The following is a 121,896-nucleotide window of genomic DNA, read 5'->3' as shown; positions in this document are numbered from 1 at the left end:
ATGAGCCTATTCTGGACATTTGTGTCTGGCTTCTTTCACCCAGCACGAACTCTGAGGTCCATCCGTCGTGTTATGGCGGAATGGCACCGCGCCTTATGGACAGGCTGTGTGTCCATTTGTCTGTTGATGAACACTCAGGCTGCCCCACCTTTGGGAGGCTATGGCCATCCATGCATAAAGGTATGGCCGCACAGCTGTTCTCAGTTCTCATGCCTCTGAGGCTGGATGGGCTGCTGCACCTTATTCCCACCAGCCACCCTCACATGCAGCCAAGTGGCCTGCAGTACTCAACACTGCTTCCCTGTTGCTGAAAGCTCCTCGGTGGCCTCTGGGCTAAGTCCTGTCTCTGTAGTGTGGCCTCCAAGGCCCGCCGGCTGCAGCCCTCCCTTCCCCTGCCCTCCCTTCCCCTGCATGCAGCACGAACACCCTGTGCTGTGCTCCCGGTTCCCCCCAGGCCCCTGCACAAGTGGCCTCCTCTCCCTAGAAGGGCCAGCAGCACTGTGTGTGGCAGCTTACACATCCCTTCTCTTGCCTTCGTGCTCCTCCCACAGGGACCAGCATGATCCCCTCCCCTAGTCCTATTTGGGCTCAGCCGGTATTTCTGTGCAATGTTGTTCCAGGTTCCGCCCCGCCACCGTCACAAGAACCCTAAGAGCATTGGCGTGAGGCTGGACCACGTCTTCTGGTGACTTTCCCCCGCGGAGGGGCTTGGGGGTCAGGTCCACTCCTTTCCCAAACTCACTCTTTCCCCCACAGGCAACCCATTCCCTCTCCTCCATCTCTACCCGAGATCCACAGCAGACACCACCAGACTCTGAGGCAGGGAGGAAGGACTGCATTTGCCAATGGAGGCTTTTACTGGGGGGACTGGGGGTGGTGCCCAGCCCGAGGGCTGAGGGCCCGGGAAAGGCACACGGTGGCGGTGGGGTCTCTCTCAGGCAGGCGCTGGCTCTGCAGACAGCTTCCCCTGGTGACCCCTCTTTGGCACTGAGCTGGGAACATGGTGTCCGCACTCCCGGCTGGCAAGCAGAGGCCCGTGTGCCCCGGTGGCGGCTGGCAGTGTAGGCTGGCAGGGTGACGGCCACAGGGGCTGGGTTTGGCACCAGTGGGAGCCGGGGCCCCACAGGACTCAGAGGCTGGGCCGCCCCCACTGCTGGCAGGGTAGTCACATTGGCCACGGAGATGGCAATGAATAGGGAATCCAATAAATTAGGCTGTAGAAAGAGGAGGTGAGGGGCCGAGGGGGCAGGGCCTACATTCTCGCTCGGCAGGCAGTGCTGTGCGTCCCTCCCCTGTGGAATCTTCGGGGCTCTCGTGGGGGAGAGGATGCAGGTGAGGTGCTCTGTGTGACCGTGGGTCCCACTGGGCGGCTTTTATGGCATCCCATGGGACGGGAGCCTTGGCTGGCCACCCTCAGGGGATGGACCATGGGGTCTTTGAGAGACTGACGAGGAGGGAATCATGGGGACTCGAGTCTCCGGAGGGAGGCCACCTGCAGCTCCAGGGGCTGTGGCCTGAGGGGCTCCTGGGGCTCCGCTGCGCTGCTGTGTGGCCAGCACTGGGCCCCTTGTACCCCAGCTTCCTCCACGGAGCAAAGTAGAGGACTCACTGCCCTGGACAGTGCCCAGTCACTGTGGAACAGCCCCCCCAGGGAGTGGGAGGGACAGGGTGAGGGTTACGCAGGGCACCACCCTCCACATCTACTTTCCCGAGGTCGGGAAGGGTCTTCTAGGAGGAGGGGCCAGGCATGCAGGGGCGGGGTGCGTGCGCGGGTGGGTGCTGCTGTCTCCTTCATGTGATCCGAGCTTGGGGGCGGGGCAAGGGCTGGGGAGGGTCAAGTCAGGTGGAGGCACCCTGGAGGCCACCAGGGCCTTCCGGGCTAGGTGCCAGCACGTGCGCTGGGGCCATGGCCTCGCCCAGGATCTGGCAGAGCTCCTGGAGGCGCCGCTGCATCTTGGGAATGCCCGCCAGCTGCTGCTCCAGCCGCTGCTTCTCCTCCGTCAGGCTCAGGCGGGCAGCCGAGTCCAGCTTCTCGAACTTCCAGCCGCCCTCCCCATCGAACTGTAGCAAGTGTGTGTGGTACTTCCTGGCCAGGAGAGGGACAGGGTCAGGGGCACGGCACGAGGGCTGCTGATGACAGCCGCCTGCTGCTGCCGGGCCCACCAGGCCACCAGGCCACCTCCTCCCCTCAGGCAGCCACTCCCACCGACCCCAGGCAGGGAGAGAGGGCACCTACCACAGGGAGGGCCGGTGGGTGATGGAGAGCAGGGCAATGCCCGCGTCCTTGGCCGCCTGGAAGATTTTGCCTTCCACGTCGATGCTCACGGCGCTGGTGCATTCATCCAGGAGGGCGTACTTGGGCCTGGGGGTCCGGGCCGAGAGGGGAGTCTGTGCACCCTCCAGGGCCCAGCACCCCAGCCCGGCTCAGGCTCCACTGAGCACAGGCCTCCCCATGGCTACTTCCCCTTCCAGGGGACCCCAGGGAGCCTGCCGGCCCCGAGTGCTCACCTGTGGTAGAACATGCGGGCCATGCCGATTCTCTGCTTCTCGCCACCCGACAGGACGTCCTTCCAGTCACACATAGCCTCCCAACCTAAGCGGGGGCAATGGTCTTGGCTCAGTTCCACCAGCACCCAGACCCAGGTGCCAGCCGAGGAGCTGGGGGAGCTGCGGGAATGAGCTAGCTGTGACGACAGGGCCCCTGTGCCTCTGTGTCCTTGTCTGTCTGCCAGGCATTAATCATGGAGGAGTGGGGACTGGAATCGTGCCTTCCCCTAGAAGAGATATGGTGGAGTCAAAGCCCCAACACTTCAGTGTGACCTTATTTGGAGACAGGGCCTTCGCAGAGGTGATCACACCAAGATGAGGTCATCAGAGTGGACTCTTAATTCAATATGACTGTGTCCTCATAAAAATGGGGTGTGCGGGCAGAGGACGTGCACAGGCGAACACAAGGTGAAGATATACAGGGAGAAGTGGGCCATCTGCGAGCTGAAGACAGAGGCCTGGAACACAGCCTTCTGTCATGGCGCCCGGAAGGAGCCCACCCTGCTGGCACCTGGATCTTGGACTGCTGGATCCAGGAGATGATCCCCCCCTGCGGTTTATGGCAGCCCCAGGGCACCCACACAGTTCCCTGGCACAGAGCTCCAGAGCGGCCTGAGTGCTCTCCCCAGACCGGGGGCTTGTCACCCACAGGGGTTGGGCCTCCTGTCACTGCCCCGTGCTAGCACTTTGGCAAGGCTCGAGTGGGCTGTTTGAACGAGCAGGTGAGCCGGCTGCTCCATTAGGCCGGGGCGCTGCGGCAGAAGTGGCCCCTCCTGTCGTCTCGCCCATGCTGCCTTCCCCGGCGGCCCACGGCTAGAAGTGGCGACAGGGTATATGGCCACCCAGAATAGAGATTATGCTTCCCAGGTGGCCTTGTGGTGAGGTGTGAGCACGAGACTAAGTTGTGGCCAATGAGATATGACTGTAAGCATTCAATATGGCGGCTTCTGGAACCCTCCTTAAAAGAAAGAAGACACATACCTTTTGCCCCTTCCCTTCTACTTCCTCCATCCTACAGCCTGGGACATGATGTGAGGGCTGCAGCAGCCCTCCTGGATCATGAGGTGACTTTGGGAACGGAGGCCACACACAGCAGAGTGACATGGTAGAAAATCCTAGATCCATGGGGCCTTCACAGAGCAGGGCCAGCCCTGGCAACCGTGGCCTGGCTCTCTTGGGACCTAACAGCTCAGCAGGATAAACTCACAGATGATCTTAGCCACTACTGCGGGGAGGCTGGTTCTGTTCCTTGCAGCTCAACTCCATCCTAATGGCTCATGCTGGCCGGCCACAGGCCCTGGGCATTCAGGCTGCCACAGAGGCGGGAGGGGCCACGTGCTCCCAGGCCGAGGGCAGCAGGAGCAAGAGGCAGGGCCCAGCCAGGGGCTGCTCCACCGCCATCGCCACCTGTGTTCCCGCTTCCTCCACAGGCAGGTGACAACACCCCAGCCATTTCCTGCAGAAGCCACTTCTTCTCATGTTGCCACCGAAGGAGGGCTTGGTGCCCGTGCCCTTGAACCATGAAGGGGAGCCCCAGCAAGGCGAGGTCCTTGCCCAGAGCCATCTTGCACCCAGCAGTGGGGGCTGGAAGCAGAACCCAGAGGCTCAGAATTCAAAGACAGAACTGAACACTCCGTCTACTGTGTCCCTGTAGCTGCGCCCCCCTCTCCTCCTCCGCTCTCCCGGCCCGACAGACGCTGTGGACAAGCAGTATTCCTTGATAAGCCCAGGACAAGACAACAGCTCAGTCTGGCCTCCTTTTCAGTGAGCTCATCTCTGAATCCACCCGACTCTGCTGGCCCCAGCCCCCTCCAAGCGTCTGCACAAACCTCCTGACAGTAGCCATCACTGCACACATGTGCCTGCCCCTCCCAGGCTGCCCCTGCCCACCGCCCCATGGTCCTTCCAACAGCGTCTGATCCTGCTCAGGGAAAACCTAGGCTCCCGCCTGGTCCGGAGGGCCCTCTGTGAGCCAGCCTCTCGCACCACCAAGCCTGCGGGCTGCACTCCGCCCTGCTGCCCCTGGCTCCTGGACGGGGTAACCACTCAGCATTCTGCAGGGCTCAGCTCAGACCTCTTTTCTCTGGGAGAGGGTATCCTGGTCCCCCAATGAGGTGTGCATCCCTGCTAGGTGCCCCCTTCCCTAGAGCACCCATGCCACCTGGGGCCATCTCTGTGGTGTTGGTCCTCCCTGGTAGGCGGGCCTCAGAGGTAGCACCCTCTGCCTCGCCCCTGTGGCACCTGGCACTTTAGACTCCTGGATGTTGAGATAATCTTCACTCCCTGGAGGCCAAGGGAGAGGCCAGGGTGGGACAAAGGGCGGCTGCCAGCCCCAGGCCTCCTACCTCCCTCCCGCTGCAGGATGTGGTGCAGGTGCACAACGTCCAGGATGGCTTCCAGGTCCTGCTCCGAGTGGCCCTTCCTTCGCATGTCCTCCACTGAGTCCGGGTAGATCACCTGGTCACGCAGGGAGCCCACAGACATGTAGGGCCTGTGGGAAAGCTGGGTGTCCACGGAGGGAAGGGCCGGCCCTGCCTCCCCCAAGATGCTCTGCGCCTCCCAGGCAGTGTCCACATGCCACGCTCACACGCACCCACACGCTCATGTCGCCGCCCGTGCACACACCCCACACAGATCCAAAACAGGGCAGTGGATCGGGCGGGTTTGGAGGGAGCAGGAACCACAGCCCGTCTCTGGCTCTGGGGACAGTGCCTCGGTGTCCTCTCCTGAGGTGCTGACTCTTCACCACTTCCTGGGCCTCTGCAGGAAGCCACGTGTGAGCGCACGGGCAGGAAGAGGTGGAGAGAGACGCACGGGCTTCCTCACCTCTGCGGGATGTAGAACATGCGCTGGGGTGGGGGCTTGTAGAGCACACCACCGTACGTGGGCCAGAGCCCACCCAGGATCCGGAACAGGGAGCTCTTGCCGCAGCCGTTGGGGCCCGTGATGAGCAGATGCATACCTTCCTCCACCTGCAGGGGCAACAGCCGCTGACGCCAGAGAGCGCAGGCCCCTTCCCGCACCCTGTGGCCTCCTGCCCAGCCTTGAGAGGCTCCCAACGCCCGAGGGCAGCAGGCAGGCCATTCTTGATCTCTTGATAAGGGACAGCAGGGCCTGGGGGATGGGGTCCAGCGTCCACAGCCCTAGCTAAATTTAGCTCTCGCTAGATGCCTGGCCCAGGACACAGGAATGGACAAGACCCGGCCCTGTCCTCAGGCCCTGACATGCCCAGAGAAGATGGTGCCAGCACAAGAGGAAGGGCCTATTCTGCCACAGCTAAATGAGTAGGTGTGTTCCGACACAGCCAGCGCCGTCCTCAGTCTCATCCGACTCCCACTTCACCAGGAATCCAAGGGCAGGGTCAACCCTCAGCCCCCTTTAAGGAACTGCCCTGAAAGGCACTTTGTTTTCAAGAGACGAGATCTCACTCTGTTGCCCAGGCTGGAGTGCAGTGGTATGATCACAGCTCACCGCAGTCTCCAACTCCTGGGCTCAAGTGATCCTCCCACCTCAGCCTCCTGAGTAGCTGGGCCTACAGATGCACGCCACCATGCCTGGCTAATTTTTAAATGTTTTTTTAGAGACAGGGTCTTGCTATGTTGCTCAGGCTGGTCTCAAACTCTTGGCCTCAAGCAATTCTCTCACCTTGGCCTCCTGAGTCACTGGGGACAAAAGGCAGTTTCTTTCTTTTCTTTTTGAGACAGGGCCTTGCTCTGTTGCCCAGGCTGCAGTGCAGTGGTGGGATCATGGCTCACTGCAGGCTCAACCTCCTAGGCTCAAGAGATCCTCTCACTTTAGCCTTTCAAGTAGCTACAACTACAGGCACGGCCACCACACTTGGCTTATTTTTGTATTTTTAAAAATTTTTGTAGAGACAGGGTTTGCCATGTTGCCCAGGCTGGTCTTGAACTCCTGGGCTTAAGCGATCTGCCCACCTCGGCCTCCCAAAGTGCTGGGATGACAGGCATGAGCCACCACGCCCGGCCCAAAAGGCACTTTCTTTATGTCTCTAGACTGACAGTACAGACCCCACTGCCTCCCCAGGTGCCGGAGTGGCCCAGAGATGCCACAGTGGCCCCTGGGCTCTGCATCAGGGACCTCAGGCTCCTCAATTCACTGATTGCATGGTCCTCGCTGGAGCTAGGAAATGCCTACTTTGGGAAAATGCCGGCCAGGCTGGAGGCGGGCTGTGTGCAGGGAGGAGGCCAGGGGCCTGGAGTCAGTGAAGTTCACGGTGACAACAACAATGCTACACGGGGCTCCTGGGAAGACTTGAGGCCATGGTCTTTAGCTTACCTCAGGCAGTGTCCTGGGTGGAACTGTGTCCTCTGAGACTCCTGGGTGGGAACCCTAATCCCACTACCTTGGAGTGTGAGCTCATTTGGAAACAGGGTCCTTGCAGATGTGATGAGTTAGATTTGGACGAGGTCATTCTGCAGAGGGGTGGGCCCTAATGCAATGTGACCTGTGTCCTGACAGAAAGGGGAGACGGAGACACAGACACACCCAGAGGGAGAGCGCCGTGTGGAGACAGAGGCTGAGGCCGACCTGCCGTGGCAGAAGCCAAGGAAGCCCGCAGATGGGCAGCAGGGCAGAAGCTGGGACAGAGGCCCCGAGCGGAGGCGCCTTCTCGGTCCTTGGCAGAAGCCCGCCCCGCCTGCGCCTTCCTCTCGGACTGCTGGACCCCCAGCCAGGAGAGAGGCCATTCAAAGTTTGTAACGCTTTGTGATGGCAGCGACAGGATGCTAATGCAGCCACCTGACTGTCCCCCTCCTGAGGGGAGGGGCCTGGGCCTTGCCCCATCTCACATACCCGGCTCCCTGAGCAGCTGTGGCCCTGCGTGCAGGGGCCCCATGAGCTTGCCGGCTGCCCCGCCTGCTTGTGCTGCCCGGGGCCAGCCTGGAAACCACCCTCCTCGGACTCACTGGTGATCGGCTCCCCCGACATCCTAGGAGGGGCCACTGCCGGCGGTGAGGGTAACCACCTGTGCGAGCCCCCTCCTCCCTGGCATGCCCCTCCTCTCTGCTGCCTCCTGTGTGAGCTGCCCCTCAGGCCCACGGCCCCTCACTCCTCTACCCTCAGCTGCCTGCCCACTCGCTCGCAGCAACTCCTGGGCAAGGCTTCGTCCCACCCCCACCACCCCCAGGGACTTTGACCACTCTTCTTGTGACCCCCACTGTCCCTTGAACAGCTGTCTACCTGGAGGCCTTTGTAACACTTTAGTGCCCCTCCCCAGTGAGGACTCCCTGAGTGCAGGGCTCCTGATTTACCTCGGGTTTCTGGTGCCCGGCTCAGAGTTCAGGGCACATTGGTTAAATGAGTGAATGAATGAGTGATTCCTTGTCACTTCTCTACCTGTCCCTCCACCCCAGTCTCCCCCTCACTCCATTACTCCCCAGCCCTGTCCAAACCCCTGGCTGGGGACACAGGTGATCTGTGGATTCCTTGCTGTGGCCTTCCCAGGGAGGTCGAATGGCAAGGTTTGAACCAGAGCCCCCCCGCCCGGGTTCTGGCTTTCTTAGGAGTCCAGGGAGTTGGCATCAGATGATAGGGCCAGGAACACCGGGGTGAACCTCGGCCAATCCTGGTATCACTAGTCTCTTTTATCAGCCCTGCCTCTGTTGCCCCAGGATGAACAGTCAGAGACACGTTGGTCTCTCACCTTGACCTTGGCCCACCTGCCACATAGATATAGGGACAATGGCTGTTGCCAGCACAGACAGGCGGTAAGCCAAGGGCTGAGGCTTGCATATGTGCGTGGCTGGCGCCCTCCCTGCTGGACGTACCCTGATGTTGAGGCTGGCCACCACCACCTCTCCTGACGGCGTGATGATGGGGATGTTCTCGCAGATGATCCCCTGCTCCACATCCACCACCTGGCCTGCAGAGAGAGCACAGCGGGGGTGGGGTGGAGAGGGAGTGGTGGCGACCCCTCTGCATTCCGGGGAGTCTGCGTGCCCCCGGCTGCACGCCCTCATTCCCATCCCTGGCAGCATGCCAGCTGGTTCCTGACCAGCAGCCTGTGGTCCGGGGTCCCTAGGGAACACAGCCAGGTCTTCCAACAAGCGGAACTCTTCCCCCAGTGTCTAGTACAGTGCCCTGGGCCGCCACCCCCTTCTGCAGCACCTGCCTCCCACGGCAGCCAGCAGCTGGCACACTGACTGGAACTTTCTCTTGCTGTCCTGCATGGGTGAGGGGACCACATCCCCCTTTTTTTGAATGAATAATCCAGGCTGGGGCCCTCTAAGGGCGAGTCAGTAGGGTGGCCGGCAGCTACTGTCTCGAAAAGAAGGTGGGCGGACCAGCACCTCTCCCCGGGAAACCCTCCAGGGGCCAAGCTCGACTAGGCTGAAGTCCTCAAAGACCCTGCCGGGCAGCCCTCCCATCCTGGGTGGACTGGGATGGGCCAGAAGCACATGGAGGTCCCTGAGTGAGGGAGCGGGAATGGGAGGAGCTGGGGCAGCAGGTCAGCACCTGCAGTAGCAGCAGGGGTGGGGTCACTCATAGGGAGGGGACAGCCTTACCTTGGATCTTCAGGGGGCCTTCCACGCGGACACCAGACCGGCCTATGGTCCCAGACCCCGCCTGAGCGTCCTCCAGCTCCCTGGGCCTCTTGAAGTGACAGCGCTGAACATCTTCAAACACCTGGAACATCTCGTGCACCCGGGCTGTGTAGCCAGCCAGCTCCGTCACCTGAGGGAGGGTGACCTTGGCTTAGCCCCTGCCAGTTGCAGGGAGAGAAGCATGGCAAGGATGGCAAGGGTGGGGCTGGGCCAGGGGTACCTCCTTGTACGACGACATGATCCGCTCAATGGCATCTGCAGCCGCTGTCAGGAGGTTGCGGGCAATAGTGAAGGCTTCTGTGCGCTCGCTCACCAGCTCCTCCTCCTTCTTTTCCAAGGCTGCCTTCTTCACAGCCTCTGCATCTGCAAAGCCCCAGAGGGGTGGGTGGCGGGGCGGGGAGGGGCAGGGCAGAGACAGCGGAAAGTCAAAAATGAGCTGCTGGAGAGAAAGGCGAGGCTCTTCTGCAAATGGTGCCGGGGCAACCAGATCTCTCTCTCTTTCTCTCCATGTGCAAGAGAGGGACCCCTCACACCACACAGACAAACCAACCCAGAGCACATCACAGGCTGATGTGTAGTGTAGCCCAAAGTATGAAACTCTCAGAAGAAAATGGGATAAAACTTCACGACCTTGGATATGGCAACAGTTCCTTCACTAGGACACCAAAAGCATGAGCAACAAGAGAAAAACAGATCAACTGAACACTTTTGTGCACCAAAGGACAATATCGAGACAGTGAAAAAGACAACCTACAGACTGGGAGAAAACTCTGGACTGGTAAACCACACATCTGATGAGGGTGCAGTATCCAGAATATACAAAGAGCTTTCACAATTCAACAACAGAGATAACCCGATCACACATGGGCGAAGGACGTGAACAGACATTTCTCCAAAGAAGACATACAAATGGCCACTCAGCACATTAAAAGAGGCTCAGCATCATTAGTCATCAGGGAAATGCAAATCAAAACCACCAAGAGATACTGCCTCACACCCACTAGGTGGCTAGAATACAAAGGAGATGATAACCAGTGCTAGCCAGGATGAAAAGGTGGAACCCTCCAACACCGCTGGCAGGAAGGTAAAATGGGGCAGCCACCGTGGAGAACAGTCTCGCAGCTCCTCAAAAAGTGAACTGTCCAGTTACCGTGTGACCTGGCAATTCTACTCCTAGCTACACACCCAGGAGAAACGAAAATATCTGCACACATAGAGACTAGTCCATGGATGTTCACAGCAGTGTTATTCACAATAGCCACAACATGAAGAAACCCAAAATGTCCATCAAGAGATGAATGGATAAAGAAATTGTGGTCTATGCACACAATGGAATATTACTCAACCATGAAAAGGAATGAAGGACTGATTCATCTTATGACAGGGACGAATCTTGAAACCATGATGCTCAGTGAAGGAAGCTAGTCACAAAACGCCACAGAGCACATGATTCCATTTCTAGGACATGTCCAGATAGGCAAATCCACAGAGACAGGAAGCAGATGAGTGGGTGCCAGGGGCTGGAGAGAGGGGATGAGGAGTGACTGTTCATGGGTCTGGGGTTTCTGTGGGGGATAAAACAAAAATAAAACATTCTGGAGTTAGTGGTGATGGCTGCACAACTCTGTGAGTGAATTTAAACTGTACATGGAAAAGGATGAATTGTATGGTAATTACATCTCAATAACGTTTTTAAAATGCTCCAGTAGGCATCTGGTTTTGTTTCTGGGTACAGCCAGCTCCTTCCACCGGCCCTCTGTCCTGCACCACTGATGTCGCCCCTCCTGGGGCACATCTGAACTTTGTCATCCAACGCCCAGGGCTGTTTGGCTTTGAAACGCCAACTTTCTTTTTCTGTTCTTTTCTTTTTTTTGAGATGGAGTCTTGCTCTGTTGCCCGGGCTGGAGTGCAGTGGTGTGATCTCGGCTCACTGCAACCTCTGCCTCCCAGGTTCAAGGGATTCCTGTGCCTCAGCCTCCCGAGTAGCTGGGATTACAGGCGCCTGCCACCAAGCCCAGCTAATTTTTTTTGTATTTTTAGTAGAGACGGAGTCTCACCATGTTGGCCAGGCTGGTCTCAAACTCCTGACCTCAGGTGATCCACTCGCCTTGGCCTCCGAAGATGCTGGGATTGCAGGCGTGGGCCACCACGCCCGGCCTAATGTCCCACTTCCTGACTGCCCCCTCTACGCCATGGTTTTTGACTTCTGGGCCAGCAGCTGTATTGTTTGGTGTCTGCTTCTCCCAGGAGCTGCTCCTGTCTTAATTTGCTTTTCTGTCACACTCTAGGCCCCGTGGCAGCACTCCTAACCCTCATCAATGGTCTTGACTCTCAGTTTCTTGATCCTTAGAGTCCCCACAGAAGCAGAGGTGGGGAGCAAGGGCGAAGGCCGCCTCTGAGGGTGCTGGGGTGTGGCTGAAGTGGTGGGAATGTCCTGTGAAGGAACTGAGGACTGTATCCAGGGGCATGTGTGATCCTGACGGGGAAGCCTCAGGGATCATTGGCTGGGGGCTGGGGGAAGACACAGAACACAGTATCTGCTCAGGGCCATGCAGGGTGAAAAGGGGCCTGGCCTGGGAAACCAGGGAACTAGATTGGGCTGCCGGGGCAGGGACGTTAATCCTAAAGGTCGAAGGCCTTGGGCCTTTCTTCCCAGGGTGCTCTCAAGGACACAGCCCTCCTCCCCAGGTGTTCTGAGAGCTGGACAGTCGCTGTGGACAAAGGGAAGGGTCTGCAAGTCTTTGTGCCCAGGGCATCCTGGCGTAGAACCAGCTGCCCTCTGCAGGTTCTCTTGGAGCCTTGGGCGACTAAGGCCAGGGCCCCAGAGCTGGACAGAGCAAGGCCTCGGGGCTGGAGTGGGAGCCACAGGCCCTGCCCATCTCCTGAGCCCACCTGCCTTGCACACCAGCCCAGCAAAGCTTATCTAAATCTTCCCCAATCGGTAAGAGCCTGCCTTCCCACCCAGTGCGCTCCACCTCCTTGAAGCACCTGGAGCCCTCACTAGCCACCCGATGCAGGGGACACAGCAGGGACAAAATAGACAAAAATCCCTGACCCCACGGAGCTTGCAGTCCATGGCAGGGAGAGAGAAAGGTGCCACTGACGGGGTATTGAGTGCTTGGGAGAGCAGTGGGGCAGGGAAGGAGGCAGGAAAGGTGGTGGTGGGCAGGCCGGGCCTTGCCTGGGGGGCTGCGCCACGGGGCAGCAGAGGAAAGAGTGCTCCTGGCACAGGCCCCAAGACAGAGCAGGCCTGGCATTTGGGGAAATAAGAAGGCCACAGGACCAGACACAGTGGCTCACACCTGTAATCCCAGCACTTTGGGAGGCCGAGGCAGGTGGATCACTTGAGGTCAGGAGTTCAAGACCAGTCTGGCCAACATGGCGAAACCCCATCTCTACTAAAAATACAAAAATTAGCCAGGCATGGTGGCGTGTACCTGTAGTCCCAGCTACTTGGGAGGCTGAGGCAGGAGAATCACTTGAACCCGGGAGATGGAGGTTGCAGTGAGCTGAGATCGTGCCACTGCACTCCAGCCTGGGAGACAGAGTGAGACTCCATCTCAAAAGCACCCCCCCAAAAAAAACAAAAACAAAAACAGAAGGCCACAGGACAGAGCCAATCAAGCCAGGGGAAAGGGAGTGCTTCACAGCCTTCAAAGGCTGTTGGCTCTGAGGACCACCAGAGCAGGGCCAGGAGCCCACAAAGCCTGGCACAGCAGAGGCTCAGAAAATTCCTAGGCCTTCAGGGCAGGGAGCAGCCCGATGCGACCAATGGCAACCATGGAGCGAAGCGGCTGCAGGTGCTGTCTCGCGGGCTGTCTCGGTGCCTGGGGCTAGGTGCGCTGACTGGGCTGGGCACCCATGTCGGCATCAACGCTGCCCTTGATGTGCAGTCCCCGAATTAGATCCTTCCTCTTGGTGAGTCACCCAGAGGATGACACAGACAGTTGAGGGCATGGAAAGCCCCAAGGTGGAAACAGGAACAGGGAGAGAATCAGACTTCTGTTTACAAATTGAAAACCCTCTTCCCACCAAACTGGGTAAACTATGACACTATTTCGAGCAGAGCCAAGCTTGACAGAAAGCAAGGGAAACTCCTGGGAGCAAAGAGAGCAGACAGCCAGGTGATCCTTTGAAAGCCCCAGAGGCAGGCAGGGCAAAGACCAGGAAGTTTCCTTGCTTAGCCTGGGCTCTATGCGCAACGAACAAAAAGCCTCCTCTAAGAATTTTTAACAATGTGCCTGGAGTTCAAATGAATTCAAATGAAACCACCTCTCAATTCAGAAACCATCCCCTCCGCACTAACTAACGGCCTCCAACTGCTTACCCTGGAGTGCTTGGCCAAAACAGAAGGAAATATGGGCTTACACCCTCCATCGAGGCCACACCAATCCCCATAGAAGTTCTGTTGCAAAACCCACAAGGAAATGATCCACCATGAGTGAAGACCAGCAGACAGAAGACAGGTGAATGATACTCTCAAGAACTGAAGCTAACCAAACCATCGGATAGAGACAGTGGGGTAAGTGTGACTAACATGATACACAGCATAAAAGGAACAGTCAAAAAGATGAGCAAATAAGACACAGAAACAGCCTGACATTTCTACTTGAAAAAGGAAACGTCCATTTTCAAATTTCCATTTGAAATAGAATGAAATAGAACTTACAAAACAGCCACTGAAATGTGCACAAAATTCCAATTAGACATGGCCAAAGAGAAAACTGGTGAACTGGAAAATGAGCAAGCAGGAAGAAGGCCTCAGGGCATCCCCAGAATTCAGCACAGACAGTGTGAGATGGGAAACAGTAAACAGAAACGAAAAGACACAACGAAGAGAGTCAGAAGTCCAGCGCTGGCTGCCAGTTCTAGAAGAACAGGAAAAAAGAATGAGAGTCAGGCAATATCTGAAAAGCTAATAGCTGAGAATCTTCCAGAATGATTGAAAAACTCGAATATTCAAAGGACATATAACAAGTCTCAAGCAGAATCAACAAAAACTGACACCTAAACATGTCATAGTGAAACTGCAGAATGCCAAAAAGAAAGAAAGTGAGCAAAGTACCCAAAAAAAAAAACACAGAGTGCTCAGGGAGGACAATTTGTTAGCAGCTACAGATTTGTCAGCAGCTACAGAAGAAGCAGGGAGACAATGAGACATTGTGAAAGGGCTGAGAGAAAAGAATAGTCCACCTAGACTCCATTGCGCAACTCAACTTTAGCTTGGGAATAAGAGTGAAATAGAAACATTTTCAACAAAAATAATCAAGAATTACAACAGGCTGGGTGCGGTGGCTCACGTCTGTAATTCCAGCACTTTTGAGAGGCCAATGCCGGAGGACGGCTTGAGCCCAGGAGTTCCACACTAGCCTGGGCAACACGGCGAGAACCTGCCTCTACAAAAAACAAACAAACAAACAAACAAAAAAGAAACAACACAAAGAATTACAATAAAATAATCAAGAATTTCCCATGACAAAACCCTTGCTGGAAGAACCTTTTTAAAAAACCAACCACAACTAGAAGCACTGATGACTGTTTGTCCTGAGTATAGTTGTGAGTCAAAAAACAAACAAACAAACAAAAAACTAAAAACATGTCTATCTGGAGGAAGATAACGGGAACACAGAAGAGAAATTGAGATGTAGGAACGAAATGGTGAGCACAGAACTCAGCAAACATGCGAGCGAGTTTCAACACGCGTGGATAAGGCGATAGCAAAGAGGAAAAACTAGGTACAAATCCAACTCTTGGCTGGGCTATGACGCCATGCCCCACGGGGCTGCTTCTGTGTTCTAAGGTCCAGGAGGAGGCGGAGCTATTGATTAACCTAACACGTATGCGTGTTGATCTTTTATTTTTTATTTTTATTTTTATTTGAGACGAAGTCTCGTTCTTTCGCCCAGGCTGGAGTACAGTGGCGCTATCTCGGCTCACTGCCAGCTCCGCCTCCCGGGTTCATGCCATTGTCCTGCTTCAGCCTCCCGAGTAGCTAGGACTACAGGCGCCCGCCACTGCGCCCAGCTAAATTTTTGTATTTTTAGTAGAGACGGGGTTTCACCGTGTTAGCCAGGATGGTCTCAATCTCCTGACCTCGTGATCTGCCCACCTTGGCCTCTCAAAGTGCTGGGATTACAGGCGTGAGCCACCGTGCCCAGCCGCGTGTTGATCTTTTAAAGGGTAACCACTAATGGACTAAAAATCAAATGCAGAAGTTGCAATCCAGCAGGGGAACAAAACAGGAATGCAGGCTGGGCGCGGCAGCTCACGTCTGTAATCCCAGCACTTTGGGAGGCTGAGGCGGGAGGATCACCTGACCAGGAGTTCGAGACCAGTCTGGGCAACATGGCGAAACCCTGTCTCTACCAAAAACATGAAAATTAGCCAGGTATGGTGGCTTGTGCCTGTAGTCCCAGCTACTGGGGAGACTGAAGTGAGAGGATCACTTGAGCCCGGGAAGTCGAGGCTACAGTGAGCCAAGGTCGCGCCACTGCACTCCAGCCTGGGCTACAGTCAGACTCCTGTTTCAAAAACCAAAAAGAAAATAAAACAAACAAAAACAACAGGAATGCAAAAACCTAAATCTTTAATCTTATCACTAAAATAACAGGTAGTACAGGCTTCCCGCTCCTCTAAAACACCTTAGGGTGGAGGTCTTTCCCCTTTGCAACCTGCAAGAGCTGTTTCAGGGCGAGGAAACCAAGGCTGGAGTGATGAAGGGGCTCACTCCAGGTACTCTGCATATCCTCCCACCTCTAAGTCGCAGTTGGGTTGAGGACAGGGACAGGTGGGTGAGGGTATCTGTGCCTGGAGAAGTGACATGTAGTGTTCCTGACTTGCAGTCCTGGGCTTGGCTGAGTGGTAACAAAGGGCATGAGGTGCGCGCAGGGCAAAAGGCAACAAGGAGGGGCAAGGCAAGCCCAACTTCTGAAAGCATCAAGGGTGGCAGCAGGGCCTCGGTGGCCCCAGCAGCAGAAGTGGGCGGCGGGCTGGCTGAGTTGGGCCCTCGTGAGCCCAGCACAAAGCGGTATGGGGGACAGGCCCCTGGCCTGGATCCTCTTGGAGCCCTGGGTCTCACCTGACTCTGAGTAGCCAGTGGCAGTGATGATGGGGACAGCCACCATGAGCAGGCCTGAGGCACTCCACACATACTTCATGAGGAACTGCTCCAGCATGACATACCACAGGCGTTCCAGAAGGATGAGGTTGATCTGCGAGGCCAGGTCCTGGTAGGAGTGCTGTAGCAGGGCCAGCTCTACCTGTGGGGGGTGACAGACACAGACAGGCTTCCTGGCCATGCACAGCGGCAGCTCCCGTGGGGGCGATGGTCAGGGTCTCCCATTGCCACTCACACACGCTGTGCCATGGTGGCCATCAGAAGGCCGAGAGCCAGAGGTTACGATTGGGTGGGGCCAGGTCTCAAACTCGAGGTGTGAGGGGGTATAAAGGACTGGCTGATGTCACAGTGCGGCTCCTGTCCCCTCTCCACTCCCTCTTTAGTCACCTTGTTTCTGTCCTCTGCTGAGCCCATTTCTTTGGGCTCCCTGCCAGCCCCCTCCTCCTGGCTCGGAGAGATCATCCATCAGCTCTAATTTCTCCCCCCTAAACTAAGCAAAGAGCAGCGCAGGACAGCAAAAGGCAGTGCTCTTGGGCTGAGTGCAGTAGCTCACACCTGCAATCCCAGCACTTTGAGAGGCTGAGGTGGGAGGATTGCCTGAGCCCAGGAGTTGGAGACCAGCCTGGCCAACATGGCGAGATGCTGTCTCACCAAAAATAATTTAAAAAAACATTAGCTAGGCGTGGTGGCACACACCTGTAGTCCCAGCTACTCGGGAGGCTGAGGTGGGAGGATCGCTGGAGCCCTGGAGTTTGAAGCTGCAGTGATGGCGCCACTGCACCCCAGCCTGGGCAGCACAGTGAGACCCTGTCTCTTGGTTCTGAAAAACTCGGTTCAACAGTCTGGGCCTATTTAGGCCCCCTCTCCCCTCAACCTTCCCACAGTTCCTTTTGGTGAGAAATTTGCATGGCATTTTCCCACTGAAACCAGGAGGATGCGCTCCTGAGCTGGGCCCTACAGGACTCGCCCCAGTGGATGTCCCCACTGCTGAGCCTGGACCTCGCTCCCTCAGCAGTGGGTAGGCCTCCCCTGTCCTTCTGTCCCCCTTCCTGCACTGGCCACCACTACGTCAGGACACCAGCAGGTGGGGAAAGGGACATCCGCTGGGAAGAGGTGGCAGCAGCAGTCAGACAGGTGGGGGAGGTGCTCCCAGCAAGGTAGCCAAGGGGTTGTGAATTTCTGGGCTCAGGCCAGGGACACGCACCCCAGCCTTGCCTCCCCACAGCCGCCTGATGACAGCTGCCCAGCCTGCCACTGTTTGCCAAGTGCTTTCACGTCTCTGCATCTGATTCTCCCCACGTCCCACTGCATGTGTATTCATGTGCCCATTGTACACAGAACACTGAAGCCCAGGGAGGCAAAGTGACCTGCCCAAGCCCATATAGCCTGATGGTGGCAACCAGTGTGGGAATTTGGACCACACTGGCAGAGCTGCTAGGAGAACCACATTCTTGTAAATGATGCTTAGACTTATCAAGAGAGCTTTACTTTGTTCTCAAGCAAGAGATCGTGTGCATGTGCGTTTCAATAAGCCTCCTCGTGGCAATCCCAGGAAGGACAGAATACTCTGCTGTGTACCCTCCAGCCAGTCAGCTGCTTCTGCCCTGATCTGAGCCTAGGCCAGTGTCCACGGGGACATCAGCCAGTGGGACTGCCATGGGCCACATGCCACCCGAGGGGTCCTATCACCCCACACAGCTTTCCAGCTGAGGCCTATGCAGGCAGGCCGTGAATGCACACCAGGCCCTCCTGCCCTGGCCAACAAACCCTCTTGGCCAACGTGCTACTTCCTGAAGCTAGCCCGGATGGAGTCCTTCAAAGAACCTGTAATCTCTCTACTTCCTGAAGCTAGCCCAGACGAAGGCCTTCAAAGAACCAGTGATCTCTCTTCTGCCCCCGCCACCCAGGTCGGCCTGCACAGCTGAGCTCCCTGCAAGCCCGATCTCCCATTCCTGAAGCAAGCACCCTGGCAATCCAGACTCGTGCTGGGAGCTGGCAGGGGTGCCAGCCAAGGCTGACAATGTAGCTGCGGGGAATGTGCCAAGCGCCTCGCCCAAGGCTGCGGCTGCTTGCCAAGGCCCTGCAGCCCAGCATGCGGGAGAAGAGGAGAGGGAAGCCGGGGTGGTGGCTGAAGTCCAGGGGCCTTTTCTCTGAATCTGCAGTCTGGCCCACACCCGGGATGCCCCTCTCTGTGGAATTCGGGGACAAGCCTGCTTCTCTACTGGTGCACAGTCAGTGAGACAAGGTCCCAGGGCAAGAGGCCACCTGACCCAGGGAGCACACACAGGCCTTCGGGGGATGGATGCCATTGTGCCCCTCCTCCCAAGAAGCACTGGGGAACCGAAACTGAGTCGCAGAGAGCAGGGCCCAAGGCAGCTGCAACCCCAGGCACGAGGAAGGGGAGGGGCTGAGGCGAGATAAAGGGAGCATTGACCTGGAGTAACCTTTCCCAGCGCCTGCCTGGCCTGCCGGCCCCAGCCCACCGGGGAGACAGGAGACAGACGGGGCGGAAGGACGGCCACCTTCCGCCCCACCAGGAGCAGGAAGTGTGTCCCGCCGCAGCGGCGGCCTGGGCCCGGCATCTCTGGTCTGGGGGCCCGGGAAGGCAGCTGAGCCAGTTGGTAGCTGGGCAGGCCTGTGGGCTCAGGCGGGGGTGGCCTTGACCCCAAGTCCCACTGCTGCGCTGGGCGCTGCTCATTAACCTCCGCTTGGGCTGAGTCATGCCCATAATGCCGGCCTGCCTGGCCAGCCAGCTCTGCTGGACGCCGGCCTTCAAAGGGCCCAAGGGCCCAGGAGGGGCTAAGCAGCAGGCTGCGTCCCTCGGTCCCCACTCACAAATGGCAGGTGTCTCCTCCTGGCTGGCTGCAGGAGTGGGGCGGGCAGGAGCTCTAGAGGCTCAAACCGCTAGGATCGCAGCTCTAAGGCCAGGACAACCTCCTTGAGGAGGAGAGGAAGCAGAAGTGGCCTCGAGCGTGCAGGCAACCGCACAGGACAGTCCCCACCCAGCCTTCCTGCCTCTCCACTGCCGCGCCTGAGTCCACGGCTGCCCAAGGCCCTGCCCACCCCAGCCCCGCTCTCCCATGGCCTGCCCACACCTTTGGCATCAGCCCTGGCCAGCCCCGGACTGTCCCCACCGCTCACGGATGCCTGCCCCTGGGCCTCCCTGCCACACGCTTCCCTCCGTGCCCAGCGCCCCAACCTGCCCCACCTCATGGCCCCCATAGAAGGCGATCTCCTCCGAGTTGGCCACCACACGCGAGTGCATGTAGCGCAGCTCCCCCTTCCGCCGCGCCTCCTCTGCCACCAGCTCCCCGAACTTGGGCGAGAAGGCCCGCAGCACGTTGGCCGTAAGGAACACCACGAGGCCGGCGATGGCCGAGGGCCAGGCTGTGCCGGCCCCACGGGAGCGGGCCGCCCGAAGCAGGGTGTAGGAAGTCACGGCCACGTCCAGAAGTGGCTTGGTCAGGTTGGAGTAGAGGTGGGCCACAGAGGCCGCAAAGGCCACCACGTCCTCCGTCAGAGACTGGTCAGGGTTGCGAAGCCGCCCGTCCATGTTGCTGACCCGGTAGTAGGTCTGCTGGGAGAAGTAGAGGCGGTAGGCGTGGGCCACCAGACGGCTGCGGAACGACAGGGCCAGCTGGCCCTCCAGGTAGCGGATGGCACTGTTGACGAAGGTAGCAGGGAGGGCGATGAGGAGCCACTGAAGCAGCTGCCAGCCAAAGGCCCGCGGGTCCTTGCGCACGATGCAGCGGGCCAGCCTTCCGTCCAGGCGGGCCACATACACCGACAGAAAGGTGCGGCTCACCAGGGCGGCCGAGTGCAGGGCCAGCAGCCCCGTCTCCCGGCACAGGATCCGGGGGAACAGCAGCCGCAGGAGCCACAGGAGCCGCTGCAAGAATACCCGGTTCATGCCAGCCTTGGCCGCCGCGACCCCAGAGACCTCCTGCGTGGGCTCCCCGGCGGGCGCCTGAGGACCCCTGGCCGGGGCCAGGCACTGGCGCACCAACGGGTAGACTTTGTGGGCTCCATAGGCCGCGAGGGCCAGGAGCACTGCCGTGCGCTTCAGCGTGCTCCCGCGCCAGGGCCGGGGCCTGGAGAGCACCGGCATGTCACCTGGGCTGGCTGCGGCGCAGGGACTGGGGCTGGTGCCTGGGGCAGCAGTTGAGGCAGGTGGCTGGAAGGGTTGTTGCTCTGACCCTGGGCCTGTTGTCTAGGCAACTGGAAACCTTGCGATGGCCCCTGAGACTGTCGCTTTAGGCCCCCGGGGTGGTGCTGGGGCCCCTGGTGCGGTGGGCTCAGGGCCCTCCAGGGTCGCGGCCTCTTCGGGCAGCCCAAGTGGAGGAACTTGGCTCTCCTGTCCTGTCAGTGCCCTGGCCCCTGAGGTCAGGGCCTTGAGAGGTCTCGGGCAGAGGGGGCGTCTCTTCCTCTCCACCTTCTCCTCCTCCTCCTCCCCTGGTGGCGCCCCTCCCCGGGGCACCAGGCGCGTCCGTCTGCTCCGCAGCCTGGCTGAAGCGACAGTGACTCCGCCACCAGCCCAGAATCCCCACCCACTCCTCGCCAGGGGCGAGTCGGGGGAAGGGGAGGAGGCGGAGGAGGGGCGAGGGGCGGAGTCCGGGCGCGGGAGCCCCACCCTGTCCTCGCCCCTCGGCGGGGCCCGCCCACGCCCCCACCTCCCGTTCTCGCCCCTTGGCGGGGCCCCTCCCGCACCACAGAGACGTGGGACGGCCGCGCGTACTAGAGAAGCGGCCCTCGCCGGCCCGCCAAAGCCCCGCCCTGCCCGCGTGCTCGCTCCACCCCGCCCTGCGCGCCCGGAGCCCGAGGCGCCTCTTCCTCTCGCGCTCGGAGCGCCGGCCCTCCGCTCCGGGGCGGGGCGGGAAGCGGAGGTGGGCGGAGCCTCCGGGGCCTCGCGAGGGCTGGTGGGCGGTGCCCGGCGGGCGCTTCCGGTTTCCGGCCGCGGGATGAGGGGCGGGGCCGGGGCTGCTGTGGGAGAGTTCGGTTGCTGCGGCGGGGCCTGCACGCTGACTGTGGGAAACTCGGTGAGCGGGCTCCGCGCGCCGGGCTGGGCTCCGGGACCGCCGAGGCTCCCCGGCCCATCGACGAGGGAGAGAGGCGAGCGGCGCGGGGAGGCCCGGGGGCCGGGGAATCTCGGGGCCCGCAGCCTACCTGGGTGTGAGGGGCAGGGGCGAGGGGAAACCGGGCGGCGCCTCTAGAAGCTGGTCTCGGGGGCAGGGCGGGGGCGGTGAAGCCCCACCTGGAGGAGCGGCCGGGCTGGGCCTCCGGGACGGTGTGCCAGGCAGGGGCCAAGTCGGGGGGACCCCCCGGTGCGCGCGGTCGGCTCTCGCTCTGCATGGGCGCTGTGGCCCGCGAGGGCTACTGGAAGGACCCCTGGCTTCTGAGGAGACTGCGTCTAGAACTTTCTCCGCATGGGGCCTTGAGGTGCTTGGTCCCGAATCCTGCCCTCTAGGAGTCGCTCTTGCGGGCCTCCAGCCCACCGGAGGCGAAGCGGCCCCGGGCGGAAGGCCGCTTGATCCTCGAGGGAGGTGCCGGCTTTTCGCCGTGGGCGCCGTGGGGACGGTGGGAGGCGGGCGCGTCGGCAGCGCTTGTACTAGGTGCGGCCTTGGGCTCGCCTGGTAGCGGGGATTTGGGCCCGCAGAGCGCCCGCCTCTGCGGCTGAGTTCTGCCTGGCGGGGAAGGCAGCGCCCGATGGGTGCCAAGGCGTCCTTCTCTTGGTGCCCTGGCACTGCTCTTCCCGAAGAACGCCTTTCAGTTAAACGGGCGTCGGAAATCTCGGGCTTCATGGGGCAGGGATCGTCGGGAGAGGCCGCTCTGGACGTGTTGACACAGGTGCTGGAGGGGGGCAGGTAACTGACCAGCGAACGGAAGTTTGTGGGGCCTGTGAACGCTGCTGGCCAAGAGGCCCTGCCGAGTGGAGCCCTGCTTCCGCCAGCGAATCAGAGACTCTGAAGCGAAGTGCAGAGGGTCAGGGTGGAGAGTGGCGGCCCCAGCCTCGCAGGGTAACTGAACTGGATGTTCTTGGCTGCCCAGCGCTTACAAGTCCTGTTCCTTTTGTGCCCTGCCAGGAAACAAGCTCACATCTCCCTGTGGGAAACCTTCTAGCAACAGGATGAGTCTGCAGTGGACTGCAGTTGCCACCTTCCTCTATGCGGAGGTCTTTGTTGTGTTGCTTCTCTGCATTCCCTTCATTTCTCCTAAAAGGTATGGCCTGTGGAGCAAGCAGGCGAGTTAGGCAGGAGGGTGCCTGTGCTCTAGCCCTGGGATTGGTGTGTGCAGCTGGTGGACCCTGGAATTGGGACCCGATGGAACAGGTAGAACCTGTCTGGGGTGGGGGGGCAGGGGTTGTGTTTGTTATTGCCAACCTTCCCCAGGGTTCTGCTTCGTCATGACTTGCTCAGTTCCTTTTCCTGTGTCCCCTGCCTTCTGGTCTTCAGAATGCCCCCGAGAGGCAGGAAGATCTATGTTACAGTTCTGGAAATGATGCCCTCCCGCCTGCTCTTGGTCCACGGGGTGCTGGGATGGTAGCGTGGGATTTGGAAGACTTGCACCACTGGGTCACGTTGTTACTGATTTGGTGACTCTTGTCCTCCTAACTAGTCTCACTGGCATTGCGCAGTGGCTGCGTGAACATTACTCAGCCTGTGGAGGATGAAGCCATATTCCCTTTTAATGAACAGAGGACCTGTTAAAAGTGAATTGGAGATTAATTTTAATTATGTATAATACCTGAACACGTCGCTATTTAAATTACAATATTACGAATAAGGTCAAATCTCCACAGGTATTTTTAAAGGCCGTTTTTTCGTGAAAAATTATCTCTCATGTGATACCATAGAAAGTATGCAGTGCTGTCTGAGGAGGATTCTTGCAGAAAACCACACCTTCGTACAGTTGACGAGACATGCAGAGATAGAGGGCCCCGGGGAGCTTTTATCTGGGAAGCTTTAGAGGACAGACAATCTGATTTCTACACAAAGCAAACTGGAAAAGCAAATGAAAGAGGGAGAGGGAAGGGGGAGCTTCCAGAATAAGAGGGATTTAAGACATTTATCTACCGAATGCCAAATCGGTACTTTGTTGGGTCCGGATTCAAACAAATATCGTTGCCTGCAGTGATTGGCATTTTCAACTCCAGCCCTGATGATGAGGGCTTCTTGTTGATTTGAACAGTGCATAAACACTTCTGAAGTCTCTTCTTAGAGCTGCATCCCAAAGCATTTGTGGATGGAAATGATGTGAGGTCTGGGGTCCATCTTATCATAACAGGGTGGGGGGATATAGACAAACCAAGGTTTATCATGTGGAAAGCCAGTTTAAAGAAATAACGTGTATGGGGCAAACATTTGAATATTACAAAGGGGAGTACAATGAAAAGTAAGTTTCCCTTTTCAGTGACTACCAGTATGTTTTCTTTTTGTTGTGGTGGTTTTTTTGTTTGTTTTTGTTTTTATTTTGAGACAGAGTCTTGCTCTGTCACCCAGGCTGGAGTGCAGTGGTGTGGTCTCGGCTGACAGCAACCTGCACCTCCCGGGTTCAAGCGATTCTCCTGCCTCAGCCTCACTAGTAGCTGGGACTACAGGTGCCTGCCAACATGCCCAGCTAATTTTTTTTTTTTTTTTTTTTTTTTTTCCCAGTAGAGATGGGATTTCACCATGTTGGCCAGGCCAGACTTGAACTTCTGACCTCAGGTGATCTGCCCACCTCAGCCTCCCAAAGTGCTGGGATTACAGACATGAGCCACTGCGCCCAGCCAACTACCCATGTTTAAGATTAGTTTTCCAGGCTGGGAGTGGTGGCTTATGTCTCTGCACTCCAGCCTGGGCAACAGAGCGAGACTCTGTCTCAAAAAAAAAAAAAAAAAAAAAAGATTAGTTTTCCAGACATTTCGATCTATACGTGGACCAGCATCTTTTTTTTTTTTCTTTTTTTTTGAGACAGGGTCTCGCTCTGTCACCCAGGCTGGAGTGCAGTGGCACGATCTCGGCTCACTGCAACTTCTGCCTCCCAGGTTCAAGTGATTCTCCTGCCTCAGCCTCCTGAGTAGCTGGGATTACAGGTGCCCACCACCACGCCTGGCTAATTTTTGTACTTTTAGTAGAGACAGGGTTTCGCCATGTTGGCCAGGTTGGTCTTGCACTCCTGACCTCAAGTGATCCACCCACCTTGGCCTCCCAAAGTGCTGGGATTACAGGTGTGAGCCATTGCACCTGGCCTTTTTTCCAATAGTTTTGAACGGATGTCAAAGTGGAGAATTGCAGGCCACCGAGGCTGACTTTGCGTGGGCTATTCGGCCATTGGAGAAGAGTACAAAGCTGGATTTCCATTTTGCACAGGGCCCTAGAGCCAGTGTGTGTGCTTTCTCTTTAGCTCCTGTCCTTTTTGTCTTCTTCACAGATGGCAGAAGATTTTCAAGTCCCGGCTGGTGGAGTTGGTAGTGTCCTATGGCAACACCTTCTTTGTGGTTCTCATTGTCATCCTTGTGCTGTTGGTCTTCGGTGAGTGAGCTGTGGCTGAGGGCAGCTACCTGACCTAGACCCTGGTCTCTGCTGCAAAACCCTTTACCGGTTTTGATGTGTAGCGTCCAGTTTTGGCTGCTGGGAGACAGACTAATGAAATGCTGTGTCTTTCTCTTGAGGGAAGGAAGAGCCTCCCTTTGCCCATGCTGCTGACTGCTAGTCGGTTCTTCACTTTGAGGCGTCTCTAGGCCGGGCATGGTGGCTCATGCCTGTAATCCCAGCACTTTGGGAGGCTGAGGTCAGTGGATCACCTGAGATGAGGAGTTCGAGATCAGCCTGGCCAATGTGGTGATAGCCCATCTCTACGAAAAATACAAAATTAGCTGGGCGTGGTGGCGGGCACCTGTAATCCCAGCTACTTGGGAGACTGAGGCAGGAGAATTGCTTGAACCCAGGAGGCAGAGGTTGCGGTAAGCCTAAATCGCACCATTGCACTCCAGCCTGGTCAACAAGAGGGAAACTCCATCTCAAAAAAAAAAAAAAAAGAGGCCCGTCTAGCAGTGGGCATGGGCTTATACCAAGCAGTTTGTATGCAGCCTTATGACGGCCACCTTACATTGCTTTTTTTCAAGACTTTGGGAGAAGGGACGCCTTAGGTTTCTGAGGCTGCTTCTCAGGTCACTGTAGAACTGAAGCCAAGAGAAGCTAACTGGCCTGTGACCTTGGTCTGAGTAGTGCTGCTCACCAGTCACTTAAACAGCAGAATTGCCTGGAGCAGGGCCTCTAATGGGGGACTGAGCAACCAAGCACACAGTGAGCCTAGCTGGGAAGGGAAGTCCTGCCATTCCCTGTAGTAGTAGGAGGAGGACACAGAGATGTGTGGCAACATATCTTGGGAAGAGATTCTAGACCTCTCTGCATCTGGGCTAGACTTGAGGTCTTCCCAGGTCGTTCCAGCTCTGTAGTTCTGTAAACTCTAACATTGAGGTGCACACTAGCAGGGGCTTGAAAGATAAACTGGTCCAAGGGCAAGCAAGCTCTGGGATAAGGCCAGGCCAGGTGGTGTTAAGATGAAAGGCAGACATTTTGTAATGAGGTGGTAGGGTGACCATCTGGAGACAAGAATCAATAAAGCTCGTCTGACTGGTAGATGTTTGTTGTTCTGCTGTGGTAAGTGATCGATATGTCCCCCTGTTTGGGCTCCAGAGTATTGGCTTGGCTCTGCTGTGGACACCACTCTTGTCTCAGAGCTGTGGTGCCTGCCGAGGCGTGGAACGCTCCTCCCACCAAGTCCCAGCAGAAATGCTGAGCAGGTGGGGGGCTGTGGTTCAAGGGAATGTGCAAAGCCTCACCCACCAGCTTCAGCATTAGGCATTTCTCCTTCCTGATGTCTCAGAGCCTGATAGGATATGTTCACGCAGGACTGCCTCTGAACAGGCCAAGTGTTACCTGACAGCTTCCAACCACATAGGGTAGGTGCCAGCTGCCTGAGCACCTCAGTGTTCTGGAAATACTTGGCAAGGCCCCAAGAGGTAGCTCTTTCTAACCAGGGTTCTCTCCCTGAGCAGTCTCCAGGCCAGGAGTAGGTAGGTAATATATGTGTCGTTCCCAGGCCACTGAGTTTTTGAACTGAGCATGTGTGTTTTGGCTTTTGGGTCTGGGGTGGGGGTAATAACTGGGGAAGGGAGGGACCATGTTGAGGATGATTCCCTCAGGGTCTTGCCCCTTCCCCAAACCAGAAGGAGTATGTTTCTTTCCTAGAGCACTGAGTGGGCTGGAGAGATCCTTTGCGGAATGCAGTAGTTGACAAAGCCTTCATTCTTTTTTGGGATCGGGGAACTGCTTGGAAGTTCTAGGGGGACATATGGCCATGATGACTGGCTGCTTCCTACTCTCATGTTAAGAAGCATAATCTAGAAAGATCTGCAGAGCCTTCTTCAAACAGAAGTGTTAGTCACAGGTACTAGTGAAGGGTAACGGGCATAACTAGCTAGAGCTGTGGCCTTGCTTGGGGGCGGGGAGGGTTGAGCAGATCCTCCTGGAGGGTGGAGTTGCTGAGGGTGCAGGATCTTCCCACCTGGGCTGAGGCCTGAGACGGAGGGCTGGGTTCTACTGTGGGACTTGGGTTAGTATTGCTCAGTCCCCCATCCCCACTCTTGGTCATTGGCCAAGGTGGTCCTTAGGATGGTGGGATTCCTGGATGCAGGTGACAGTGTAAGGAAACATGTTTATCTTGTTTTTCTGATTACAAAAATAATGGGTAATTATTCTTAAAAATTCAGAAATTGAATTTAGAAAGTTAAACTCCCCGTAATCCCATATCCCACAGGTAACCATCATGAATATTTTGTTGTGCATTTCCAGAGGCGTTTTTTATGCTGACATCTTTAATAAAATGTCTACAGCGGTGGGATCATCCACAGAAAGTATTTATGTTTCCTTCCACATTCCTGCTAGGACATGGCAGGAGGAGCATTCCACACCTGAGCTGGTAGCACAGCTCTGAAATAAGACTGCTGTCCATAGCAGAGCCCAGCCAATACTTTGGATTTTGCTTTTTCTACTTGCTGCACCTTAGACACCTTTTTTTTTTTTTTTTTTTTGAGATGGAGTCTCACTTTGTCGCCCAGACTGCAGTGCAGTGGCGCCATCTTGGCTCACTGCAACCTCCGCCTCCCAGGTTCAAGCGATTCTCCTGCCTCAGCTTCCGAGTAGCTGCAGATTACAGGCGCCAGCCACCATGCCTGGCTCATTTTTTGTATTTTTAGTAGAGACGAGGTTTCACCATGTTGGCCAGGCTGGTCTTGAACTCCTGGCCTCAAGTGATCCGCCCACCATGGCCTCCCAAAGTGCTGGAATTACAGGCGTGAGCCACTGTGCCCGGCCAACATCTTTTTATAGCAATCTCATTCTTCTTAAAGATCATGTAGTATTCTCTCATGTGGTTGTGTCATAATCCATTCTTTATAAGCATCTTCGAATCATTGCAAATTTATGCAAATACTTCTGTGGGATAAATTCAGAGGTGGACAAGGGTATGAACGTTTTGCATTTTATACAGGTGTGCTGTTTTTACCCTTGCTAACAGCGTTTGAGAGTACTCGCTTCGTGGTGCCGAGGGATGGGCAGATTTTTATAATGCAAGATCAACATAAAAACCAAGCAGCCTAAAACCGGAAATTAAGAACCCCATGAGGCCAGTGCCCTGACTCACACCTGTAATCCCCACACTTTGGGAGGCCGAGGCAGTTGCTTGAGCTCAGGAGTTTGAAACTAGCCTGGGCAACATGGCGAAACCCCATCTCTGTCAAAAATAGAAGAAGAAAAAATTAACTGAGTGTGGTAGCACACACTCGTGGTCCCAGTCACTGGGGAGGCTGAGAGGTGGAGGTTGCAGTGAGCCGGGATCGTGCCACTGCACTCCAGCCTGGGTGACAGAGTGAGACCCTGTAACCCACCATACAAAAAGAACCTCGATACCCATACAATGATACCTTGCCCCTCTCATATGGGAGTCTATTAAGAGCATTCTTTAGGTAGATCTTAGTGTATTGACTTAAAAGGATGTCTCAGGATGCATGGGGAAAAGCATTAGGTTTGGTGTGGCTCAATTTCTACATTAGAGACAGATATAAATATATTTTTAACTGGAGCTCTATATGTCTAGCAGCAGCTCTTTCAGGAGCAGAGGCTGCTCACTGACTCAGCAATTAGAGACAGATGTAAATATATTGTTAACTGGAGCTCTATATGTCTAACAGCGGCTGTTTCAGGAGCAGAGGCTGCTCACTGACTGAGCAATTATTTCAGTGCCCACTCTGCACTCACAACTATCCCAGGCCCTGGGAACATAGTATAAAAGATTTCTGCTCTTAATGAAGTTTGTAGTCTAGTTTGGGAGAGATGGACCCAAAAAATGTATTTAAGATAATTTCAGAGATGGATGTCTATTACGAAGCAGGTAACATAGTGTAATGTGACTAAAAATGACTTCAGACGAGGTGGCCACATTTTTATTGTATATACTGCTGGACGTGATTATGTTATGGGATCCTTTCCCTTTCTGCATTTTGGGTGTGTTTGAACTTTCGATGAGCGTGAATTCCTTTTGTAATCAGAATGAAACATCATAGATAATAAAACCCATTGTAAAGCTTTGAAATGAAACCCTTGACCCCTAGCTGGCATCCTGCAGGTCTTGACTCCTATTTTTTTGTTAGTTTGCTTGTTTTGTTTTGTTTTTTTCGAGACGGAGTCTCGCTCTGTCGCCCAGGCTGGAATGCAGTGGTGTGATCGTAACTCACAGCAGCCTTGACATCTTGGGCTCAAGTGATCTTCCTGTCTCAGCCTCCCAAGTAGTTGGGACTACAGGTGTGCACCACCATGCCCAGCTATTTAAAATTTTTTTTTTTTTTTTTTTGAAGAGAGAGAGAGAGTCTCCCTGTGTTGCCCGGGCTGGTCTTAAACTCTTGGCCTCAAGCAGTCTTCCTGCCGTGGCCTCCCAAAGTGTTGGGATTATAGGCGTGAGCCACCACATCTGGCCTGGGTCTTGACTCTTAAGCACCTTAGGTCCCTGGAGCAGGCATTTCCATCTCCAGGTTCAACCTGGCTTATCATTGTGGGGGTTGGGGGGGCTATGGGCCAACTTGAGATGAACAGAACAAGATGCGGTTGGGGGTACCATGGGAAAAGGAAGCCACCCCCATTTCCAGAAACTCTTTAGGCTTGGTTAGCATCTTGAACTGCAGAGCAAGCTTGGGGCCTGTGTAGAATGGGGCCAGGGATTGAAAAGCTGGAGGAAGGAGTGGGTCTGAGGGTGGGAGCTTCCTTTTTTTTTTTTTTTGAGATGGAGTTTCGCTCTTCCCCCGGGCTGGAGTGCAGTGGCTCAATTTCGGCTCACTGCAACCTCCGCCTCCCAGGTTCAAATGATTCTTTTGCCTCAGCCTCCCGAGTAGCTGGGATTACAGCCGCTCACCACCACGCTGGGCTAATTTTTTTTTTTTGTATTTTTAGTAGAGATGGGGTTTTGCCATGTTGGCCAGGCTTGTCTTGAACTCCTGACCTCAGGTGATCGCCCGCCTCTGCCTCCCAAAGTGCTGAGATTATAGGCGTGAGCCACCGCGCCTGGCTTGAGGGTGGGAGCTTCTGATAACAGCATCCCATGAGGGGTGTGTGTGTGTAGAAGTGGGAAGAACTGGGGAGGCCGATTTGAGGGAAGTGAGTCTGACCTGTCTCATGCCGCCTGTCTGCCTGGTATGGGCTTATCTTGCCCTAGTGTCCTCTAAATGCCTATGTCTCCTTTCTGCTCCACCACAGATGCCGTGCGCGAAATTCGGAAGTATGATGATGTGACCGAAAGGGTGAACCTCCAGAACAATCCTGGGGCCATGGAACACTTCCACATGAAGCTTTTCCGTGCCCAGAGGAATCTCTACATTGCTGGCTTTTCCTTGCTGCTGTCCTTGTGAGTGGGGGTTGAGGGGGCAGGTGCTGTGAAAGGAGCCGTGGGCTAGCCACGGACACGGAGCTCAGTGGGCTCAGTCTCCCCCTGTGACTTTGATTCCTCCTCAGTCTGTGGCCTGGATCCCAAAGCCCTGTCTGTGTTAGGGAAGCCACATAGTTTTCTCCTGACCTCCAGAGGCAGCGTGGAGAGTAGGAGAGGGCTGCCCGAGATATCAGAAGACCCTCACACACCACATACTCTCAGGCAAACAGATTACTATCTCACGGTCTGTTTGCATGGAGAGTGAGGTGTAACGGTAAGGCCTTGCCCTTCTCTGGGAGTTCAGCTCACAAGGGAGCGATTGAATGGGGGGCTCTTTGTGTCTGGGGTGCTGACCTAGGGACAGCAGGTAAAAGTGGCACGAAGAGGCCGGGTCTCTCCTCACCTCAGGGCCTTCCCCACGTGAAACTCGTAATGAGGGCATGTTACGTTCCATGGCAGCCAGAGTATTTCTGATGGTTTTTTTGGTAAAACTAAGTGCCTTGATCAGGGCCAAGGGTAACTAGTTGGGCAAAACTGGACCACTACGAAGTGCCTATTTGAGCCTGGGGCTCTGTTTGCTGCCTCCTGCTTCACATAGCCGTTCTGATCAGCAGGGCCTGGCTGGGAGGGGGATGGGAGCTCAGACCAAGGGCGTATGAAGGCATTGGAAGGGCGCTTGCTTTGAGGGTGGAGCTCTCATCACTTAATCACTTCTCAAAAGACCCCACCTCTTAATGCTACCGCAGTGGGGATTAAATTCCAACACATGAAGTTTGAAGGGCACTCGGACCATAGCACCAAGTGATTCTCAGGCTCACGGACAGTTATTCCCCGCTTGGTTTTGTGCCCCGAGACTCAGGAATCTCCATGCCCAAGAGATTCTTGCTCTCTAGTCACCTGGTGTGCCCTGCTTTACTGGGCGCTACGATGACTACTTGTCTTAAAGTCTGTCGTTTAGATGATCTTGTACTCTCTGCAACCAAGTTGGAAAGAGGGGTGGAGCTAGAAAAGGCAAACACATTTTTTCAAGATAATGGGTTTGATCACAGATTTGATCTACAAGCTTGCTATCTTCAAACTTAAGAAAGTCAGGAAGGCTGGGAGGAGTCAGAAACATACCCTAAATTTTTCAGGAAGTTCCAAACAAGTATTATCTTGTGGTCTGAGGCTGAAAGGGAAGCAGATCTGGAAGGCTGATTCTCAAAACCAGAAATCTGAGTGTGACAGTCAGCAAAATGAGGAAAAAAGACCACATTGAGGAGGGAAAGAGAGGAAACTAGGCCATCTACCAGAAAAGCTTCTAGAGCTTTAAGAATAGTATGGGGGAGGGGTGGGCTGGGTGCGGTGACTTATGCCTGTAATCCCAGCACTTTGGGAGGCCAAGGCAGGTGGGTCACCTGAGGTCAGGAGTTCGAGACCAGCCTGGCCAACATGGTGACACCCTGTCTCTACTAAAAATACAAAAAAATTAGCTGGGCTTGGTGGTAGGTGCCTGTAGTGCCAGCTACTCGGGAGGCTGAGGCAGGAGAATTGCTTGAACCCAGGAGGCAGAGGTTGCAGTGAGCCGAGATCACACCACTGCATTCGAGCCTGGGCGACATCTCAAAAAAAAAAAAAAAAAAGGAATAATATCGGGAAGGTGAAAAAACCTGCTGGGAGCTCTGAATCATGAAAGATATGGAGAAGTGGGGAGAAGGCAGTCCCTTTTATACGTCTGTGTAAGGAAGGAGATGGAGGGTAGGTGGTCAAGGGCAAAGGAAACACTAGGATGAGAAAATGGAAATTACAGATGGGCAAGAGTAGCATCCCTAAATGATGTACTTTGCACTTAGACTTGATGAGATTATGTCCAAAAGCTGTTGAGATCATCTGCAGATGAAATTGCCACCAAATCTTGAGGATTTGCAGAGTGGGAGAGATACTGGCAGACTGCAGCCTGGCAAACATCCCAATTTCCAAAGGGAGGAGAAGGTAGATGAGGAATTGACCTGGGGTGGGTTGACTTTGATCTCCAGCCATGCTCTAGAAAGAATAGCTTGTATGCTTTTGGAAAAGAAGAGCGGGATCATTGGTGACTGCTGTGAATTCCTGGAGAAGTTCTGTCAGCCGTCTATAGATGGAGTGTAGATGGATTTTTAGCGTGATGCTTGCCAGTCTGAGTCTGTTCTTAAGGACCGGATGCGGAAGTGTGGGGAAGGTGCCAGCAGAACAGTGTAGTTAGGTGTGGTCCTAACCCACCTGAGTGGCTGCCATGTGGATTGGCTCCATCCACACATACACATAGAAGCCTTAGGGGGCTCACTCTTTTTTTTGAGACAGAGTCTCACTCTGTCTCTCAGGCTGGAGTGCAGTGGCTCAATCTCGGCTCACTGCAAGCTCCGCCTCCCGGGTTCACGCCATTCTCCTGCCTCAGCCTCCCAAGTAGCTGGGACTACAGGCGCCCGCCACCATGCCCTGCTAATTTTTTGTATTTTTAGTAGAGACGGGGTTTCACCGTGTTGGCCAGGCTGGTCTCAAACTCCTGAGCTCAGGTGATCCGCCCACCTCAGCCTCCCAAAGTGCTGGGATCACAGGCGTGAGCCACCGCGCCCAGCCTGCTTTGTTTTTTAAGTGTTTCCTGCAAGCTGCAAATGGGCTTCGTGGCCGTAAGGCTGGACAAGAGCATCACACAGAAAGCCAAGTTCCTCTAGGGTCACAGCCACCATCTTAGTTAGATTTAACTTTTAGACGAGCAAGGAGTATATATTTCTGGCAAAATTCCAGAAATGACTAGGTCGCTTATGGGCAGCTGGTGAATCCACACTGATCCCTGGGATCACCGTTTCCTTTTCTAAGAAGTCACGCAAGACCAACCACATGGCTTTTTTGCATCAGGCTACTGGATGGGAACACGAGAGGGTGCGGCAGCTGAGCCACTATGCCCAGCCTCCACATGCTTTTTAAAAACATTCCCGTGTTTAAAAAGAGTTAACCACGGGGCTTTAAAGCACCACATGCTTTAAATGCCCCTTGGTGACTTGAATGTTCTACTCAGTTTATCATGAATGTTTTTCTGGGACAACTGACGTGTTTCCAGCATATATATATATATATATATATATATATATATATATATATATTATTAATTTTGAGACAAGGTCTCGCTCCATCACCCAGGCTGGAGTGCATTGGTGTGATCATGGCTCACTGCAGCCCTACCATTTTGCCTCAGCCTCCCGAGTAGCTGGGACTATAGGCATGTGCCACCACGTCCTGCTAATTTTTTAATTTTTTGTAGAGACAGAGTCTTGCTCTGTTGCCCAAGCTGATCTCAAACTGCAGGGCTCAAGAAATCCTCCCACCTCATCCTCCCAAAGTGCTAGGATTACAGGCATGAGCCACTGTGCCTGGCCTCTTCAGCGTTCTTGAGTGTTCCTGAGTGTCTACCCATTTCCTCATTGGTGGACGTCGAGCCTGCAGCTCTGTTTCTGACGTCATAAACAGTGGCCTCAGCTAGTCAGCTTTCTTTGGGCCTCCTGATCCTCTTGGAGCACCAGTGCCACTCCTATTATCTGTCTCTTTCTTTTTTGTTGTTGATTTTTTTCTTTTTCTTTTTTTTTTTTTTTTTGAGACAGAGTCTCTGTGTTGCCGAGGCTGGAGTGCAGTGGCACAATCTCGGCTTACTGCAGCCTCTGCCTCCTGGGTTCAAGCAGTTCTCATGCCTCAGCCTCCCAAGTAGCTGGGACTACAGGCACATGCCACCACGCCTGGCTAATTTTTGTATTTTTAGTAGAGACAGGGTTTCGCCATGTTGGCCAGGCTGGTCGTCTCCGACTCCTGGCCTCATGTGATCCGCCTACCTCGGCCTCCCAAAGTGCTGGGAGTACAGGCATGAGCCACCACACCCACCCCTCTTTCTTTCCGTGTTCTTCATATCCCGCTGAGAGGCTCAGTTCTTGAACACGAACAGGTACTCATGGCGCGAGCAGGTACTCATGGCCCGAGCAGGTTAGATGGTTAGGAGTTAAGGGTTCCAGACTTCGTATGCAACTTTTCTGAGTGGTAGAGAGCCTGCCTAGTGGGTATTTCAGTACTGCTGGGATGCGGTCACCTGTGTGGATTAGTATTTTACAAGGGTGTATGGGCTGGAGTGGAGCTGGAGAGCTTAAAGTGGGGAGACCAAGTTGGAGGTTGTCAATGAGACTTGCTGGGAACCTGAACTGGGGCAGTGGTAGCAGAAGTGGGGTGGAGGGGACAGACCTGAGAGGCCCAGGTGGAGTTGAATCAGCAGGCTTTTCTAGTCTCTGGGAGTCTGAGATGATCTTGGTTCTGCTCTGGACTTGCGGAATGCGAGGACGCAGCCCCCTGCTGGAAAGGGAGCTCTGGCTGCCCATGGAGTAACACTATCGTGCTAGGTGTGAGGGCTGGTTGCAGAGTGGGACTTCTGGCCAGGCCTGGGGACAGCAAGGAAAGGAGGGGACAGGGAGAGCAGGGGAGGCCTGGCAGATGAGCAGGATAGGGTGCTTCCGGGCAGTCGAGCCTGGGTTGCTGGCTTCACAGAGGTATTGAGGCCGGGACAAAGGGAATGTGACGGCAGGATGGATTCCAGCCTCCAGCAGAGTGATAGAAGATCGGGGAGCAGAAGGAAGAGGGAAGCAAGATCAAGAAGGAGGATGTGAGCAGGTTAGTGGCCAAGGAGGGGAGCACGTTCCAGAGAAATCCTGGTGCGTGGCACTAGTTTTCAGCAGGACTGGGCTTAGGACACATAGGAGGTTAGCCTGAGAACCCCGGAGTAGCCCTTGTAATTGGGAAAGGGGGCCTGGCCTGAAAGGAAACATCACACCTAGAAGCAAGCCTGTACCCTTGGCCCCCCATAGTCTGCTGCTGCTGCTGCCTGGGATAGCAGTGGGAGAGTCCCAGCCTCCCAGCCAAAGCCTTCCTGAGCTTTTGTCCTGCCTCTGCCACTACTGTCTCAGTCCTGTCACTTGACCCAGAAGCCTGGGGCTGATCTGCCCTTTCTTCTTGTCCCATGTGACTGCCCAACCATCGTGGCCATATCTCAGTGTGTGGCCCAGCAGGGTGAGGCACTTTCACATTGTCAAGTAGCCAACCTCCAGAAGTCTTCAGCCTGCAGAGCTGGACTCCACCCATGAAACAGCCTGTAGATGTCACCTCCTAAGCCTCTCTCACAACCCTTGGGACCACTGCTGTGGTGGGGCCGCCACCATCCCATATAGACCAAGTGGGCTCCCTGCCACCTGCCTTCCCCCCTTTGGCCTGTGCACCCCACTTCCAGTGGCTTGCTATCATATGGATCCTCCAGGACGCGGCTCCTCCACAGTCTCTGCTTCGGCCTCCCCCTGTCATGAAGCAGCCATGTGGGTCTCATGGGAGAGCCTCACGTAACACATGCTCTCCCCCAACTTGATTCTCTGAGCATTTTGGGGGCCTCTGTGCAGAACACCCCCTCCAGCTGCCGGCCCAGCTGGCACCTCCTCTTCGTGAATCTCCGAGGCTTCCCTGTGGAGCCTGTTCCGAGGGGCCCACACCATGTCCCTGGCTGACCCATAGCGCTGTCCTTGGGTCCCAGGGCAGCCTGCACATGCAGCTCTGAGGCGTGGCACTTGGCAGGGTTGCCCATCATGGAAAACCTGGGCTCTTCCCCTTTAGACTGTTAAGCTCAGTGCCAAGGGCCTGGCACACATGAAGGGCCGCTGAAACCTTTGGTGACTGAATGGGCTGTCCTGGGCTGACGGCGACAGCTTTAGGTGCGTGTCTGGGTTGAACTTGTCGGGCTTTTTAGACAAGAAGCCCAGCTTTTCAGGTCTTAGGAGCTATGAAAGTTTGTGAAGATGGATGCATCGGGGCCACCTCCAGGGGACCACACTGGATGAGCCACTGGTTTCCACTTGTGGAAGACTCCGGCAGTCGCTCCTGTTCCCTTCCTGCCAACCTTGCACTTTCGGGGCACAGCTAGCAAGAGGTCCTCTTGAGTCTTGGAGTGTGTTGGGGACGGCAGCTCCCTCTGGGCTGGGGTTTGTGTGTTCAGAGGACCTGCACTGCCTTCTCTGCCTTACTCAGCTTAAATGGCGGTCAAGGTTAGGCCCAAAGTGCTGGTTAGCAGCCAGTCGCAGGAAGGCCCCTGTTTGTGTGGAAGCCCCTTGAATTTTTGCTGACCTGAACTTGATCCACAGGCATCTTTTGTTTCCTCCTTACCCCTCCAGGGTAGAATCCCATCGTTGCTATTAGCCCAGTTGGAGCTGCCCATGCTTCTCTGCTGAGCTGCTTTTTCTTCTTTTTTAGGTTGAGTCATCTAATCACAGACTACCTTTGCCTAAGTTGTCTTACCTCACTCGGTTGCTCTCTACCGTCCAGCTTACCCCAAACCTCTCAGATAGCTGGTTTTAAAAACCCCAGAAACCCAGCTGGTCTATGTCACTTGTTCTCAAGAAGAAGGGAGGACAGGCCAGACCCACACCTGCCCCTTTGCCCTGTGCTTACTGCACTGTCCTCAGGATGGGCGAGCTCCATCTGGGTCGTGGGCTGGAGCTGCCACACGGCATGTTCTCATTTGAAACGGCCTCCAATTCCCCCAGCTCTAGCCCTCCTCTTCCCGTCTTCTCCAGCGTCTGTGTGCTGGGAGGCTACAGGGAAGGCCACGCGGCTGTACCAAAATGGACTTGGGGCATCCCTTTGGGGCAGCCCTCTCGGGTCTGCTCTAGGTGACTCTCCCAGTTGTAACCTGTTTTCCTGATTCCAGACTGGTGGGTAAGAGTCGCCCAGGGCAGTGGAAGCCCTGGTGTTAGTCATTCTTCTTCACTGAAGCCTTCCTGAGGCGTCACCTGACTTGCTTCCTTGCCTGGGCGCTGCCTCATTTTTTCTTCCACAGCTGGGGTATGTTCACCCAGAGTCCACTGGCCACCCTGCGGTAGGCCTGGAAAGTCAGCAGGTGGCGCTGGGACACCGGCTTTCTGCCGGCTGGGGGTAGAGGAGTGAGCTTGTGTGAACACCATGTGTATGCAGGGGCTGGGGGTTGAGTGACTTGACTCGCCTGAAACCCGTCAGCAGGGCAGGCCAGGGGTGGCCACAGCATGGAATCTTTTGGTCGGGACTTGCTCCTTCCCCATTTCCTATTAAGCCCATGTCCTCTTCCCCTTGCTCGTGGGGGAAGACAGGGCTGCCGAAAAGTGCTTATGAGCCATGGCTCTCCCCACTTGATATGGTTGGCCCTGTTTCTCTAGAGTCTGTGGAGAGGTTCTGTTTCTCCTGCCTTCTCTGGTTTACTCAACCTTTTATAAAAGCATGATAGCCCTGCTCAGTGTCCAACAACATTCTATCAAGAAAGCCCAGTCAGATTGAGGCATTTGGGGCTGCCATGTGTCTGCCAAGGCCGCATCTGCATTCTGTTAAGTTTCGTTCACTGGCCTTTTTTTGGACCCCAGGCCATTCTATTGGTGACCACCCTGTATCTGTAGGAGATGCCTTTGGCTCTTAGGTTCTTTCCTGTTTTCTGGAAATGAATAGCTAAGAACAGTGATTCGGGTAAGATTACTTGGGAGATCCAGCAGAGGCAGAAGCTAAAGGCCGTGTTCCGTGCCCTGTCCTGGGGGCCTGGGAAGCTACAAGGGAACAGACAGAAACGCACGTTAATGTGCCTGAGTGACCCAGTGTGAGGGACCAGGAAAATGTTCTAGAAGGCTGGCTCCCGGGCTGAAAAATGCCAGTGATCAGAGAGGACCTGGTCTGCATTGCTTGGGCCCTGGGTGAGGGCTGAGGGTATGAGGACGCAGAGGCTGGAGCTCTGGGTTGTGCCTTCAGGTTGCGGCAGTGAATGTTTTTTCCCCCTGCAGCCATGAGCCTGGCTTGCCCATCAGCACGGGTCTGAGACGGCACCTTCCCACTCCTGTCTTTGGTCTCCTCTGTTGCTAGACTGAGCAGCTCTGTGTCTGCCTCTGCCCCTCTTGGTGCCAGGCTCCCAGGTGAACACAGGTGCAGTCTAGGCCCAGGGAGATTCTGTCCAGCCTTACATGCAGCCTCAAATCTGTCCCCTCACCTGTCAGGGAGCACTTCCTCTCCTTGGAGTGGGATCCAGTCATCTGGAAGCCCAGCCCCGTCCCCGCTTTTTTTAGCTATACTTGCTGGAGTGGGTGGAAGACCCCTTTTCAGTATGCCAGGTATGGGAGTGCAGAGATGAAGGCACAGTGCCCAGCCTAAAAACCTTCATAGCCTGGTAGGGCAGCCATATAAACGGATGGCAGCCACGCAGAGAACAGAGAATGAGGTAGTTAAATGAGGGTGCCTAGGGGGCTGCTGCAGGAGCCCCCAGAAGGCGTCCCTCTGATGGGGTGGGTGATCCGAAAGGGTTTCTGGGGGGAGGTGAAGATTGAGCTGGGTCGAGAGGACATTCCGGCCTGGAGGACTGCCACACAGAGCCAGGCGTGTTCCAGGAATGGTGAGGGGTTAGGTGTTACTAGAGTAGGGGGCCACGTGGTTAGTGAGGGAGGAGAGCTCACTGATGGCGTGCGTGCTGGCAGCAGGTGGCTTAAGCAGAGGGCTGACGTGGTCGGATTTGCCTTGCTCTGGGAGGTGGATGGGAAAGCCGTATGGCGGCAGATAGGGAGGAGGCACCAGCAGTGGGGATGATGGCGGGCATGTTTGCAGTTGACATGGAAAGCACTGGGTTGTGGCTTGGGCTAGGGGGCCAAGAGGGCCGAGTCTAAGGCGGTTTGCCTGCTTACCACTACAGTAGGGGCTACACGAGGTGGTCAGGTCAGGCAGGTCAAGTGAAGGCCCGTTTTGGACAAGCTGAGTCTAGAATGTCTCTGGGGACATCCAGGAGCCAATGTTTAGTGGGAGGTTAGGTATGAGTCTGGGCCGCAGAGAAAACCCTTTCAGGGATAAGAGTGGCTGGGAAGAAGGTATAGGGTGTCATCTGAAGAGTACAGACCCCAGAGGGAGCAAAATAACAGTGGGAGGAGGGTGTTGGGAGGGGACCTCAGGAGGGTAACTTAGCAGCAGAGCAAGGAGTTCAGGGTGACCGCCGGCCTGGGCGGTTAGGAGGCCACTGGTGGCCCTGCTGCTGGCTTGGAAGGGCAGGCCTTGGCCAGCCTAGGTTGAGGAGTATATGTGAGGGAAAAGACCAGGGGCTTGGGCAGGGTGACTCCAGGAAGGAGGCAGTTGAAGGTGAGGTTCCTGAGGGGGGAGAATGATCCCGGGTCATCCAGTAGGAAGAGAGAGGACCTAGAAGGTGTGAAAAACTGTCGGGCTGGGGGTGCAGTGGGAGGAGTATGCCCAGGGTGCTGTGGGGGTGGGGAGCGCCTGTGAGGGTTGGCAAGAGGAAGGGGAACCGGGGCCTGGCAGAGAGGAGCCCCAGACTGTCTCAAGGCTGGGAACTGAAGGCCTGGGCTGGGGCTGGACAGGGTCAGGCTTTCGGACAGACACGGCGTGGATCTTGCGCTGGACTTTGTGTATGTCCTGGCCTATCTTGGAAGCCCTGGTTCTCAATAGCCGGGAAAGGCCTGGGATGGTCCAAAAAGAGCTGGGCCTCTGCTGCACTGTCGCGGAAGCATTTGTGTTAGCTATTTCCCTGGGTACTGGGGTGACAGCCATGGGCACTCACCAGCAGCCACTTGCCTGGCCTGGTGGCGGGGAGTATAGCCTTCAGTCTTGCTTGGTCCTCTCTGTACCACCAGGTGGCATGACCCCCACCCCTCAATTCCAGCTGGGAGGAGCGGTCCTCTTCCTCTTTCTACATCACTGGGATCTGCTCTGGGGCTGGGCAGCTCCTTGCCAGGGGGCTGGGTCTTAGTCAGACTTGCCTTTCTTTCTAGGCCTCTCCAGTGACTTCTGGCCATGCCGATGTGAGTCAGATGCGTTGTTTCTCTCTGGCTCCTAGGGCGCTCAGTAGCTTCCTCCACCTTCAGGCTGCAGCCCAGTGGGGGGCAGGCTGGTGGGCAGCTGGGGGCTGAGGCAGGGAAACCTGAGCCCTAGGCCACGAGGTCCTGGGCCGCTAATTTTAGAAAGCACATGTCACTGGAAACTCTCCTTCTCTGCCAGGAATCAATGGCCTGGCTCTCCTGGTGCTGCCAGGGGCCCCTGGGAGCCTCTCCCCAAACCAGGAACCTCAGGGGCATCTCCTGGCCCGGGTGGGTACTTTCTGTCCTGAGTACATCTGGAAAGGGGCTCTGCCGAGGCCCTGGACAGCCATGGCTTGGGCCAGGGAGGTAGCTCACCTTGTCTGCTCTCTACTTTCTCCAGCCCTTCTGGGCTGCTCCTGGCCATGAGCAGAGGCTGTGAAGTGTGAAGGCCTGGCTGGGGCAGGAGGCCACTACGACTCTTCTGAGTAAGCTGTTGTTGAAGCACCCTGGATTAAGCAGATTTGTCTCTTCCTTCTCCCAGGCCCTGTGTGACCCTTGCCTTCTGAGGTGTGTGAGAAAGGAACCCCTGCCTTGTTGTGACTGTTTGAACGAGTCCTTCCCTCCTCTCTTCCTGCCAGCTAACATCTCGGGGCAAGGGTGAACCAAGGGAAATGAAGTGGCCATTCCAATCTCTGTTTGGGGACTAGCATCTGCCTCCAGCTGCCACCTGTTTGCCTGTCTCTCCTGGCTGCTTCAGATAGGCAGTGTGCGCCTGTGTCCTGATTCCTCTACACCCTCCAGCCCAAGAAGACCTCATTTGGGGTGCTGTTACATAACGGATGTGTTCCAGCACAGCCTGCATGACGGGTTGGGAAGGAGGCTGGCCAGAGAAGAGAGTTCTGTCTCACGTTGGGACCTGGGAGCTGTTCCCTTGTTAGTTTAGAGAGTAGAGTGGTTCCGAGCTCAGGTTCTGGAGTCAGGCAGACATAATTTGGAATTCCAGCCATGTCCATTTCTGGTTTTTGGCCTTGGGTACATTGATTTACGCTGCTGAACTTCTGTTTCCTCCTCTATAAGCTGGGGCAGTGATAGTAACTTCCTCATCAGGTAGATGTGAGGATGCGGCCTGGCATGTTGGAAGTGCCCAGATTGATTATCTTCTCTCGTTGCTTTACCAAGGCAAGCCCAGCCTCGCAGGGAGGAAGGTGGTGCTGTGGCTTGTCTGGCACGTCTAGGCCCCGACCCGGAAAGTGCCGCGTTCCGGGACCTCATGCTGTAGTGAGGCTCTTCCCAGCCCCCCAGGCTCCTGCTTCCAGCCCCTCCCAGAGCTGAGGGTGGCCGTTGGGCACAGCGACAGAGGACAGCTCCTGGGCCCCACCTTTTCCCTCACGCTGCCAGCACCAGGTTGGCGGCTTCTCGCTCGGCTGCCTTGGCAAGAGGGCAGGCCCAGGCTGGAGCCAGGTGTGGAGTGGGAGCGACGAGGAGGTGCTCCTGCCAGCCCTTCATGCTCTTTCTCTCACTTCTCCCTCCTTTTTGTAAATAATCGCAGCCTGCTTAGACGCCTGGTGACTCTCATCTCGCAGCAGGCCACACTGCTGGCCTCCAACGAAGCCTTTAAAAAGCAGGCGGAGAGTGCTAGTGAGGCGGCCAAGAAGTACATGGAGGAGAATGACCAGCTCAAGAAGGTGAGCCCAGCTTCCCGACCCACCATGGGGCGTCCTGGTGTTACACTGCAGGAGCCACATTCTTTAGGGCCTCAGTGGCCACTGCTAGCCTGTCACGCTGGGAAATGTGCCTGAAAAGCCAGAGTTGGGTGGAGGCACAGAGGGGAAGTCCTCAGTGGGGAGGGTATGCCCGCTGGAGGCGTCTGTGTGCGTGAGGGTCCGGGTGAGGAGGAGGGTGTTGCTGCTCTCGTTTCCATCCACTGCGTCCAGTCAGACCCTTCCCTGAGAAAAACGGCCCCTCAGTGAGCCAGGCCCTCTGCTGCGAACCGAAGGCCCTCAGCTAGGCCCTTGTTCCCTGCAAGATTGCCGCACCCCCTCTGGAACTTGGGGTCTGTGGCATCCCTCAGTGCTGGAGAGGAGGTGGGGGCAGGGTAGTTGGCCAGTCTTAGACGTCCTGTCAGGAGGCGAGCTGCAAGGCAAGCTCAGAGGGATGTGGATGCAGAGGTGGAATAGAGCTGGCCAGGCAAACTGGGGGCTCCTGACTGCAGTGAGCGGCACTGTGTGGGGAGCACAAGGCACCGCCATCCGCGGAGGGGTTGGTGAGCGCCATGGAGCTGCTGAGCCCTGCTGCTCAGGAAGGAGGCAGGGCCAGGGGCCAAGGCAGGCAAGGCGTGCCCGGCGAGCTGCAGCAGGTGGCCACGCTGGCGCTTCTCTTCCCCTCGGCGGGCAGCCACGCCCTGGCCTTTGCCTAGGAGCTGGGAGCAAGCGGTGGCTCGGTTCTGCGTTGACATTTCCAAAGGGGCGAGTGGCCAGGGCAGCTTGAGGAACCGCAGCTCAGTGGGGAGGATGGGGCTGGAGCCTCTCCCTCCCTCCCTCCTGAGTAACCCTGGCCTTTGGCACTTTTCCCAGGGAGCTGCTATTGATGGAGGCAAGTTGGATGTCGGGAATGCTGAGGTGAAGTTGGAGGAAGAGAACAGGAGCCTGAAGGCTGACCTGCAGAAGCTAAAGGACGAGCTGGCCAGCACTAAGCAAAGTGAGGCTCGACCTCGTGTCCTTCCCCGAAGGGAAGTCCAGAGGAGCGTCCTCTGCCCACTGCTGCCCATTTTGTGCCAAAGTATTAGTAACAAGCCTTACACGCACGCTCGAGGGCTGGTTGAAAACAAACAAATAGCACCCTGCGCCTCCAACCCCAATGCAGCCACGCTTAGCCCGCAGGCCAGTGAGGCTAAGTGGTTTGAAAGGGGCTCAGGAGGAACCAGGCTGCAGTTGGTGGGCCTCGATTGCCCTGCGCTAGAGCAGTGCACGCTGGGGCTTTCCCGTCCAGAGTGTGGCACGGTAGCCCCAGCATGCCTGGGGGCTGAGAATGAGGGGAGTGTGGGAGTGGCGTTCGGGAGGGGAGTGGGCGGCTCCCAAGCCGCCTGCCTGTCTTTGGTCTCCCACGCATAGACTTAAGTCTGGGGCGTTTTTCCCCAATACCACAGGCCTCGCCTGCTGCTGCTGTCTGCAAGGCATGGTTGTCATTGGGTCTCTCTTTCAGGCTGGGATCTTCCTCCCTGTCTCCCACTCTCAGCCTCCCTGGAGGTTACCCTTGCCGAGAGCCACTAGAGTACCCCTCCGTTAAAGGGACTGGGGGATGTCCTCTGTATTTCTTTTGCTTTATCTTAAGCTTTTTTGTCAGCCCTTTCCCTCTACTTTGGGGGCCTGCAAAAGCAGAGGGGCTTTATTTTGAGAAGTAGGCTCCTGTATAACCTCGTTTGAGATAGATTTGGGCCAGTTTCTGGTGTCTGTAGCAGTCGGGTTTTTTCCCCCTAATTCCTGTCTTTTCATCTCTGTTTTCTTGGTCATTTACATCATTTCAAGAACTAGAGAAAGCTGAAAACCAGGTTCTGGCCATGCGGAAGCAGTCTGAGGGCCTCACCAAGGAGTACGACCGCTTGCTGGAGGAGCATGCAAAGCTGCAGGTCAGCCCTCCCGTATTGCTGCACCCAGGGCAGGAGAGCAGAACAGGATGAGGCAGCCCCTGTGGGTGCGGAGGGAACCTTCCAGGGGCCGGCTGCCCTCTCCCCCACTCCCCCTGGCCACCTCTGCCCTACTGAGTGGGACCCTTCACCGGGCAGGAGAGGGGTGGCCTGGCAGCAGATGTAGGCACTTGCCGAGGCGGCCCTCAGGAGTGGCACTGGCTCACTAGGCTCTGAGCCTTCCTACCTTCGTTCTCAGGCTCAGTCCATGGTTTGGGGCCCGGTCAAGAGCAAAGAAGCAGGTGAAACTCTGGGACCCACTGCTGGCCTTCTTTCCTAGAGTGCTGGGGGGTGACGTAGGGCAAAGATCCCTGGGCAAGTGAGGGCACAAGTGTCAAAAAGGCACCTCCCCTAGCAGGTGCTAGTTGTGGCCATCACCTGCTGCCCTAGGCCTGATCCGAGTCCTCAGACTAGCTTGGGTGCACCAGGCCGCATCTGGAAGCCCAGGTGGTCTTGACGTTGGGAGTGAGGGCCACATAAATACTCCTAACTTTGGACAGCTGGCCTCAGTGCTTGGTGGCCCAAGTTTGGGCACCACAGCAGGTGGGGAGGAAGGGTCCAGCCTCAAAGGGGGCACCCATGCCCTCTGTATAGGGCAGGCTTGGCAGGCGGGACTTGGGCTTCGAGGGCACCTGTCAAAGGTGTGCAGAGTTGGGAAGGGCCTGATCAGGTCTTGAAGGGGACTGGATGCCTTGCTGTTCTCTGCAGCCAGGACTCAGCCCCCAGTGAGGTCCTGGCAGTCCTCCCTGGCTGGCGTTTAGGTCCAGGGCTTTCCCTAGAGTGTGGGCCAGTGCTGACGCTCCCACCCTGGCAGGCCTTTGGGTGCAGCTGGGGAGGGGGCCCCTTGCTCACTTGAATAGCTGTCGTTAGGAGAGAGGGGAACCGAGCTGGACCTCTGGGGCATGGGGCTGGAGGTGGCAGGGGAGGAGTGGACCCGGCCAACCTACTCCTGTGGGATTTCTGTCCCTTTCCAGGCTGCAGTAGATGGTCCCACGGACAAGAAGGAAGAGTAAGGGCCTCCTTCCTCCCCTGCCTGCAGCTGGCTTCCACCTGGCACGTGCCTGCTGCTTCCTGAGAGCCTGGCCTCTCCCTCCAGTACTTCTGTTTGTGCCCTTCTGCTTCCCCCATTCCCTTCCACAGCTCATAGCTCGTCGTCTCAGCCCTTGCCCACACTCTCCAAGCACATTACAGGGGACCTGATTGCTACACGTTCAGAATGCGTTTGCTGTCATCCTGCTTGGCCTGGCCAGGCCTGGCGCAGCCCTGGCTTCCATGCCTGAGCGTGGAGGGCACGAGTTAGTTGTAGTCCGGCTTGCAGTGGGGCTGACTTCCTGTTGGTTTGAGCCCCTTTTTGTTTTGCCCTCTGGGTGTTTTCTTTGGTCCCGCAGGAGGGTGGGTGGAGCAGGTGGACTGGAGTTTCTCTTGAGGGCAATAAAAGTTGTCATGGTGTGTACGTGGTGTGGTGTGTGACTGCGGCCATGGGGAGGGCTCTGCTTTCTCTCCTGCCTGGAGCCCCCAGGCGGCCACAGCCCTTCAACCTGTTTCCCCCACTGAAGGCCAGGCTCACACCTGTTCTCGAAGGCCCTGCCCTCTCTGTCTTCCTGCTCCCTGGGCTGGGCCAGGCCTCGCTTCAGGGCCACCCGCCGAGTGTGTGTCCTGTCTGCCTCCCTGGGTGTGGGCAGCTTGGGAAGCTCACTAAACCGGCGGGGCTTCCGGGTAGACGACTCGCTTGCCTTCTCTGGGTTCCTGTTCCTCACATTTGGGACAGACAGAACGTGGCAGAACGCCACTAGTCACTCCCTGCCCCACCCCCTCCTGAAGGTTTGCAGGATGACCTCTGACTAATGCCAGCTGGGAGAGGAGACTTGTCCTTGGCAGTGACCTGGAGCTGGCCCAGGGCAGAGCTAGGCAGAAAGGGGCTGGGAATGGGCTGCGGCCCTTGGCCCTGAGAACATGCTGGGTGTGTGCCTGCCACCAGAGAGCTGTGCTGGCTCCAGGGCGTCCCTCCCGTGGCTCCCTCAGAGCTGTGTCTTCCAGGCCTACAGCAAGCTAGGCCAGAACCGGGGCTTCCTGCCTGGCGCCAGTGCTCCCACCCGGCAGGGCCTCTGCCATGCCTGCTGTCTGCATGAGGACTGGGCGGAAGGGTCAGGGGAGCAGGTTAGAGGTGTGTCTCCTGGAACTGGGGGGACCCCTGAAGGATGTTGATGCTGGCAGGGTAGCTGACGGCCTGCTGTGCATGCTCGCTAATGCCTGCCCTGTTCGGGCCCAGGCCAGTGGTTCCCTTCTCTAGCATCCTGTCGCCCTTCCTTTGTGCTCAGAGCACAGCCGCCTCATGACGAGTTCTGTCCCTTTCCAGGCGGTCTGAGAGGTGGTGTCTGAGGGAGTAGGGGACACGTGGGCAATACCCTCTGGTTGCTGTGCCAAGGCCGAAGGTTGATCCCACTTTTCCAGGAAGTGTTCTCGGCTACCTTGGGCCTCCCTGAGCTCACCCTTCTCTGAGCTTTGAAAGGCTAAAGTCCAAATGGGTGCTTCCCTCACCAGCCCTGATGGCTTCTTCCACTGTTCTGCCTAGGCCAGCAGCAGACAGAAAGCTGCACGAGGCCAGCTTCTGGAGCGCCCTTTCTAGTGGAGTGATGGAACAACAATGGGGCGGGGGGTGTGGGCACAGGCTCTTAGAGATGAAAATGGAGGCGCTTGCCCAGCCTAGACTGGAGGGCGGCCTGCAGGCTCGCGCTTTCCTGGATCAGCTTCTGTTCCAGGGCACCTGCACCCATGGGCGTCCTGATCTGTTTTCTTACCCATCTTCCACTAGACTGCGAGCTGCTTGAGGGCAAAGCCTGCTGCTTGTTGATCTCTGTGTCCTAACCCCTGATGCAGGAGCTAAGTCCTGAGGTAATGGTGTCTCTATTTCAGAACCCACTTTAAATGACACGCCTCTGTGAAGTTTCCTTTTTTCAATGTCTTTTTTCTGTGTGTTTGGTGTCATCGTGGTGCATGAGGTGGCTTGGAGGGCATTTGGCCTGGAGGTGCAGAGAACAATTAGCAGAGGGTGATTGTCATCCAGGCAGAGACCTGGCTGATTGCATAAAGCAGTTGGCCTGAGCTCAGGGGTCCTGAGGGTGACCGTGGGCTGCAGGACAGTTGGAGTCGGTTGGGGACAGGGGCTGTGTGAGGGCCTGGGGCACCCTGAGGAGAGGTCTTGCCGATGTTGGGAAGCACCTTTGCAGCTAAGGAGGGCCAGGCTGGAGATCTGGGAGCTGCCAGCAGGCGGGGTTCTTGAAGGTGCAGGCATGGTGAGAGGACAGGCTTCTCGGGGAGAAAAAGAAAACTGGAAACAGCGGTTGCTGAAGAGAGGGGGGCCAGGGACCGCAGGACAGGCTCCAGAGCCCCCGGCTGAGCTAGGGTGGGACTGCGCTGCCACTCCTTTCTCTGCTCCCTGTCTGGTCCATGTATTTCTCACCCAGGCTCTTGGTTGGCTGTATTCCAAGCCAGGTCCCTCCCCTGGCTCCAGAAGTTTAGGGGTAAAGCCCCTCCATAGGGGGTGCTGCCTGCTGAGGAGCAGGGCCTCTGGGGGTTCTCCCATAGCACGACAGCAGTCCTGGGCAGGACGCAAAGGGAGCAGCCCAAGCTGTCACTTTGCTCTGAGGGGCCACCTGCTCCCCCTTCACAGGCTCCAATCCCTGATGCTCTCTGTGCTTGCCTGAGCCGCCCACTGCATTGCCTGCTGTGCCCTGCCACGGTGCCCAGCCCTTTCAGGGTGGGGTGTCACATGCTTATCTTGTGCACGGGGTCCCGCCCCTTGAAGGACCTGTCTGTACTCACTGTCTCCAATTCCTCTCCGCCTCTTCTCATGGTAAAACGCATATATATCAAACATATAGTGTCATCAATGTATATGTGATGAGCCATTTTCACCATCGTTAAGTGTGCAATTCAGTGGCATTAAGTGCAGTCACAGTGTTGCGCAGCCACCACTTCCATCCACCTCTAGAATTTATTTTCTCAAACTGACACTGTCCCCACTCAACACTCCCCACCCTGTCCCCAGCCCCTGGCACCCACCCTTGCCCTCTGTCTCTGTGGATCTCCCTCCTCTCACATAAGGCCCTGTCTCTCTCACAGGAGCAGAACCCTATAGCACGTGTCCTTTTATGATGGCTCATTTCACAGAAATGCTCTCCAGGGTCAGCCATGTTGTGTCGTGTGTTGGAGTGCCTTCCCTTTGCAGGCCGGCTCATATTTCCTTGTCTGGGTGAACTATGTTGTTGTCTCTCCCTTCATCTGCAGATGACACTGGGCTGCCGCCACTCCTTTTCTCAATCGCACACCAACCAGCCTTTCACACGCACCCCCTCATGCAAGCTACCCTCGCCAGGCCCCCGTGACCCTTGCCAGACTCAGTGAGCATTTGCAGGTCACTGTCTTTCACCAGCGGCAGCAGCAGCACTGGACAGATGGAGCCAGCCACTGCTCCTCCCTGACCTGTGAGGGGTCCTCACTGGCTCAGGTTGCAGGACCCCACCAGGAGCTCTCAGGCATCCTCCCCCATCGCTGCCGCGTCTTCTCTCTGCCCCTCTCATTGTGTCCCGGGGCTTGCGGCGTCCCTGTGAGCTCACCCAGGCTCAGGGCTTTCAGTGTCATCTCTATGTGGTAAGAACTTGCAAAGTTCCATCTCCAGTACTTTCTGGAACTCCTGGGTCCACCTGCCAACTAGACATCTCTACTTGGATGACACTTCCTGCATGACACACCCAAGGCTGACTCCAGACCATTCTCTCCTTGCCTCCCTGTTGCAGGACCTGGCAGTTCCATCTTTCCTCTTGCTCAGGCCAAATCTGTTGTCCTTAACTCCTCTTTGAGCCCTGCATCCTGGTCATGCACAACCCCTATTAGTTCCTGTACCCCAACCCCTTAGAGCAGCAGAGGCAGAAGCAGGAGCCTGCTTTGGAAAATGACATGTTTTTATTGCTATGTTTGCAGTGGCTTTTTAGCACAGTAAGAATGTCCCCGCAGGCCCACCACCCTCACCCAGCCCCAGCCCTCCAGCCTCTGTCCAGGTGTCGGGGAAGCCTTTCTTGGGGTCACTCAGCCGTCTCGGGACTGGACGTGACAGACATACGTGGGTTAAAGCTGCTACACAGAAGACTGGAGGTGCGGGAAGTGCATCCACCTTAAGCCTGGACGTGGGAGCTGTGTCCAGGGTCCCTTCCCGGGGATGTGCCCAGCCCAGGGCACAGGGTGGGAAGCCTGAGCAGGCCAGGTTAGCAGCCCAGACACCCAGGGCAGAGTATTGCAGCCTCTTGCCCCACAGACTTGTGGGCAAGGGGACAGCATGGGGACAGCCCCGAGGCCCCCACCATGCACTTTTCCAATCCAGTCTGGGGCTGGGGACCACATACGCACATCCACACAACGGACTCGCACACGCAACAGCTCGAAGCTTTTGTTTTGCCTATGAAAGTTAGATCTATAAATTCACACTCCTTGGCTAGGGGCAGAGGGGTAAGGTAGGGCTCACAGGGATGGGAGTGGTAAGGAGAGGATGGTTTGGGCTCCTTCCTCTTTTTAGAAATATACAAGCAGAAATCTCATTCTCTCAAGTTTTTATAAAATGTGCAAAATACAAGCCTCCTTTGCCCAGAGGCACCATTTACATCTGGTATTCACCTTTGCTAAGAGATAGAGATCTATATATACTCTACGTACTCACGCACGCGTGCACTCGCACCCAAGCTCACACAATTGATATTGGTGGCGATTGGCGCAGGAACCAGAAGGTTCCATTGCTGGCTGGCTCTCTAAGCTTCTATAACAGGGATGGGGAGAGGGGTATAGCCCAGCTGAAATATGTGCCTTGGTTCTGCTGCCCCTCCCTTGCCTCCCTTCTCCTCTCTCTCCTCCCTCCTGTCTCTCCCTCCTTCCCTTCCTCACATTTCCCAAGCTGCTACTGCTGCTTCTGGGGTGAGGGGTCACCCAAGGGTGTGCTGCAGAGCAGAGCCTGGAGAAGTGGGCAGGGGGTGGGCGTGGCAGGGGCAGGAGGAGTGCAGCACTGCGGGTGGGGGTGGGGCACTAGGCGGGGCCTAGGACCAGCTCGGCTAGGGCTGGAGGGGGAGAGGCATCTATTTTTGGTGGGTTGTGATATTTTTGGCGTTTTATTAAAAATGGAAAAAGTTGTTTTAGTGAGCACTCATGGTGCTTTCTCCCCTCCTCCCCCAGGCAGACCCCAAAAGTGTCAGGGAAAGGCAGGCCCCCTGGAGGGGTGGGGTGGGGCTGAAGCAGGGGCTGCTATGGCTACCAGAGGTGAGCTGGTGATGTGAGCTGAGCTGTCACATGACACTCTCCACCACGACGACCTTGCTGCTCTCGGACACTGGGGTCAGGGTGGTCAGGCCCCTGACATCTGCGTCCTGAGCTCGGTACTCCAAGTGGTGGAGGCCCCAGATGGGCTGGGTCAGGTGCTGCCAGCGCTGCAGGAGAGGAGGACATGCTGAAGCCCCCAGGGTCACCTGCTTATCCCCACGGTGACTTCCTCTGCCTCTCTCCAGTTCCCACTGCCTGCCACCCTAGTCGGGGCCACTCCCTGGCTAGGAAGCAGGCTGGGTTGAATGTTCACACCAGGGGAGGGGAGGGCGGGCCGGGCGGGAGCCTTACCTCAGCAATGGTGCCCTTGGCCCTGAGGAGGCAGCCCAGGAGGTGCAGCGGCACGCACAGCATGGAGGACAGCGCGAAGGCCCAGCCCATGGCCTCACCCCACCACGGGTACACGTAGGTGTTGTTGTAGACCAGCGGCTCGTAGTAGACAACGTTGAAGATGAAGATGCCCTATGGACCAGAATGCCGTGGTTAATGGGGCCCCCACCCTGCCCTGCCTCGCCCCCCACCCCGCCCCACCTCCCCCAGCCCTTACCATGCAGACCAGCGGGGTGAAGAAGGACCAGCACCATTTCATCCAGGGGCAAGGTCGGTACCCGATCATACAGGCAATGTCGTCCATGAAGCGGTCAGCTCCTGTGGCGAGGCGAGGCGGGAGGGCCAAGCTGGAGACCTGCCTTCCCCGCCACAGTCCCCCAACCCAGCCCTCAGCCATGACCTACCGTACACCCAGGCCACCACCACGCACTCCCAAAAGGCCTGCCAGAGCAGGGTGGTGCCGCTGGCCGAGTAGTAGTCAAACAGCTGGAAGACGTACATCCCGCCCTGGGGGACAGAGCCCAGTCAGGGAGGATGGCGGACGGCCACCAGAGGTCACAGGCAGACCCCCCACCCCACTCACATCAGTCACCATGGAGAGATCGATGACAAAGCAGAGGGCACAACAGAGGGCCACAGAGATCTCCCTTTGGAAACGGAAGTAGTAGGAGGCCGGGAGGAGGTCGAGGAGGCCGGTGATGAAGCCCTCCACACCTACAAACTGTGGCCAGGGCAGCTCAGGCCGAGCCCCGCACCACCCTCCACCCCTTTCCTTGCCTGCAGCCCTCACTCCGCCCCCCTCCTGGCTCCCTGTCCCAGAGCCCCATGCAAACCTGGCTGTCGAGACCAAGCAGCAACAGCATGAAGAAGAACAGGGCAGCCCAGAGTGGGGCCACTGGCATCAGTGTGACAGCCCGCGGGTAGGCGATGAAGGCCAGGCCCGGCCCTGTGGGAAAGGTGCAGGCTCTAGACCTTGCAGCCGATGTCCTGCCCTGCGCGCACCCTGAGCCCTGCCTGCAACACTCGCACCCATGCCCACGCCTGCCTCTGAGGCGCTGTCAACCCTGGGTCGTGCAGCAGGGGCTGGGAGGTCCTTTCTCTGTCAACATTGACAAATCCCAGGACCTGCCCCCGCAGGCCCACAATCTGACAAGTTCCGTTTGAATCCTCGTCACTTTTCAGCATTTCTATTGCGTGTTCGTGTACATCATGCATCTGGGTGGCAGTTGCTGCTCTGGAGGCGGGGCTGGGGGTAGGGCCCTACCTGACTCTGCCACCTTGGAGATGTGCACGCCTTGCTCTGCAGCCATGAAGCCCAGGATGGAGAAGACCACGAAGCCAGCAAAGAAGCTGGTCCCGCTGTTGATGAGAGCCAGGATGATGGCGTCCCTGAGGGGTGGAGGGACCAGAGTGGATGGGTTAGGCTGCTGGGCAGGGCGGACAGGGCACGGGTGGCAGGGCGGCAGTGCTTACTTGTAGCAGTTGTTGTTGAAGCGGTTGTAGCTGCCCAGGGCTGTGAGGGCCCCCAGGCCAATGGCGTAAGAAAAGAAAATCTGGGTCCCCGCATCTATCCACACCTAGAGGAGGGCCGGAGAGCGCAGGCATGAGGGGCCTGCAGGGCTCCCCCCCAGCGCCCTGCTGCAGCCTCCCCACCTCCACCTCACCTGAGGGGACCCCAGCTTTGACCAGTCAGGCTTGAGATAGTAAATGATGCCGTCCAGGGCGCCAGGCAGCAGCACTCCACGCACCAGCAGCACGACCAGGACCACGTAGGGGAATGTAGCAGTGAAGTACACAATCTGGGGGGCCAGGCTGCTCAGCAGGGGCTGCGGCACCACCTCCCTCACACCCCTACTCCCAGCGCCTCCGGTCCCCCTTGCGGGCAGGTATGTTCAGAGGTCCCCATTCTCCTCCAAGCCATGGCTCCCGCCAGAGGAAGCTAGGGGCAAGGCTGGGCCCTGGCAGCCCTGGCAAGTGCAGTGGGGAAGCTCTCTGGGCGCCTCGTTTGTCTGCAGGGACGCGTGTCAGTGGGGAGTGGGCAAGCCTCTGGGAGCTCTCCTCAGTGGGGACAGGAGGCGTGGAGCATGTGGGAAGTGAGAGCTGTGTGAGTGTGTGGGCAGTGCAGGTGTGGGAGGCCCAGGCAGGGAGCGGGATATTGGATCGGGGCCGGGTCCCTCTCCTCTTCTGGAGAGAGGTGGGGGCTGAGCAGGTGGAGAGTGGAACTGGGCCAGGCAGAGGCAAGCGAGACGCGGCTGCCACACCGTCTGCCCCCTCTTTCCACATGCTGCTCTGGGGACCTTGTCCCCCAGGGAGCTGGCCATGTCCCACAGCTCTAGATACTGTCTTCTTTGTTCAGGTGACTCCCCAGCCTGACCGGGAGCCCCCAAGGGATGTGGCCAGACTCTGGGTGCCTAAGGCAAGATAGGCAGGTAACAGATGGCCAGACCAGGTCCACCAGACTGTCACAAGAGTCAGAGACTGGCAGGAGGGCACCGCTGGGGGTGATGGGCACAGGGAAGGGACAGTGCCTGCCGGGGCCTCTCCCCGCCAGGAGCAAAGGCTGCTGGGCCCTGGATTTGTAGGGTGGGGAGTGTTGCTTGGCTTTCAGTACCTCCCCCTTCCTTAGGGCTAGACTCTGTCTGGTCGCCTCCTGTTGCCACAGGTGTGCCTGGCACAGACATCCAGCTCCCAGGGCTGAGCCACCCTCCCCCCTCCATGCCTCTAGTGGTACCTTTCCCGTGGATTTGACCCCCTTCCAGACACAGAAGTAGACCAGCACCCAGCAGGCCAGCAGACAAAGGGTCACCTCCCAGTTGAGGGCCCCTGGCACCTCCAGTCCCCCAGACAGCCTCAAGACTTTGTTCCTAGGGGAGGGAGGGAGGTCCCATGAGGCCTGTGCCAGCAGAGGATGGAGCCACAAGGTCCACCCCCAGGAGTCGTGGCTCCCTTCTCTCTCACAGCCCAGGGTTCAGCGGGTCCCTCTTGTCCATCTGGGCTGGGCCTGCAGCCCACGAGCCCCTGGCCATTGGGAGGCCACTCCCATCCCACCCCACATGCAGCCCCAGCTCCCCAATCAGGTGGGAGTGACCAGGACAGTGATAGGCTGCCGAACCCAGGAGCGGGGCTGACCTGGCCCAGCCCCTGGGGCTGGCGCCAGGACTCTCCGAGGGCAGGAAAGGGCAGGCAGGGTCCAGGATGGACTGCCAGGCAACACCCTGGTCCCCCCTTCAGGGCCATTCCCCTGCAGCCGGGCAACGTGAGGGAGACCTGGGGGATGGGATGGGCTTGGCCCAGAGGTGCCAGACTCACTCCCAGAACTCGATGACAGGGGACCGGCGGTCAGCAAGCTGGTCACAGGTGAGGTTGGCCAGGCTGGCATTGGCACAGTCTTCATGGCGGAAGATCTCCACGCAGTCGGGAGTGTTCCAGGTGTGGCCACATGTGGCCCAGGGCAGCGTGGTGGTGAAGGACTTGACCAGGTAATAGAAGCCCCAGGCCAGCACCATGATGTAGTAGGTGTTGCAGTAGAAGACGATCACCATGGAGGCGTAGCCCAGGCCTGGGGCCGGGAAGTCCTTGCCATGTAGATTCTTTCCTGGCCACCTCCCCCTGCCACCCCTTTATCTCCCCACCCAGGCTGGCAGTGCTCCCACCGTCTGTCCTCCTGGAGCCTTGTTTGTGGTGCTCCTGACTCCCCTGGACTCCCCCTTGTGTGAGCCCCAACACTGGGCTGACTCCCCAGCCTGTCTCCTCTCCTCCAGCCGCCCCCTAGACCCAAGGCAGAGCGAGCCCCTCTCCTCCTGTCCCCATCTGACAAGTGCTGTTGAGTCTCCAGCCTCACACACCTGGCCCCTTCTCTGGGTCCCACTGCCACCATGGCGGTTCCAGGGGGTCCAAGCCTGGCCACCCAGTAGCCTCCAGCTGGTGGTGGTGGTGGGGAGGGGGGGGTTTCTAGTAGCCTGAGGTAGTGTTGGAGACAGTCGCCCCGGCAGTGGGCAACCTCAGTATGTCGCTCCACCTGTCTGTGCCGCAGTGTCCTTGGGGATAGTAATAGTAGGACCTACCTAGAGAGCCAAGTGTGCTGGGCAGGTCCCGTCCCCAGCCCGGCTATGCCTGGCCTGTCCTTGCCTTGTGGAGCTGCCTATGCCCCCTCTAGTCCCCGCTTCCCCAAGTTCGCTGTGCGGCCTGAACATCTTCTCCAGGCTCCCCCCTCGAGACTGGGATGCCATCACGTGGCCCCAGGCCTGGTGCTCAGGACAGGAAAAGATTTCTCAAGTGGGAGCCAGCTGGGAAAAGGGGGCAGTCTCTGAGGCTGGCCAAGGGCTGCTCACCTTTGAACAGGGGACAGATGTTCCAGACATTGATGCTGCCGGCCTTCATGAACTGGCCCAGCGAGATCTCCAAGAAGAAAATGGGGATTCCTCCAACCAGGGCGATCAGGACGTAGGGAATAAGGAACACACCTGGGGGTGGAGGCGCAGGGTGGACTCAGGGTGGCCCCCAGCCAGGCTGCCCAGGCCCAGCGGGCCAGCCCAGACTCCAAAGGCCCCATCACAACTTCCCACTGGGTGAGTCAGTGTAGGGGTGGCCACTGACTCAGGCCCCAGGTGGAGTCTTGAGGGGGTGGGGTGAGTGTGTTGAAGAGGGGCTACAGTAGCCCCTGGGCCATTGGAGCCCTATTCCCTGGGTGGCAGAGGGGCCCTAGGCCCACAGGGCTTCCACCCCCACGGTCACTTGGGGTGATGGCCATGGAGGACACACACGCTCAGACACGCAGGCTGTCCCTAGTGCTGCAATTCCCTGTTTCAGGCAGCACGATGAGGGCACGTGCATGTGTGCGTGTGCGCCAAGGCTGGGTGATCAGGCCTCAGGGGCTCATCCAAAGGCAGGGAGCGCGACTGTCCTGCACTTGGACGCTTGCCTGCAAGTGTGAGGTCCAAGGCAGAGGGTGGGTGGGTCACAGTCCCCTGCTGGTGGGATGGCGATGTACAAGGACAGAGGGATACAGGTGCGGGAAGAGAGGCCAGGCCGGCCTTAGCAAGCCCAGGGAGTCAGGCTCTGCAGGAGATAGGCAGGGCGTGACACAGGCCCTGGCCAGCAGGCTGGGGTGGGGGTGGCAAAAGGGCAGGGAGAGCTGGGTGCCACTACCCCCTTCTCCTCTCTGGGCCTCCTACCCTTGCCCTGGCTGGGCTCGCTCCACTACTCAGAGGCTGAGCTTGGCTGCAACTTGCCTGACTCCAGGTCCCAGCATCCTTCTCCTGACCTTGGGCAAAGGCCTTTGCTCTGGACCTCTGTTGCCCACCCATCACCGGGTCACTTCGGCTTCCAGCAACCCCAGTGCTGTTTTGTAGTCACAGGACACACGCGTGCCCATCGCTGTTGCTAAGCTGGGCCCGGGCGGGCGGGCGGGCGGGCATGGGACGTGCATGCAGTGTGTCCAGTGGCGGCGCCAGGCGGGCCAGGCCGCAGGCTTCCCAAGCCTGGCTCGGGCACCCAGTGTTCCAGGCCCGGGCCAGAGGGGAGGGGCGGGAGGGCCGCGAGGGGAGGGGAGGGCAGGGGGAGGGACAGAGTGGCCCATTGTGTGTGTGTGTGTTCGTGTGTATGCACACGTGGGGGGCCCACACAATGTGCCGCTTGTGTGCCCGACCCGCGGGGGCAGCCAGGGCTCCTTACCTCGCGGAGACCCCAAGGCGAAGGCCTGCTTTCCCACCTCGGCGGCCAATCGCGCCTCCCAGCCCCGGAGTCTGGGGGGCAGCCTCACGGGCATCGCCGGCCCCCTCCCCCCACCCTGCCAGGCACATGACTGCGAGGGGGGTGGAGGCGCCCGGCCCGGCCACCGAGCGGCAGCGGCAGACGAGGGGCGGCCCCGACCCCCGCGTGCCCGGGGGCCACCCGCTGCCCGGACTTCACCCCTCCGCCGCGGCTCCGGGGGTCGGGCGTCGGGGGCCGGCGGCCTGCTGGGGGAGGGGGCCGCGGCGGGCGGGGGAGCTCACCTCCGCCGTTCTTGTAGCACAGGTAGGGGAAGCGCCACACGTTGCCCAAGCCCACGGCGAAGCCCACGCACGACATGATGAAGTCCATCTGGCGCGTCCAGGTCTCGCGCGGCGGCACGGCCAGGCGGCCGCCGGGTGTCCCCAGGCCCGCGGGGCCGTCGCCCTTGGCCGGGGCCCCGTCGGGCCCGGGCGCGATGAGGGGGCCCTTCTTCTCGTCGCCGGACACGCTATAAATGCCGTTCTCGGCACTCTTCTTCGCCATGGCCCCGGCGGGCCGCACGGCCGGGCCGGGGTCGCGGCGCCTCGCGGGGGGCGGCGGTCAGGCGGGGGGCACCGGCGGCACCGGGGAGGGCCCCGAGGGCGCGGGCCGGCCGGGGGCCGGGGGGCGGCCGGGCCGGGGGACGGGGCGGCGGGCGGGCGGCGGGGTGCGGGGCGCGGGCGGCGCAGTCAGAAGCAGTCCACGAAGCACTTGAAAGTGAGCCTGAAGAATCTCATGTGTGTCGGGGGCCCGGGGGCGCGCGGGCGGCGGCGGGGCCCGGCCGGGCGGCGGCGGCGGCGGCGGCTCCCGAGGCTCCTGGCCGCGGCTCGGGCGGCGGCGGCTGCGGCGGCTCCTCGCCCGACCCGAGGCTCAGCCTAGCGGGGCGCGGGCGACATCGGCGCCCGCGGTCTGCAAGCGGCGGCCGGAGCAGGGGCCTGTGGCCCTCGCCCCCCGCCCCGGCCGGGGCCCGCAGCGGCTGCCCGGTTCGCCCGCGACTCCGGCGGCGGCGGCGACGGCGGCTGGGGCGCGCCTCGCCCTCTCCTTCCCGGCGGCGGCGGCTACAGCCGCTCTCGGGGCCGCGGCGGGCTCAGCGACTCGCCACCGCGCTCCGACTGTCCCTCTCTTCCCCGTCCCCGGCCGGCCGCCGCTTAAAAACCGACTCCGGGGTGATGTCACTATCGCCCCACCCCCACGGCCGGCCGGCCCCCCTCCCCCTCCCTCATCCCTCCCTCCCGCCCTCCTCGTCACACTCCGCCCACCTCCTCCCTGCCCTCCTCCCGGGTAGGAGACGCCGCTCCAGCGGGAGGCAGGATGGTTACTACCTGGGGCGGCCGCCAACTCCTCCCGCAGGGCTCCAGGCCGCCCCTCGCCCCAGGGTCGCCGGCTCCTAGTGCGGCCCAGGCTTCCCGGCCGGCCCCTCCCAGCCCTAGGAAGACGTCCCCCGGCCCCCTCAGCCCTCCGCCTCCCCTTCTCTCCCTTTCTCCCCGCTCCTGGCAGGCTGCAGCCGTCTCCTCCCGGTGCTCCCTCCTTCCTTGAGCTCTGTCCACCGCTGCCCACTGGGGGCTAGAGCTTCCCGGCTACCCTGGAAGCTGGAGGCCGGGACCAGCTCTTCAGGTGACAGGCCTCTGTGTCTCCCCAGTGGGCAGAGGGGAGCCTGCCTGGCTGATGAGCAAGGCTCGACTTTGTCACCAAGGCAGTGAAGGGGCCCGGGTAAATGACCCCGGCGGCCCCCACCCCTGCCTGGCGTGAGAGTGGGTAGGGGCTTCGGACTTGAGGGGACTGGAGCGGGAATAAGGCAAGGCTGCCCCCTGGTGCCTGGCGGGTGCACAGACCCTTCCCCAAAGGCCTCAGCCCTGAGGTGGTGGGGCCCGCCCCCCACCCACCCCGTGTTCCTCTCCCCAGGACCCCCCAGGCCTCCCCAGCAAGAGCCATCTTGTTGGGCTGCCTCTCCGCCGCCAGCTGAGCAGCTTGTTTAGAATTTTCTAGGGCTAAGAGTAGCCTGGGGGTGGGGTGGGGAAGGAAGTGGTCATTGTCCTGGCCTGGGAGGTAAAGTGTGCCCCCCCTCAACTTCAAGCTCCCTGATCTGATCGTGGACACTGCAGTCCCCAGATGGCTCATCCCGTTAAGCTAAGCCCGCGGCCATCCCTCCAGCTTTAGGAAGAAAAGCAGTTCCGGCCCAAGCCAGATTGAGCTTGCTGGGTGAGGGAGGGGCAGTGTCCCCACCCAGGCTTGGAGGAGGAGCCTCAAGGGGTGTGTGTGGTTGGGGGAGACAGTCGGTGTCACCTGTGCTTAGACCAGGGGCGGTGGGCGGGTACCCTTGAGGTGGCAAGGTCACACTGCTCACCAGAAGTTTCTCACTAGGGTCTTCTCTGGCCCAGCCTTTGACTGAAGCTGGTCTGGAGACAGGGGCGTTAGAGAAGTGACTCATAGATGGCCTAAAGAAGCAGGGCCACTCAAGGACCCAGGACAGAGGGAAGAGGGCCAACGCAGCTGAACCGCAGGCAAACCCCATGGCCTTTGAGAGAAGAGAGAAGAGGACCCGGTGAAGTAGGCTTGGAGGGCCTCAGCCCAGCAGGAGTGCGGGGTGGGCGTGTGATGTCAGCGAAGGGAGGATAGTGACCTGGGGGAGGGCCGCTTTGAGGGAAGACAGTGACCTGGGGGAGGGCCGCTTTGAGGGAGAGTGCAGGCCACGGCCAGACAGCTCTGGGAGCCGCGGGCAGGGGAGACTTTCAGATCTCGCTTGTCCTAGGGGTGGGGGTGGAAGGGAGAGAGAGCAGAGGCTCGAGAAAGATGTAAGAGAGCTGATGGCACTTTGGGGAAGTGACCACTGCTGCGGTTCCTCCTCCAGTGGGTTCCGAGGCCAGGGACAGGATCATGAGGTGAGATCACAGGTGGCCGAGGCAGAGGGCGAGGTGGCCAGGCTGGAGGGTACTGGAGACAGGAGTGAAGGGTGAGGGGCTGCCCAGAATGGCTGCCACTGCTCCATGGACCCTCGGAGCGCGAGCCCCCACATCTGAGGGGAGGTCCAGTGGGTCCAGTCAGTACCTGATTCCCACAACCTCCTGGAACTGGGCTGTTCTCCAGGCGGCCACCCCTTCCCACAGCCACCTTCTTCCCCGCCCTCTGCCAGCCCAGCCTGGGGTGCAGCCACTACCAGTCCCTGGGCCAGGCCCCACCTCCCGCCCCCAGCTGGTCTGGACCCCGTAGTGACTGTGAACTCCTCCTCACGGCCTGGGCCAGGCCTGGGCCAGACCTCAAACCGCATTCTCTGAGCAGCCAGAGGGACCCTCCTGAAGCACAAATCTGACCAGCCCCTCCTTTGTCTCATTCCTTCTTTGGGCTTTTCTGTGCTCTGGAGGTAGAACTAAATTTTTCTCCAAGACTACAAGATGGAGTGTGATGGGGCTGTGGCCTCCCAGCCTCAGGGCGGCGTTCCCCCTGAGTTTTCCCTCCACGTGGGGCCCACAGCCTGGGCTTCCCTTTCTCTGCTGACCGACCTCCAGGACTCTGTCCCAGGAGGCTCCTGAGGGAGGTTCAGGAACCCTCCCCACGTCGGCCACCCTGGGAGCCGCCCCTGCCCAGCCAGGGCGAGCTGGGCCTCTGAGCAGTGCATGAAGTTCAGGCTCGTAAGGCTGGAGTTCCCGGCGGGGAGCTCAGGCCGGAGCTCTGGTCTCTGTCACAGGCTGTGACCTGGGCGGCCAGTGACAGGGTCTTCTGAGGCTGCTCCCGTGAGCTGCTGAGCAGTTGGGGGGAACAAAGGCAAAGCGATTTCCAGCCCTGGCTGGGTCCTCTCCCACGTCCGAAGGCTTCAGAGCGTTCTCAGGCTTTGTCAAGGCACGTCAGGCTCGGCCTGGGGGCAGCAGCTGCTGGGGAGGGGCAGGGTGGGCTCTCCAGGCCCCCAGCTGAGGGCCGGGTAGCTGTCCCCCGCCAGCCCTTTCCAAGCCTCCGCCTGTCTTGCCAGGCCCTTGTGTTCTACTCACCGAAGGGGGGTTCCGAGCATGTGCAGGAGGGGGTGGGGGTGCCCCTCGACCTGTGCCCAGCCCAGAGCTCCTATGGTGGCTCCTGGGTGAGAAGCAAACTGTTCTCTGGGGCAGAGGCGACGGAGGGAGAGCTGCGCCCTCCCCCTACCGTGTCCCAGGGAGCGGGCAGCCTTTCAGGCCCCAGCTGGGGCTGGGGGTTGGAGTAGGAGCTGAGGAGGAGGAAGAGGGGAGGGGGGCTAGCCGGAATGCCCCTGTTTGTTGGGGGAGGCCTGGGAATTGGAGCCAGCACCCACTCAAGCCTAGGGCAGCTGCGGACCGGGGAGGGGCTGGGTGGGGGGCCACTGGCCCTGGGGTGACTGGTTATCCTGGGAGGACGGGCAGCTGGAGACAGGATGGGGGCGCCTCCTCTTCTGAAGGCGAGCCGGGCACAATGAGCTTTGGAATTAGAATAAGCTGCGAACAAAGGGGGAGCCAGAGTCCACCTGGAAGGGCTTTGTACTTCCAGCTCCTGGGGAGGGGCCGACGTGCGGCTGCAGCCAAGCGGAGAACGGAAAGAATGGGGCAGGGGGCGAGGGCCTGCAGCGGGGCAGGGATGGGGGGCAGCAGAATCCCCCACCCCCGCCCTTCCCACCAGCTGTGCTCGTTTACACACACCCGCAGAAAGGAGGCTTTGGTTTGTTTTTTACATTTTATGTAAACTTTTATTAGACTGGTTTTATTTGTTTTATAGATTGAGAGGGTACAAGTTCGGTTTTGTTACATGCATATATTTCGTGGTGGCGAAGTCTGAGCTTTTAGCAGACCCATCACTCTAAAGCTGCCTTGCAAAAACTAACAAAATTATGCCAGTGAGAGATCTGATCTAACCAACCCCGTCTGCATTTACCCTCCAAACTGCTCTTGGTCTTTTCTGGGCATGGGCCAAGCTAACTTTGGGAGAAATTTAGTTTATAGTTTAAATGATAATAGACCTTCCCAAGATGAAACCGCCTTTGTAAACGTAATGGAAGGTCATCAGGTGAGGAGGATGAGAGGGGCCTGAATTCTGCTAACATGTAAGCATTCATGATGACTAGCCATTGTTCAGAGGTCAAGAGATTTGTAACTTCTCCAATTACTCCTGTAGATAATGTCACTATTGTAGAACCTAAGGTTGGCTTTTTGAGAGGCCTTTGCAGGTTTTTGCATTTCTCACTACCAGATGGCTCCACCTGGACCACATGGACCTATGACTCAAGGTCCTGTGGCCCCACCTAAAAGCAGACTCAGCTCAGCACACAAGAATCATCCCCCACCCAACCAGTCAGCAGCACCCATTCCCTAGCCCCCTATCTGCCAAACTATCTTTAAAAAATCCTAGCTTTCAGGCTGGGTTCGGTGGCTCACACCTGTAATCCTAGCACTTTGGGAGGCCCAGGAGGTGGGTCACTTGAGGTCAGGAATTCAAGAGCAGCCTGGCCAACATGGTGAAACCCCTGTCTCTACTTTTGTAAAAATACAAAAGTTAGCCGGAAATCATTTGAACCCGGGAGGCGGAGGTTGCAGTGAGCCAAGATTGTGCCACTGCACTCCAGCCTGGGCAACAGAGTGAGACTCTGTCTCAAAAGAAAACCTAGCCTTCAGGGCTGGGCACGGTGGCTCATGCCTGTAATCTCAACACTTGGGAGGCCGACATGGGTGGATCATGAGGTCAGGAGATCAAGACCATCCAGGCTAACATGGTGAAGCCCTGTCTCTACTAAAAATACAAAAAATTAACCAGGTGTGGTGGCACGGGCCTGTAATCCCACCTACTCAGGAGGCTGAGGCAGGAGAATCGCTTGAACCTGGGAGGCGGAGGTTGCAGTGAGCCTAGATCATGCCACTGCACTCTAGCCTGGGCGACAGAGCGAGACTCCGTCTCAAAAAAAAAAAAAAAAAAAAAATCCTAGCCTTCAAATTTTCAGGGCAGCCGATTTGAGTAATAATAAAACTCCAGTCTCCTCTACGTGTATTCAGCTCTTTCTTGGCTGGGCCTGGTGACTCACACCTATAATCTCAGCACTTTGGGAGGACCAGGTGGGCAGATTGTCTCACACGTCCGTGTGAAGAGACCACCAAACAGGCTCTGTGTGAGCAACAAGGCTTGTTTATTTCACCTGGGTGCAGGCGGGCAGAGTCCGAAAAGAGAGTCAGCAAAGGGTGAAGGGATTATCATTAGTTCTTATAGGTTTTGGGATAGGCGGAGGAGTTAGGAGCAATGTTTTGCAGGCAGGAGTTGGATCTCACAAAGTACATTCTCAAGGGTGAGGGAGATTACAAAGAACTTTCTTAAGGGTGGGGGAGATTACAAAGTACATCAGTTAGGGTGGGGCAGAAACAAATCACAATGGTGGAATGTCATGAGTTAAGGCTATTTTCACTTCTGGGGATCTTCAGTTGCTTCAGGCCATCTGGATGTATACGTGCAGGTCACAGGGGATATGATGGCTTAGCTTGGGCTCAGAGGCCTGACACAGATCACTTGATCCCAGGGGTTCGAGACCAGCCTGGGCAACATAGCGAGACCTTGTCTCTACAAAAAATTTAAAAATTAGCTGGGGTGGTGACACGCACCTGTGGTCCCAGCTACTGGGGAGGCCGAGGCAAGAGGATCACTTGAGCTCAAGAGGTCAAGGGTGCCGTGAGCTGTGATCGTACCACTGCACTCCAGCCCGAGAGACAGTGCGACACCCTGCCTCAAAACAAAACAGGCCGGTGCGGTGGCTCACACCTGTAATCCCAGCACTTTGTGAGGCTGAGGCAGGCAGATCACCTGAGATCAGGAGTTTGAGACCAGCCTGGCCAACATGGTGAAACCCTGTCCCTACTAAAAATACAAAAATTAGCCAGACACGGTGGTGCATGCCTGTAGTCCCAGCTACTCGGGAGGCTGGGGCTGGAGAATTGTTCGAACCCGGGAGGCAGAGGTTGCAGTGAGCTGAGATCGCGCCACTGCACTCCAGCGTGGGTGACAGAGTGAGACTGTCTCAAACAAACAAAACAAAACTTTCTTTATTGTAATTCCCCTGTCTTGATAAATTGGCTCTATCTATCTGGGCAGTGGGCAAAATGAACCCATTAGGTGGTTACAACCTGAATAGTGAATGTTGTACCCAACAGGTAATTTTTCAACCCTCACCTTCTAGGCTAGTTTTAGATGTACAGAAAAACTGTGAAGAGGGTACCAAGAATTCCCATACAGCCCACCCCCATCTCCCACCTTATTAGCCTCTTACGTTAGGACAGCTCATTTCTTGCAATTAATGAATCAACATCAGTTATTGCAAACAATGAATCAACATTGTTAGTATCTAAAGCCCATAGTTTATTCAGGTTTTCTTGGCTTTTCCCTAATGTCCTTTTTCTGTCAGGATCACATGTTGCATTTAGTCATCCTGTCTCCTGAGGCTCCTCTTGGCTGTGACAGTTTCTCAGCCTCCTTGTTCTTGGTGGCCCTGACAGCTTCGAGGAGGACTGGGCAGTGTGTTGTAAAACAACCTCTGTTGGGAAACTTTTGCTGTTTCCCATGATCAGGTGGGCCTCAGGGGTGATCAGGAGGAAGACCATGGGGGTGAAGTGCCTCATCGGGGGCCACGTAGACTTGGAACGACCGGCTGGGGTCCTGTTTGTCGGGTCTCTCCACTGGGAAGTGACTGTTCCCCCTTTCCATACTGTGCTCTTGGGAAGGAAGCCGCTCCTCCGTGAGGCCCAGTTAGGGAGCGGGGCCACCTCCTGGAGGGGGAGTATCTACACAAGTAATGTGTTGTTCCGCGCAGGAGTTTGGTCTGTTCTCCCACATTTATTTATGCAATCATTTATTTATAACGGTATGGACTCATAGATGTGTACCTTATATTTGGTTTTAATCTAACACAACTCTTTATTTTCTTGCTCAAATTTCCCATCTTGGGCCATTGGACTCTCTTTCAGTTGGCTCCTCTGTCTTTTTCTTTTTTTTGAGACAGGTTCTCACTCTGTTGCCCAGGCGGGCGGGCAGTTGTGTGATCTCCGCTCACTGCAACCTCCACCTCCTGGGCTCAAGCAATTCTCCCACTTCAGCCTCCCAAGTAGCTGGGACTACAGGCACCCGCCACCACGCCCGGCTAATTTTTGTATTTTTTGGTAGAGACAGTTTCACCATGTTGGCCAGGCTGATCTCGAACTCTTGACCTCAGATGGTCCACCCTCCTCGGCCTCCCAAAGTGCTGGGATTACAGGCATGAGCCACCGTGCCCAGCCTTGAGTTAATTTTTGTGTCATGTGTCCCCTGAATGGATTTGAAAAGCTCTTTATCTGTCATATGTGAGCCTGTTCTTGCATTGCTATAAAAAAAATACCTGAGGCTGGGTAATTTATAAAGAAAAGTGGTTTATTTTGGCTCATGGTTCTGGAGGCTATACAGGAAGTGTGGTGCCAGCATCTGCTTCTAGTGACACCCTCAGGAAGCTTCCAATCATGGTGGAAGGTGAAGAGGGAGCCAGCATATCCATGGCAAGAATGGGAGCAAGAGAGTGAGGGTGGAGGAGGTGCTAGACTCTTTAAAACAACCAGATCTCATATGGACTCAGAGCAAGAACTCACTCATTATTGTGAGGACGGCACCAAGCCATTCATGAGGGATCCACTGCCGTGACCCAAACACTTGCCATTAGACGCCACCTTGAACATTGGGGATTACAGTTCAACATGAGATTTGGAGGGGACAGACATCCAAACTGTGTGACATCACCACCCAACCAACACACATGCATTTCAAAATTGACATGTACAGGATTTCAGCAGATGTTTACACAGTTGCAAAGGGTGTAATTTCTTTTTTCTTTTCTTTCTGAGCTGTGCTGTCACTCTCTGGTTGCCAGGGTGGAGTGCAGTGGCATGATCATGGCTTGCTGCGGCCTCCAACTCCTGGACTCAAGTGATCCTGCTGCCGCAGCCTCCCAAGTAGCTGAGACTATGGGGACACATCACCACACCCGGCTAATTTGTAAATTTTTTGAAGAAGATGGGGTCTTGGCCAGGTGCGGTGGCTCATGCCTGTAATCCCAGCAGTTTGGGAGGCCGAGGCAGGTGGATTACCTGAGGTCAGGAGTTCGAGACCAGCCTGGCCAACATGGTGAAACCCCACCTCTACTAAAAATACAAAAATTAGCTGGGCATGGTGACGGGTGCCTGTAATCCCAGCTACTCAGGAGGCTGAGGCAGGAGAATCGCTTGAACTCAGGAGGCAGAGGTTGCAGTGAGCTGAGATTGCACCACTGCACTCCAGCCTGGGCAACAGAGTAAGACTATGTCTCAAAAAAAAAAAAAAAAAGAAAGAAAAGAGAAAAAAATCCCAACTCAATAAGAAAACAACCCAATTTAAAAATGGGCAAAAGATCTGAACAGATGCTTCTCCAAAGAAGAAATACAAATGGCAAATAAGCATATCAGAAGATGTTTAACATCATACGTCATTAGGGAATTGCAAATTAAAACCACAAGGAGATACCGCTGCATACCTACTAGATAGCCAAAATCCAAAACACTGACAACTCCTAATGCTGGCGAGGACCCGGAGCAGCAAGAACTGCCATTCATTGCTGGTGAGAATGCGACAAGGTACAGCCACCCTGAAAAGCGGTTGGCAGTTCCTTCTGAAGCTAAGTATACTCTTACCATACAATTCAGCAATCACACTCCTTGGTATTTACCCAAATGATTTGAAAACTTAGGTCCACACAAAAACCACCACACACATATTTATAGCAGCCTTTTTTTCCTTAAAGACCAATGTGATAGTATTAGCAGCTTTATTCGTAATTGGAAAAACTGGAAGCAATTACGCTTTTAATCCCAGCACTTTGGGAGGCCGAGGTGTGCGGATCACGAGGTCAGGAGATCGAGACCACGGTGAAACCCCGTCTCTACTAAAAATACAAAAAAAAAAAAAAATTAGCCGGGTGTGGTGGCGGGCGCCTGTAGTCCCAGCTACTCGGAGAGGCTGACTCAGGAGAATGGCATGAACCCAGGAGGCGGAGCTTGCAGTGAGCCGAGATTGCGCCACTGCACTCCAGCCTGGGTGACAGAGCGAGACTCCATCTCAAAAAAAAAAAAAAAAAAAAGATGTTCCTCAGTAGGTGAACAAATAAAATGTGTTATATCTGGACAATGGAATACTAGTCAGTGATAAAGAGGGGAAAGCTATGAACCCATGCAAAGAAATAAGTGAATCTTAAATACATATTGCATAGTAAAAAGCCTGACAAAGCTACCTACTCTATGACTCCATTTACCTGACATTCTGGAAAAAGCAAAATAGATAAAAAAAAAAAAAAAAAAAAAAAAGACAGAAAACAGATCCATGGTTGCCAGGGGTCTGAGAGAGGGGATCGCGCTTGACTAGGTGCAGCACGGATTCTGTAGCGCAGGGAAACTGTTCTGTATGATGCTGTAATGGTGGACACGTGACACTCTGAATATGTCAAAACCCATAGAACTTTACAGCAGACAGAGGGAACTGAAAATAGGCACCTTTTAAAATAATCTTTTAGAAGGTTGGGAGATCACAAGACAGAATGCAGAGTGCGACAAAAGGCAATCAGAAATGTACGAAACAAACAAAAAAGGAACAGAAATGTACAAAACAGCCTTATTGAAGGGGGTCAGGGAGAAAGGGGCTGATCCCAGCCACTCTGGAAATGAGTGGCATCTGTCAGACTAAAAGCAAAAGGAAGCACACATAAGCGCTGCACTCTAATTGATAAGATCACTCCCTACCAGGGTAGGGGTGAATGATTCTGAAACCTCTCCACCTTTATACCGGAATTCAAGAACTATGGCAATGGATGGAAGATGGTGGGAGCCAGGTTTCTCACTTTAATTTTAATTTTAATTTTAATTTTTAGAGACAGGATCTTGCTGTGTGGCCCAGGCTGGAGTGCAGTGGCACAAGCATGGCTCACTGTAGCCTTGACCTCCTGGGCTCAAGAGATCCTCCTAACTCAGCCTCCCAAGTAGCTGGGACCACAGGCATGCACCACCACGCCTGGCTAATTTTTCATATTTTTGGTAGATTTGGGGTTTCACCATGTTGGCCACGCTTGTCTTGAACTCCAGATCTCAGGTGATCCACCTGCCTCGACCTCCCAAAGTGCTGGGGTTACAGGCATGAGCCACCGCGCCTGGCCTGGGTTTCTCACTTTTAGAGTGGGAGGTTATAGACAAGCAAGGGCAGGCAGCTAGAATGACCCAGGTGGTGATGGATTAGAGTTGGAGACATCAGTGTGCACTCGTGTTGAGTTTAATATAGATACTGATGCGCGTGTGTATCTGTTTATAGATGTTACGTTAGTAACATAACATAGGTTAGTATATATATAAAATGGGTTAGTATTATGTGGGTTTGTATCTATCTGTCTGTCTGTCTGTCTGTCTATCTATCTATCTATCTATCTATCTATCTATCTATCTATCTATACATGGGTTAGTATCTATCTGTCTATCTATCTATGAGTTCTTGCTTTCAGCGGAGAGGGCCTAGAAGCAGCAATACTCCAGGAACAATGGGTACACCTAGAGCCCAGATCTTCGTCTCCAACACCATTCTCTCTCTCAAAAATGGCTCCTTAGAGAAAAGGGATGAGCACAGGGCCAGAAAGTGAGGAAGGGCTCACACAGGCAGACACGCCCACACCTACCCGGGCATGCGCACACACATGCAGTGATGAAGGGACATCAAAAGGACACAGGTGGCTGGGTGCGGTGGCTCACGCCTGTAATCCCAGCACTTTGGGAGGCCGAGGAGGGTGGATCATATGAGGTCAGGAGTTCGAGTCCAGCCTGCCAACATGGTGAAATTGTCTCTACCAAAAAATACAAAAATTAGCCGGGCATGGTGGCGGATGCCTGTAGTCCCAGCTACTTGGGAGGCTGAAGTGGGAGAATTGCTTGAGCCCAGGAGGTGGAGGTCGTAGTGAGTGGAGATCACACAATTGCCTGCCAGCCTGGGTGACAAAACTGAGACTCTATGTTAGAAATGTTTGTTCCCCAGTGGCACAAAGAAATAGCACTTGAACATAAGTTTAATTTTCTTTTTCTTTCTTTCTTTCTTTTTTTCTTTTTTTTGAGATGAAGTCTCGCTCTTGTGCCCCAGGCTGGAGTGCAGTGGCGCCATCTCGGCAACCTCCACCTCCCAGGTTCAAGCTATTCTCCTGCCTCAGACTCCCAAGTAGTTGGGATTACAGGCGTGAGCCACCACGCCCGGCTAATTTTTACATTTTTAGTAGAGATGGGGTTTCACCATGTTGGCCAGGCTGGTCTCGAACTCCTGACCTCATATGATCTGCCCGCCTCGGCCTCCCAAACTGCTAGGATTACAGGTGTGAGCCACCACACCCGGCATAAGTTTAATCTCCTTAGCAAGGCCATTTTTAAACTTTCTGCGGAAAGGGTACACTCGCCAGCAGTCTTGCCACATGAGTACACCAAACAAAGGAGGGAAGCAATTTTTACTCCTTACGCAGTTTGTCCTTGCAACTGTGTCCTGTTTCCATTGGCTGTAGCCAGACCTCACAATCTAACCTAAAACCCGATTGGCTAGTAGTTTAAAACTTTTGAAAATAGATAAAAGTAATGGAAGGATAAAGGAAAAGAAGAAGTTGCTTACGAAACGACTTAGAAAAGTAATAATATTCCCAATAGGAAAGGGACATAGGCTGCGAGCTGGGACATGCCTGTGAGCACGTCCAGCATAGATATCTTGGTTAAAGTACAAGGACATAGAATGTACTACGTGCCTGTGAGCATGTTTAACAGCTACATAGGATAGGGCTTAACAAAGAGTTATTAGCACAAAGCAAGGAGGCTTGAAGGAAGTTAGTCTTTAAAAGAAACTATTATTTCTAACACTTATGATTTATTTTTTAATAAGAAGGGAAACTTTGAAGAGGAACTTTTTACTTTCTACACTCCATCTCAAAAAAAAAAAAAAAAAAAAAGAAGGAAAGAAAAGCTATGTTGCCCAGGCTAGGCTGGAACTCCTGGGCTCAAGTGATCCTCCAGCCTCAGCCTCCTGAAGTGCTGAGATTACAGGCATGAGCCACCTTGCCAGGCCGGAGGGTGTAATTTCTCTTGTTAGCACACAATATAGGCCTGGTGCTGTGGCTCACGCCTGGAATCCCAGCACTTTGGGATGCTGAGGCGGGCAGATCACCTGAGGTCAGGAGTTCGAGACCAGCCTGGCCAACATGGTGAAACCCTGCCTCTACTAAAAATACAAAAATTAGCTGGGTGTGGTGGCGTGCACCGGTAGTCCCAGCTACTCAGGAGGCTGAGGTGGGAGAATTGCTTGAACCCAGGAGGCAGAGGTTGTAGTGAGCTGAGATTGTGCCACTGCACCCCAGCCTGGGCGACAGAGTGAGACTCTGTCTCAAACAACAACAATAACAAACCCAAAAAACCCCATGATACAATGATTTAAAACAAAAACTGTGCCATCAGTTTTTACATGAGGCCAGGGCCATCTGAGTCACCTCGTGGACCAATACCTGCCCACTGGCTCGTCTTTCCCAGGCCCACTTTGGAGGCCTCCAGTTTCCATCTACTGCCCCTCAGATAGGTCTCTTTGTGCCATCTCTTTCCACGCGGGCAGTTTTTTATTACTCACACCACCATACTTTTCTGGGGCACAGAAATATGTGTATTTCTATTTCTTTTCATAACCCGGGCCCATGCTGTAGAACTCTGCTAATGTTTCTCCTGGCTTGAGCAAAGCACCATTGGTGTATTAGACATTCTGAGGAATTATCTGTAGGTATCTGTAAACAAATTGCACTTCCCGCTGTCATGAGAAGGGGCTCACCATCAGTTCCATTCCTATTTTTTTCTGTTTTAGATGTCGGTCCCAGGAAACCTTTTTCACATAGATGAGTAGGTGGGACTGGAGCTTCTGAGCGCTGGGGTCCCTGGAGCCTTCTGCAGTGCCCTGGGAGGGGTGACTGGGAAAGGCCAGGGGGCAAGAGCTGCCAGGGGCCTTCTCAGATTTCTCAGTTTTTACACAGAGTATATATGGGAGTTGAGGTCTGGAAAAATGATTTTTTAAAAACTCTTCCTGCCCCGCAGACTCTCTTGAAGACTTTGTGTCATGCCAGGGCCCATGGTCACTTGACGGAACCCCTGTGATGCTGGCCTGCAGGGATGTGGAGCACAGACCCTGGGGAGGGCTACCAGAACCTCATGGGACTGGATGGCAGGCAGCGAGGGGGGTCCAGTAACTGTTGGATGCAGAATTGAATTCAGTCACCCGCACTTATTTCCTGGGCTCGTCTTGGCTGGGTTCGCGGAGATACACTCTCTGGGAGCGGACGCTTTGGTGAGGAAGACCAGGCGAAGAAGGTGATTTTTGCGGTTGGACGTTCTAAAGACAGGGCAGGGTGATGCGGAGAGAATTGGCAGGGGCAGGGCGGGGGAGGCCGGTTTGAGGAGGGGACATTTGAGCCGAGATCTGATGGAGCGAGGAGCCAAGCCAGGCAGATATCTGATCGAAGAACATTCCAGGCAGGGGAGCAAAGGCTAGGGCCGTCAGGAGGCCAGTGTGGCTGGGGAAGAGGTGGAGGAGGAGGGGCCAGAGCAGTCGTTAGGCCACCCACCAAGGACCCATGCTTTGACTTGGATTGACACAGAGAGCTGCGGGAAGGTGACATGATCTCAATAAAAGGAATGCTCTGGCTTCTGGGTAGAAAAGAAAGTGAGGGTGAGGGATTAATGGTGGAGCCAGAGGGAGCCCAGTGAGTGCCGGGAGCCCAGGGTGGCAGAGCTGTGGTGCAGGGTTGCAGGGTCCTGGAGCTAGGGATGGAGGCTGTTTTCGGGCAAGTGGCCTGGTGGGCCTGTCCTCGGAGAGGCGGTGAAGGCAGAGACTGGAAGGCGGAGAGCCTTGCCGACCTGTGGCCGAAGAGCTCTCCGGGAGACAGCCACTGGTGGTGCAAAGGCCCTGGGGCCAGCCCAGCCGGGCCGCAGCTCCGGGAGGCGGCGCGAGCGAGCAGTGGGCTGGGCGGTGGCGGCCGGCGCCCGAGCCGGAGCCGGCGATTGCCTTACAAGGTGCCCTGCGGCGCCGCGGCCGCGCTGGGCCACTGCGTGCTTGGGCGGCCGGCGGGGGCGTGCGCGGAGGGGGCGGGGCCGGCGGGGCGCGGGCGGGGGGCTTGGCGCGGCGGCCACTGCGCGGAACGACGCTGCGGCACCCGTTCCAGGTCTGCACCTGCTTGGGGGCGCGGGGACGCGCGGGGCGGGGGCGCACCGGATCCGGCCCGCGGCCGCCGCAGCCTTGCGCGTCCGCAGCACACCTGTCACGCCTGGCGCGCCCCCTGCCCGCACGCGCTCGGTCTACGCAGCTCGGGACGCGGGCGGCCCAGGCTGCCAGGTCCCCCTGCTCCACGGCGCCGAGGGCTGGGCTGCGTCTGCGGCCGCGTGGGTGGCCGCGGTCTTGGCAGGTGGCTGCGAGCGGGGGTCGCAGGTGCATCCCGGGCGGCTTGGTGGCTTGGGCAGCGGGTGCCTGTGGGCGCTGTGCCATGGGTGGCGGGTCTAGGCGGGGGTGGGGGCGTGGGCGCTGTGGATGTGTGGATGGGGGAGGGACGGCGTGGGTGAGCCTGGAGTCTTCTGGAAAGCGGCCGGATGTGTGGAGGCAGAGAGGCAGCATCCAGGCGCCGGTCGCTGTCGGGGTGCAGGGCGGGGGGGCGTGGGATGGCAGCTGTAGGCCTGGGACGTGGAGGCGCGTATGCGGTGGCCTCGCTGGGAGGCGTCCGTCTGGGGGTGTGGACCTGGACGGGGGAGGGGAGGGTCGAGCGCAGCGGCAATGGCTGAGGCCTGCCTGGCAGGGGGTGGAGGAGGAAGCTGCCCTTGCCCCCGGGGGTGCGGGGAGGGACCCGCATCACCTCTCCCCTGCCCCTGCAGACATGCTGCTGCTGAAGAAACACACCGAGGACATCAGCAGCATCTACGAGATCCGCGAGAGGCTCGGCTCGTGAGTGTGCGCGCGCGTGTGTGATCGTGTGTGTGTGTGTGTGTGTGTGTACCTGTGTGAGATGGCATGTGTGTGTGACTACGCGAGTGGGTGTGAGATGATGTGTGTGTGTGAATATGTAGGGGTGTGTGAATGCGAGTGAGTCTGTGAGATGGCATGTGTGAGTGGTGGTGGGGGGTGGCACAGGGCCAGGTAGGGCCTCCCCATCTCCTTCACAGGGGGCCCTACCCGCTCCACTCTCTCTCCCTCCTGCCTCTCCTCTCTTCCCACTTCCTTCCCACCTCCCACCACCCCGTCTGCGGCAGGGGTGCCTTCTCCGAGGTGGTGCTGGCCCAGGAGCGGGGCTCCGCACACCTCGTGGCCCTCAAGTGCATCCCCAAGAAGGCCCTCCGGGGCAAGGAGGCCCTGGTGGAGAACGAGATCGCAGTACTCCGTAGGTGCGCACCTCGCGGGGCCCTGGGACGGGGCATAGGTCAATGGGGGGGGGGCGCAAGCAGTCCTTGGCTCTAGTCCGGGCCTGGCCACCAACCTTTGGGAGGCCTGGGGCAGTGCTCCCTCTGGGCCTGCACATCCCTGTGGCAAAGGGAGCGAGTTGATATTGATCTGTGCTTTTCAAATGGGCTTTAGAAGGAAGGCCGGGGCTCAGGCTGGAGCTCTGCCTTCCTGGACCGGGCAGGGGTGGCATGTGGTAGGGAATGGGGAGCAGAGATGGGAGGAAGAGAAGAGGGAGGAGGCTTTCCCCGGGGCCTCAGGACAGAGTACTCCTTGACTCTGTTGGCCCACAGGCGCTTCCTTGCCATTGCAGGATCAGTCACCCCAACATCGTCGCTCTGGAGGAGGTCCACGAGAGCCCTTCCCACCTCTACCTGGCCATGGAACTGTGAGGAGGGCCTGGGCAGGCTGCGGGAGCCGGGGAGGGACTGAGCAGTGAGTGGGGCTGAAGGCCGGGCTGAGTGCCTGGGTCAGCCAAACCCCTGGCACCCCCAGGGTGACGGGTGGCGAGCTGTTTGACCGCATCATGGAGCGCGGCTCCTACACAGAGAAGGATGCCAGCCATCTGGTGGGTCAGGTCCTTGGCGCCGTCTCCTACCTGCACAGCCTGGGGATCGTGCACCGGGACCTCAAGGTGCCTGGCTGGGGCCTCTGCACCCCACCCTCCCACCTGCCCACCTGGCCCTGCCTTTGTTTTCCCGGGAGCGCGGCTGGGGTCTTTCTTGATCTCCCGCTCCACCAAGGCTCTGGGGAACCTGAGAGTGCCTAGTCCCCATCCTGTCCCAGCACCAGCACCGTGTCAGGACTGACCTGGCCCTTTTCCCGGTGTCCGTGTGTCACAGCCCGAAAACCTCCTGTATGCCACGCCCTTTGAGGACTCGAAGATCATGGTCTCTGACTTTGGACTCTCCAAAATCCAGGCTGGCAACATGCTAGGCACCGCCTGTGGGACCCCTGGATATGTGGGTGAGGGACGACACCCTGAGGCTTGCTGGGAGTGGGGTGGCTTGGGGGACCCTGGACAGCCGGGAAGGCTGTTGTGCCCGTTGCCTTTGTGTGGGCCATTCCTGGGCTTGAGTAGGCTGAGCCAGTGACACTGAGCGGCATGGCTGCGTGTGTGCCTGTGCGTGCGTCTGTCTGTCTCTGGCCCCCAGCCCCAGAGCTCTTGGAGCAGAAACCCTATGGGAAGGCCGTAGATGTGTGGGCCCTGGGCGTCATCTCCTACATCCTGTGAGTGACCGCTGAGAAGGCTTGTCTCCTGCCTGCCTGCGCCTGCTGGGTTGGGGAGGGTGGGACAGCTGGATGATTCATCTGTGGGTGCCAGGCTGTGTGGGTACCCCCCCTTCTATGACGAGAGCGACCCTGAGCTCTTCAGCCAGATCCTGAGAGCCAGCTATGAGTTTGACTCTCCTTTCTGGGATGACATCTCAGACTCAGGTGAGCTTGAGGCTGGCCTGTGCTTGGGGGTGACGCAAGGGAGCGGGGACCCAACAGGCTGACCCAGCCTCCCTGTTCCAGCCAAAGACTTCATCCGGCACCTTCTGGAGCGAGACCCCCAGAAGAGGTTCACCTGCCAACAGGCCTTGCAGCATCTTTGGTGAGTGGGCGCCCTGCCGAGCTGCCCCAGGGCCAGGGGGACTGCACTTGCAGAGAGGCCCCCCGCCAACCTTCAGCCTTTCCCCAGGATCTCTGGGGACACAGCCTTCGACAGGGACATCTTAGGCTCTGTCAGTGAGCAGATCCAGAAGAACTTTGCTCGGACGCACTGGAAGGTCAGTGTGGAGAGAGACCCAGTGTGGCCGCCCGCTGCACCCCAGCTGTAGCCTGATCGCCGTGGCTGCCCAGTGGCCACTGCAGTCCTCACAGTCTTGGGGCTGGGGCCTGGGCCCAGGCCTGGCCTGATCTCCCTCTCTTCTGACAGCGAGCCTTCAATGCCACCTCGTTCCTGCGCCACATCCGGAAGCTGGGGCAGAGCCCAGAGGGCGAGGGGGCCTCTGAACAGAGCATGGCCCGCCACAGCCACTCAGGCCTCCGTTCTGGCCAGCCCCCCAAGTGGTGATGCCCAGGTGTGTTTGGGTGGACCTTGCACCCCCAGGAGCTGGCTCCTTGGAGAGCTTAGAGGGTGGTGGCGCTCCATGTGGCCAAGAGCTAAGTAGGGTGGACCCCACAGGCCAGAGGACTGAGGGCAGAGAGCAGAGGGAGGAGCCAGGGCCCCAGGAGAGGTGGAAGGACAGGGAGGGCCAGTGGGTGCCGGACATTGGGCAAGGGAATGCAAGGGGAGAGGGCCTCTAAGAAGTCCAGGATTTGACTGAGGCGGGGGGTGGGGGCACAGGGCTGGCAGGTTAGCTCCTGACTACCCCCTTTCCCTCTGCTTCTCCCTCTCAGGCAGATGCCGAGGCCAAGTGGACTGACCCCCAGATTTCCTTCCCTTGGATGCTTTCGGTCCCCTCCCCCAACCCCTCCCCCGGGGCTGGCCTCTGCTGGAGTTTGAGATCTGAGGGTGTGGCGCATGGCGCTGGGGTTGGAATGGGGCACCCCCAAGTCTGTCCCCAGGCTCTGCCCTGCCTGGGGGCAGTGGCTCCCCTCCCCTGTTGCCTCTCCCGCCCCTGCCCCCCGCCCCTCCAAAAGCCCAGGAGGTGCTGGCAGGCGGGCCTCAGGGGCTGTCTTTCCTGCACGGCTGTTGTGTGCTTCGCTGAGTGTGGGTGGTCCTGCTTGTGTCATGGTCATGGCCTTCCAGCCTCCTCCAGTTTTCCCGAAACCAATAAAGAAAGATACAGCAATGGGCCAGTGGTGAACTGGGGGTGCGGCGAGTGTGGAGGGGACCTGGTCACCTGTGGGAAGGAAACCAATGAGACCCTGCCACACGGCTTCACCCACTGCCACCTAAACCTCTGCTTCCCCAGACAAGTTTCCAACTGTCCAAAAACTTACTGTCCCCTCCCGCCAAAGCACCAACAAGTGGCAGCGTGGCCGGGCAGTTCTGCCACCCCAGAGGTGTAACTGCCCAGCCTTGGGGTCCTGGGACAAAGTGGAGGCAGCGCACGCCTGCTGGGCTGCCAGCAGGGGGCGCAGGCAGGAGGCTGAGTGCTGGCTCCAGACCCCCAGGGATGGGCTGCAGTGCCCCTGCCATGCAGGGCCGGGCCTGGGGTGTCTCAGCCAGGTGCCTGGGACTGGGAAGGGCTCACAGGTGCATGGAGGGTGACCAGAGCCCAGGACTGTCACCTTCCATCCCTCCCTCCCTTCCCTTTCTTGATGGCCAGAGGCCATCTTGTCGAGCAGAAGAGTAGGGGACCCCAGGGTCAGGGGATGAGAGGAACTCCTTGTCCAGGAGAGGGCGACACGGGGCCCTCTTCCCCTCTGCTGTGCGGGGGCTTCAGTGGCAGCTTGGCAGTGGCTTCTGAAGTGAAGAGCCGTGGCCTGTCCTCTGGTCTGAGGACAAACCTCTGCTGGCCCCTCTAGGCCTTTCTCTTGGGCCCGTCGGGGAAGACCCCTAGAGTCACTTCTTGGCCCCAGCGAGAGTTCCAGGCAAGCTGGCCACCCTTCCCTCCCCTCTGAGACCCTTGCTCCCTGCCAGCCCTCAGAGTGTAAGCCTGATGACCCATGGCTTGACTGACGAGAATGGTAGAGAAGATCACTCTCCTTGTTGAACTTTGGGCCCCACAGGGAGGCGGTGAGGCTCAAACCAAGGCTGGCCTGGGTCTTGTGGGTGAAGGCTGGAGTGGGGTTCAGGGTTGGAGCCAGGGGACCTGGCTTCCACCAGGGAGAGCAGGCTGGAGGTGGGTGGGCAGCCTCCTCCTTCGTCCCCACAGCCACTCCCAGGCCATCCTTCGCTCCAGGCTTTGGGCCCCACAGGGGACCCCTGTCAGCCAGTACCACGGCCTCCTCGCCTCCAAGACCTGTCCCACCTGCCCTCACCCCTACCTGGGGCCTTGTTGCCTGTGGGCACCTCTGCTGTGGGCCCCCCTTCCCATCTTCTCTGTTGTTCACACTGGACTCCCACGATACCTACTTGCTCTTGTTTTGGTCAGATGTTGACTGAGCCTCTACTCTGTGCCAGGTGCTGGGCGCTGACCTGGGCCTATCAGAAGAGGCGCCTGCCCTCCAGGAGGACGCCCTCTATTGGAGGGGTGGTTTTACGGGGATGATAAAAATGATCTTTGTGGGTCTGGGAGCAATGAGCAGGAGTGCCAGAGCCAGCCTTCCAGAAGAAACCGGCACTCGCTCAGAACAGCCAGCTCTTCCAGTCCGGGCACGTGGCCAGATCGCTTCGGCTTGGAGCTTAAGCCAGCTCTGGGCCGCCTTGACACAGGGTGCAATATGGCCTCCCGTCAGCAGGGGGAGCCACGGCCCCACCTTTAGACGTCCATTAGCCTCCCCTAGTTCCTTCAGCACCTGGGCAGCCTCTCAAATCCATTCCTCTCCGCGACTGCCCCCACCCCACACCCTGCAAATCCTGCCTTGGGGAAGTCCAACCTTGGGGGAGAGGTCCTGCCCATCTGTGATAGGGGCGAGAGGGGGAACCCCCAGGTCAAGCAGAGGCGGCACCCCTCCTTCATCCCTCCGAGACCCCATATGAGGAAGGCAGTTTGGGTCACCTAGGCAGTGGGATGGCAGCCTGAGAGAGAGAAAGGACTGGTTTAGCCAAAGGCAAAAGGTGGTGTGTGTGTGTGTGAAGTGATGGCAAGGGAGCTGCCCTGGACACTGTGAGGGCTGCTCAGGCTCAGGGCCGGTGCTGAGGCTGGCAGCAAGAGGAACGGGCCAGACCAAGCCTGGCAGGGGAAGGAGCTGGAGCTGTAGTCTAGGAGCAGTGGGGAGCCATCGAAGGGGTTTGTAGCCAGAGAGCATCCTTGCCCAGTGTGGGTTAGGTGCTGAGCTGGGGCTGGCTGCTGGGAATTGGGGTGTCTGAAACCAGACCAGAATTGAGGGTCGGGGGAACCCTGGTGGGCATCACAAAAGGAAGCTGTCTCTGCTGTTCTGGGCTACACAGCATGGGTCACGTGCTCTATCTTGAAGCAAACCTGTGGGTAGCAGAGTTTCAAGGAAAGCTCAACCTGTGGGTCCACCCTAGGGACAGGGAGACACGGAGGTGGTCTCAGGAGCTCTTTGGGAGTCACGTGGATAGGTCTTGGTGATGGGTTGCAGGTAGGGAATGAAGCGGGGGGATCCAGGTAGATCATGTTTCTGGCAGCAGAACATTCATCAAGAAGGGTGCAACCGGCATGACTTTGGGGAAGGAGTAATGAGATTGATTCTGGATGTGGTGAGTTGGAGGTGCCTGAGGGGCATGAAAGTAGACTTACTTTTCACCCTTCTCTTTGCAAATATGTATCTAGCATTGTATCTGGTATTTCTGGAAGGCTTATTCCTTTTAATAAAAAGAACACTGATCCCTCGAGCCCAGGAGTTCGAGACTAGCCTGGGTAAGATGGCGAGAACCCATTTTTACAAAAAAAAAAAAAAAAAAAAAAAGAATGCTAGTAACGACTCTTTATTGAAGAGCTTCCCATGTATTAACTTGAACCTCATCTGTGAGATAGCTGCTATCATGATCATCCCTACTTCACATATGGAGAAACTGAGGCATAGAGAGGCTAAGTGAGCCAAAGCTATACAGCTGTTTCCGACCTGGGCTGTTTCACCCCTCCGTAGGCAACCTAGTGGTCCTCTGCTCCCAGAATATTGATGCTGAACTTAGTATGGACACCTGATGGACATAGCACACTACAGCCCAGAACTCCTGAGCTCAAGTGATCCCCAACCTCCCGAGTAGCTAGGACTACAGGTGTGAGCCACCATGCCACCTGGCTTGTGTTGCCTTTAAGGTCCTCTGTGCCTCAATTTTATGTCCTGTTAGGTGGGAACCAGGGAGGTCTTTGCACAGTGGTGGAAATGGGGCATGGGAGCTGGGCCCTACAAAGATCCCTTTGGAGTTCGGTGTGAGCAATGGCCTGGAAGTGGGGCAGGACAGGGCTGCTGGCTGGGAGACAAGCCTGAATCATGTGGAGAACAAGGCAAGAGATGTGGGACTACTGGAAAGATGGAGCTTGGTCATGGACTCAATGGGGGTGGGGGGTGTTGTGAGGGAGTTGAGGATGCTGCCAGGGAACCCAGGAGAGCAACAGGTCTGTTGAAGAGAGGAAGTGACCAAGTCAGGCCCCCTGGCCAGGCGGTGGCTGAGTTGGCACTATAAGCCACATGTTTCTTCCTGCCAGGCACTGTCTGGGCATGTGGTGACCATATCCTTCACCCCACCCCAGCTTCATCCAGGGATCCCTATCACCAGCCCCAACACCAGGTGGGCAAGATAAGAAGTATGGAATGTTTCAGAAATAACAAAGAATCCCGTCTGGTTGAGGGAGGTTGTGAGAGGAGGTGGGTAGAGATCAGCCTGGAAAGTGAACTTTCTCAAGAGGGCACTGGGAGCCACGGACGTTTTAAACAGACCAAGTGACAGGATCTGATTTTTGCTTTAAGATAATTTTTCAATATTTTTCAACCCTATTATCTGCCCCCTTTTGAGAAATAGAAGAAGCCCATGCTTACTATCACGCTGGTCTTTAAAAAACAAAAGCTTATGCCCATCTCTCCAGAGCTCCTCCCTCACACCCCATGGAGACTTCCATAGTTTCCCTCACCCCAGGGAACCAAGTCTTTCCTCACATGATACCCTGAGTAAAGGCTCAACTGCTTTTTGCCAGTTTCTCCTTGTAGCTCTTTCAATTATTGCTTTATGTATTTATAAGTTATGTTATTCAGTGTATTTGAGTTTAGAATTGGTATATATTTTAGGATCAAAATATAGTGGTATATGTTAATACTAGCAATGATTTTCCCTTATAGTCTACTTGGTCTGATATTAACATAGCAACTATAACTTTTTTTGGTTAACATTTGACTGGTATATTTTTTTCAATCCTTTTCCGTTCAAATTAAAAATTTGTTTTTATTGAGATACAACTCACATACCATAAATTTCACCCTGTAAAATGTACAATTCAGCAGTGTTTAGTATATTTACAGTGTTTTGCAGCCATCACCACCATCTAATTCCAGAACATTTTGATCACCCCAAAAGGAAACCTTGTATGCATTTGCAGTAGCTCCCCATTTACACCCCACACCCCACCCCCCTCCACCAGTGCTTGGCAACCACTAATTGACTTTCTATCTTTGTGGATTTGCTTATTTCAATATTTCAGATAAATGGAATCATACCATACATGGGCTTTTGTGTCTGGCTTACTCTTACTATGATGTTTTCAGGGTTCATCCATATTGTAGCATGGATCAGTACTTCATTCCTTTTTACAGCTGAAGAATATTTTATTGTATGGATAGACCACATTTTATTAACTATCGGTGGACATTTGGGTTGTTTCCACTTTTAGCTATTGTGAATAATGCTGCTATGAACAATTGTGTGCAAGTTTTTGTGTGGACGTGTATTTTCAATTGTCTTGAGTATATACCTAGGAGTAGAATTGCTGGGCCATATGATAACTCCATGTTTAACTTTTGAAGGAAATGCCAAGCTGTTTTCCAAAGCAACGGCACCATTTTACATTCCCACCAGCAATGCATGAGGTTCAAATTTCTCTCCATCCTTGTCAACACTCGTTATTGTGTGTGATTCTTAAAATAGCCATTCTAGTGTGTGTGAAATGGTATCTTATTGTGGTTTTGACTTGTACTGCTCTAATGACCAATGATATTGAGCATCTTTTCATGTACTTATTATTTATATATCTTATTTGGAAAAATGTTCATTCGAAACTTCTGTTCATTTTTTTAATTGGATAATTCATCTTTTAATTGTTGAGCTGTAAGGGTTCTTTGTGTATTCAGGATATTAGATCCTTATCAGATATATGATTCATAAATATTTTCTCCCATTCTGTGGATTATCTTTTCACTCTTTGATAGTGTCTTTTGATGCACATGGGTTTTTTGTTTGTTTTTTGTTTTTTGTTTGTTTGTTTGTTTGTTTTGAGATGGAGTTTCACTGTTGTCACCCAGGCTGGAGTGCAGTGGCATGATCTTGGCTCACTGCAACCTCTGCCTCCCGGGTTCAAGCGATTCTCCTGTCTCAGTCTCCCAAGTAGCTGGGATTGCAGGTGTCTGCCACCATGCCTGGCTAATTTTTTTTTGTATTTTTAGTAGAGACGGGGTTTCACCATGTTGGCTAGGCTGGTCTTGAACGTCTGACCTCAGGTGATCCATCCATCTCAGCCTCCCAAAGTGCTGGGATTACAGGTGTGAGCTACCGTGCCCAGCCAGAGACTGTTGCTATGTTAAAACGGTATTGTTTTCCAATCCATGAACACAGAATATCATTCCACTTATTTTGTTCTTTAATTTTTTTAATGATGTTTTACAGTTTTCAGTGTATACATTTCGCACTTCTTTTTTAAATTTATTTGTAAATTTTGTTCCTTTTATGCTCTTGTACACAGAATTGTTTTCATAATTTCATTTTTGAATTGTTCATTAAAAGTGTATAGAAGTAACCATTGGTTTTTTTTGTATATTGATCTTGTATTCTGTGGCCTTGCTAAACTTTTTATTAGCTCTCTCTCTCTCTCTCTCTCTCGAGGGGGGACCGGAGTCTTGCTCTGTCACCCAGGCTAGAGGCTGGAGTGCAGTGGTGCAATCATAGCTCACTGCAGCCTTGAACTCCTGGGCTCAAGCAAATCCTCCCCTCTCAGCCTCCAGAGTAGCTGGGACAACAGGAGCAGGCCACCATGCTCGGTTCTAATTTTTGTTTTATTTTATTTTATTTTTAGAGATGGAGTCGCACTATGCTGCACACGCGGGTGTTGCACTCCTGGGCTCAAGTAATCCTCCTGCCTCAGCCTCCCAAAGCACTGGGATTATAGGCATAAGCCACCATGCCTGGCCCTTTTTATTAGTTCTAATAGGTTTTATTTGTGTGGATTCTTTGTGATTTTCTACACACAGCACGTGTCATCTGCAAGTAAAGAGAATTTTTACTTATTCCTTTCCAGTTGGGATGCTTATAATTTCCTTGTTCCCTTCCTTTTCTCTCTTTTTTTTTCTTTTTGTTTCTCCCGCTTATTGCACTGCCAAGAATCTCCAATACTACATTAAATACAAGTGGTAAAAGAATCCTTTCCTTGTTCCTAATCTTAGAGGGAAAACGTTTAGTCTTTCACCATTAAGTATGATGCTAGCTGTGGATTTTTCATAGATGCCGTTTATCATGAGTAACTTCCATTCTGTTCCTAGTTTGTAGAAAGGTTTTTTTTTGGGGGGGGGGGCGTTCCTGAGTTTATTTGGGGCATACCCGGGCGAGGGCCCTGCCCTTAGAAGAAGGTGTCGGGCCTCTTAGTGGTGAAGCGTGGCTTGTGCTGACGGCGCAGGACCCGGTGGGGCAGCGGGAACTTGATCTTGGAGTCGTGGAACTGCTTGACGGCCGGCCGGCGGCACTTGCTGGCTGCGATCTCCTCCACCTTCATGATCTGGATGGAGTGGGCCTGGGCGCGGTGCCGGGCGCCCATGTCTCGGTAGCACTGGGTGACAGCGCCCGCGGTGGTCAGGTCCCGGTATTCCCGGTACATGTTGTGGGTGCAGCGCCGGGAGTCATAGCGCAGCCAGATGCCGAAGTTCTTCACCCGCAGGGGGCGCTTCTCAAACACCTGCCCACAGTAGACAATCTCCGCTGAAGACTTCATCTTCTTTAACTGAGATACGAAGCACCAGCAGCGAGACTTGGCGACGACATGATTAGGAGCAAAGATTCGCATGCGGTAGAGGGGCGCAACGACCCACCACCTTGTACTCTAGTAGTGTGCCCGGGGCCTTCATGCGTCCTCTGCGCTCGCCGCCACCCGCAAAAGGACTGTTTTAAATCATGAATGGATGTTAGATTCTGTCGAATCTTTTTATGCGCCTATTGAGAGGATCATATGGTTTTTGTCCTTTTTCTGTTCATGTGGCGTATTACACTGAGTTTCAGATGTTAAATCAAGCTTGTGTTCTTGGTATAAATCCCACTTGATGATGGTGTCTAATCCTTATGTGCTGCTAGATTTAGTTTTTAAATACTGTGTTAAAGATTTTTGCATCTAGGAGTTCATGAAGGATATTGATATGTAGTTTTTTTCCTTGTGATATCCTTGGTATAAGGGTAATACTGGGTTGATAGAATGAGATGGAAAGTGTTCCTCCTCCTCCATTTTCTGAAAGAGTCTGTGAAGGATTGGCATTAATCATTCTTTAGTTATTTGGTAGAATTCACCAGTGACGCCAACTGGGCTTGGATTTTTTTTGTGGGAATATTTTCAAGTACTAATTCAATTTATTTGCTTGGTATAAGTCTATTCAGATTTTTAATTTCTTTTAAAGTCAGTTTTGGTCATGTGTCTTTCTAGGAATTTCTCCATTTCATCTGAGTTGGCCAATGTTTTTGGCATAAAGTGGTCAAAGCATTCTCCTATAATCTTTTACATTCCTATAGGTCAGTAGTAATGCCCCCCTTTTCTCTTCTTGATCTTGGTAATTTGATTCTCTTTTCTTTTGGGTCACTCTAGCCAAGATCAATTTTGCTGATTTTTCAAAGAGCTGACTTTTGTTTTCGTTGATTTTTCTCTATTGTTTTCCTGTTTTCAATTCCATTAGTTTCTGTGCTAATCTTTATTTCCTTCCTTCTGCTTGCTTTGGGTTTAGCATGCTCTTCTTTTTCTAATTTGTCAAGGTAGAGACGTAGGTTATTAATTTGAGATCTTTCTTTTTTTGCTGGTGTAGGCCTTTAAAGCTGTAAGTTTCCTTCTAAGTACTGCTTTAGCTGCATTCCATAAATTTTGATATGTTGTGTTTTCATTTTCATTCTCATTTCATTCTTTCTAATTTCCTTTGTTTTTTATTTGACTTGCCAGTTATTTAGAAGAGTGTTGTATAATTTCCAAGTATTTTGGACTTCCTAGGTTTCTATCTTTTTAGATTTATAATTTAATTCTGTTGCGGTCAGAGAAATATTTTATATTATTTAAATTCCTTTAAATATATTGAGACTGGTTTTATGACCTAGGTTATGGTCTATCCTGGAGAATGTTTCATGTGCACTTGAAAAAAATGTGTATTTGGCAATTGTTGAATGGTGTGTTCTATAGGTATCAGTTAGGTCAAATTTGTTGATAGTGTTGTTCAGATTTTATATATCCTTGCTGATCTTCTGTCTAGTTCCATCAACTATTGAAAATAGAGCATTGAAATGTCCATCTGTTATATTTGAATTTTCTTTTGTATTTTTAGTCGAGACGGGGTTTCCCCACGTTGGCCAGGCTGGTCTTGAACTGCGACCTCAAGTGATCTGCCCGCCTCGGCCTCACAAAGTGCTGGGATTACAGGCGTGAGCCACCGTGCTAGCCAGTTTTCCTCTGTTGATTTTTAATTACATTGAAGCAGAAATTTAGACATAAATATGCATTCATTCACTCCAAGTTTGAGTTACTTTCTTAGGGTTTTCTCTAGCTATTACATTATGAGTCTTAACTAATCACAATGCACCTCAGATGAATACTCACTTAATTTTGGTGAAATATGGAGACTTTGCCTCAGTATGGCTACAGTCTTTCCCACTTCTTTTGTGTTAGTAAGGCCATGTATATTACATCTATATAGGTTATCAACCCTGAAATACAGTGTAATTCCTATTTTTTAATGCAGTCTTATGTTTTTAAAAGAGAATAAATGAATAAGAATATGTTGAGAGGCTTTTATATTAGCCACTTATTAACCATTTTTTCTGCTTTCCATTTCTTACTTTGAATTCCAGTTACTAACTGGTGTCATTTCCTTTTAGCCTGAAGGACTTCCTTGAGTATTTCTTGTGAGGCATGCTAGTAATGAACTATGTTAGCCCTTGTTTATCTGGGAATGTCTTTTTTTAAAACTTCAATTTATTTATTTATATTTTTTTGAGATGGAGTCTCTCTCTGTTACCCAGGCTGGAGGGCAGTGGCGTGATCTTGGCTCACTGCAACCTCTGCCCCCCAGGTTCAAGCGATTCTCATGCCTCAGCCTCCCAAGTAGCTGGGATTACAGGTGCATGCCACCACGTCTGGCTAATTATTGTATTTTTAGTAGAGATGGGGTTTCACCATGTTGGTCAGGTTGGTCTCGAACTCCTGACCTCAGGTGATCCACCTGCCTTGGCCTCCCAAAGTGTTGAGATTACAGGCATGAGCCACCGCACCCAGCTAAATCTTCCATTTTTAAAGCATAGTTTTGCTAGATATAAAATCTGGGGGCTGGGTGCAGTGGTTCACACCTGTAATCTGAGCACTTTGGGAGGCTGAGGCAGGCAGATCATTTGAGCCCAGGAGGTTGAGGCTGCGATGAGCTGAGATCACACCACTGCACTCCAGCCTGGGTGACAGACTGAGACTCTGTCTCAAAACAAATTTTTTTTGGTTGATAGTATTTTCTTTCTTTCTTTCTTTCTTTTTTTTTTTTTTTTTTTTTGAGACAGAGTCTCGCTCTGTTGCCCAGGCTGGAGTGCAGTGGCGCAATCTCGGCTCACTGCAAGCTCCACCTCCTGGGTTCACGCCATTCTCCTGCCTCAGCCTCTCCAAGTAGCTGGGACTACAGGCGCCCGCCACCACGCCCGGCTAATTTTTTGTATTTTTAGTAGAGACGGGGTTTCACCATGGTCTCGATCTCCTGACCTCGTGATCCGCCCGCCTCGGCTTCCCAAAGTGCTGGGATTACAAGCGTGAGCCACCGTGACCGGCCTTTTTTTTCTTTCAATGCTGTCAGTTTGTTGTTCCACTCCCTTGTGGCCTCCATTGTTTCTGATGAGAAGTCAGATGTTAATTTTATTGCTGTTCCCTTCTATATGGGTCATTTGTTTCTTCTGCTATAATACTTTCAAAGTTGTCTGTCTTTAGCTTTCAATAATTTAACCACAAAATGTCTATGAGTGGCTCTCTTTGTGTTTATCTTACTTGGGGTTATTCAAACTTCTTGGATCCGATGAATGCTTTTCACCAAATGCTGGTGTTTAGCCATTATTTATTCAAATATTTATTCTACCCCTTTCTCTTTCTCCTCTTCCTCAGAGCCTCCAATTACACATCAAAATATGTGTTCAGTTTTAAGTCTGTTCTGCTTTTACTTCTTGTTAGGAGACACTGATGACTTCCAGGCTCCTTACATGCTGGACCAGAAACTGAAATTCCTCTCTGTCTCCCAGGCTGGAGTGCACTGGTGTGATCACGGCTCACTGCAACCTCCACCTCCTGAGCTCAAGCAATCCTGCTGCAGCCTTCCGAGTAGCTGGGACTATAGGTGTGCACCACCACGCCTGGCTAATTTTTTGTATTTTTTGTAGACATGGGGTTTTGCCATACTTCCTAGAGTGCTCGTGAAGTCCTGGGCTCAAGCAATCCATAGGGGCCACATTTTTATGCTGCTTCTACCTGAGTCACAAAGCCAGGAGGTAGAGCTCTCCTAGTCTGTCTCCTTTCTCTCAGGGACCACAGTCCTTCACTGATTGCTGTCCCCCATCTGAAAACAATGGATTTTCATATATTTTGCCCAGTTTCTAGCTGTTTATGGTGAGACAGTAATTCTGGACCCTCTTATTCCCTCATGGCCGTATTGATATTGAGTGACTTTACATGTTGTTAAGACAAACATGCATGTTAAATTTTTTAGAGTAACTAGAATATAAATAGGATGTACTACTTCCAAACTAGTAGAAGAAAATAGCAAATAATGAAGGAAAATATCAGCTAATCAAAAAAAGGTCAAGTAAGGGAAATAAAGAAATGGAAACGAGGCAGGCACGGTGGCTCATGGCTGTAATCCCAGCACTTGGGAGGCCGAGGCGGGCGGATCACGAGGTCAGGTGATCGAGACCATCCTGGCTAACACGGTGAAACCCCGTCTCTACTAAAAAATACAAAAAATTAGCCGGGCGTTGTGGCGGCCACCTGTAGTCCCAGCTGATTGGGAGGCTGAGGCAGGAGAATGGCGTGAACCTGGGAGGCGGAGCTTGCAGTGAGCCGAGATCACGCCACTGCACTCCAGCCTGGGCCACAGAGTGAGACTCTGTCTCAAAAAAAAAAAAAAAAAGAAAAAGAAAAAGAAACCGAAACGTTGGAATAAGTAGAAAGTATAACATAATATGTTAAAAATAGATCCATCCAAAAAGCATTAAGCAAAATAAATAGATTAAATTATCCAGTTAGGATTTTTAAAAATCCAGCCATAAGCTGTTCATAAGAGATACATCTAAAAAATAGGGCCGAAAAAGGCTGAAAGGGCAGAACTGACTGGGCACAGTGGTGGCTCACGCCTGAAATCTCAGCACTTGGGGAGGCCAAGGTGGGAAGATCATTTGAGCCCAGGAGCTTGAGACCAGTTTAGGCAACATAGTCAGACCCCCGTCTCGACAAAAAAATAAAAAAATTAGTTGGGTGTGGTGGTGCGAACCCGTGGTCCCAACTACTTGGGAGGCTGAGGCAGGAGGATCACTTGAACCGGGAGGTCGAGGCTGCAGTGAGCCGTGATTTTGCCACTGTACTCCAGCCTGAGTGACTGAGTGAGACCCTGTCTGAAAAAAAAAAAAAAAAAAAAAAAAACAGAGAAGAAAAAGAAAGGGCAGAACCTCCAGCTATGGCCAAATGTGGATAACAGCAAACAACTTCCCCCAAAAAGTCACTATAAAGCTGGACCAAATTGACAAAAACAAGTTTTTTGATCTGGAAGTCAACGGAAGATGACTTATAATCCAAGCGGCTGGATTTTGAGTAAGAACAGCGGGAGTCTGTGGCATTCTGGCCCAGGGCTGCTCCCATCCCTCCTGGCTTGCTGGACATGGAGGCTTTGCCAAGGCGGGGAAGGCCATGAAGACCAGCAGCTTCTCCCCATAGGCTTGAAGGGCGCTCGCTCATTTGGATTGGTGGGCAACACCTGTGCCCAGTGGTGTCATCGGTGGAAGTGACTTCTTGGAGGTGGGCGGGCTGGGAAGGGCAAACAGATCAGCTCTACTCAACTGAGGCTATGGATGTGCTTGCGGCAGTATATTTCTAGCTGACGAGAGACTGGAGGGGTCCCATGCTACTCACGCTCTCCTGGACTGCTCTGGGACTATGCACGTGTATATAAGAGATGTGAGAGGGCCCAGTGGAAAGGAAAGCCCAGAAGACCTTAAAGCAGCCTGAACGTTGAATAAGCTCCCCTACCCACACCCAGACCCAAGGACACAAGCCTTACTGGCTTGAGATGTTTGAGCACAGCTTCTGTCCAGTCATTGGCTGACCACCAAGCTAGGCAGATACAGGGTAGCCCCTAGGAAACCAGGCTTAAAATTTTTAACTAGAATATATATTTTTTAAATGGAAAAAATCTTCCCTGCCAGCCCACCTCCAAGAAGTCACTTCCACGGATCATGCCGCTGGGCTCAGGTGTTGCCCACCAATCCAAATGAGCGAGCGCCCTTCAAGCCTATGGGGAGAAGCTGCTGGTCTTCATGGCCTTCCCCGCCTTGGCAAAGCCTCCATGTCCAGCAAGCCAGGAGGGATGGGAGCAGCCCTGGGCCAGAATGCCACAGACTCCCGCTGTTCTTACTCAAAATCCAGCCGCTTGGATTATGAGACATATTCCATTGACTTCCAGATCAAAAAGCTTGTTTTTGTCAATTTTGTCCAGCTTTATATAAAGTTACTTTTTTGGGGAGGTTATTTGCTGATACCTGCATTTGGCCATAGGTGGAGGTCCTGCCCTTTTTTTTTTTTCCAGACAGGGTCTCACTCAGTCACCCAGGCTGAAGTGCAGTGGCACAATCACGGCTCACTGCAGCCTCGACCTCCTGGTTCAAGTGATCCTCCTGTCTCAGCCTCCCAAGTACCTGAGACCGTAGGTGCGCACCACCATGCCTGACTAATTTTTTGATAGTTTCAGGACTTTTTTTCTTTTTCTTTTTCTTTTTTTTGAGACGGAGTCTCACTCTGTCACCCAGGCTGGAGTGCAGTGGCTAGATCTCGGCTCACTGCAACCTCCACCTCCTGGTTTCAAGCGATTCTCCTGCCTCAGCCTCCTGAGTAGCTGGGATTACAGGCACTCACCACCATGCCTGTCTAATTTTTGTATTTTTAGTAGAGACCGGGTTTCACGATGTTGGTCAGGCTGGTGTCGAACTCCTAACCTCAGGTGATCTGCCCACCTCGGCCTCCCAAAGTGCTGGGATTACAGGCGTGAGTCGCCGCGCCTGGGCCTTCTTTTTTTAAAAAAAATTAAAAAAAATTTTTTTTTAGAGATGGGGTCTATGTTGCCCAAACTGGTCTCAAACTCCTGGGCTCAAGTGATCTTCTCACCTTGGCCTCCCCAAGTGCTGGGATTGCAGGTATGAGCCACCACTGTGCCCAGCCAGTCCTGCCCTTTCAACCTTTTCTGGTTCTACCCTTTAGATGCGTCTCTGGTAAACAGCTTATAGCTGGATTTTTAAAAATCCTAACTGGATAATTTATTTATTTTGCTTAATGCTTTTTGGATGGATCTATTTTTAACATATTATGTTATACTTTCTACTTATTCCAACGTTTCGGTTTCTTTTTCTTTTTCTTTTTTTTTTTTTTTTTTTTTTTGAGACAGAGTCTCACTCTGTGGCCCAGGCTGGAGTGCAGTGGCGTGATCTCGGCTCACTGCAAGCTCCGCCTCCCAGGTTCACGCCATTCTCCTGCCTCAGCCTCCCAATCAGCTGGGACTACAGGTGGCTGCCACAACACCTGGCTAATTTTTTGTATTTTTTAGTAGAGACGGGGTTTCACCGTGTTAGCCAGGATGGTCTCGATCGCCTGACCTCGTGATCCGCCCGCCTCGGCCTCCCAAAGTGCTGGGATTACAGCCATGAGCCACCGTGCCTGCCTCGTTTCCATTTCTTTATTTCCCTTACTTGACCTTTTTTTGATTAGCTGATATTTTCCTTCATTATTTGCTATTTTCTTCTACTAGTTTGGAAGTAGTACATCCTATTTATATTCTAGTTACTCTAAAAAATTTAACATGCATGTTTGTCTTAACAATATGTAAAGTCACTCAATATCAATACGGCCATGAGGGAATAAGAGGGTCCAGAATTACTGTCTCACCATAAACAGCTAGAAACTGGGCAAAATATATGAAAATCCATTGTTTTCAGATGGGGGACAGCAATCAGTGAAGGACTGTGGTCCCTGAGAGAAAGGAGACAGACTAGGAGAGCTCTACCTCCTGGCTTTCTGACTCAGGTAGAAGAAGCATAAAAATGTGAGCCATCATGAGAAGAAAAATCAGTCAATAGAAACAGACCCAGGGGAGTTTCTGTTGCTGGTCCAGTGTTTAAGGAGGCCAGAAGTCATCAGTCTGTCCTAAGAATGAGTAAAAGTGGAACACATTTAAAATCAACAACTCCTCTTAGGTTTATCAGAGAATTGAAGTCACCGGGCAAACTGCTGCCCCCAAAATTGGGGAGACAGACAGGCGGGCACAGAGAATTACAACTTAGCAGAGCGGGAGGCCAGGCACAGGAACCAGTGCTGGCGTAGGGACACCCGAACTGCAATTGCTGAATTGCTGGGGGTTCAGTGCGGACAAGTCTGAGAGTTAAAACTCTGGGGTGGGGCAGTCTTATGGGGCTCCCATACTTTTGTAAGTTTTACTTTTAAAGGAGCTCAACCAAGTTCTCACAGTGAGAAAAATCTCATCATGCTTCTGGCAGGGGGAGGGGAAAGTGGTCATTTTGAAATATGCCCAGGGCGTTCTGTTCTTAACTAGGCCCGCCCTCAAGAGTAACCCTTACCAGGCCCAACCTATTAGGGTTTTGGCAGAGCCTAACTGACCTGAGGGAAGCAAAATACCCACCTCAGTCTTTTGTAGCCATCCTGGCCCACCTAAGCGGGGCACAATCTGAGAAGCACTGGTGAAATTCACAGTCCAGGGGCACAGGCATGCCCAAAGACAGAAACCTAATCACAGGACTGAATGCTTTTCCTCCCTCCACATTCTGCCTATTTGCAGCAGGTCCTCTTACCCAGTGTGTGTCCAGCTTTTGACAAAAAAAAAAAAAAAAAAGAAAAAGAAAAAGTAAAAAAAAGACAAGGCATACTAAAGGCCAAAAAACACAGTTCAAAAAGATAGAGCCAGTACCAGAAGCAGACTCAGCTATGACAGGGGTGTTGGAATGATCAGACCAGAAGTTTAAAATAGCTATGATTAAAATGCTGAGGGCTCTAATGGAAATAGGAGACAATATGCAAAAACATGGCCACAATTAGCCGCAAGGGAGGATAGGAAATAAAGTTTTTAGCTGTGAAGCCATATACACTATTAACCTTTGGGCATTTTATTTCTAAAAAGGAGAAGCAGAGAATGGATACTGGGGGACACTTAGCAGTCTCTTCCACAGTGTCTTTCATCAGTTTTGGAAATTTCTCAGGCATTGTTTATTAAAATATTTTATATTCCCTATTCTCCTTTTTTTCTTCTAGAAATCCAACTAAATATATGTGTGACCTGTCTATCTTATTGTCTCTCTGTGCTGCATTCTGGGTAATTTCCTTAAATCCATCTTCCAGTTCACTATTTCTTTCTTCAGCTATGTTTAATATGCTGTTTAAACTTTAAATGTCCAATTTCAATTGTCATATTTTTCATTTCTAGGAGCTCTTTTTGGTTTTCTTTCAAGCGTATCTAGTCATTTTATATTCTCTTGCTTTTTTATTACAGTTTCAATATTTCCTTTTATTTCTTTAAGCATATTAATTATACTTATAGTCTTCGTCATATAATTTCAAAGGCTGCTATCTTTGCAGGACTGATACCTGAATTCACATGTTAAATGTTTCTATAACTCATGGTGGCTTGTTTCCTTGTACATTTTAGGATTTTAAAAAATTACGTATTTTGGAATTTTCTATAGCAGTGTTTTGAGGCCTGTGTTTAAAGGAGATCCCTCCCTCCACAGAGGATGTGTGCTTGCTTCTGCTGGTCACTCTGGAGCAACGTGACCTCTGAACCACTTCATTTAAAACTTAAATAGGCCAGGTGCGGTGGCTCATGCCTGTAATCTCAGCACTTTGGGAGGCTGAGGCACTGCACCTGGCCTATTTAAGTTCTATATTGAGACCTCGTTTCTAAAATAAAAACTTTAAAAATGTATTTTATTTATGTTTTAAACTGCTATTTTTATTGGGCTGTCACAATCATCTAAGTAAAGCCTGTATGTAAGATAGTCGAATGCAGCTTCAAGACAAATCCAGGAGCCTTCTCCAGCAGCCAGATCACTGTTTTTTGTTTTGTTTTGTTTTGTTTGTTTGTTTTGAGGCAGGGCCTCACTTTCACTCTCTCATCACTCTCTCACTCTGTCACCCAGGCTGGAGTGCAGTGGTGCAATCCCAGCTTACTGCAACCTCTGCCTCCCAGGTTCCAGTGATTCTTGTGCCTCAACCTCCCAAGTAGCTGGGATTACAGGCACGTGCCACCATGCCCAGCTCAGTATTTTTTTATTTTTATTTTTTATTTTTAGTAGAGACAGGGTTTCCCCATGTTGGCCGGGCTGGTCTTGAACTCCTGACCTCAGGTGAGCCCCCCAAAGTACTGGGATTACAGGTGTAAGCCACCGTGCCTGGCTGAATCACTGTTTCTAAGTCCCTCCGAGAGAGATTCTGGAGTGTCCACTACTCTATGACTAGACCACTCTAAAAGAACAGTCCAGCCTGTGGCTATAAGCTCTCAGGGGAGGGGGAACATTTTCCTTTTATTCCACTTCCCCCCAGATCCAAGGTCAAGATCAGCACACACCCTGTTCTTTATTTGGGATCTATCTTCCTAGGTCACCTGTTCTAGTAGATTTCTGTGGCTGCTGTAATAAATTACCACAGAGTTAGTGACTTACAGCAACACAGATTTCACATCTTCCATTTCAGTAGATCAGCCATCCAAAATAGATTTCACTGGACAGAAATCAAGGTGTTGGTGGGGCTGCGTTCCAGTGGAGGGTCCTGGCTCCTGGGCTAGCCCCAGAGTGGCTTACTCCGCTGGCCCAGAGGATTCGCCTCATTTCTCACCTCATCACCTTGCTCTTCCTTTCCTACCAGCCCAGCCATTCACGCACATGCCTTTAGATTGCCCCCAACATCTTGTGGGTTCTGGGCCACGTTGCTCCCAAAGCCTCCACAGCTTTCTCAGGCTGCACTTGCTCCCCGCCACCCTCCAGCTGCCCTTCCCCTCTCCTACATCTCCATGGTGGAGAGTCACAGCCTTATAGACCCCGCCAGTTACGGTGTGGAGAAGGCATTGGCAGTGTCCCAAGATGAGGAGAGGTGCAGTTCACCTCTGTCCCTTTAGGTGGCCCGTGGGTCTCCATGTTCTCCATGGGGCTCTTCTAGTCCCCAGCCTGTGCCTTTGTAGCCCAAATTCCACAAGCCAGAGAACCACAACACTCACATGTGCCAGTCTGCCCACACCCCTCCCTGTCACTCTCAGGATGCCACCCAGCCGGGGCAGCCCTCAGGAGGCTCCAGGCAGGGCGCAGGGCTGACTTGGCCCGTGTCTCAGGGGTCAGTGGTGAGTGCTGGCTCCTCACTTTTCTGCTCTGTCCATGGCAATGAACATCTATGGCATAACTGCAGTGCTGTGACTGTTGCATTTATCGTTTCTTCCCCCACTAGAAAGTCTGCTCTGAGCAGGCAGAGCTCACTGCTGCAACCTAGTCCCCAGGACAGTGTGTGGCACAGACTAGGGGTTCAAATGGAGATGAATGAATGGGCGACTCAGAGCGTGGGCCAGCGGGCAGTGTAAGCACAAGATGGGAAATGATAACATGGGGCAGGGAGGGGGGTGGCACTTGAGTCCCCGGCCAGCCAGGCACATCCCCCTTTCCACCATGGGCAGTCCAGAGAGACCAAGAGGGCCTCCTTCCCCACCTTCCCCCAAACCCTCCAAGGTGCTCAGGAGGTAGCTTCTCTCTCTACTCAGTATCTTAAATAAACTGTTTATTCAGAAGGAACAATGAAAGAAAGCAACTATGATATGGATTACAAAAACAAACAAGCACAGCTCCTCTCCAGGCTCCAGGGTGAGATGGCCCCGTGCCGCAAAGACTGCCAGCCCTGGGCTGGGTGCATCAGTGGGCTAGCATGTGTGTGTGAGTGCCGACACGCACGCACACACAAGCGCACACACGCACACCCGCCACCCACAGGGGTGTGGACAGAATGAATGACTGTGTGTGTCTGCAGCTTGGCCCCTTCCCCACCCCCCAAAGTAGCAGTGGCTGTGTGGGCCCCGCAGCAGCAAAAGTGAGGCCTTCTTCTTCCCCTCCCCCTCCCCAGCTCTCGCTCTGAGACCCCATCTCCTCCGGCGGTAGTTTGGCCACCCTCACTCACAAAGAGCCCCAGTGATCCCGTCAAGACATCTGGGGGAAGAGGAAAAAAAAAAAAAAAAACAGCCCACCAGATGTGTGGCCGGGAACCTGCCCAGTAGCTCCTAGGCCATGGATGTGTGCGGCCACTGCACCTCTGGGTCCCCATCCCCTGGGAGGCCCCAGCCCCGAGAGGCCCAAGCCCTTGGTGGAGAAACAGGGAGGTGACAACACCAGTGATGGCAAACTCCTCTCCCCCAAGTGGCCATTTGGGGACAGGGGATGGACTGCGATCCAGTCCCTGTGGCAATGAGGTGGCACACACCCTTCCCGAAGGGGGACGCGCAGGGAGGCGCAGGGCCTAGCCGAGCTGGCCGAGCACCCAGGGCCGGGGCCTGGGCCTGGACAACCACCTGGAGAGGGAACCCCCACCCCCATCCCGCAAAGAAAAAAGTAACAGTCGCAGAAGAGGCAGGCTCCGAGCATGGTCCTGCCGTAGGCACGTTGATTAGGACGGCAGCCCGCATGAGGTATTGCGCTCTCCCCCCAGCACCCTGCTCAGGCCGAGCCCTCCCGCCCTCCCCTCCCTTGCCACACGAGTGCGGAGGGACACCCGTGGGTGGGGGTGGGGCAGGGGCCGGCCCGCCGGCCACGGGGCCCTAGGTGGGGGCCAGCTCGAAGGCTCCATCACTGGTGGGGGTGGTGAAGAAGGAGGGCGGGTTGGAGGCCGCAGATGCCTGCCCGCCCCTGCCCTGCTCCTGCGAGCGGCGCTCCTCCAGCCGCAGGCTGCGCTCGAAGTCCAGCAACTGCCCCATGAAGTTGAAGTTGGGGGAGATGTTAGACTTCTTCCTCTTGACCAGGTCATAGGCATCGTTGAGAGAGAGGTGGAGCTTCTGCATGAGGTAGGCCACAGTGACCGTGACAGAACGGCTGACCCCTGCCAGGCAGTGGACGAGCACCCCGCAGTTCTGGGACAAGGCCTCATCTAGATGGGGCAGGACAGGGCCCGGGAGACCCGGAGGGCAGGCGTGTGTGAGGCCAAGGCCTTCCGAAGGGCCCTCAAAGACCCCGTCCTGCCCCCTTGAGCCAGATGGCCACGGCCTGGAGGTTTCGCTAGTGGCCTCTGGGGGCCGCCCTAGCTCTGCCTGTCCCCTAGAAGTGCCACCTTGGCTTTTGGTTCTGGGAATGGCAGCTGGGCTTGGGAGGAGTACTCACAAGGGGGAGGCCAGAGCAGGCCTTGGGGAGGACAGGAGGGAAGGGTGGGCGGGGTGGACTCACCAATGAACTCAATTGCCTCCGGAAAGAACTGCGACAGGTTCTGGCTCCAGTGGTCGGAGATGGGGATCTGCTTGTAGTGAAAGTCGCCATTCTTCTCGAAGAAGTTTGGGAGGTTGGGGGTGACATTGAGGATGTAGCGGATGCCCAGTTTGGCCAGGCTCTCCAAGTTGGCAGAATCCCGGGCACTGCCCAGATAGAGGTTGGGCAGGATCTGGACAGGGAAGGATGCCCGCAGCCCCACTGGTGGGGGTGTGGCACCCTCCGAATCCAGGCCACAGCTCATGGAGTCGCGGTCAGCCTCGGATTCCGCATCAGAGCAGTCGGAGCCCAGGCACAGGCTGCCCAACCCCACCACAGGCACTGGACTGGGTACCGGGGCCATGCTGGAGCCGGCACGGCCACCAAGGCTGGTCTCACACAGGTGAGGGCACTCGGCCTGGAATCTGCTGAAGCCTCCTGTTGGGGAGAGGGCATGGGGCCTGCTGACCTGGCCTCCTGGGCAGCCAAGTGCCTCTGTCTGGGGCTGGGGAGCTGACCCTAGACAACTTGGAGGGTTTGCAAATGTTCCCAAAGGGAACACAAAAACCAGCAGCTTGGTGTGTCCTGGTGCCCACGTGGGGCCCTAGCCACCCTCACTCAGCTGGGGCTGCAAGAAGCTGGGCTCACGCTGAGCCACCGGAAAGGATCTTACACCCCTAGGGTCAAGCTGAGGCAGGTGTGAGGGCTCGACAGAGCCGAGATGTACTGCCAGCCTTAGGGAGGACTGTGGCCATCAGTTAAAGAAAAGGAAGAACTCAGATGTCAGTTCTCTGCCTGGGCATGTCTTGAGCCTCAGGGATGAAGTGGGACCCCAAGATGTGGGGAACTTGGGGGAGAATATGACATTCCACCAGAATGGTTCTAAAGTCTCAAGAAGCCGGCATCTCTATTTACAGATATTATTTCCCCAGGCTGGAAACCTGACACTTTATATGCTGTTGGGGAGGCTAAGGTGGGAGGATCGCTTGAGCCCAGGAGGCTTCAGTGAGCCATGATTGCACCAATGCTGTCTGCCTCCTGCCTCCCTTGCTCATTGCTGAGCAGGTTGGGGAGGCGGGGATGCCCTTGCCGAGGCCCTGGGGAGCCCGCACTTTGTACTTCGCTCTTGAGCATCCTGAGAACTAGCTCAGGTCAGGCTAATTCTCCCCATTTTCCAGGCTCAGAGAGTGGGCTGCTGAGGGTGAAGAACTTGCCCACGGTCACACTCAGGCTTCCCTCCTCTCAAAGCAGCCTGGCAGGCCATCAGGGGACGGGGGCCTCAACTCGCTTTAGAAAAAAAGAAGTGGGGCTGGCCTAAGGTCAAATGAATCCCGAACCCCATGGAAGGAGGGCCCCGCGGCACCTACCCTGGAGGTAGTAGGCCAGGTAGCCTTCCTCTCGCAGCTTCTGCAGCAGGGTGCCCAGCACCGACTCGGCCTCCCACTCCTCGGCCTCGGCCTCGGCCTCCCCGCGCCGGCGCCGGCCCCCACCCTGGTCGTACAGGAGCACGGGGGCAGGCGGGGGCGGCTGCAGCGGCGGCCCAGGCAGGAGCGCGCGCACCGACAGGCTGCCCCTCCGCAGGCGGCGCAGCAGGAGCGCCGGCAGGGCCACGCTCAGCGCCCCACCGATGCGCGCCGACTCGTACAGCTCGCGGCTGCGGCAGTCCAGGAGCAGGAGCCGCGGCCGCGGGGGCGACAGCTCCCGGCGCAGCCACAGGCACGAGCGGCCCAAACCCTCCATGGGCGATCGGCTCCCTACACGCCGGGCCACGGGCGCTGCGGAGAGAGAGAAGGCGTGGTGTGAGCTACCGGAGGGCCGAGGGGGCTCAGACTTGAAGCCGGCCCCGCGTCCTGAAGGCGGGAGCCCAGGGTCCCCCACCGTGAGGACTCCCAACAAGGCGCCCCAAGAAAACCCCCAGGCAGCAGCTCGGCCTGGGGAAGGGTCCTCGAGAAGAGAGGGCTGAGCGGCTAACCGCCCCTTCGAGGCTCATCTTGGGGTACCCTGAGGCCGCAGTCGCCTCTCTCCATACCCCCTTTCTGCTCCTCTCTCGGCCTTCTCGCGAACGCTCCCCAAGTTCGAGCTTCCGACTCTGGTTGGGGGTGTGCGTGTGAGGAGTGCCGTTCGAGGCCTAGATCTCCCCCACGGCCAGGTGGGCCAGGGGAACAGAGGAGGCGCCGAGGTGCTGGGCCTCAGCGAGTCCTCTCAGAGGTGACCTGGCCCCTGGTCCCCCATTTCCCCTCACCCCTAGGAGAGAACAAAAGGAAAGAGACCTGGAGCGAGATCCGGCGGTGGACGACCGCGCGTGGACGTTCTGGCCACGACCACTGCCACGGCGGAACGCGGGGCGCCGTCCCGGGGCAAGGAGTCCCCAGGCCTGGCCGCCAGGAGAGGGCGGGGCGGCGGTGCAGGCTCGCACGTGGAAGCCGAGCCCCGCGCAGCCCGCGCAGCCCGCGCACCGGCCGCTTCCTGGCAGCCGGACTCAGCTTCCACCTTGGAAACTGCCTTCGGACGTGGAGTTACAACTCCGAGGGGCGGGCCGGGGCGGGGCTCCGGGGGCGGGCCCGGCGGGCCGGTGAGCCAACGGGTGCTAGCCGAAGCAGTCGGGTGGGACCTGCGAGTCGGCTGAGCTGGGGCTTCCACCGAGGCGGGACAGGGTCGGGGCAGAGGCCAAGGGCAGGTCAGGGGCCCAGCAGGGGACCAGCTGCGGCTCCCCTGGCCGGCGCCAGCCTGGCCTCGGGAGGCAGGGGGAGGGGTGGGGACCAGAGCCCAGCCCCTCTGCCGCAGAAGCTGCCTCCAACCCAACTCACAGGGTGATACTGGACCATCTTCTCCCCTGCCCAGATCTCAGTGGCCCCATCTCTGTAATGGGCTCATAGCTAGCAGCTTGGGCAAACTTGGGATGCCACCGAAATCACGGAGGGGAGGAGGAAGCAGGACCAGAAACTCAGTGCAGCTTTGGCCCAGAGCTCTGCTGCGGGGCTAGGCAGGCAGGGGTAGCTCCTGGATACCTACCAATCCCAGCCCGCTTCACTTGCACAGGACTGGCCAAAAGCACCCAGAACCCTGAGCTCCCAGCCCTAAACTGGGGCACTCTGCTCTTATCACATTACTGATCCTAAGAGTCACCCCTGGCTCCCCCGTCTGCCTCCTTCCCTTAACCCCCCTTCGGCTGATCAAAGTGGAGAGAAGTAGTTTCTACCTAAATATCTCTCACATCCACGCCTCTCTCCCCTGTCCCCTGCCCTAGCCGAGGGCTCAAATTCATCAGCTTTAGGCCAGGTCACTGTCATGTCTTGCACAACAGTCTCCCTGCCTTCGGGCCTGCAACGACCTGCCCTCCACCCTGCCCTGCCCAGCCCTGCCCAATGTCAGAATGCCATCCACTCAACCAAGGCTGGTGGCCTCCATCCTTTCCTCCATGGGCACAACAGGCGGGACAGATCCACAGGCAGCAAGAGCACTGGACAAGGTCTCAGGTGTGGTGAGCGCTGAGACAGGAGACCAGGGTCAGGGGGAGGTGTCCACAATGCTGATCTGGCTAAAAGTCCCTTCTCTGCTTAAAGCTCAACGAAAGCAAATAACAGTGTTGAAGGAAAATGTACGACAGATAAGATAAAGCTCATACCCAACCAAAAGGTTAAGACCCCTGTAGATAAATGGGCAAAGAACCTGAAAACACTGCATACTGCAGGAAGGAGGGAATGCGGTGGCCTAACAAATATTTGGGGGAAGGTTCAACTTCAGGCGTGGAAGGAAAGCCACTCCAATAAACAAGTAACAATGACCAAGGAGGTAACACTTCCCACCTACCCGCATTAGAAATGTTCTCATTTTTGAGAACACGCAGTGCTGGCAAGATTGCTGTGAAATCAGCGTGCCGTTCAACTGTCGCAGGGTTATATATTGGTACGGCCCCTTTGGAAATTAATCTGGCAATATCAAGAGCTAGGAAAAAATCCCAACCCTTTGACCACTTTTGGGAATCTAAGGAACTAAAGTAAAAGAAAGCAAAGTTATGCACACGAGGATGGGCACCACAAAGCATTTTTCTAACAAGTGGGAAATGCAGAGCAAACTATGAGTCCAAAGACTCCTTTGAGGAGCCATGGAGTTAGAGGAGAAGACGTCTGAGGTCATGGTTAGGTAAGAGGACAGGTGACGGAAAGGTAGGTGGGCCACCTCTAAGGGGCTTCCAGTTTGCCTCTCTCCCTCCCTTTCGGGCAGTGGGTTGCTAGCCGGGGACTCCCAGGACCCTGGCACTGGGCTGCTTTCTGGCCACACCCCCCCCATGTCCCTGCCTCTAACATGAGTCCTAATTCCTGCATCCAAGGGCTTTGGGCAGCTGGACTGTGCCCTTCCTTCTCTTGCCCAGTGGGCATGGGCCCCAGCCCAGGCCTCCCTCCTATGCCCCCTGCCCAGATTCTGAGATTCTGCTCATTCTTCAGGCCCCCTCCTCCAGGCAGCCTTCCCAACTAGGAGCCAGTAGTCTCCCTCCTCTGTGCTGCCTAGTGTGGTCACTTTCCCCCTTTCTCAGTGTGTTCCTGGGGCAGGGACTTTGTCTTCTGTCTTCTGTCTCACAGCCTAGCTCCACGGTGGTGGAGGTGGACACCGGCACCCAGCCTGGGGGCTGCCTCCAGGCCCACTGCAGCTGTGGGTGGGAGCTCAGAGTGGGCAGGGGTTGAAGGCACTGCGGAGGTTCTGCCATGTGCCAGTCTTGTTGTGGATAGTGGGGGTGGCACAGGGCTGTGACCAGCAGGGAGCTGGACAGCCACTTCCCCCGCCCGCCCTGCCGTGGGGGCTCAGTTTGACTAGAGAGGGAGCTCCTGAGGTGCTCAGGGGCGCTCTCTGGAGAGGGCTCCCTGGAGGGGAGAGGAGCTGGGCTGGAATGAGGACGGGGAGAGGAAACCTCCGCAATGGGGAAGGGAGGGGAAGCCTAGGATCCACGGGTCCACGTCTCCCGACGCTTGGCAAGGGGCTCCCCTGCACCTAACTGCGGAGCCCTGCTGGTAAGCCCCCCTACCGGGAGAAAGCATTTGGGAGGACGCCATGAGGGGCTCAATTTCCAAAGTCAGAGCTCAGTGCTCGGGGCCCACAGCGCCTGCAGCACCAGCAACAGGACAAATGGGAACCTGTTGCCACCTCCGCACTGCAGGGCTGAGCGCAGCCAACCCCCTAACCCCCCCCTCACCCGCGACCCTCGCCGGGCCGCCCCCACTCAGGCCCCCTGTAGCGCCGGCTCTGGGCGCCGCCCCGCCGGCAGCCGCTCCCGGGTGCGCTGTGCTGGGGGAGGCCGCGCCGCGCGCCCGGGCCTCTTCTGGCCCCCTCCGGCGGGCGGAGCCAGGCCGCGCGCTCGCTGCCCGCCGCAGGGTGGGCGCTGCGCCTGCCGCCCCCGCCCCCGCCGGGCGCCCCCGCCCCCGCCCCCGCCGGGCGCCCCCGCCGGGCGCCCCGGGCCTCTGCCGGGCCGGGCCAGCGCCCCCTGGAGGCCGCGGGGACGCCGCCTCCTGCAGGCCTCGCGCGCGCAGCGTGCGCCCTCTGGTCCCGGGAGCCTCCCGAGAGCGGCGCCGCGCCGCCTTCCCCCACGAAATGCACCGTTCCCGCCGGGCTCAGTGACAGGATTTCGGCTGTCGCGGCCGGGTCACATGGCCAAGAGCACAAGTCCCAGCGACAGCGTGCCTGCCAAATCCAGTGTCTTTTCCACCAAATCCACTTTCTGCTGGGGATGGCTTTCTGCTTTTCCTGGTCGGTCTCCTCGCGGGACTGGGAGTTCCTCCAAGGCAGGAACGGGTGTGTGCCCGGCCCCAAGCTGGCCCCAGCCCCCAGTGCAGGGCCTGGCACGCGCCCGGCGCTCGCGGAAGAAATGCTCGTTAACAAAGAAGGCATGAATGAATGAAAGCAATTGTTGCCTGAGGGAGCTGCTCCTGCTTTTCCTTCTGCCGATCACACACTCCTCCCCCACCCCGACACGCACAAGCACACGTGCACACACAGCCCTCCCCGTAACACACACGCAGGCAGGCACCCAGACAGCGCGCGCGGACGCCAGCCCCCATGGAACCCACCTACTACGTGCTTGCCGGGCAGCTGGCTCCCCTTTGGTCCCACCTGGGCCGCCTCCATTTCAGCGCCGGGCTCTTTCCGCCGCCTCCCCGCCCCTCCCCGGGGACCCTGGCTTCCACATCTAAGTACCCTACCTTGGACCCCAAAGTGCCTTCTTTATCTCTTAGGGAAGAGGCCAAGCCAGTCGCTGGGGAGTCTCAAGGTCTGTTTAGGGAGGCACCTGGGGGGCCCAGGGCTGCTGAGCCGCTGCCGAAGGAGAGCCAGAGGTGCCTGGCAGGGATGCCACCAAATGCTGCAGCCTCTAGAGCCCGCGTGCCAGGTGTTGGGGGGAGGGAGGGAGGGACTCAGAGATGTGCTGGGGGGTGTCGAAGGCTATTTGTGATGGGCGCGGGGCAGGGTGCTGGAGAGCGTGAATCCAGCAGGTGTGCGCGCGTGCTGGGGTGGATGAGAGTGCGCGTTGGAGATGCTGGAGGTGTGTGCCTGGGACGTGGGGAGCGTCAGCCGCTGGGATGTGGGTTTCTGATGGGACCTCGCTCCAGGGTGGGTGGACTGCAGTGCCTCTGGGCTGGCAACGTGGGTGGGGTGTCTGTAATGGGCAGATGGGGAGTTCGAGGTGGTGGGGGCATGGTAGGGGGAGCTATGTTAGTGCAGGTATCGCAGTGATGTGTTGGAAGCGTGCGTGTGCGCCTGGGTGTGTACTGGGGCGTGGCAGGGTCTCGGTGGGTTGGCATGAGTTGGGGACAGTGGTGAGTGGTGGGGCAGGGGCTATTAGTGTGTGCACTACAGGCACCCGGGTCTGTGGTGCGTGGTTTGTATGCGCGCGAGTGTGCAGCCGGTGTAAGTGGCAGGGGACACGGGAGGTGCACGGGCGGGGTGCGGGGGTGTGCGGAGCAGCACCGAATGGGTGTCGTAGGGGCGCGTGCGCCGGCTTCGTGGGGTGTGTGTTGTCAGGACTTTGGGGGTGCAGGGTGGAGGAGCGCACGTCGGGCGGGGGCAGCCAGGCCGGGTGGGGTGGGGGTCCCCGGGGCGCCGCGTGCTCCACTCACCTCCTCTCTGCTCGGTTCTCCGCGCCGGTTCCCTGCGTCGCGGCCAGGAAGTTTCCGAAGCTCGGGCGGCGGGAAGCGCCACTGCAGCCGCCTAACGCCACCGGAACCCCGGGTGGCGGCCTCTCCTGGAGCCAAGGGGCAGCCGCCGCCTCCGCTGCGGAGGGAAACTCCAAATCCCGCCTCCGCCGCCGCTGCCTCCTCCGCCTCTGCCGCCGCCTCCTCCCCTCCAGTCGCCGTCTTCTCCGCCCCCTGCCCAGGAGGGGCACTGTAGCTGGCGGCTCGCGGGGAGGGAGCGGGGAGGGACCGCGGCCTGCCCGGCGTCTCCCTCCACCTCCCACGCCCTCCCCCCCCCCCGCCTTCCTCCCACCTGCAAGCCTCTGCCCTCTAGGCCAGTCCTGCCCGACGCGCCCTGCGCTTTCCGGTCCCCAGTGGCGCTACTGAGTGGGGGCTCCGGAGCTTGGGGCGCGGGAGTGGGGTTGGGGGCCCTGAACTAGGCTGGGCCTGGGCTAGGGGGACGGTTACAGCGCAGAATCTGCACTGGCACCCCAGCGAAGGGGCCCATTGAGGACTGGGCACAACTTGGTCCCCCAGAGCCACCTCCTGCTCCCACAGTGGAGAGCGTATAAAGTCTGGCTGACAGCGCTGCCAATTCCATCCCCCACCCCAGGTCCCCCTGCAGTGTCTCCTCTCATTCTCATGTGTCAGATTCTGGCTAATAGTAATAGCATTTGAGCCCCAGTGCCTGGAAGGGGTGGAGCCAGGACGTTTGGGTGGGGGAGGGGCTGGAAGCGAGTAGGGAGCTGCTGTTGTCACTAGGTCCCGTTAGCTTTCTCCTCTGTGCCAAAGGTCACACGCATTGCCATCAAGGACCTCATTTTATCCTTACAGCAGTTCTGGAAGTCTGAGGAGATCGTCTCCATGCTACAGCCAGGGAAACTGAGGCCGTGTAGTGGCAGAGTAGGATGTGGCTTGGGCTGGCTGAGTTCAGAAGCCTAGAGCCTGAGCGAGTGTGAGTGTGGAAGATTGCGTGGGGAGGGGAGGCAGAGGACAGCCCGCGGAGATGTGCACCTGGCCTTTCTGGGGCTCCCAGACCAGCAGTGTATGAGCCCGGCCTCGTGCCTGCAGTGGGGGATTGCCTGAGACCCGGCAGGAGGCTGTGAGCATCAAGGGCCGTCTTCTCTGCCCAGGAAGCGCAGGATAAGGTGAGGCCAGGCAGGGCTGGGATGCCAGCAGCTCCGCTGGCCGCTTGGCTGTGTCTGCCGCAGCGCTGAATTCCCCTGAGTCATTACCCCTGGAAGAGACGAGGGCAGCAGCTTTGCCTCTGGAGCCCAGGTCCCTGTCCCATCTGGGTCTCCATTTCCTGGTCTGTACGTTTGGGGAGAGAGGTGGGACCATGTGATCTCCAAGGGCCCTCCTAGCTGTGCTGCAGTTTCAAGCCATGGTGCGTGAGCTGGGAGGGTCCTGCTGTCGCCAGCCAGGCCTGCCCACCCTGCTCTGGGCCCCGACTGCTCCTTTGCACCTTTTCAGCCTTGGCAGCAGCACAGCCCCTCCTGGGAGCAGGCCTCTGGCCCTGCAACCCTCTCCCTGCTCTGGACGCTGGGCCTCATGGGACTGCACTGGGGCTCTCCCCTACAGCCTTGGGGAGTCAGGCTGCCCAGGACTTGAGCTTGCACCCACCCGAGCCACGCCACGCAGGCGAGCACATGCAGCTGCCACTGGTGCCCATACTGCTAGATGTGCTGAAGTTACGGAACCTTTCCTAAGAAATCAATATTACATAGAAGCCGTGCCCTAAAAACAGGGGGCTGGCTTTCACATTCCCCCTCCACCGAAGGCGCCTCCTGTTTGGGAAGGACGTATGACAGCTGTGCCCGTGGCCTGGGTGCCCAGCTGACCCCCGGCAAAGGCTTGGTGGGTGAGCCGACTCAGAGGAGTTTCTAGCAAGGTTTGTTAACATCCCCCGCCGTCCGCCACCATCCCGTGCTTTAGTGACTCAGGGCTGAGAGGCTGGCGGAGAAACATTTGGGTTAAAGAATGCCACCCTCGCCCCTGCACGGCTCCTACTCCAGCCCTCCTGGTGTCTCTGCTTTCCAGGCAACAAGACCCATCCATTGCCGGAAGAGGAGCATGCAAAGGCCAGGCCTGCCCGGAGATGCCCAGGGAGCTCTCGAAGCACAGGCCTGCTCGGCCTCAAGAAATAGCGGTTCCCTCTTCATCCCCAGGGCTGGGGAAGAAAATGCAGAACGCTCCCAAGGGGGACTTGAGTGAGTGCAAGTTTGCTTCGCAGAACTGAGGGCACAGCTGGGCCTGTGACTCTGAAGCAGCTGGGTCCATCTGCTGCTGATGGGAGTCTCAGGGTGAGGCAACGGGGCCGCCCCAGCCCTCGCCCTCCATTCCACCCGGAACCCCAAGGCCACTGCCGTCCTTCCTGTCCCTTCCTTGGGGATGGCCATTGGGAAGTGGCCATCTTGTTTCCTGTCAGACCCCATGCCCTCCCGAATCCCAAAGGTGCTCCCCAGAGACCTTGAAAGCAGCCGCAGGAACTGCCAGCTCCAGGCAAGGTGGAGGGGCGAGGGAGCTGCACTTTGCTTGGGGTAGAGAGGTCTTCAGCCTGGCAGTGCCTCTGACGTGGAGGGCTTTGGCTGGAGGCACCTGTATCTGTTAAGGGAAAGTTTGTTCAGAGCCCAATTCTGGGCCACTCTCCAGGCAGATGAGGTTTTGGGGAGAGACCGTGGGAAAGGTGATGGCCGTCAAAGCCTCACATCTGGCACAGGGGCAGGCATGTTCCTGCCGTAAGCCAAGCGCCCTCCTCAGGGCCCCGCCCAGGGTCCCCAGGCTGCCCTGCTGTTGGCTTGTCTCAGCACACCACGGCGCCTGCCGCTGCTGCCTCGAGTGCTGGGTCCTCCCTGCCTGTGTCCCTGCATGGAACCCGGATCACATCTGGGTAACCATTGGGTCCTACAGAGATGGCTTCTGCAGCTGAAGCCTTCTGTTCACGTGACAATGCCCCCCGCACCAACCCTCTGCACTCTCCCAGATCTGAAGCGCTTCAGCCAGCATCTTCTAGATGTACCCCGCTACCAGTTACCATGTCTTCAGAAGCACCCTACCTGTCTGCAGCTGCTCCCAAAGGAGCCCTGCCCAGACATTTGAAACAAAATGGCTCTGAAATGTCACTTGCAAATGAGGTCAAAGGCAGGCCAGCCGGGCAGCTGAGTGCCCAGGGGTGTGAGCACCAGGGAGGGACAGGAGGTAGGTGAGAGGGACGGGAGGGGGCAGAGCATAGAGCTCCAGCCTGTGCAGCGATTGATTTCTGCGGGCCGGGACCTGGAGAGCCATCAACACCCCCATTTGGGGAGGGCTCAAGTTCAGGTTCAATACAATCCCCCTCTGGCCAGCTGCACTGGCTCCCTCTCCTTGTCTTGTCCTCCCGAGCAGCAGTGCATGTGCGTCTGGATATACATTACAGATGATATAATCCTTTTACCGGGAGAGCCAGCCACCCACACCCCTGGGCTGGACAGGGGAAGGGAAGTGAGGGGAGACAAGGAGGCTCTGTCCAGACCCGGTGCAGGGGAAGAGGAGGAGAGAGGGCAGCAGGTGACTTTCCCGCGTGGCCCAGGGATGTCCAGGGCTAAGGGAACCAGGAGAGAGGGGAGCCACCAAGGGTGAAGTGATGGGTCTGGGGAGATTGGGGGTGCCAAGGATGTGCCCAGTCCACCTGGCTCCCCTGCTGCAGATCCCCCCAACCTTTGCCCTTTCTGGCCACATTTCAGCATCCTCCACCCCGCCCCCCTGCCAGGAACATGCTTCTCCAGTCAGGGTGTCTCATCACAGGTAACAAGATAAGACACGAGATAGGCAGCCATGGCCAGGCCCAGGCAGGGGCTTGTGGCAAGCGCTTGCCCTGGCTCAGATGTCTGTGGGGTGGAGAGCGGCTCCTGGAGGCTGTGGGTTTTTCTCATCTCTCTCCTCGGGGGCCTCTGCCCCTGTGCGCTCTGTCCCAGCACCTGTTGGCTTGTCTGGCTGCCTCCCTCCACCACTCCCCATCTCCTCCCAGCACCGAAAGGCCCAGCCTGGTGGGCCCCATTGGCTTACTGCACCCAGACCCATCCCAACCCTCAGGCTGCTGAGCCCCTTGCTGCTCTGGCGTCTGGGAGCACCCAGCACCTCTCCTGCCCACCGCTGCCACTTGCCCAAGGCCCTGCAGTGATCAGGGGCACAGCTGGAGACAGAATCACAGCTGTGGGTGCCACGAGTCACCTTCCAGATAAGGAGTCCCAGCTGACGGAGCTGTCCTGAAGCTTCCACCTTGTGTGCAGGCCCCTTGGGTAATGGTAACAGCAGCTCCAGGGACAGATGAGAGTCTCCTCCCTCCCACCACTGGCGCCATGACCGTGAGGACAAGCCATGCTGTTTGCTGCACTTCTTGTTTGCTTCTGGATGAGGATGCTGAAGTATGGAATGGGGGGGCAGTGACCGGGCTATGGGCCCCATGGCCAGGGCGCCCCTCCGCGGGGAACTGCCTCTGCCCTTGAGTGGCTCTTTCTTATAGGCTGGGGGACAGGCAGGAGGGGAGCTGCTGGCCCAGGCCTCAGTCACCTGGCAAGCCACCGACCTGGCCAGAGCAAGGAAGGAGGCAGCTCCCTCCTGGTTGCAGAAGGGCGCTGGAGAGCCATGGGTGCAACCCGAATTGCAGAGAAGACCTGGCCTGTCCTTGAATGTGGGCCGCCCCCGCCAGGGTGGAGTTCAAGGCTGTGGTCCAGAGCATGTGCACCCCAGCCCAGGTGCGGGCCTTCTCCTCTGTCACCGTCTCTTAGCCCTGCTGCCCCCCATCCCTGGGTTCTCGCTGCCCCCTCTTCATTCTCCTGCCTGAGAGCCTCGCGACGGGAAGGCTCGGGATATTCCTGCCAGCTCTCTGGGGAGTTCTCCCGTCTAAATTTAGAGAGCAGCTATTACCCCTCAGTACCTGCTTCCCACATCGGTGGCTGATTTGGGTCCCAAGAGCCCCAGAGAGGAGAGCAGTGCAGATGCGGTGCCACGTGACCTGCCCACACCTCGGGGCCGGCTTCTGGGCAAAGAGAAGGTGGAGAGGAGGGGGGAGGTGAGAAAGGTGGCAGCCACATCCCAGGGATCAACCGCATCCACGTGGAGAGGGCCAGTGGGCCTCTGCCTGAGAGATGCCATGGGTGGGAAGGGGACAGCCAAGGCTCCTTGTGTGGGGTCAGGCATGCAGCCTGGCCTTCCCAGTGGGAGGCTGTGGCAGGTCACTGAGCCCCTTCCAGGGCTTCCTACTGCCCTGCCTGCAACGACAGGGTAACCATCTCCACAGCCATCTCCCTTCCACCACTGCACACTGCATGCCCACTGCCATGTCAGTGTTACACAGAGAAAAGGAGGGTGCACAGAGGGGGCTCTGGGAGTTAGTCATCAGCCTTGGCCACTGCTGTCACCGCCTGGAGCAGGGCCTGAGACTCGTTCTTCACTGCCCTTTGGGCTCCAAGAAGAACGGCTGTGGCTGACATGGGCTAGGACCATGAGGGTGACCCAGGGTCCAGTCTGTCAGCCTGTAAGGCTCAGCTCTCAGGACGCGTGGTTGGAGAGCTGGCCAGAGCCATGAGGACCATGGCTGCCTGTTCTTCTCAGCCCTAAAGGGGAAAGCAGGAGAGGCTGAGGATGGGATCCCCAGGACCGTGAGCCTAGGTGGACTTCCCGGTCGGCAGGGCAGCCAGCTGGAGACTGGCTTCCTGGAGGGGTCAGTGTCCCGTCTCCAGAGGATCCAAGCAGAAGCCGCAGGGCTGCTGCCTTTCGTGTGCTACCCGCTGCAGTGGTGAGCCCAGCCGGAGGGAGGTGTCACAGATGGCCGGCGCTGAGGCTGGCTCCTTGGCATCTGAGGATTGGCCTGCTCCCAGCCCTGCTCCCTGGCTGGCTGTGGTCAGAATTGCCCTACGGTGGATGGTGGATGGTTCCTTGGAGCTCAGCACCGGCAAGGCAGGGAGATCTGCCTGGAAGCTCTTGGGCCGGGTCTCCTGGCAGGCGGCGTCTCTGATGCATGCTCACTTCCCTCTTCTCGACCCAGCTCAGCCAGAACCTCAAGGGCCCCAAGGGAGCCACAGTGAAGGCCCTTGCTCGGCCTCTGAAGGGTCTTTTGTGTCCTCATAGTTTGGGTCGGTGCTACCTGTCGCTTGTCACTTCTCATGTTGCCCGAAGATCTGTAGGAGCAGGAGCTGGTGACCCTCCGCACACTGCCATCCTGCTTCTCTGAGCATGTCGCTTATTGATTGTTGTTTTGGGGGAGGGATGAGTGTTGGGACCTCCTAGCCCACCACCTGGCTGACGTCACTCCAGTGCTCATACACTGGCCTGTGACACCAGGTCTCTGCCTCAGGCTCCTGGGCCCAGCTGCCCCCAGGTGGGTTCCCTCGGGTGACCTCCAGGCTTCTCAAACTCACGTGTCCCAGACACAAGCCCAGGGCTCTTATCTCAGTGACAGCCACATCAGGTCTGCCTGGCTAGGCTCTGTAGGCCGCAAGGGAGAGAAGTGTCCAGAGGCTGTCTTCAGGAAAAGGGGACCTATAGTGCCCAGAACGTCCTCTCCTTAGCCAAGCCCACCTATCCCCCAGGGCTCCTCCCATCCCCATGTCCTCCATCCTCTGGCCCTCATCCCCTGGCCACCAGCCTTGAGCCTGCCCATCCTGACCTCCCTAAAAGGCCTGAGCATCTCACAGTTGTTCCACGCCACCCCACAGCTTCCAAGTCAAGAGCCCCCTGTGGCCTGCTTTCTCCTGAGCTGCAGCCGGTGGGTGCTGTGTGTTCTCCCACCCGCCTCCCCAGAGCCCAGGCCAGCTGGCATCGCCTTCCTTGAGAAGTGGCGGCTTCCAGACGGGACTCATCTGCCTCCTGTCAAACTCCAGGGCCTCCGAGCCTCTTCCTCCACCTGCCCCTGCTTGCTTGGGCCCCCTCCTAAGGCCTCCCTCCTCATGCCCACCCCCTCCTGGTTTTCTTTCCCCCACTCTGGCCACTTGTCCCAAGTCTCTTTCTCATGTCCCTCTTCTGGGGGACGACTGTGACATCAGTGTCTCCTGGGTTCCATGCCTGTAACTCCATTGCCACCTGGATGTCCCAAAGTTCTTCCCTCCACACCCCAAACTCGGGGGTGCCCTTGATTCCTCTCTCTCCATAAGCACCCCTCACATTGCTGGATTTTCTCTTGACCCAGGCCCTGTCCCCTCTTGCTTGGACGACAGCCCCAGCCTCGCACCCATCCTCCACATCAAGGCCAGAGGAAGTGTCCTTGCCCAGATGCCTGGCCACTCCTCCTCTCAGCCCCCTTCAGTGGCCCCTCGTGGCCTCAAGGACAAAGTCCAGCTCCACGGCCCTGAGCCATCTGGCTCCTGCACGCTTCCCCGGCGTCCTCTCCCCCACTTCCTCCAGGCCCACATTCCAGCCCCAGCTCGCGCCTTGCAGTTGCCAGAATGAAGCAGGATGTCGCGTGTTCCCTTGCCTTATTCTGAAGAAGGTCACATGCTGAGGCTCCAGGTGGACAGATACTTTGGAGGGGGGGCACTGTTTAGCGTACTGCAGTCCTCTCTCTGTTCCCTCACTTCATGTCCATCACATGTGCAAAGTACATTCACCGACATCTTTGCCTGTGTCCCTGCACCCTCCTGCTGTACACGCTGCCCCACATCTGCCTGGCAGGGCACTCATCTTTCCAGCCTCCCCTCAATGCCGGTGCTGGCACGAAAGTCCTTTCTTTCCTTTGCTAGGACCACCCAACACAGAATGCCTGTGTCCCGCTTGCCCCGGACCACTGCTGTCCTTGGCTGAGGAGCAGACAGGACATTTGGAGGAGTGGCATCTGTCTCCAGGGCTTTGCACCCGGCCTGGCTCTGGGATGGGGCCGTAGCAATGTGTGTAGACCCCAGGAGGGAAGGAATTAAAGAGCCTGAGATTCCTGCTCTGGTGGCCCTGTGCGGCTGTGTCTGTAGGTAGGGTGGGGCAGTGGGTGGGGAGTGGGTCAGGGCTCCTGGGCCACTGCCTGGCCCCCTGCGCTCCCTCTACCCTTCACTGAAGGAGGAAGCCGGGCCATAGCACAATCGTGGGAGGGGGTGCCTGAGATGGAGATGGGCAGGGTTGGGGTGTCCCCCAAAGGAGGAGGGGAGGGGGTGAGCATGCACAGCAGAAATCAACCCCTCCAAGTCCTGTCCCCAGCGCAGCCATGGTGGAGAGAGTGGGCACCTGTGCATGAGCACAGGGTTGTGCGAGGGGGATGCCGCTGATGACAGATGACGATGAAAGGCTTGGGGCCTGGAGGAGCAGCTGGGCACAGCCTCTGATGGGCTGTGGGGCGCACTGAAAGGGAGATGTGGAACCCCACATTCGTGTCATGTCCTGGCCTGAAAGGGGTCCTCCCGCCTTTGCAAGATGCCCCACTCCCTCCAGGCACCCCTTGGCCTGCAGTGGGCATGGTCCTTACTCCCCTCAGGGGGTTGCTTCTTGGCTCGGTGTCCTGGCACCGTGTTCCCTGCCTGCAATGTCCTCCCCTCCTCCCTGTTGGCCCCACAGTGCTGGGCATGCCCCTCAGGTGCCCTGCTTCCCTCCCCTGTGGCATCGGCCAGCTGGTGAGGGCATGGGCGCTGCAGATGCCTCTGTGCTCCAGTGTGCCTGGCATCGGGCCTGGGCACAGATTTCTGGTGGGTTATTTATTTATTTATTTTTTGAGACAGGGTCTCACTCTGTCACCCAGGCTGGAAGGCAGTGGATCAATCACAGTTCACTGCAGCCTCAACCCCCTGGGCTCAAGCAATCCTCCCACCTCAGCCCTCCAAGTAGTTGGGACAACAGGCACGCACCACCCACTTGGCTAATCAATTTTTTTTTTTTTTTTTTTAGAGACAGGGTCTCCCTATGTTGTCCAGGCTGGTCTGGAACTCCTGGGCTCAAGTGATCCTCCTGCCTGGGCCTCCCAAAGCACTGAGATTGCAGGCGCGAGCCACTGCACTGGGTACCGAGTTCTGAGTGGAGCGTGGCGAACTGGGGCGGCTCTCTGCCTGGCTAGGCTATTGGGGCCCAGAGAGGCCCATGCCCGCAGGTGGCACTCGAGGCACACCCCGCAGTCCCTTCCCTGCCCAGGTCCTCCCCTTACCCTCATCTTGGTGTGTACCATGCGGCCTCATTCTTTCTGTGGCCTTGTCCTGTCTTGGGAAGACTGGGAATTCCTGAGTGAGGCCCATGGGCCTGCTGTGGAATCCCTTTCTCCCGTGCACTGGTGTGCCCCAGAGCCCGAGGGCACCGAGCCTTTTCTCCTCCCGCCCCTCACCTGCCCACCTGTCCCCACTTCTGCTCCAGGGAGCCCGCTGGGTCCCTGTTGCTGCTGTCTGTCCCTTGTTTCTGCCATTCCCCTTCTCTAAATGCACCCTGACCTCTGTCGGAGGCCCCTCCGGCCTTCCCAGCCCAGCCCGGGCCTAGCCCTCCTCCCTTCTCCTGGCACCCGGGCACCCTTCATGGTTTCATGATGCTCCAGGTGCCTGTGCGCCGTCTCAGAGAGCACAGAATGTGGCTGCCAGGGCCAGGCTGGCCACAGGCCTCCCAGTCTCCCTCAGCTGGCCTGGCCTGAGGCGGGCTGGCCACCCACCAGGGGCTGGCTAGGCGTGTACTAGGGGAATAATGGGGGACAGGGGCAGGAGGACGGCCAGCTGCCATGTCATCACAATGGTGGTCCCTGGGACACCTCTGCCTGGAATTCTGTGACCAGTCAGCTGCAGGTCATGGTTACTGAGGAAACCGAAGCCTTGTGTGAGTGCTCGTCATCTGGGAGGAGGGATTCGGGCAGAGTGCGCCTCCGTGAGGGACCGGGTGCTCGGGCGACTGCCTGAATCCTCCTGGGCGGGCTCAGAGATGTGCGCTGAGAGCCTGGCTGCTCCCAGGGCTGCAGAGGCCCTGGGTGAGACGGGGCTGGAAGCAGTGAGGAAGCTGGCCCTGTCCGGAGCCAGAGCAGCCACACTGCGTCCACACATAGCTGTGCATATACCTTCACAAGGATGGGGACAGCAGAATGCCTCTCAGCCACATAGGCTGACTGGCAAGGAGGCAGCCAAGGTTGAGCTATATATATATATGTATATATATATCAAAGGATACAATAAAGACAAGCCTAACATTTTCTAGTACAGCCTTAGTATAGAGCTTGCTGTGGAGGCAGAGATCACAAGCCAGAGAACACCAAAGATCAGCCACAACCCGACAGAAGCCAGGGGAGAGGCCTGGGACGGACCTTTCCCTCCAGCCTTCAGAGGGACCACAGCCCTGCCGACACCCTGATCTTGAACTTCCGACCTCCAGAGCTGGGAGAGAATAAATGTGTGCTGTTTTCACACATCCCGTGTGCAGCATTTTTTGACAGCAGCTCTAGCAAATGAATGCAGCACTTCGGGAGTTTCAGGAAGCTTTCTTAAGTGCTCTATCGTTTAACTCAAAAAGATCCCGGTGAAGTTGAGGGTCTTAGCACTTCACAGATGAGGAAATGAAGACTCTGAACATCTGAATGACTTGTTCATACTAATTCAGCCAGCTGGAGGTAGACCCAGAGTTCAGTTAAACTCTTCGACGTGAAGTCTGGATCCAGGAAAGTAAATGTAAGTGCTCTAACATCTTCCAGCTTCCCGATATATTCAGGTTTTAATGTTTTTTGAAAGCTTTGAGCTCTCCAGATATTGTTCAAGTCAACTCTCTCCCATGCACCAACCTGCCTCTGAGAAACTGATTCCTTTTTAGGGAGAGAAACAATTGCTATAAATGTCCCCCAGGGCACTGCTTTAGCTGCATCCCACAAATTTTCCTGTTTTGTAGTTTTGTTTTTGACTATTTTGGTGTATTTAAAAAGTTTTTCCTTCAGACTTCCTCTTGGACCCATGGGTTATTTAGAAGCATGTTGTTTACTTTCCTGGTGTTTGGAGATTTTGCTGTGATTCATTTGGAATTTGATTCTATTGTGGTCAGAGGACACACTGTATGATTTTAGCTCTGTTAAATTTGTTGAGGTTTGCCTGGGATATTGTCTATATTGGGATGTGCCCCATGGGCGCGTGGAAAGAAAGGTATTCTGCTGTTGCTGGGCAGAGTGTTCTATAAATGTCTATCAGATCCTGTTTATAGATGGTAAAGTTGAGTTCTTTTATAATTTGCTGATTTTCTGTCTAGTTGTTTTGTCACTTTTTGAGAGAAGTGTGTTAAAATCTTCAACCATAATTGTGGATTTGTCTATTTCCCCTTCCAGTTTTATTAGAGTTGTTTGTTGTTGAGACAGGATCTGGTTCTGTTGCCCAGGCTGGAGTGCAGCAGGATAATCACAGCTCACTGCAGTCTCAACCTCCCAGGCTCAGGTGATCCTCCCACTTCAGCCTCCCAAGTAGCTGGGACCACAGGCACACACCACCACACCCGGCTAATTTTTATATTTTTTTGTAGATATGGGGTTTTGCCATGTTGCCCAGGCTGGTCTTGAACTCCTGAGCCAAAGCAATCTGCCAGCCTCACTCTTCCAAAGTGCCGGGGTAACAGGCATGAGTCACTGCACCTAGCCCTCCAGTTTTATTAGTTTTTGCTTCACATGTTTTGCAGCTCTGTTGTTTGGTGTATATGCATTTAAGATTGCTATGTTTTCTTGGTGGAATGCCCCTTTATCATATACAGTTTTGTTGTTGAAATGAATTTTAAAGACTTTTATGCAGGTGATTTTTTTTTAACCAGTTACAGTTTTCGTGATATTTGGGGCCTGGCAACAGAAGAGGGTCTCAGCGAACAGAGACTCAACTCAGAGGAGGTAGTTTTGCTTTCTTTAGCTATTCTAGACCGAGACGGAGGAAGAGGAAGGACAGCACCTCCCTCTGCCCCTCACCATGGAAAAAGGACAAAGCTACCAGTGAACATTCTCATCCACTTGGAAATGCCAATATAACAGAAGCACAAATGGGGCTGCAGGTTTTGATAAGAAACTTGTAACTCCTTAAAGAGGTGTTTGATGAATTGTTTATTCTGCCTCTGACATAGACTCATATTTAACAAGCAATGGCAGCTCATGGCTGATATTGAAACAAGGTCCTTGGTTTTTTCTTAGTTAAATCCTGGTCTACATTATGGCCTTTCCTGAGTGTGTGTTCCGGTAGAGTAACTGCTGGTTGGTGATGTTAACTCAGAGCTTGTCTTTAGGGAGAAGCGTGATGCAGTAAGCTCCCAATCCGTGCCTGTGGCGTGAATGGATGAACCAATTCGGTTGGGTTCTGGGGACAATCTAGGTCTGTGATAGTTACTGGGATGGTGGCTGAGGTCTCAGGAGCAAGTGACTCACTTTTAACAAGTAGCTCACAAGACCCACAGGTAGGACAGGACCAGGGAAAGCCACTGGTTCTGCAGAGGAAGAGGGCAGGCCACTGAGCTGCCGCTCAAAGTAGGAGTTCACCAGGTGGCTCTGGAAAGCAAGTCGTAGCAGGCTGGGGGCAGAGCATGGGCAAGAGCATGGAGGCACAGAAATACTTCCCCTGCTCAGGGACCTAGAAAGAGGGCCCGTAGGCCGGGCGTGGTGGCTCTCGCCTGTAATCCCAGCACTTTGGGAGGCCGAGGCAGGTGGATCAGTTGAGGTCAGGAGTTCGAGAGAAGCCTGGCCAACATGGTAAAACCCCGTCTCTACTAAAAATACAAAAATTAGCTGGGTGTGGTGGTGCACGCCTGTGATCCCAGCTACTCAGGAGGCTGAGTCAGGAGAATTGATTGAACCTGGGAGGCGGAGGTTTCAGTGAGCCGAGATCGTGTCATTGCATTCCAGTCTGGGTGACAAGAGCAAGACTCCATCTCAAAAAAAAAAAAAAAAAAAAAAAAAAAGAAAGAGGGTCCATAGTATTCCTGGAGTCTACTGCACCACAGGGCGTTTGTGCGTGTGCTCATGTGCGTGTGCACGCAAGTGTGTAGATATTCAGGATAAAAATGAGGCTGAAGGTCGAAGAGCCTGGATGTGCCACACGGCTGCCCCATCAGAGGAGGGAGCTGCGGGGAGGGAGACAGCAGAGGCTGCCCTTTTGTTCAAGAGCCTCAAGATGCTTCCTGAATGCCAGCTCGGCTCCTGGAGTCCCTGAGGCAGAGCGCACTTGCTCCCCTGGGTCATGCACAAATGCACTCACGTGTGTACACAGACACAGACATGCACAGGCAGACAGACAGACAGACACACACACACACACACACACATACACACACACACACACGGGCCTGCCTTGTTCACTGGTGCAGCCCTCCCCAGGCTCTCACACAGCCTCCTGCACACTCCTGCCTGCAGGCACACAGGCAGGCACTCCCGCGTGTTCCGAGTGTGTGCTCACGTATGCTTCCTTGCCAGCCTGATGCTGCTGGCCTTTGAGGCGCCCCTCAGTGCCGCCTTGCTCCTGGACCCGGTTTTAGCTGGCTGCCTGGGGCTAATCCCTTCCCTTGCCCCCTACCCCCGCTCCTGGCCCTCTGTACCCTCCAGAGTGTGGGTGAGAGGGTCCTGGTGGGGCAGGCCTGCTGGGGGAGGGAGGGAGGTCCCCTGCCCCACAACTGGGCCACAGCATTCAGTGCCGGTTGCTGGCCCTACCAGTTGAGTCCTCACGGAGAGGCCCACCTCTGGACCAGTCACCCAGGGCAAACAGGACGTGACCATCTGACTTGGCCACAGGCTGACAGACCCCTTGAGGCTGTTCTGTCTCAGGATCTGTTTGTGCAGAGAGCCTCAGAGCTGCAGGGCCCAGCCTCCCATGTTACCTGCATTGGGGAGCAAATGATTTTCACATGTACATGAAATGCAGAAGCTAGTGTATGTGTGTGTCTATGCATGTATGTGTGTTGGCCGCTTACCCCTCACCCAGCCCCTTAGGGGGTTGCTGAAGAAGAAAGGGCCAGAGCCTTCCAGAACCCCTCGGAGCAGCCTACATGCCTGCGTGTGTGCTCCCGGGAGGGGTGTGGAGAGAAGAGGCAACCGCACCTGGGGCCACTATAGATGTGGCGGGGCAAGGGAGCTCGGCATCAGAAATTGCTCAAGTGCTTGGCAAGTACACTTGGGTGGAGCTGTGTAGTGTGCAAGGCCATCCCCATGAGATGCTAGGTGGGCAGCTGGGCTCCCGGCTCTGGAGCTTGGCTAGAAGTCTGGCTGGTAGGGAGCGGGCAGGCCTCGGGGAGGGCGCCCCAGGCTGAGCAGCTGGCTTCCTTCCTGGCAGTCCCAGCCTCCTGGGCCTCTTGCCCGCCCCTTGAGGCCCCTGGCTGCCGCCCTCGCTGCCCCAGCCCCGGCCACACTGGCCCTTTGCACGGTGTTGACACACATTCCATCGCCTCTGCTTACCGCCTTGCTTTCCATGTGGGCAGATGCCTGCGGCGATGGCTGTCTGGGCCTGTCCTCTCCCCGGGACCCTACTTCCTGCATGGCGATCTTGCAAATACCTCCCACCCACACTGACTTTGACCTGGCCCAGTGGGGGCCCAGGGGGCTGATTCCTGGAGTTTGGGGCACCCCTGTGAGTCCCCAGGCTGAGAGGGCCAACCTCCAGCCCTGGCTGGTGTAGACAAGGGTCCAGGTTCTGAATCCGGGTTTGCTGCCTGGGAGGCCCTGTCCCTGCCTAAGGCAGATGGAGGTGCCTCTCTCAGGAGGCCCCAGGCCTCAGGGCCACATTAAGGGGAGTGGAGAGGAGAGAGGGCCGTGTGAGGACCGCCGGCGGGGCCGGTGTGCCCTGTCATCCTCTCTAGGTTGGGCGTGTGTTTGCAATTCTTTACAGTAAAAAGCTGAAAACACGCTAGAAGGGAGATTGATCTCCCGACGGGATCATGGGCTTGTCAAGGTCGTCTTCACTTGCTCTAGGCGTCGCGCTCTCCAGCTGACCGCGCTGCCGCCTCCATCACCAACGGGTCCACACACGCGGGGCCAACAATGGTACATACGGTGGCCCCTGCTCCCCCATTTCTAGGCTTGTGTGGGACCCGCAGCCCACTGCACATGGCCCTTCCTCCTGCAGTGGAAGTGGGGTGCACTCCCAGGGGCCCCCGGCCTAAGGGGCTCACTCCCCAGCCTCCATGCAGCTTGGCCGCTCATGGTCTCTGGAAATGAGCCAAGGACAACCGGAGCTGCCTTCCCAAGGTCGCCCCAGCCCCCATCAGGTTACTGGACGATGTGGGTGCAAAGGTCCCCCCGCCCCCCGCCTCCACGGCCCAGGAGGATTGTGGGCTCAGCCCATTCCCTCGTGTCGGAGTGGCCTGGGCTGCCGCAGCAAATGACCACAAACCGCGTGGCTTCAGCCAACAGGAATTGACTCTCCCAGTTCTGGAGGCCGGAGTCCAGAATCGGGCGCTTCCTCCAGTGGCTCTGGGGGAGGATCCTCCCGCCTCTTCCAGCTTCTGGGGCCCCTGAGCACTCCCCACCTTCGCCTCCACATGGCCTTCTCTGTGTCTCTCCTGTCTCTTCTAAGGAAACTGTCCTTGGATTTGGGACCCCCTGGATCATCTAGGTTGCTCTCATCTCCACATCCTCAATTTAATGACATCTGCAGACACCCTTTATTTGCATATAAAGCCCTGATCACAGGGCCTGGGTGTTAAGATATGGATGTATCTTTCAGTGGGGGCACCAACCAGTCACCCCACAATGTCTCAACAGCCCAGGACCCAGCCACAGCGCCCCGGTGAAGGGACAAGCTTGGGCACCAGGACACACAGCCAAAGGCCACTGGGCACCTCCCTGCCTCTGCTTGAGGAAAGGGGCTCCGAAGCTGTCCCTGCACTGGGCCCCCTGGGGGCCCTACTCCCTGCAGCTGGAGGTTCCCTGAGCGGCGTCCCCGCCCTTCCGCTAAGCCCCGGGTGGGCGGCTTTCGTCCTGGGAGCACAGGCCTGCTGAGGGCTCCTTGCTGCGGGCCAAGTGCTCCTGGCCAGGGCCCAGGGTCTCTGAAGAAAAGAAACCCCTGAGCTCTGGTTTCTCAGGGGCCAAGGGGGCTCCTAACTCATGCTCAGCTCCCAGCAGCCAGGGCTGGGTGGGCAAGGCTGGGACATGGGAGCGCTGAACCCTCGGTATATTAAGGGGACACTGGCGCCTGGTGAATGCAAAGCCCTAATGTCCCTGTTCTCCCTGATCAGGACGCTTAAACTCATTGAACCTCCTTTTTCAACTAGATGCCCATGTGGGAAAGGCCTCTGCCCCCAGGATCCCGCAGCCAGCCTGGCCAGCTGAGCCAACCCAAGGCAGAGGAGGGCCCCCCAACTCTCCTTCCACCTCCTTCGGACCACGTGGCTCCACAGTTGGCCCTGGGGGGAGGTGCCGCCTTTGCTCCCGGCCTGCCGTGAAGGTGGCTCACAGCCCCCTTCGGCCTGGTCTGCCCCCACTGGCTCGGTCCTTTGGGGGACTCGCTCGCTTCCCATGGACAGCTTGGCTTCACCCTGGACTTCCCTGCTGGGCCTCTGGGGGCCTGCTGCTGACCTGTCCCCAGGAGGGAGCTGCCTCTGACCTGGCAGGTGCCCACGGCACAGCAGGCAGGACCACAGCTGTGGGACAGCGCTTGCTCCCCTGTGCCCCAGCTACCTCGCCTGCTCGTCCTGGGCCAGCCCGGGACAAGAGGAGAACGGGAGGCTGGAGCTGGGCAGCAGCCAGGCCAGCCAGACTGGGAGGGGGTGGCCGGGACCCAGGGAGGAGAGGGGATCTCCCCACTCCCAGACCCCCACTCTTCCTCCCCAGCCCCTCCTCACCCACCTTCACACTCCAGCTCTTTCTCCTGCCTTGGCTCTGCCAGGGGCTGTCTCACCTCCTGGACTGCTGACCTGCTGGGCAGTGGCCGCTTTGCAAGTAGCTTCTGGGCCAATGCCCGGAGGGGTGGCGCAAGAAGACTGACCAAGAGCAGGGCTCTTTCCCCCGGGTACCCCGTCTACCCTTCAAAGAGAGGGAGGGTGCACCATTTCAGAGGCTACCCAGACCACCCTCTGCTCCTTGCAGGAAATACTGGACCTCTTCATTCATTCATTCATTCATTCATTCATTCAACACATATTGAAGCACCTGTGCTGGTGATAGAAGAGTGGACTCGACCAAGTGGCTGTCCCCATGACTTTGACATCCTAGCTGGGGAGTCGGAAGGTTACCTGAATGAAGGTCAGGTTATTCCAAGCCAGGGTGCACCTGGGCCCAGGCACCCTCTGAGCCCCTTAGCACAAGCATGGCTGTGGCAAGTTCCTGACTCACCAACCTCTTGTCCTCTGGCACCTGGGGGACCCTGGATGGCAGTGCCTGTACAGCCGTGAGACCTCCCTGGGGTCCAGAAACTGTGGCTACTGGGCTTCATGGTAAGCCCTGGCTCCTAGGCCTGTGAGGCGTTGGGGCTCTGGCCAGCCTATAGCCTTCAGTGGGGTGGGTCTGCACAGTGGAACCTCTGGCCCACAGTCTGCAGGCTTCATGTCTCTGCCATGGCCTTCCCTTCCCTCCTTCCTTGCAGTTAACCCACATTTGGTGTCTCCTGGTTTTGCCTCTGAGAACAGGTTGCTGGTCTGTCCCAGTCCCTCCTGCCCCTCCCCCTTACTCGAAGCCAGAGGTCATGGAGCTGAAGCACCAGGCCATGGAGGAGGGTCATGGAAGAGAGAAGGGAACTGTCCAAAGGGGGTGAAGGAGAAGGGGGTGACACCTGGTTGGGGCAGGTGATTGTCAAGAAGACTTTCCAGAAGTCTGGCTAGGAGGCGCGGTCCTGTGAGCAAGAGGGTGTAGCTGGAGGGGGCTCCAGTCTGCCTGTCCCTCTCCCACCTTGGCTGTGTCCCCAGCCTTCCTCCCGGTGGCCCAGCCCAGCCCGGCCCTCGCAGTCAGTGAGTTCCTCCTGAGCCAGTTCTGACAGGGACCGGTCCTTCAGGTCAGGGGGTGTTCCATGTGGCTTGGTTCTGTGGGGTCCAGTCTGCCCAGCCAGCGGCCCTGGGGCTCGACTGTGGTTGGCGGCCCTTGATCACGGCACCCACCACTCGTGTGCTTCAAGGGGCTTTTTCTCACCAAATGAGTGTCCCATGGTTGCCATAAGAAATGACCATGGACCCTGGGGCTTCAAACAGCAGCAATCTATTCCCTCACAGCTCTGGAAGCTGGAAGTCTGAGATCTAGGCGTGCACAGGGCCGAGTCTCTAGGGGGGATCCTTCCTGCTTCTTCCAGCTCCTGGGGGCTCCAGGCTTCCTTGGCTCACGGATGCATCACTTCAATTTCTGCCTCCATCTCCACATGGCCTTCTCCTCTCTGTCTCTCCTGTGTCTCAGAAGGATGCCTGTCACTAAATTTGGCACCCCCTGCCCCCCGTCATGTAGGCTGAGCTTATCTCGAGAGCCTTACTGTCATCACATCTGCAGATACCCTCTTTCCTAAAAGGGTCCCACTCACAGGCTCCAGAACGTGGACACATCATTTGGGGACCAGCATACCCCGACAGGCACCCCATTTCTGAGGACAGCAGCACGTGGGTGCTGACGGGGAGGCTGCTCTCTGCTGAAGTGTGAAAGGGCTAAGCCCTGCAGTGGGGACCCCTCCCTCCTCCTGGCCCAGCCGCCAAAGCCACATGCTCTGTCGCCCTTGCCTGCTCTGGCTCTGGAGAGCTGAGGGCCCTTCTGGGGGCCCAGATGTGTCCGTGGCTGAGCTTGGGAACAGGTTGGTGCCTGGGGCGTCCCTGTTTGTGACTGAGAGGAGTGGGCGTTGGAGAGGCCAAGTCCTTGACCTAACCTAGCCAGAGGGGAGGGGCCGGTGTCCTTGCAGAGGGGCTGACCTCAGGAGGGAGCAAACACAGGGGGCAAGGACAGGCCATCTGGAGGGCTGGCAGGAAGCAGAGTGGTGGGGGCGGTGGGTCCAGTGGTGTCAGGGAGCTCTGGGGCCCGAAGGATGTGGGGGCAGGAGTGTGCCAAGACAAGGGTCCGCCCATGTATTGGGGGCCTCCTCGAAGGCTTCCATCAGTCCCATCCCCCAAACCTTTGCTATTCTACCCCTTCCTATCCCCATGCTTGGAAATTATGCGGCCACATAAATGCCGCTCACGGTGGGGCCATGCGAGCTGCATTTTGTTTTCCCAGGAGTTAATCATTGCCCTTTGGGTGGCTGTTTGCTCGTATCACGAACTCAACCCTAGACCCCATCCGTGTGTGGAAATGTTCTCTCAAGATGTCCAAACACAGCCGGCATTTGAGTGATTTCATCTTGCAGAAACCCTCTCACAGCAGAGCCTCTAACCTCCCCAGGCTGTCTGCCTCGCCCCTGCCCCTGGGCGAAGCTGGCATCCTGGGTCTCCCTCTGCCCTTCCCCCCTTCTATGCTGCAGCCTTCAGTTTATGGTCACTTTTCCTTTAAAAATAATGTACTGCTTGTGTAAAGTTAAAAACACACATTGAGAAAGAGCTAGACGGGATCTCAGTAGCCTTGACTGTTCTGCGTGACCTTGAGCAATCATCTCCCCCTCGCGGGATCTTGCTCGCATTATCTCTGGAAGGACAGAG

The 121,896-nt window shown here is 56.2% G+C and overlaps 5 protein-coding genes and 1 pseudogene across 7 annotated transcripts; 2 read left to right on the top strand and 4 right to left on the bottom strand.

The window, feature by feature from the left end:
* Positions 1-819: 819 nt before the first annotated feature.
* ABCD1 (ATP binding cassette subfamily D member 1) lies at positions 820-20,749 on the bottom strand. The gene is made up of 10 exons (XM_030806447.1): positions 19,436-20,749; positions 16,189-16,369; positions 9,331-9,473; positions 9,072-9,240; positions 8,334-8,428; positions 5,374-5,519; positions 4,893-5,038; positions 2,509-2,593; positions 2,237-2,362; positions 820-2,086 (listed from the first exon to the last, which is right to left on the bottom strand). The coding sequence occupies exons 1-10, from the start codon at positions 20,333-20,335 to the stop codon at positions 1,840-1,842; spliced, it is 2,238 nt and encodes a 745-aa protein (XP_030662307.1). The 5' UTR covers positions 20,336-20,749; the 3' UTR covers positions 820-1,839.
* Positions 20,750-20,891: 142 nt separating this feature from the next.
* BCAP31 (B cell receptor associated protein 31) lies at positions 20,892-45,154 on the top strand. 2 transcript variants are annotated; one of them, XM_004092558.3, is made up of 8 exons: positions 20,892-21,263; positions 22,308-22,443; positions 24,637-24,737; positions 30,015-30,162; positions 41,569-41,704; positions 42,593-42,716; positions 43,544-43,644; positions 44,676-45,154. In XM_004092558.3, exons 2-8 carry the CDS (start codon positions 22,352-22,354, stop codon positions 44,712-44,714), a joined length of 741 nt encoding a protein of 246 aa, XP_004092606.1. In that variant the 5' UTR covers positions 20,892-21,263; positions 22,308-22,351; the 3' UTR covers positions 44,715-45,154. The 2 variants fall into 2 exon arrangements, with proteins under 2 accessions (XP_004092606.1, XP_003279335.1); XM_003279287.4 differs by lacking the exon at positions 20,892-21,263 and adding an exon at positions 21,759-22,084 and having other exon boundaries at positions 22,305-22,443.
* Positions 45,155-48,640: 3,486 nt separating this feature from the next.
* On the bottom strand, positions 48,641-57,316 carry SLC6A8 (solute carrier family 6 member 8). The gene is made up of 13 exons (XM_030806445.1): positions 56,385-57,316; positions 54,723-54,854; positions 53,701-53,950; positions 53,123-53,255; positions 52,056-52,190; positions 51,865-51,968; positions 51,656-51,780; positions 51,225-51,337; positions 50,975-51,112; positions 50,796-50,898; positions 50,609-50,709; positions 50,353-50,523; positions 48,641-50,168 (listed from the first exon to the last, which is right to left on the bottom strand). Exons 1-13 carry the CDS (start codon positions 56,644-56,646, stop codon positions 50,028-50,030), a joined length of 1,908 nt encoding a protein of 635 aa, XP_030662305.1. The 5' UTR covers positions 56,647-57,316; the 3' UTR covers positions 48,641-50,027.
* Positions 57,317-70,904: 13,588 nt separating this feature from the next.
* On the top strand, positions 70,905-75,407 carry PNCK (pregnancy up-regulated nonubiquitous CaM kinase). The gene is given in 13 exon segments (XM_030806446.1): positions 70,905-71,193; positions 71,196-71,216; positions 72,066-72,135; positions 72,441-72,572; positions 72,941-73,015; positions 73,123-73,261; positions 73,470-73,593; positions 73,782-73,857; positions 73,952-74,064; positions 74,146-74,224; positions 74,312-74,399; positions 74,549-74,693; positions 75,013-75,407. Coding segments are annotated over 12 exon segments (1,278 nt in total). The 5' UTR covers positions 70,905-70,970; the 3' UTR covers positions 74,687-74,693; positions 75,013-75,407.
* A 6,494-nt stretch (positions 75,408-81,901) lies between these two features.
* On the bottom strand, positions 81,902-82,452 carry LOC100591719 (annotated as a pseudogene). The gene has a single exon (XR_004028657.1). The product of XR_004028657.1 is annotated as a 60S ribosomal protein L18a pseudogene (transcript).
* Positions 82,453-93,606: 11,154 nt separating this feature from the next.
* DUSP9 (dual specificity phosphatase 9) lies at positions 93,607-102,561 on the bottom strand. The gene is made up of 4 exons (XM_030806444.1): positions 102,391-102,561; positions 96,655-97,062; positions 95,270-95,725; positions 93,607-94,976 (listed from the first exon to the last, which is right to left on the bottom strand). Exons 2-4 carry the CDS (start codon positions 97,025-97,027, stop codon positions 94,651-94,653), a joined length of 1,155 nt encoding a protein of 384 aa, XP_030662304.1. The 5' UTR covers positions 97,028-97,062; positions 102,391-102,561; the 3' UTR covers positions 93,607-94,650.
* Between the last annotated feature and the right edge of the window lie 19,335 nt (positions 102,562-121,896).

The sequence above is a fragment of the Nomascus leucogenys genome, chromosome X (assembly GCF_006542625.1).
Source record: "Nomascus leucogenys isolate Asia chromosome X, Asia_NLE_v1, whole genome shotgun sequence".
Classification (NCBI taxonomy): Eukaryota; Metazoa; Chordata; class Mammalia; order Primates; family Hylobatidae; genus Nomascus; species Nomascus leucogenys.
Note: the sequence above shows the minus strand (reverse complement) of the source record. Positions and strands in the feature narration are given on the sequence as shown.

What these genes read in the sequence shown, in the direction of transcription:
- ABCD1 (XM_030806447.1), bottom strand. Translation starts at nt 20,335, where the DNA reads ATGCCGGTGCTCTCCAGGCCCCGGCCCTGGCGCGGGAGCACGCTGAAG. An exon ending in CCTTCTATGGGGGCCATGAG is followed by an intron (nt 16,370 to 19,435) that starts GTGGGGCAGGTT and finishes CACCCCCCACAG; the next exon opens with GTAGAGCTGGCCCTGCTACA. An exon ending in TGGCCAGCCTCAACATCAGG is followed by an intron (nt 5,520 to 8,333) that starts GTACGTCCAGCA and finishes TTGCCCCTGCAG; the next exon opens with GTGGAGGAAGGTATGCATCT.
- DUSP9 (XM_030806444.1), bottom strand. Translation starts at nt 97,027, where the DNA reads ATGGAGGGTTTGGGCCGCTCGTGCCTGTGGCTGCGCCGGGAGCTGTCG. An exon ending in CCTGGCCTACTACCTCCAGG is followed by an intron (nt 95,726 to 96,654) that starts GTAGGTGCCGCG and finishes TCTCCCCAACAG; the next exon opens with GAGGCTTCAGCAGATTCCAG. An exon ending in GGAGGCAATTGAGTTCATTG is followed by an intron (nt 94,977 to 95,269) that starts GTGAGTCCACCC and finishes TGCCCCATCTAG; the next exon opens with ATGAGGCCTTGTCCCAGAAC.
- BCAP31 (XM_003279287.4), top strand. Translation starts at nt 21,931, where the DNA reads ATGGGTGCCAAGGCGTCCTTCTCTTGGTGCCCTGGCACTGCTCTTCCC. An exon ending in CCTTGTGCTGTTGGTCTTCG is followed by an intron (nt 24,738 to 30,014) that starts GTGAGTGAGCTG and finishes GCTCCACCACAG; the next exon opens with ATGCCGTGCGCGAAATTCGG. An exon ending in TTTTCCTTGCTGCTGTCCTT is followed by an intron (nt 30,163 to 41,568) that starts GTGAGTGGGGGT and finishes AAATAATCGCAG; the next exon opens with CCTGCTTAGACGCCTGGTGA.
- SLC6A8 (XM_030806445.1), bottom strand. Translation starts at nt 56,646, where the DNA reads ATGGCGAAGAAGAGTGCCGAGAACGGCATTTATAGCGTGTCCGGCGAC. An exon ending in GGGTCAAATCCACGGGAAAG is followed by an intron (nt 52,191 to 53,122) that starts GTACCACTAGAG and finishes CTGGCCCCCCAG; the next exon opens with ATTGTGTACTTCACTGCTAC. An exon ending in CCAAGGGCACCATTGCTGAG is followed by an intron (nt 50,169 to 50,352) that starts GTAAGGCTCCCG and finishes CCTCTCCTGCAG; the next exon opens with CGCTGGCAGCACCTGACCCA.